This window comes from Nesoenas mayeri (genome assembly GCF_963082525.1).
Source record: "Nesoenas mayeri genome assembly, chromosome: 1".
Taxonomy (NCBI): domain Eukaryota; kingdom Metazoa; phylum Chordata; class Aves; order Columbiformes; family Columbidae; genus Nesoenas; species Nesoenas mayeri.
In genome coordinates, this window is record NC_137541.1 from 58529374 (window position 1) to 58673552 (window position 144179).

The 144179-nt window shown below is 42.3% G+C and overlaps 3 protein-coding genes across 3 annotated transcripts; 1 reads left to right on the forward strand and 2 right to left on the reverse strand.

Moving 5' to 3' along the window:
• Positions 1–48313: 48313 nt before the first annotated feature.
• CRY1 (cryptochrome circadian regulator 1) lies at positions 48314–89358 on the reverse strand. Its single transcript, XM_080361665.1, has 14 exons — positions 88829–89358; positions 67903–68011; positions 61628–61770; positions 60060–60244; positions 58504–58592; positions 57768–57908; positions 57364–57675; positions 54730–54881; positions 54436–54638; positions 53620–53721; positions 52390–52482; positions 51156–51227; positions 50956–51063; positions 48314–48948 (listed from the first exon to the last, which is right to left on the reverse strand). Exons 1-13 carry the CDS (start codon positions 88984–88986, stop codon positions 50960–50962), a joined length of 1863 nt encoding a protein of 620 aa, XP_080217791.1. The 5' UTR covers positions 88987–89358; the 3' UTR covers positions 48314–48948; positions 50956–50959.
• A 9082-nt stretch (positions 89359–98440) lies between these two features.
• Positions 98441–99637, forward strand: MTERF2 (mitochondrial transcription termination factor 2; the record flags this gene model as incomplete). Its single annotated transcript, XM_080357951.1, has 1 exon — positions 98441–99637. One exon carries the CDS (start codon positions 98441–98443, stop codon positions 99635–99637), a length of 1197 nt encoding a protein of 398 aa, XP_080214077.1.
• Positions 99638–104601: 4964 nt separating this feature from the next.
• On the reverse strand, positions 104602–119468 carry TMEM263 (transmembrane protein 263). Its single transcript, XM_080363296.1, has 5 exons — positions 119442–119468; positions 115837–115898; positions 114668–114782; positions 110407–110476; positions 104602–104977 (listed from the first exon to the last, which is right to left on the reverse strand). The coding sequence occupies exons 4-5, from the start codon at positions 110468–110470 to the stop codon at positions 104691–104693; spliced, it is 351 nt and encodes a 116-aa protein (XP_080219422.1). The 5' UTR covers positions 110471–110476; positions 114668–114782; positions 115837–115898; positions 119442–119468; the 3' UTR covers positions 104602–104690.
• Between the last annotated feature and the right edge of the window lie 24711 nt (positions 119469–144179).

The following is a 144179-nucleotide window of genomic DNA, read 5'->3' on the forward strand; positions in this document are numbered from 1 at the left end:
AATGCTGCAGAATTATCTCTGTTTTTGTGAGGTGAACTGGAATATTTTTAAGTCTCATTCTTCACTGAGGCTTTGCCCCTCCTTGATTTTGCATTAAGGCAGAAAGTACTCAGTAAGTCTGTCCTCATTGCCCACTGTTTGATATGTTCCTGCCCTGATTCTAGATTTCACAGACTCTGATTTTCATCTACCAAATTCTACAACACATTTTGTCTGATATACAAATACACACACGCATGTATATACATATCTTATTTTTGCATTATCCTTCTCATAAGGAAACCAACATAAATGCTGTATTCAAATAAGTGCTGAATTTCCAAGCAGTATGAGGTTTCTCCTCCCATACCAAGGGATTTGTTTGCTTTTTGCTTCAACACATCCGCACACTGCGTTTCCACCACCAACATACCTGTGTTCTTCCTGGGAGGCTGCCACTAATTCCATGACAGCCAGATGAGAAAGCAGTGAATATTGTTCCTGACAGGGATATTACTTTGTGTCCAGGATGCTGAAACTTTTAGAAAAATTATTCCAATTTCAGGGTTTATTCGCATGGTATGATATTACTCTTCACCTTTACTTACTTTGCTTCCATAAGCGACACCACACTCTGCCATTAATCCTGTGTGACAGGGCTGCTCTGCTGCCCACGTTGATAGCATCTGTATGAAAGGAGGAACAGATGATCAAAACACATATAATCTGACTCCAGGGCTGAAATTAAGAATAGTCCTTCCAATGAAAGAATAAGGGCTTGGAAACAGTTGACATTTTTATAATGTACTGCTGATAAGACAAAAATCCCACAAAGGCTTCTCGGTTCAGGAATATATGGAAGAATGCTGAAAGTTGTAATATACCTCTCTTTTAGATGATCCATAAAGGATCAAGCTGCTGAGAGATGAGGTACAAATGAAGAACTTTTTCTGCATAAACGCTTTTCACTTTAGCAAGTTCAGCCTCCAACTTACCCAGATGCTGTAGGCAACCAGAACAGAGTGAGTAGTAGAATTTTGATTTTATGCCCATTCTGGAAAAAAATAAAAAAGTTTGTGGGTGAAGCAAACATTTTGTTCAGTCTGAACATTTTGACTCTGAGCCTTTAAAACTTGCAAACTGAACCTGAAGGATTTTGAAATATATTTGTGGTACACCAGAAGATGTTGAAAGGAATGGTTCAGCTGCTTTGAAGTTTGGGTGCTTGTTTCTCCCTCCTTTTGTGCATATGAACAATTTGACTAAACTGACATTTCAGTCTCCAAACTGACATTTTCTTTCCAAGAAAATTTTGGCCAACAAAATGTCATCTCTCTGTGTAGCAAACAGATACAAAGAGAAAGCTCTCCAATTTGTATTCCTTTGAGTGGCTCCAACACATCCACAAAGGTAAAAATGAGATGTGAAACCCCAAACCCATCACTTCAGTAGAAGTACATGTAGCCAAAGTGATGAAGACAGCATTATACTTACAGTAAATTCCAGCTACTGGTATCTACTTGCTAAGCTGGGGTGGAAAACCACCACACTCCAGAAGGTAAATTCAATATAAAGGTCTTTAAAAAATAATTCGTATAGATCCTTCCTCCCAGGGAATAAGCTTTGTGTTGTGAAGTCGTCAATGAAGATTTATGCTGAATTGGGCGGAACAACTCCTGTTGCGAACACCATCCCGACCCTGTCCCATCCTCCTCCTTGCACAGCACCCTGCACCCAGGAGAGCTGGACGTGGAGGGACAGGCTAGTGCAGCCACCCACCTTGCTGAGGAATGAGAAAATCAGGGAAGTCCTTGGATGGAGAGAGCCCCCTGAGACCCATGTACCTGTAGGGACAATGTCCTTCCTGGCTAGATGTGGTCAGAGGTGAGATGCAGCCCCGAGTGGGGACACTGCTGCTCAGTGCACCCCAAATAACTCTTCAACCACTGCTGTGCTTCACCGGTGACATCCACTGCAGCACCCGTCTCACATGTAACAGGCCCGAAAGCAGCCAAGTGGCTCTATTTAAAACTAAAGAGGAAAGTGCAAAGCTTTGAAGTCAGAAGGCATATAATGAATTCAGTAAAACTTTGTATTTCAAAGCCGGTTCTATTTGCAGAAGCCATCTGCCCAGAGAAAAGCTTGAACATGCACCTCTGACAGGAGTCAAAAGAGTTGAGGGAAACAGATCTTGTTGAGGATGTTTCACATCATCCATTGCCACAATATCTGAAATGTCACTTTGTAGTGGAGCAGATTCCATCCTTATATCAATTACAACACTTACATCCAGCTCCCCTGGGGGTGCTGGCATTTGAAGTGACTGTCCAGTCCAGTAGCTCCCAGCAATTTCTAATGAGATATGCCAATAAGACATCACTGCTTGTCCCTCCTAATGATAACTATGAGCTCTCTGGAACTTTCCCTTAAGCCACTGTCTTACTTATCCCCTTATTGAGGATTATTGATCTTCCTCTCTCCCCTTGCCAGCACTGAGCTTTTAAGCCACAAATCCAGAGATGGCTCCATCCAGGAGGACAAGGGGTTGTGCGATGAGCAGCCCTTTCACAGGAAAGGAGCGCAGCCCATGAGCCAGGTTATCATAACTGGCAGCAAATGCAAACCCACCCCTCAGGCAGAACCAGCAATCAGCGGTTTCTCCCAAGAACCAGCTCCCCAGGGCACCCATCAGCTGTACCGGTTTGCAGCACGCAAACTAGGGCTTACATTTCTGCAACAAGGGGGGAAAAAAAAAGACATCATGCAAAGCTATGAACAAGTCTGTTTAAGAATTCCCTCTGATATCACTAGTTTTTCATAGAGCCTGTAAAAGCCATTAAAATTCTCTCAGATAACTGGCTTCCTGAGAGCAGGAGAGCCAGGCGAGACCACACCAGCCACAAACTCTACCAATATTTCTCCTGGCTTAAAACAGACCCTAAAATAAGCCTGGAAGCCATCTGTGAAACCAGCCTATGTCATAGACTTTGAAGATTAGTCTCTGCATCACAAGGAAATGGAAAAAAGCAGAGGTCATTTCCCTGGGAAAAAGGTGAAAACCATCACTGGCACCACAGGCTGAGGCAACAGGAGGGAGGTTGGCCATGGCCACTGGCCCCAGCAGAGCCTGGAGCTGTGTCAATGCTGACTTTCCATGGGCAGCATTTCCCCAGGTCCCTCCCCAGCCATGTTGCTGGTGTTTGCAGACCTGGTAGGATCATTGCTGCCTTTGATAGTGGACAGTGTACCTAATGGAGGCAAAAGTTATTGAGCAGAAGAGAGAGGGTATAAGCCGGCAGAGAGAGAGAGAGAACATGATTGTGTAAGCCTTGTTTTATTAGAAATCAGCTTAAAACCAGTTTTCTCTTACTCCTGAAGTCCTGGCTTTCTTGTAACATTCACTGGACACAGCCCACTGCAAATATGTACAGTACCCACTGCTATAGCATTTCACCTCATCACAATCTTTAATGTATTTTGCTCTGAGTCATTCCCACCAAATAGTTCTTCATGTGTGCTGGTTTGGTTAAGAAGGCCCAGCTTTCCTCACATATATGCCTGGAAAACCAGCCCCAGCACCCTGCTGCAATACATCACAGAGCCCTTCTAGGAAAGACTCTGTAGCACACAGGAAGGAAAGTGCAATATATTTCCCTGATGGTCTGAAACAGAAGCTTTTCACTGTGACAGCAATCCAGAGGGTTGCTTCAGAGCTCCTGGGACACACAGAGACACGCAGAGGTCAAAGACACATTTATAACCCTGCAACTGAAATTAGGTTGCAGGCACTGGCACACAGTCCCACCTCTGATCCTACTGTGACTCCAGGAGAGGAAGAAACTCTGTGACTTCACACAACTGCTCTGACTTCAGCTGGGCTCTGTCTGCACAAAGTTTTTATTGGGTATGGTCCTTGTTAGTGCCTGCACACCCAGAAGAGTGCATCTTTCACGTCAACTTTCTGGTAGTCTTAGAGTAGCTGCTGTAAAGGGAAGAGCAGAATCACCCTGTGATAACTCTAAAAAAACCCAAAACAAGCAACAACAACAACAGCCAAACAAAACAAAACAACCAAAAAAAACTGTTGATATTCACAGAAATACATTCAAGCTGGATCCTTCCATTAATACTGCCTGAATTAACATAGCATCCTAACAGCATCCCAGACCCCACCTGGCATCTTCTCCAGGTGGTGCCTGCCAGCAGAAGCCCACACAGGTACAATGCCCTCTAAAATGCTGAGGCTCAGCTGCTTCTCACTACCATGCAGTCTCCACATCCATCCTGCTGGAGCATGTCCCAGAAGCTGGTAGAAGATGTGTCCTATTGCTACTGATGCCTAGTGCTAATTGCAAGCAGAAGAGGCTGCTTAACGTGGTGTAATCTTGTCCCTTTTAACTTCTACTTTTTGGACAGTGCAATTTCTTTCTTGTTGTTTTTAGTTTTCTAGGGGCTAATTTATTATCTGGACACCTTCTCTCAGTAGGTCACCTCCTTCTCACTTTCAGTCCAGCTGCCATCTCCAGAGGCACCAGGCAGCCAGATGGACCGAGGGATGCACACGTCCATTCATCAGCACTGCTTTTTGTGAAGGGTAAGAGAAGGATATGGCCAATACTCATGGTTGGGTTTTTTTCTACCTTTTCTTTTTAAAATGGCAATATATCACATGTTATGGGGTTATTCCAAACTGAGCATTTTTTGCTTTTTCCTTCTCAGATACAAAGTGAGTTGGCTGGTGGAACAACTTACTGCCTAAGTTGTCATTACTCGTGGTTAGTGCACTGCTGGGTTTTACTGCATAGAGGTAGAAATAGATGCTTTTTGGCCCCCAAAGGCTACATGGCAGGAAGGGAAAGGGAACAGAAGCATCAAAAGTTGAAAAAATTTCCAAAGGTGGACAACAACCCCTGGTCCAATACTCTTGACTGCAGGGGTGGAGGACACCCTCTTCCCAGGGCAAAGCTGCCTCATGATGGAGCCCAAAATGTTGGATTTGGAATCCAGGGCACTTGCAACTAGGACTTTTTAAGCATATATACCAAGGAGTCAAGCAAGTAAAACAACAGTCACCAAATTGTTTGCATTCCAGCAATATACAACCAAAGTGCTAATACCTACCAGCTGTATCTATGTCAGCTTTTTGAAACTGATCATTTCTTTGTTGTACCAAGAAGAGAAGAAGAAGGTTGTCAAAAACATCTTTAGTTCAGGCTCTGCACTGATAGGAGAGTTAGTGCAGGCTCTTAGTTCTTCCCTGCTTCAGGATGTCTGAGAAAGCAAGAACCGGGCTTTGCTTTAGCACAATGTGGCATTAAAATGGCATTCTTCAAAAAGTGCCTGCAATAAAATGGCATCTTCTTACTGAGAAGATGTACTCCCAGCAAAGATCAGGGTCATAGCTGCCGATTTTCATGATAGAAAATGAACTTGTGACATATTACTTGTGCTATCGTTGCAGAGTTAACTTGTCCAAGAGATAATTAATGGAAGATGTGTGGTTGAGTCCCCTGTGATGCTCTGAAAGTCTCAGGCTGTAATTGGTATCATTGGCTCTTGTAAAATAAACTTTACTCCTGATCCAGCTCAGAAATCAGAACACAGAGCTTTGAAAGAAACATTTTACTTTAGGAACTGGCCTTCTGATAAAGTGATTTTAAATCTCTTCTGGGCAAGCTTCTGACTTCCAGGGCTGTTACTCTCCTCAATGTTGTGCTATATACTCTCTGATTTCCCTACCATGGTTCTGTGCTTTATGTAGCTGGTGACTCTTGATGACGCATTTTGATGCATTCAGCACAACCACACACCAGCATGAACCAGAGATCACCATATTTCTGGCTGTGGAGCTAGAGTAAACATGGACCTGTGCCCAGACAGTGTTGGCGGTGGCTGAAAAACTAAGACTAAGAGTCTAGCAAGAGAACTGGGAAAAAATCTGCTCCGCTGAAAACATGGCGCTGGAGCAAATCTGTCAATGTTCAGTGTACTGAGGGGTTCAGGCAACCGAGTTTTGGTGTCGGGAGCAGGCACCGCTCTTCCTATTTCCCTGGCTCTTTGTCACTCTTCAGGGTCCCTCAGGAGCCATTTCCCCATGCACACGTATCAGGCAGAGGTGGTAAGGAAGGAGCAAAGGGTCTGACAGCCGAGCGGCTCTGTCGTGGGCTCCCTGTGTGGCCTCATCATGCCATGGCTTAGTTTCTCCCCATAAAATGACTAACAGCCCTTCCTTACCTCCCGGGGCAGGGGGCGGGTTGGGAGGATAAAAACAGCGACAGCCACAAAGTGCAAAGTTATTACAACCATCCGTCCAGAGAGACTGTCAGCTTTAGCACGTAGGCTGCTACCAGACGCCGTGCTGAGAGCATTCCCAGTGGCTGCCCTGTCGGATGGAGCACACAGTGTGCTCCTCTGGCATAGGTGCCTCTGGGCTTGGAGGGTTGAACAAATTTTCTGCCTTAGAGAGAGAAGGTAAACCTCATCTACCAGGTTTCTCCTTTTCTTCCAGGAGAAGGTGGCAAAGGTGGCACGCTGAGGCAAATGGAGCAGGGGCTCATGCCCTGCCCTGAAACAATCCCCTGATGGGAAGAAGCTCAGAAGCCATACTGGGAGTCTCTGCTCCTCCTTCCTCCACAAAAGCAACAACTAAGTGTGGAAAGATGCTGTCAAACCCTGCACCACATTAGTTCTTGCCACAAGTGCTCGCCTCGCCTCTAGCCACCCTGAAAGGAAACACAGTGTAAACAGCCTAGTAAGATCTATTCCAGATGCCTTCTGTGGTGCATCAGCAGATAAACATATTAACTCTGAAAATTCCACTAATTTTAAGGAGAACTCTGTACTGAAACTGAAAGAAGTTTTGAAGAGATCAACAGAGTTCATGTAATGCTGGTGAACCAGGGAAACCTGTTAACAGCAGACTCTGTATAATTGAGAAAATTATTCAACACTGCTTTTACATGACTTTGGATTACAATATTGCATGAGTTGGTAATACTTTGCTCCTAATCTTTTCAAATACACATTTGCAATCGTTTGTTTATCATCACTAGCTTTTGCCATGCCATCAGACAAACACAAGCTCCGCTCCTCCTGGAGCTCCAGCTCAGCAGAGTAAGCCAAGTCAGACAGTGCAAGAAAGATTATGGACAAATACATCAATCTGATGCAGGAGGTTTGTTTTGTTGGGTTGGTTTGCTTTGTTGGGTTGGTTTGCTGGCGTGGTTTTTTTTTGGACATAATGTATTACATGCAGTCAGACGTTGAAGTATTACTTGATAATGGGAGAAGAAACCGAACAGCTCAGAATTATACAAGCTAAACTACAGGACCTGAGATGGAGACCAAGGCAGCCCACAGGGCAGGGAGGAGCAACAGTGGGGACGCAAGTGCATGAGGGAGCTCAACGCAGTGGGTGCGAGGGACAAACCTGCCGAAAGAAACGGGACTGGCACTACGCCCGACATACGCATCCCGGAGTCTGGCAAACTTCCCCTAAGAACCAGTTTCACCAGTGAAGCTCCATCAGTCAGACCATCCTGCCGCCACAGCTGATTGATGAGAGCAGCCTGGCTACGGCCAGACGCATCTTCTGGGCAAAGGGGAGGCAGAGGCGTGTGTTAAGCCTCTTACACTGTCACTTACTTGTTTACATGGATTCAGCCCTGCTACGTGCATACGCTTCCTGAGCCCAACAGAAATCAGCAGCGATGATAAATACAGTCTCACAGTAGGCTGCTCCCATACCTCCTTCACTTGGCCACATAAACAGACAACTTATAATTCTTTTTTACTATCAAAGAGCAGTCAACAACCAAACGCCATGAAAATCTGGCCCTGAAACAGTACGCAGGGCAAAAATTAGCCCTGGAGCAATTGGATGTTTGGGCACATTTCCCACTTTTTCATCCAGACATAATATGCAGCAAGAAAGCTGGTGAAACTGGAGAGCTGGGAACTCCCCTGGTGGATCAGAGACACAGCTGCTGGGGGTCTGTGGTGGTGGTTCTGGAGCAGCCTCTCCATGCTCCAGGGCAGGCAGCACAGCTGGGGAAAAGTGGGACACATCTGGGGCATGCGAGGCTGCCAGGGAACCACAGCAAGGGTAGCATGATGGGGCTTGCAGAAACCAGAGTCTCAGCTCACCCAAGAAAACGCATCCTCAACCCTGGTGTGCATCTGCCCTCTCCTCAGTCCTGAGCAGCACCACATACAGTGCCCACCTGGGGTAACCACCATGATTGAAAACACCAAAAAACAAACCAACCAACAATTTAGGAGCCCAGAGCTCCTGTCTTTCCTCAGGGTGGAATTCTTTTGAAACCAGCTATTCTTAGGGCCTCCCAATCTTGTCAGCAATGGTCCAGGCACAAGCTGTTGGGTTAAGGTGAGCTATTGCCCCAGTCTCGTCCCATCTTTTTCACTTTTACTTCACATGAGGAAGATGAATATTCCATTTCACATAAACTCAGGCATATGCGAGTGATTATGTGTGACCAGCTACACATAATTATCTCAGATGTAGGCCTATAAATGATTCATTAAGATCTGTATCAGCCGGTTATTTAATGTGTCCTGCTAATTAAAACTTTTTGATAAAGAGAACTACAGCTTTCTGTAATTATGCCTCTGGACAGTGCGATCTGCTTCCAACTAGTATTTGCAATCCTGGGTGTATGTTGACACCTAAGGTAGGGTAGAGAAATATAGGTTAACTGCTGCTTTTAATTGCTCTTTGTTACTAAGATTATTGTAGAATTTCATTGTACAACACCCTGGGACTCTTTTGCATAATGCATGTTACAGGCACCGTTAGGTGATGATGCTGTATGCTGCATTATCCTTTTGTATACCTGAGAGGCTTGTGAAAAACAACAGAAGAATGACTTTTTCATCTAGAAGGAATATGTCTGGCTTGGCTCATCATGGGGGTGGGGTAAGTGAACCAAAGACATTTTTGAGGAAATGCAGTGTGTTTTACCCTATAGGATCAAATTTGGTATTTCTTGCTTGAGCCAGAGATCCTGCTAAGATCACTGCAAGCTTGTCTTGTGTAAGGTCCACAGACCTGTGGTCACCATACACAGCTTCCATCAGTGCCAGTGGGAAGAAACGCAACGACTCAGAAAGCACATTAGGCCCTTTTTCATTGGCCTAAAAGGGACCTACCCCGAGTTTACACCAGTGCAACTAAGTAGGTCTAAGCCAGTTTGTCTCCAGTCTTGTTCTCTCAAAATGTTTGGCATCTAAGGGAATATGCCTATGCATGCAACAGGTAGATACTTCAAAACATTTGACTGGGATGGCTATCAATGTAATAAAACATCAGTAACAAGTGATAAATGCTAAGTAAAAGAAGCTTTTCCTAAGCAGCTTATGCTAAGAATGTAAATCTTGCCCCACTACCAAAAGACTACATTAAGTGTCTCCCTTCTAATCTCATTGGCAGTCTGGTATGGCTGCAAGGATAAATGTATGATCAATCACTTTGGTGCCTCTTCCACCGCAAGTTCTGCTTGGTGTATCGTGATGGGAGATGACTATCCTTGGTGTCAACACTTGATGTCTCCTGGGAGGATGCTCAGCTTGCTTCTGTTGCCATCGGAGCAGGAGATGTTTCAGCCAGGGGAATGACTCAGGTATAACTTGTTGGCTCTTGTTAGCATTGCCTAAACCCTAAAGTTTGCATCCCACTGGAGCAATGCACTAATCTAATCTGTGGTTAGCTTCTGCAAACAATAATTTGTGAAGACACAATGAAAACTATAGAAGACATGTGTATCAAATGCATGAGTCTCCAAAGGTGACCTGGTTTAGTCAGTACCACTGTGGCTGGCACCAGCAACACACCAAGGCAGAAGCAGAATGAAGTAAACTCCATGCCAACCTTAAATACTTTATTTTCCCCATTGTCTCTTTCCAGCTTCTCATACCAGCTTCATTCACATGGTATTGCATTCTAGAAACCTACTGCAGGACAGAGCTAGAATGCAATAGATAAAGAAAGCCTTTAAATATGACTGCACATGTTAATAACACTTACTGACTCACTGACCTTGTGCCCATAATAGCATAAAAGTAGTAGTTGAAAACCTTGGCTATATCAAACAGGCTGTCTCTTGCACAAAAAGTTAATGAAGCCCAGTTTCCTACATACCTATGTCTCATACCATCTTATGGTGGCTCCTCTATTACTTTTCAGTTACTCTCACGATATAGTGGATGTGATTAGTCCTTAGTCACTCTTGTCTTGAGTGTTTTTTGGCATGTGGTGAGGTTTTAGTTTCAAGTTAAGCTGTTCAATGTGATAACAGCCTCTGATGATTACTCAGGGGAGTACTCATGGTGTAGTTCTCATCTCCATGGGAGCATTTCACAGGGTATCTCTATCCAGTGATCTACTTTAATTAAAGTCATAGGATGTTTGAGACTAGTACTGATAGTTTATCAAAAGTGATTCAAACTGGTCAGTCTCAAATAAGGAGGTACAGACCAAATAAGCGTCTTAAAACTCTCATGAGATGAAAAAGTTCACAAAACAGGATAGCCCTGTATCTGCCAGCTCCAGCTTGGGATGGCTGTGACGATGCCAGCACATTTTTATTACCTTGTAAAGAAGGGATCTGGGCTTAGAAAAGGAGAGAAAACTGAAGCCATTTATCAGTTCCTCAGCAAGCACCACCTCGCTCCTGTCGTTGAGGGATACATTCGGGTGACCAGACTTTGAAACTGAATTTAAGCTCTGGTCCACTTGCCCTCAGCATAAAAACAAGCATACAAATATCCCAATGGACTTTTGGCCATGATGAGCATGGTCTTTCCTGTGCATGTCACCTTTACATCTCATACATCTTTGTTCTTCTTTAGGAGCATCTTGCAGAGTGGCCCCACTGAGCAGCAGTTCCTCAGTAACAAGGGAAATGGAGCAGCAGGCAACCCACAAAGGGCTCATCTGTATGTGATTCTGCTCCACTTTTCCATGCTATTGGTATGGCCACCTCAATGAAGCACCCAGGACAGACAAGAAGAAAAGGTACCATTTCTGTAGGGAGATAAAATCCAGTCAAGCTCACCCTGACTTGAAACTGTACGGGAAGACAGCTGTCTTGTCCCTGTCAAGGTTCACACTCCAGCAATATCATAGAGCAGTAGCTGCCAGCGAGTGAACTCAGGTGTAGACAGGGCTCGGAGTTAACTGCAGATATGAATGTGAGGCCATGGCAGCATAGAGATGGAGTATAAATATGGTGTCATGGTAGCTGGACCCAGCAAGCTTTCTTCTGTCATGAAACTGGAATAACAGCAGCAGGAATGCTCTAAAAATAAGACTCTAAAGCCACTTACTGTGTCCCTGGCAGCGAGTGACTCCATGGCTGCAAACAGCATTGGCGCAACTCAAGACTTGCTGTGTTTTTTACTTTGCACATTCTTTGGGTGCAGCAGCTAAATAGCAGAGGCACTCGAGCAGAGGAAACGCTGTTTCCCACTTGCGCTGCAATATTTCCCTGTGGGCTTTGGGTGACATCATCCTGGCATTCTCCTCCAAAAGCAGGTGGTTCCAGGCATTGACTGATGCGAGGAAGCGAATTATCAACTCCCCTGAAAAGATATGGAGACAGAACAGGATTAGACATCTTACCCAAGGGCCACGAGGAAAAATGGGGTCGAATCCAGAATTAGAGTGAAGGTGCTCTTACAATAGGCTACAAGCTGTAGGTTTGCACACTGTCTAGCACAACGCGGCTGTAATCCTGCTGAGGCCTCCAGGCAGCGCTGCAATATGCATCATCACAATAATGAGTTTCTAATCCCAATCAAATGCCCAACCCAGTAGGCACTGCCTGACTCACAGAAAGGATTAGCTGACAGATTGTAAACAATAGTTGCGGGAGGCGCTGGGCCCATTATGCAATCCTTTTATGCTGAATATACAGAAATAGCTGAGAAAATTAGGAGGTTTTGCTGAGAACGTAAATAACTCAGATTTTCAAGCATAAGTAATGAGTATTCTTATTCTTCAGCCCTAGGGTTAATCCATTGGTGTCATTGCACACCGTTCCTAACTCTTGAATCAACCAGATTTACAAAGACAGGGACTTATATTTGTACTGTGAGACAATAAAGACAAGATGATTCTCCGAAGCATCCAGACCGTGCCTAACTCTTCCCATGAATAGATCCTACTTTCTTTCATCACAAAAGTGCCTCTGTCACAAGCCAGAACATGTGGGTGTAGCAGGGGGTGCATGGGAAAAATAATCAGAAATTGGAGAAATTAACATTTCTTTATGAGAATGAAAAAATTGGAGATCAAATAGATGTTTTTCTATTAAAATGCATGCTACTAGCCTAGAATTTGATTCTAGGAATAGCTGAGAGCTGGCATTTAGGAGACAGAGTTGCTTGAGTTACTGAAACCCAAGAGGAACTCATCTGAGGACAGACAGCTTGGCTCAGCCACCGACAGCCATATTACAGACCACACTCAGTATAATCGTCAAGCTTGGGCTTCATCATTCACCTTGCAATGGAGCTGCTGAAACCATCCCCTAACTCAAGTTAGAGGGGGGATGTAATAAATAGGAGTCAGGGACAGTCTTCAGATTATATTATAAGGTAATGATGAATGGAAAAAAAATTATGATGTTTTAATGTAATTTGTTTCTAATTTCACCACCCTTTCTATAAGAAAAACAAGATATACAATAATAAATCAGATTTAACACTTGCCAATCCAGATTGTTCGGTAGAGGAGACAAAACAGCTCTCAGAAAGCAGGCTTGCTGCTAACCTTGTCGGCAGGCATAAAGAAAATCAAGGGGAATTATGCCTGCTAAATTTGTTATCTTTCTGAGGCTTGCGATCTCAAAAGTCCTCAGGGATGTTTTGAGATGCTCTATCTCTGTCAGTTCCAACCAGAAGTGTGCCCCATGAACGTTTCTCAGATGAAGAGCAATTATCAGTGAAGCAATAAGTATGATAAAGGATGAGCAATAATAAAATAACAAGACAAGGAGCAGGAGCTCCTGTCTCTCCACCTGTCTTTTATGCACCATCACAGCTGACCCCTCTTTTTCTGGCCAGGCAGGACCACCAACTCCAGCACAGCTGGAGGTAAAGTACTTTTGCTATTGACTTCAGCAGCAGCAGGACAGGGGCAAAGCAGAGCTAAATTAAAGGGATTTCAGTACGAGTGGCCAAGGCCTGTCAAAGAGCCCTTTAAGCTTTGCATGCTGGGTGGTGGTGAAGCTGTTGGCAGCAACGAATACTTTGTTGGTCGCCTAGTTGGGGCCATGCCTGCCAGATGTGCGCAGGAGCTATTGCCTCACATGAGCATCCTTGGCACCCTCTGATCCTGGGGGCAGCCCATGAACAAGGAGGAAGATATTAAATGAAATGCGTACTGCCAAGGTGATAGAGGGAGGGAGGACAGCAGTGCTCTATCTGGGAAAACTGCTCCAGCCCCCCACATGGTGGACCAGTTTAACTCTAATGGAATTACATATTAAACTGCAAACATTGCTTACAGTTTCAGCATTCTGAAGTGAATATCTCTTTTGGAGGAATGATTCAATTTACCTTCTATCCAACCTCCAATTTTCAATTTGCTCAGGTGCTCACAAGACAACTTTCATGTAGCTATCCAGTCTTGGTGAGTTTCTCATCACAGGGGTTGAACGTGAGAGAGCTGTATACTAAGTCAGGGATTACTTCTTAAAATAAGCTTACCTTTTGCAGAACAGAGAAAACAGCTAAAGAAACATCAGATTAAGTAGTTGTTGTTGGATCTAGTTGTTAGCTCTACTTGACCCAAGTCACAACCTGCTCTCTGGGAATCCATTGCAAAGTCTCCTGTTGGCTCCAAGTAAGGCTGTAATTAAACACAGGTTACCAAGAGCACCAAAAGAAAGCACTGGGGCTGTTCATAAAGATCTGAAATAGTAAGAGTAATAGCATGTGCTGCAAGTACCTATCAGATCTTCAAACCATTGTCGTAAGCATAAAAACAAGAGAAAAATAAAGGAATTTTGTCATTAATTGTGAGGTTTAGCAATTACTTCCTTTGTTTCGTACAAAGTCTGAGGGTGATCTAGTCACACATGAAAGCACAGAGGTCCTTACATGTAGTGTTGGCCCAACACAATGCATGCTTTGACCACACTTCTGCACGCTGGACCATCCTGCAATCCATTTGTTTTCTAGAGAGTGGAGTTGAAGGCTATAACTGACTGAGCAGCTTATTATTCCCTTTGCCCTTTTCCTTTCCCTGCATCTTATTTCCAAGTGGGAAATGATGTGGATCATTTTTGCAATTACTGAAGTATTAATATCTTTGCAATGCAGAGAAATCAGATCTATCCATATCTGTTCAGTAAAGCAGAGGAAAACTTTAGAAACAAAATAGGGCCTGATGATGGGTAAATGCTCTGATCACAAGGCTGCAGAAAGTCAAAGAATGTGAAATAAGACTCCAAAAAATGGTCCTTGAGCAATGCATGAGAATGAGACAAATGCCAAGGCTTTGCCAATTCACAACATGAGGAAATTCCTTCCTATCCCAAACATAGCCAGAGATTCAGCAGTGTGTCTGGGAGCAAATCTCATTGTTAGTTTTTATCCAGATGTGACACTGGCACTCAAAAGATGATGTTGGGTTTTGATCTTGCCTTTCAATATTTCACAAGGAATCTCCCATGGCAAAAAATTCCAAATAGTGATTAACCTTTTAGGGCAAAAGCCAGACTTTCCAAGTGTTTGATCTAACCTCAGTTATTTTTAATTTCCAGGAGCAGCTTTTTATCTTCCTGTTAGTGCTGATTTCACATAGATTCCTGTGCAGGTCCTGAAGATCTCCTGAAGACACATCAAATCCCATATAGAGACCTGACATCCACTAGGGGTTAATGCGTTTAAGCTGTGAAAACATGTTTCTGTAAGTGGCAGCACAGCTATGTAGAAATCTTGAATATGAAGTAATTTCACACACAAGGAATGTCTTGCGGTTCTTGATGGAGTCAGGTTGCTCTTTTAATTTCCATCCTTGGGGTGGTGGTGGCTGCTCACTGGGAGGAAGGGCAGCATGGGGCCATTACCAGATGCACCTCCTGGGAAGTCACTAAGCACATTGGATTTCCAGGGGTGCAACTGGAGCTGAGGATATTCAGCACTACAAAGGATCTGGCCTTTCCAATGCTTCTCACTGTTGCAGGCCAGAATAATTAAGAATTCAGGGGATATCTTGTTTATGTACTTATGTCTTCCCTGTCCAGGCACTTCATGATAAACCCTTACAATGGTCATATAAACAGCTCCTAATCTGATTTGGCAAGCTGGCCCAACGATTCCTGCTGCTGATTAAAAGTGTTTCTTTCTTCACTTGCTGAACCCTCTCTCCAGTTAAGCCATGGCACTGACGCAGTGAACGGCAGACCCAACAGATCATTTATAGATACCAAACCCCGTCATTTAGTGGAACATGGCACAAACAGACTTCACTGGCAGGAGCCATCTGCTGCCTACCTCTCTGGATCCACCTTTGAAGACAGATGAAGAGAGATTTTTCTGGAAGCACCAGGTGCCCCAGGAGTGTGAGAGCAGCGAGCCGGGTCAGAAATTCAGCCTTTGTAATCATGAGGTGAAAAACTGGGCTCAGCGCTACTAAATTAAGCAACAAAGCAGCAACCCCAGAGAAGAACAAGCAGCATTTTTCAGTCTTCTTGCAGTTCATTACACAGTCTGGCAGTGATGTTCTGTGTAACATACTAATAGCTTTTCCAAACCAAAGCTGTGCCAGGGTGTAGTTAAAGGGAGGCAGTCCAAACCAGCATTTTGGGGTAAAACACTACAGTCATTGCAATAATCCAAAAGCTAAGCATTACATGTTCAGAATGAAAGATGAACTGAGAAATAACACAAGCCCAGTTGAGCATGGAAATAGTTACTGCAGTCAAACTGCTTTGCCTCTGCTTTAAGGTGATTCAATATCATGACCATGAAACTAAACTAAAACTATAGGCATGTAAGTGTGATCAGAGTGTTACAGTCTGGATACCTTAAAAATTAAAGTTTAATGTGTAAAAATTATAAAAGTAGAGTCCTAAGAATAGCCAATAGGACAAAATAACATTATGCTACAATATATTTGCAACGTGGTTTGACAAGCTGCTTCCCCCTTCCCCTGTTCTACTGCATGAGCTAGTGTATGAATATTTTTCTGATTGAAGAATATCTTGGTGCAGTAGGGAGAGACTGGATTCTGATTCAGTCCTTAGGAAACAAAAAGGATGGTGAAAGAGCAAATCTGCTTCCCTGTATCTTTTATTCTATTCTTTACCACAAATTTAAGATGATAAACTTTATATAAGTATCCGATCCCTCATCACGTGAGCTATCTAAACAACACAATAGGTGGAAAGCAGAGAGCAAAACCAAGCCTCTGCACCTTACTCCAGGGAGTTGTCTGGAAGCTGGTAGCAAAGAGGTGTCCATGGGAAAACACTTCCCCTGGTGACGGCACTAGTGCCATGGCTGCAGCAGTGCAGAGAGGGAAAAGAGAAGGAGATATCAGTACCTGAATTGCAAGAGCACGTGTAATGCTGCTGCTTCTCAAGTTCTCAGTGCATCCTGCAGCAGCAACTCCTCAAAGCCAGAAGTGCTGGAAGAGCCACAGCTTCCTTGCGATTTCTGGGGCCGTGCCTTCTAGCCAGACTCTTGCACACACCGAGCTTCTGTCCTTCCTGATGTGTTCACTGGTCACCAAACCTGCCAGAGCTGGGAACAAGAAGAAATTCAATGGCAAAAAAACACTGATCACACAGCTGTAACAACATGGCTGATATTGGTGAAGCTGAATCTGTGTGCTGTGTACCCACTGAGCATCCTGTGAGACCTCCGTGTTATGTTTAGGATATTGTACAATTTCGCTTAACTTCTTTGTTTTCATTGTGTGGAGCAGTGAAATTTAAGATCTGGGAATACTGCAAACATAGCACACGGCAAACAATATCCAGCATATTTCTACATCAGTATACCCCTGGAGTTCAGACACAGGACAAATCCTTCCCAACCTATGGATTTCTCCAATCATTTTACCCTCTTCAGACAGAGAAACATGCAGAGCTGAGTGTTTCATTATATGCTAAGGCACAAAGTACAATAAATTATGTTTACTTAATCTCTGCTCAAGGGTTTCTGCATTCCTCTTTACTCCCATGCTGTCCCTAGGAGTCAGCCTGCCTTGTTCTTTCCTAAACTATGAGCATCATTCAGACCCTGTATGCAATCCTGGTGTCTTGTACAGATTTCCTGCCTGGCATCATTTGATGCAGGACTTTCAGCCTCTCCAAGGTACAAAGTACTTAGGTGTATCCAGGAAACAACCAGAGAGGATTGCAGAGACTTTTAAAAACCTCTTCCTAAGCAAAACCAAGTCAGTTATATATTGCAGCAAGGAGGTATGCAGCCATGAAAAAGTAGACAGCTGAGCACATCTTCCACCCCCCCCAGGTATCCATGCTGCCAACAGATCCCTGGTATTTGCAAGTAACTCAAGGACTCCAGGTCTCTTACATCTACCTCTTGGTTCAGAGACTGCCGTTCCTTGGCAGAGGGCATTTCTCTTTAAAGCAGACAACCCATGGCACTTCTGCCCGTTCCCCCTGCACTTGGATTTTCCATGCACCAGTCCTCAAGTGGAAATGCTGACAGAGCTATTTTGAGTCAATGACTACCAGTTGCTGCCAGGGCTCTGCCAGGGTGGGGTTTCTCAAGGTTGATGTGCCTCGCTTCAGCGTCTGAGACTAAGCTGGTTTCCTGCTGCCGAAAACCTCACACTATTCAACAGAACAAAAACGAATTCATAGGCTGCCATTGATGCTCTCAAAACCCTTGCTGTCTTTCCAGCTTCTTAGGAAATGGAAAATAGAGGAGTTCTCAGAATCTGCCTTCCCTATGTAGGGTAGGCATCATACAAATTGTACCTTACTGGTCTGGACTTTAAAACCTTTATTCTTCTAAGTTGAAACCACAGCAGGGTTTTCCACATGTACCAGATGAGAGCAGTTCCTGATCAAAGACGCATTCCCACTAGAATCCCCCCACTCTTGCTGTGGATACCCAGGGTGGGATGCATCTGCAGAGCGTGCGCCCTACAAGTACAAAACAGTGGAAAATCCCTGTGAAGGCAAAGTCAGTCTCCTGTTTATATTTAGAGCTAGCGTTTCATGTAAGCTGTGATGTTACAAAGTCAGGCGTGTACAGTATTTTAAAGATATTTCTCCTTGCTCCTTTGCATGTAGCTTGACAGAAGCAAGAGAAAGTCTCTGACAGATGCTGATGAAATGAGCTATCTGGTTACAGAGATGAAATATTTGGAAAGGACATAAGCGAGAGCAGAATCTATTGCCTCTGTGAAAAGGGGATTTAATTTCCAAACTATCCACACGTGGCAACGAACAACCTTGTCTCTGCCCTCTGGTGACAGCCTGCAGACACCATGCAATTATGATTAAAGCCTTTTATTGTTTTTGTCCCAGATTAGATTAAGTTGGTATTTAAGGATACAATTTTCTCATTGCGTTGTCATGCCAGGACAGAGGCATGGTTGTCTGTGCACTTTTACTGGGGATCAAAAAAGAAATCTAAATGCTTTGAGGCAAACATGTCTGGTAAGACACTCGACTTCCAGGAAGAGCAGGAGAAGCAATAATGATGCTTCTAGAATATTATTATTATTATTGATATTAATTCTTGGTGTTCAGTTTAACTGGAAAAACAATTTGAATGAGTTCACACAGCCACTAAAGACAAGGCAGGGAATAAAAGGCCACTGTGCTGTATTCCTAGCTCTGTCTACGGCAGAAATCCTCTCCGTCCCTGCCCACAGCAAGGTCAGAATCCCTGCTCTCAAAGTCAAGGCCACCTCTGCACACATCCATGCCAGGCACCTCCTCACACTGCAGCATTAGGAGGTTTCTCAAGAATACATCTTAGCTTGCAGCACCTAAAGCTCTGAGACTTATGGATCAATTTACACAGCAAGACCTATTGTTGGATCAGATTATGACCTATGCAAAGACCATTGAGTTATGCACCCTTCATCACATAAAACAATATCCTACCTACTGTTGTTAACATTCTTACAATTTTATACAAACAGTATCTCACTTGATGGTTACAATGACAACATGCATAGACACACAAACCAGGGTGGCTCCGTGACACAGCAAGTGACCCATTGATACAGAGCCACCACGTTACTGGCCAGCAGTATCTCCACATGACAATATAATCTTTGGCCTAGGCATAGGTTTCCTCATTTATCTTGTGATGGCTTTATCAAATCGACTTCAGTCTCTGGCAAGCCTTGCTGCTTTGCTGCTGATTGCAACCCACCATTTTAAAGGTCAACCTTTGTCTTAAGAACCAACTTTACTAATCTTTTTACATTTCACACCAATCACCTTAGAGCAACAGTTTGCACATTCATCTCTGGCAGCCCTGAGGCATCAGGGGAAGGCCATAGGGACTCCACTGCAAGAGCAGTGATGCTGTTCCCTTTTCACCTGACACTGCTGTCCTTCAGAGGACACCCTTGCTGGCTGGGGCTGCTCTCAGTGCACAAGGAGCACGAGGAGCATCTGAGGGAACTGGGGCTGTTTAGCCTGGAGAAAAGGAGGCTGAGGGGAGACCTTATCGCTGTCTACAACTGCCTGAGAGGAGCTTGTAGCATGGAGGGGGTTGGTCTCTTCTCCTAAGTAACAAGTGTTAGGATGAGAGGAAATGGCCTCAATCTGTGTCAAGGAAGGTTCAGATTGAATATTAGGAAAAATTTCTTCATGGAAAGGGTTATCAGGCATTGGAACAGGCTGCCCAGGGAAGTGGTTGAGTCACCATCCCTGGAGGTGTTTAGAAGAAGTGTAGATGAGGTTTTCAGGGATATGGTTTAAGTGACAGTGTTACGCTAACAGTTGGACTTGATCTTGAGGGTCTCTTCCAACCAAAATGATTATATAATTCTATGAAATATGTAGCCATCTGCATGAACAGAGACTGAAAGCAACAACCCCATCCCTCTTTGCCTTGGATGGAAGAGCATCTTAATCCTCAGACTAGGAAATTCTTGGGTTTTTCTCCTGTGGATGACAGGAAATAGAGCAGTATTTGTATGAAGCAAGACAGGTTTGGCTGGAGTTCTAACCTTCAGCAGGACAAGGAAGAGTCCCATCTTGGAAGTGGCAGATGGGAATTCAGCTGCTCAGAAGTGAAGGAGAAAACAGCCCAAGCCTTACAAGCTCTGGGAAAGTGTCTTCAGGAATGTCCATTAAGAAAAGCTTTGGGGCACCCCTCCTCAGGCATCTAGTGCATTGTTCAGCCCCTGCTTCAGTGTCCCTGGCCAGAGGGTACCAATGCACACACAGGGCTTGGGGCAAGTCCCCATGCCAGTGTGCAGCCACAAATCTTCCTGGAGCAACAGGGCTGCCCCACGTAATCTGCCACCCAGCCCTGGGTACACGAATCCCTGCTCGCTCATATATTTTCCTAGTTATAGATGTTTGAATCATGTCACACCCAGTAGCTGTACAGGTGGGATGGTGGAAGGTGACTTTAGTTTTGACATCTTAGACGGCCTCACCTAAGACTTATCTAAGCTGCTGACTTGGCCTTATTTAACCTTCTACAATTACAGTAATTAAATGCAATTGTTAATAATTAGGATATTTATAGCCTAATATTTTTGTGTTACCTGGGCCCAAGATTTCATTTTTATTATATGGAGAGTGTGAGGTATTTGCACTACTCTGATATCAGGAGTACTCATGGGGAAAGATTCAACACAAGTACTAATTTTCTTAAAGGGGCAAACCTATAATTTTAACTCCAAGCTAATTAAAGGAATTATTTGCAAATTCCCAAAAAATAAAATGGGGGGCAGGGAGGGAAGGGGCATGGAGACTGTTTCTATTCGGTGAGTAAATGCTGCAAAATTTGTAGAGGACAAATTGTGTTTTTCATACAACAAAGATTATGAACTCCAGCCTTATTTACAAAATATAACTCAATTATAAATATAGCATGACAACTATTAGTCAAAAATTATAGTAGGAGTGGTAAAAATAAATAATAATGGCTTACCATAGTTTGGATAAAAATCATACTGCTTATTATTGGTACTCCACTGTTACAAAGCAAATGGGTCTGAGTGTGAGACAGACCTAAGGAATGCCATCAGAGCAAGGAAAGGATGAGAAGCAGCAATGCACAAGTACTTGCCATTATCTAACAAGGACCAAAAGTGACAACAAATAGCTAATTGCCCAAACAATTTCAGAGATATGAGTATGAAGAAAATGACTAGGTAAGGAGGTTGAGACGGCATGGGAAAGAGCTTGGAACTGAAAGTGCAAAGAAGACATTTTCATGAGTCCTATTTAAATCCCCCTTCCAATTCTGAGTAGCAGTAGGTGGCTCAGAGGGGTTTCTCCAGCTCATCACCTACCAAGTAAGGCCCAAGCGACTCTGACTGTATTCTGGTTTACAGCACTTCTAGTATGGGAGTTTCCTATACTTTATACAGGTAGAAGACTCCTGATTTTTTTCAGGACTTGTGAACAACCAGCTCCCAGATTTTTTTCTTCCTATGTGGATACAGAAAGATGCGCAAGAATTGAAAATCACACCTTTTTAACATGAACATGCACAGAAGAATGGCAGTTAGGTTTCAGTATGTTATTTATCAAAGTCAATGAGATCTCTGTCAGCAGTCACAATGGTGCCACATAATGAGGCCAGCACATCCTCATTCAGCAAACGAGAGACCAGAGAAGCCACAGGCTTGCTGCATATGGGATCAGAAGCACCAAAGGGTCTTATATCAAAAGGGATTTTTGCAACATGACAGGTTTGCTCTGCTTTGCATGTGCTGTTGCTTTCAATCCCTTGGGACTGACTGCGATGCTTCCTACACAAATTACTTTCACTCATAGAAACACACTCACAGAGTCTCACATGAGGCGTTATGGCAAGATATCCAATCCAGTGCAGCACAGGCAGCACCTACACCACCGACTGGCTTCCCTGCCTGCTTGCCCAGCCCCTGCAGCCGTGTCATTGCATGGACAACCTCACACTCAAGGGCTAACTTCAGCTGTACTGGCAGTGCAGCCATGCCCTGAATGCCACTGTCTTCTGCAGTACGCTGTGCTGCAGGCAGCAAAACTCCTCCAGGGCCTTATTACTTCTAATTATAACACCTTACAGACATGCAATGTTTTGGGTGAGTTTGGCACAGTATTTTATGTTGCTTTGGATTGACTGAGGCAAGCGCCATCAGCTGAGCAGCTCCCGAGGCATGTTCATCAGCAAAAGCGAAGCTCCCCAATTAGAAAAATTCAGCCTCTCCTGCATGAGCACCAAAGTGCTGCAGAAAGAACAACTTTCCAGCAGCAAGGGGCTGATAAAGTGCTGCTGATGCCTCTGCCAGCACTGGCTGAACCACAGGGAGACAGGGCTCTATGGGTGGGCAACATCAATGGTGACATTGGGCTGGGAATCGGGAGATCGTAGAACAGTTTGGATTGGAAGGGAACTTTAAAGGTCATCTAGTCCAACCGCCCTGCAATAAGCAGGGACATCTTCAACTAGATCAGGTTGTCCAGAGCCCTGTCCAGCCTGGCCTTGAATGTCTCCAGGGATGGGGCATCTACCACCTCCCTGGGCAACCTGGGCCAGTATTCTGCCACCAAGATCCCTGCTGCTGTCCCTGCCTCCAGCACCTGGGATCACCAGCTACATGACAGGATCTCCTTCCCCTGCCTCATCTCTTGCCTCATATATTTCTGGCAGGAGTTTCTCAAGGCAGAGAGTGCCTTTAATATGACACTGTGCAACAACGTTCTCAAAGGAGACCAGTTTCAAACAGAGCCCCCATGTGCTGCTACACCAATGCTTATGAATGATCTGGACTTAAAGTGATTTGGGAAAAGACCTGTATCCTTGGTGAAAAATTACAGCTCAGATCTCTCCTCCTTTTTAAAGCCACTATGTGTCTGATAGTCCACACTGCAGCTCACAGCTGTGAATGAGCTAACTGCAGCACCAGTAACAGCCTTCCCACAGGAGCAGAGCGCCCAGCAGCCACTCATTCATCCTGCTGGGACCATCACTCTCTTGTGACCGGGCACTTCAATACCCATCTCAAAAAGCCAAATGGGTTCCCTATCCTGTTCTGCAGCCTACAGTCTAGGCATAGCTGAATGGCCTGCATTTGCAGGAGCAGGACACATTTACTTGTTTAAAAAAAATAAAGACCAAACATTTTATTGACCCCTCCAATGGCATGTCTCAAACTCTGATTTAGGAAGTAGGTTTGCATCACTTTTAAATAGAAAATACTTGAGTTGCTCATGAGATGCTGGGTGTTGTATAACATATGCAGAAAATCTATCAGGTTCCCATAGAAAAAATGGCTAAATGTGGCTCTATATTTTTTTTTAATGCACTTGAGAACAAGACTTCATAACAAGCATCACTGAGAATCTGCAACTGTCACCAAAGGGAGTGGAAACATAAGTACTATCTTAGAAGAGCTCTTCTCTGACATACTTCAGAAACAAAGTCACAACAGCTCCTTCAGAGTAATCCCTCTGAAAAATCTAGCTGGAGAGATGTATTTCATATACAGGCAGAACACTCAGCTTCTCTTCCTTCCTGGGCTCTGGAAATGCTTTCTTTTGACCTGAGATTTTCCTCCTTCTTCTTCAGCTTTTACCTGATGACTTCCTGCTCATGTACAGCCCTGTTCACATGATTGGCCACCCTGAGTTCCAGCTGGGCTCCTCTATTATTTTAACAATCTAGCAAAAGATCTGATAGTAAAAAAGGTGACTTCTGAATAACAACATCCAGAGACTCAGCACACTTAATCATATTAAGTTTATAGCTTTAGTGGATTTGTCCTAATAATTGCAAGCAACCTAGTAATGACTGCTCTTCCCCCTTGTCCCCCAGCCACATTTAGGAAGCAGTACAACTAATGGAAGCTGTGTTTCTACAGATTTGCATCTTCTGCTCCCCAATAAAACCTGACAGTCCCAGCAATAACCAGTTCCTGCCCTCTGCTTCTAGTGCCATACGCATGGGCAAGATGTTGGACCAGCACTGGCTGGACTGAGCTATAAGCCTTGTCGCCTTGGTGGACCCTTGTCTGGGCCCACCGCCTTGATTTAATGAGCCTTTACATAAATCCGCTGATAATATCTAATCAACTTTGAGACTCCTGAGTTTCTCTCAAAGTTTGCTGGATTTGGCTCGTGGGATCAAAGCGTAATGGGAGTGACAAACAGACAAGTCCCCCTGCCCTGATACAGGAGGCTGGAAAAGGTGTCCATTCCATGAAGCAGGGGGCAAACTCCTCCATTCTTCTGTGGTGCCCACCACCCTTCATCTCCTTCCTCTACCTATGCAGTGGGTTAAAATACCACTGCAATGGTGCGTTTCTGTGAGGTAAGGAAGACTCTGGGCAAGGCTGAGAGTTACATCCTTGTGTTCCACAGCCTCTCCAAGGGGACAGCTGCCCATGAGCAGGTTGGTAGTGGGGATTTTTTCTGAGGTGCTATTTCCAGCCAGCGCATCCTCCCATCTCATGCTTTCTGAAAGCCTCTCAGTCCATTTTTAAGTTTCCTGACTTCACTGGATGTGCTCCAGATGGCCCACACCTGCACACAACCCCACTAATTACACTGAATGAATAAATGCTTCATCTAGAGAAAATAAAGGAGAAATAAATTAACTCATCACCTTCCCCAGCTGTATTATCAGGGTGTTTTACAAAGACAGCATCACTGGAAATGCTCCCAAGCTTTGGGAGAGTCACCCAATAAAGTCACCTGTGTATGACCTGGAGGATGGACAGCTGCTGGCAGCAGGTCCCAGGCAGCTCCTTGGGATGCTCCAAGCTTTCTAAGTGGAAAGCTGTCCTCAGCTTCAACTGGGGAAGCTTCCTCCATGGGAAGAAAATCCCCCTGTTATCCAGGGTGAGGAGGGGCTGTGAACAATTGGCATTGGAGCTGGCCCTCCAGGATGACCTCCACGCTCCCAAGGTTGTCTGACTGATACCCTCACACCTTGATATTTGAGAGACAGCTCCCAGGGATTGCCAGTAGCTTGCTTTGCTTTACTCTTGAAAAAGAAAATTCAGCTGCTCTTACCAGAGCTAGTGCACAAAGCTGTCAGCATTTGAAAAGCATTTCAGGAGAGAGTCCACCTCAGAAACCTGGGTGGCCCCAGTGCTGTCCTGCTTTGTGTCCACCCTGGGGGAATGTGGCCTCTTTCTCTGCCACCTTCTCTAGCCACTGAGCTTCCAAATCCAGTACAGACAGTGATATAAATATAATGAGTCCTTTGAAAAGCTACAGAGAAAGAGGCTTTTCGAGGAGAAAGAAAAATGTGGGGGAAATGCAAAACAATGAATCAAGTTTTGCTGTACAAAAATTCTTGCTTTGTTTCTCCAATTTACCCTGTTTCTTTGAAAAATAAAGAAATAAACCTTTGCTTTCTGAGGAGGGAAAAGAAATGTGTAGTTTCAGACAGCCCATCCCTGCCCAGGATGTGGCCAGGCCTATCCAAAGTTCTTGAGGCATTTGGGAGAACGAGCAAAAGCCTTACGTAGGCATGGGGTTTATAGGGTGAAATCGTGATCTGCCTGATAGAGGTCAGGACTGAGCACTTTCACCACAGGTCACTCAGGAATCAAACGGTTACAGGAACAGGCAAATGTCTGCACAGAGTTTCAGTGAATCAGCATTTCACAGCAATACAGGTTACAGAGGGGAGACGAACTCCAGGCTGCCAGAGCTCACTAGTGGTCATGGCCCCCAGTTGCTGTCCTCACCCCACACCTCACAGTTCTCAAAGGGCTCCCAGGAGCACCCCCACATCTCAAATCTCAAAACAAAGCCCCAAAACTGCTGCACAAGCTGCTGCCTCTGCCAGCTGTCCTCAATAAGCAGGTCCAGGGACCGTGAGCTCCTCAGAGCTGCAAAGGGGTGGGCTGGGACCAAGACTGCAGAGCCTATTAACGTGACCTTCAGTCACCCAGGGATGCTCAGATGTCCGAGAGGCACCTGAACACGCACTGCGTGTTTCTGCAGAAACCTGCTTGAATGCACAAACCTGGTTGCTTTCTCCTAACAACAAGTGAAGAAAATTTGAAACAGCTACATCAGCTACAGGGAAGGATGGAATCAAAACCCCAGAGAGCAACACACACCCTTGCTGGATAAAAGCCCTGAGATAAGTCACCTGCCTGGGCAGAGCATGTGCTACACATGGCACATGTCGGAAACCTGGTTTTACCGAAGAACTGGGACAGTGATTCTGGCATAAGCTCGGGTATTTCTCCTTTCCAAGGGCACCTGCTTGGGAAACAGGGCCTGACTAGTAATACAAAAGAGATAAAATAGGAGCAAAAGTGAGAAAAAACCCACACACAATACTTACAGGTATAGAAACAAAACATAATTATGCAGGCGCACACTTTCATTATTTCATACTCTTAAAATGGGAAAAGGCTTCACTCAAAAAGATACCTTATTTTAAAACATTGAAGCATTATTTATTGTGTGGTTGTTTTTTATTTTTTTATTTGGTTTTGGTTTTGTTTGGTTTGTTGTGGTTGTTCTATATTTCAAGGGTTCTCTTTAAAGGTTCCAGTATTGTAAAAGAGTCTGACTTTTCTGTCTCTCTCTGTCTCTGCCTTCCACAGCTGGGAGAAAAATCTAAGTTTAAATATGAAAGCCAAAAAAAGGCTTTGAAAATAAGCTGTGAAGGAACACTCTGTATTTGAACTCCACAGAGAAAATTAAAATCAAGGGAGACCATAGAGCTGAAACTGTAATACATCAAATTTTTATATGTATTTATATATATATTTCAATCAGAGGACTCAATGTCTTACTGCTTTCAATGGGACTTTTGTTTATGTAAAGATGGAAGAACAGAGCTCTGTTTGACCATGGCTCTGTGCTTTGTCTGCTATCTCCAGTCTCCAGATTTTTACTCCAAACTTACTCCCCGGCTCCAACAGAGCTGGCTTTCCACAGCCAAGCATGTGTGGTGGCCTGGCTGCCTCCCTCAGCACCCTACCGCCCTATGGGGCACCGTCATGTGAAGCCAGCTCTGCTTGTGCCCACAGGGACATTGCCTTGGTGGGTTTCTCACCTAGGGATGACACCACTCTTGCCACAGCCTGAGCTGCCATCGGGCTGGTCCCCATCACCTGCAGCATCCAGAATGGAGGGAGGCAGAGACAAAGGCTGTGGAGATACTAACCCGTGGCTTGCCTGATGATGGTTGCATGAAGGCCTCTCTGGCAGCTTCATCAGCCATTCATGGCCAGGCACACCGAGTCAAGTCTTTCCTAACAAAATCTGATGAATGACCACCCCCCGCAATGCCCTGTGTCCTTCCGCACTATGTGCATCATCCCACAGCCGTGAAGCACTGCGCTGCGAATGGCCCTAGCTCTGCTAGGAACAGCAGACATATGCTGCAGGTTTTCTTACACATAGATATATATATATACACAGCCTGCTGCTTCTGTCCACCAAGTCTTAAAACATGGCCCATTACTACAACATTTGAGCACGAGACTATACGTGGTGCACGCTACAGCCCCAGTGAAAAGTCTCCCACTGGTGTCAAGGAAAATAATTTCTAGGCAATAGAACACTGGACAGTAATTCAAGGGAACAGATAAAGTTTCCTAATAAGTCAAAGGAGAAGGAAGGCGATTCCTGCCACTTTTGCTATTATGGTTTGTAGGAGCAATCAGGAGGATGACAGGAAAGAGTCTATTTTAACAACAGTGCTCACTCACCAGCCAGAGAGGGGAGAAAATTGTTGGAGCTTCTATCAGTGTCTCTCAACTTCCTCAGTACCACAGGCGGGGTTTCCAGGGGACAGAGCCTTGAGCGTCGGATCACAAAATGCCCTTTCTCCACAATCTCTCCAGTTTTGAAGAAACCTATTGCCTTCATTCCATGACTTCCCACCCAGGAACAAACACAGTACCCACCATCATGAGCCACTGTGGGCTTCTCTGACCACGAGCGCTGCATGGATGCTAAGTGCTTAATCGCAGTATTTTCCGTCCTCTCCTGTGAAGGCAATTCTCGTTCTACCCTGGTTAACTTCCAGAGGGAGTGGGAGACCTGCTTTCCATCCTCACCCATGTGTGTTCTAGTCACAGAGACACGACAGCAGTGCCTTTGCTTTTGATTAAAAGAGCTTTTGGTGTCAATTAAAGTGCACAGACCTGGCTTTTCTCTTCTGCTCCCACTGGTACAGCTCTCTTTTGAGATGCAGAATCCCTCAGTGGAGCGATTACAGCAGCCTCACATCACCGGAGACAATAATTCTCCAGAATAAAAGCTAAATTATGGAGGGAGATAGAGTGGGTGACTGTGTACATAAACATTAGACTTTGTTTGCTAATGCAAACAGCTCTCAGGGTGAAAATGGAATAGCAGAAATATTCAGTTAAATATTTAGCTCACTGGGTTTACATATGGTGATATATACAGAGGTGGTGTTTGCATGGCTGACACTATTAGTAGTGTTGGATTTTTTAAGGATCCTTTCCCAGAGCATTTTTCTTGCCAGTAGAGTCTTCAGTGAAATTGTTCAAGCATTAACAGATCCATCATTCACATACAGAGCTGGTTTTCTTCATTCTAAAGAACAGTTTGCTCCTCTTTTTACAAAGTATTAATATAGAAGGACCTATTTCTGACGCTCAGATAGAGCTCCTCAGGTTTCCCACATGGGTTCAGATCTCAGCTGATGTAAGTCAGCATATTAACACAAAGGGAAAAGCAAGTCTGTGGTGGTTTTGCAGTGTTGATTTTTGTGCCTTTGTGGCTGAGCTTTTTTTTGTGATAGCAAAATGTAAATGCAGGAAGCCTTTTCTGCTCTTGGGTTAAAAATGCACAGTCACAGAAAGATAGGATCTCCGAGCACTCATCTTTTATATAACATCCATGGTTATCAAGGGGTTTATACAGAATGCCAGAAGAGTCTGATCAGCTCCTGAAAGCTAGGAGGTTCACTACTTGAGATTAGGCAGTAGTGTAAATCCAACACAGTAATGTCAGCAGGTTAAGATCTAGTTCTTTAAGCAATAAATATGTTTCTTTTATGTATATATTCCCCCAGAAAAATAATCCCCAAAGCCAAGGACTCTCTCAGAGCACTTGCTGCTGCTAACATTGCTGTGCTAAAGGATACAGATGGGAATGTTAAATTAACCAGAAGCTCTGCAGAAGAAAGTGAAACTTGAATTTGACTTTTCTCAACCCAACCAAGATGTAAAATAAATAAATAATGCCATTACCAAAAGGCAGAGTAGGATCCCTGAAGTAGCCTCAGGTTTGCAACTTAGGTCTCATATTAAGACTTTCTGGTAAACACGACGCTTTGCCCAAACAGACCCTGGGGTAGGAAGGAAGTTAAGTCCCACCTCAGCCACATGCTTGAGGATGATAGATTTCAGGTGCACATCTAACTCCTGATCACCTGTGATAAGTCACCTGCCACCTGTGTAATTTACCTTATGGCTCTGAACAACAGAGCCAGATCCTGCTGCAGCGTAACTAGCCTCTGGTCTCTCAAAATCATGAGGTAGGGACTCAAAAAATGCACTCATAAGGTGAGTTTACTATGCCAACCTGAGACGCCTTTACTTACCTTCTCATGCGTGAGTCCTAGGGGTCCCCTTTTTCCATCTTTCCATCTCATCCACACACAATTAGAGGTAAAATTTTCCTCCTTTTTTTTTTTTTTAAATTTGAAAAGAACAACGGAAGTGGGAAAGGAATCTCAAGACTCCAGGAGCTGGGAAAGAAAAGCACAAACACTTGAGTGCACACGTTAAATCTGTGAGGACACTGTGAGAAGTGCCATTTTTTCTGGTCCATCTGCAATTAATTTGAGAGTAGCTACTACTTCCAGGGCCAGCAGGATTGCCTTTTCCTGCCTGCTGAGCTCTGCAGCAGGTGAGTTTCAGAGGGATGAATTCCAATTTAATTACCAGAACACAATTTTCCTTTAAAGAAAAAAAAGCCCAGCCAACAAACTGTTCTTACATTTCTCTCAAAATGAACACATACACCATATAAAAGCCAAAAAGGTAAAGCAAAGAAACTTGACTGCCTTTCACTTCTAGGAGAAGCCGGAAACCCATTTGATACTATGTTTTAAAATACAATTTTCACCAGCATTGGATACCTTAGTTGGAGGACACCACGATGGATGGATTTTATTTTTTCCTCTATGAAAAGCTTCCCTTTCCTCTCTTAGGCCACAAATGTAAATATAGAAATAGATCATTCTGAATTGGTCTGCTTGCAATGATTTATTTAATGGCTAACCACAGTGTCTTGGGCTACTGGTACATAATTTAAATATGTCACACAAATACAGCACTTTGTTTTCAATTCATTCTCTTGTACATATTCAATACATTGAGCATGTGAAAATAATAAATAAAGCGAGGCTTTGGTTATCAATTCTGACAGGGTTCACGGTCCTTCTAAATGTGTCTTTAAGTCATTTTAACTTGTGTTTGAACATAATGCTCGTGACAGGCATGGCTTGAACAGAGCTCTAAAATAAATACTGGAAGCCGCTTGCTGAAAGTTGATGTAAGGTTTAGGTCCCAGAGCAGCAAACATCCCTGTTTCCTTCAGCAGCCCCGGTCCTGGCATGGCCCCAGCAGGCTGAGGATTCCCAGAACCTCTTTACTAGCTGGGGTGGTGACCACCCGAGACCACTGCAGGAAAGAAACCCCCAGCCTTGAAATTCAGCTTTTGGCATCCCCCAGTTCTTCTTCCAAAGATGATCTGGATTTGGGTCTATTGGCTCTTTGCACAGAGGTGAAAGTCCCCACTGTGCCCCCCACCCAGAGGTGTGGAGGAAAACTTAGGGATGGTGAAACAATGCTGGGCAGGCTGCTCTCTGCTGATGTTCTGCACGCTTTCAGTACTCTTATTAAAGTTCTTTGCATGTGAAAGCATTGCAGCCCACATTTCACACATAATCTTTTAGGCTTTACCACTGGATTCATTTTCAGATTGCAATTAAAAGCTACTCGAGCATGCATCATTTTAAGAAAGAATGCACCTTTAACATTTAAGGATATCGTATCTTGCTGCGGGAAGTTAGATCTTCACTGAAATCTAGTCTGCTTTGATTAATAATTGATGACGTTTTTGCATAGGAAAGTCAAAAAAAGAGGCACTTTTTCTATTGAACTGAGAGATTCAAGTAAATGAAACAGATGAACATTTTTGCCTACATTTGTTAACTATTGATATAATGGCAATACTGAGCAGAGGCTATTTCACGATATATATAAATTTAAGGCTGGAAATAGAGAAAGTCTCAAACTGCATCATGTTCAATTTCTTTGAAAACTTAATTTGATGTTGGACAGATGGAGAACTTGTGTATACTGACAGTTCAAGGTAATGCATATATTACCCAAGTATTGCAATGTTGTTAACATACAAGAAGCAGTGGAGATTGTGCAGGCACTTAAATGACTGAAGGAGTTTTAAAAACGTGGGGGTAGATCTTGAGCTGGAGAAAAAAAAAATCATTTAGAAAGTGCAGTTCATTAGTCTGACCTCATGTACAACTTTTAAAAACAGCCATTGAGAGAAATAATAATCAAGATGCAGAAACAAATGGAGGCAAAAACGCAGTGTGATATTAGGAAAGACAGATTGCATCAGACTAAAGTTGTTTGGGTATCTACTTATCTTGATTAGGGAAAATGGTAGATCTAATCTACGTGGACTTTGGTTCCATTTGAGCTAGGCCCACATGGGAAGCTATCAGTGGAGCTGAAGAAGCCATGTGGGTTGTGTTTTGTTTTTAATTAAACGCCCTCGTTCCAGTTCACACCAACAGAACATTAGTCTTCTTCCAGTTCCAGCAGCTTTCACTGAGTGTGCAGGTTGATTCTGAGGGCTGATGAAGACAGTGAGTCTTCTTCAAGCAGAAGCTGCCATGGCTTCCATGCGACTGACAGCAGACTCAGCAGACCTGGTGGAAGATTTGTCAGGGTAAGGAGCAGCAATTTGTTGCACTTGATCTGTAGGAGAGGTTTCAGAGCTAAGGTGAGGAGATTATAATTAACTAGCAAGGACACACCGGGAGGGCATTTCCAAGCAATGAATATTTAATTAGAAGAGCTGGGAGGCAGAGGCAGTCCATAAAGGAAAACTGATGAGTCACTGACTGTCAGTTTGTGCCTTCCCAATGCAAAAATATTTCCATTGGAAGGTCAAAAAATTAAAAATATTACTGGGTCAAATTTAGCCCCAGAAGTTTTGAAAAAAAAGAGCAAAAACAATGGAATTATTTCCATGAGATCATTTTCTCTTCCCAGCTACATTTAGCTAGTGGCAAGTACTGCTATTCTTCAGTGTTTGTGGTCCTGTCATTTATTCCCAAGCTCAAATTGCCCTTTGAGACCAAATGCCCTGTGTTTCAGAAAGGCTGATTTAGTGTACGTGAACATTTATAAACGTGCCTTCCTAAAAAAACAAAACCCACCAAACAAATGAACAAAAAAAAAAGCCATTGCACACAATTCTCCCTAACAGGAATACAGAAAGGAACAAGTGTCATGTGAGAAATGATGTGTACTGCCGGGGCAGGGCACATCAATACCATGAAGATGATGAACAATGACAACAAATCAAACTAGCCAGAAGCACCAACCCCTTCGAGGCTTTTGCTTCTTGTATTTCATATCATTCTCATACCTACTGCAACACACCAATGCTAGAAAGCGGGTTTAAATATATAAAATTAGTGTGGTGTATGAAAACAGTTAAAGTTGACATTGCTCAAATGAGAAGTGAACACATTCAGACAGCTTATATTTACCTTTGACTACAGCACTGCATGGGCCAGAGCTGGGGAAAAAAAGTAGTAGACTTCTTTCCCTTGAGAGATTAGTGGACAGCGTGAGTATCCACCCCAGCAACAGATAAGTTAGACGTCCAAAGATCGTCATGTTTTGATACACAGTGTTTTCTGTTGGATGGTTTTAGCCTGCAGTTTTATATTTAAGAGACTATTCTGGGCAGAGACACCTGGGTGTGCATGGGTGACTCCTAGAAAGACCAATATCATGAGAGCTGTCGGGCTGTGCTCTGGTTTCACCTAGTTGGTAAATCAGCATCTGGTGATTTCCCACATGATTAAGGTTAAGGATGCCAAACTGGATTCTATGTCTACGCCTATGCAACTAATGAGCTAACCCAGTGCTCCCAAAATCCATGAGCATTGTGTATCGACTTCAGTACAGACAGGGTCAGACTCTACGTCACCTTACTGCCTGTAATCTACCTTACAAGATAAAGAGTTTAAGAAAATAAAAATCAAATCAATGACAAAACCCTTGTTGACTCTGGAGGCATGGGAACAAGCCTGTGGTGTGAAAAGCCAGCAGGATGCTTTTGGGCTAGGAGGAGCTGAGCAGAATTACTTTTCACACAGAAAGCAGTAGAAAAGCAGGACTCCACTGTGGCTACTAGACAACCTCTTCCCAGCTGAATGTACAATTGAATCAATACTTACAGTTTTACACTCTGAGACGTGCAGTGGGGAAAAAAGGTGGTATTCTGATCACGATAACTGACAGCTCAACAGCAAAGACCATTGAAACAAAAGGAAAAAAAGACATTTAAATATTCATTGGGTGACAGTGATTACCTTGCCTTTAGGTAGGAAATGCTTCCACTAAAGTGACTTTAGCAAAATTAATTAGATCATAATAAAAGTTTGCAAGGTACATTCATTGAGTTTGCAATTTGCATGAAGCACTCTCTTGAAGTATCTAGCAAAACTTTATAAAGAAAAATAATTTGCTGGGTGTATCTCTGCAGATTAAATAGCCTTGGTTGAAAGAGAAGCATTTCTAAAATTTGACTCAGTCTTCTTGCAAGCAGTGAATGAGGAAAAATCCTCCCTAGCCACATTCCCAAATTTAAGCATGTGCAAAAGCTCTGTTTGGGTTGCGGAGAAGCAAATCTGACCCAAGTCCTGCCCTTTGAGCAGTTCAGGCCATTCAAAGGACAAGGCTTCCAGTGACACCAGGGTTTGCCCTCTGGAGGGAGGTAACCTGGGTGTCCCCACCACCTCTGGCTCAATGCAGAATGTAGGAGCCTGTGGCACACTTGGACTGTTGCAGACTGCAAGAAGCGGTGTGGGACTCCAAGCTTACAGCTAGCCCACCGCTAGTGAGCCAAAGATGAGGGTGTGTGTGTGTAATCTTTTTTATCCTATATTCTTATCCTATATTGCACAATTTAGACTGGTGCCTCTCTAGCTGCATTTCTGCTGGCGACTGAGAGGCTGCAGCAGGGACTCAGCAGGGCACTCCAGCACACGCTTAGATTTCTCTCTAGTAAATCCTGCCCTTGAGCGTGCTGCTGAACCCAATGTGCTGTTTTGCATTTCTCCACAGATTTCTCCAGCAGGTGAATGAAACCCTTTCTGTTAGGAGTGCTGGAATCAGAAGCAATGGTTTGGACTGGGCTGCTACTCCTGTGGGGTCTGAGAGAAGGACTGGGAGGAGTCACCTCAGAGGAGCTGAGAGTGTAGCAGAAAGCAAGCACCACATACAAGAGCAACAGGGATGGTGCACCTTCTTCAAGGAGAGTGACAACAGGGCATCTCAGGGACCTGTGTGGCACTGCTCTGTGACATCTTACAAGGCACAAATACACTTTCCTTATTTTCTAAGGCATATTCAATTTTCAAAACTGACTTTCGGTGAAAGACTTCTACAGTAACTATGTATTTTTTGAGAATGTAGTCTGAGGCTTCTTCATTTCTGAAAGTTTTTTGTGAGGTGACTTGATTCGTGTATGTGAACGTGGGAAACTGGACGCAGCTCCTCTGAGATGCAAGTTAGCACCTTAGATGGGCACAAGCACAGGGATCCCACTCCACACTCAGGTGTTGCCCACCCTGAAGGTGAACATTTGCAGTTTGAAAGGTGTCTGGCTTGGCTATAAGAAGACAAACGTGCAGGTCTTCACTGTCTGAAGCTCTTTGCAGCGTAGCCAGCAGACCCCAGCATTTCATAGCAGCCAAAAGATCGTCTCAGGGAGCAAACGACGCCAGTGATACCAATGAGTTATTTCTAGGAAAAACTGTTTTTTAAAACACTGATTGAAAGCAGATTTGCATTCCTAAAACTAGCTCAGCCTAAAGATCAGGAAAAAATCAACTGCCATAGATAGAAAACTCTGACAATGCTGTTGCACAACAAAGCAAGAGCATAGGAGCAATTAAACGATGATTATTTCAGTTACTGGCTTTCCTCCCTGATAAGCGTGGGAAGCAGCAGTAAAACATTTGCCTTGTACAGTGCTGTGCTGCACAACGTGGAAATCCCTTCAGCAGAAGTGCACAGTGACTTGTGCTGAGCGGGTACCCACGTACTGCAGTAAAATAAGTATAGAGTGATAGAAAGGGAGAGCTAATGTGTTTTGTTTTCATGTTTCTAATTAATTCTCTGCCCTGTACATATTCTTCCCATTTGAAAGTGATATTCCTGGTCATGATCAGCTCAAAGAGCCCATGTTGCATGAAGTACGTTTTCTTCATTGAGTTCATAAGCAAGACAGCATGTGGCTTTGCAGCCCCTGCCTCAGGTTTGTGTGTATGTCTTGAGTCTGTCTGCAACACATGCAATTGTGAGCTAGATGTGCTCTGAACTGCCAGCAGAGATCTTTGTAGTTTTGGTGGGGAGGAAGGCAGCCCTCTGCACCCCATTCTCCTCTCTCGCAATTCTCTGAAGGAGACCTTGCAGCCACCGTGCACATCAGCCTCCCATGGCTCCCCAGGCAATGACTTTGACTCCAACCAAAATGATGCCATGATTCTATGACATACCTGTGAGCCCTGAGAGCAAGGATCTTCACAGAAGCTCCTCCAAAACAGGATACCAGGACCCTTGCTGGTTGTAGCAGGTGGAGAGGAGTTGTAAGAGCAACATGTCCTCTGGAGAGCTGCCCTGTGTTCAGGAAACACATAGAGCTGTGGATCCTCCAAAGTCCACACTTAGGAAAGCTCAGGAAGGGCTGAAATCTGCAGACTAACCCCAGGCATCCACTTTACTTCCAGGCCCATGGGTCCCCAAAACCCCTCCTACCATGCAACTTCTTTCCAGATTATATCCCCTGGCTTTCCCAAAATATCAGAAAAGCTCTTTCAATGAGTCATTACATGGTCAGAAAACTGTTGCTTCAGTGCTGAAATTCATCACACACAAGGTGCCACCACTTCTTCCCTCCATGTGGTTCACCTGTGGCAGAGCCCAAGGACACTTAACACCAGTGGTGACAACTTAACCCCTGGCTAAGGAGTATGTGTAAGTGCCCTCCATAGCAGCTACTCACAGTAATAGTGACCATAGCCTTAGGGACTTGGTCCTGTCCATACCCAATGCCTTGGTCGGTTGTTACCAGCAGCAGCGCACACAAGCTGTCCCAGAAAACCAGGGATGCTGGACTGCCCAGAGCAACTGCCCTTCCCCAGCTGCTCTGTCTTAGGCTGGAACATTGTGATTTTCAGTTTGCCTGGCACTTGGGAAGTTTTTCTTCATGTGCCACAGAGTCTTACACTGCAGCAGAAAGAAAAGAAAAAAAAAAAAAAAAGGAAAAATAGAAAAAAAAAATACTATTTTATAGCAGCTGTGGAGAAGAGGCTGGTTTATTCTCCTCCACTGTGTCCCTCTCTGGCACTGACTCCAAGAGATGGAAGAAGAAAAGGCAGGACAGCAGATGGGATTCAGTACTGTGTAGCAGATACAACTAATGGAGGGAAAATGACTTTCTGCAAGAGAAAGGCTGAGACAATTATAGGACTTGCAGTGCGCAGACAAAGGTGGTGTGACAAGAGGGGATAGTGGGATGGAAGAGGAGAAAGAGGCAGTAACCAGGAGATGAAATGTCGTGGGATCGGACCAAGCTTTTAATTATAGGAGTAGAGAGAAAAGGTGATGCATCAGGGCTGTCCTGGAAGAAACCGTAAGCTCCAGAGATGGTGGTGCTGCACTGCTAGGTGCTCCACAAACTCATCACAAGGCAAGGTCTGCCCCAAAGACCACCTACCGCTCCAAGGGGGACAGCAAGTTTTCTTTGGTTGCTCCTTAATATCACTTCTTCCACAGCTTGGCATCTATCCCTGTGCTGCAGCGCAAAGAGGTGCTCACCCTCCAGCCCAGGCAGAGATGACTTTTGAGAAGAACCAACATTTCCCTCCACAGCAAAGAGAAAAAGAGCATTGTGCCAGTGGATACCAGTGTTGTGATCCCCCAAGAAGACAAAAACCTCTTAGTACTGCATGATGGGGTTGCTGGAGGAGTCTGACTGAAGAGATGAGACCAATTTTGTTACGGGGCCCTGGGCAACAGGTCACTTTGGAGAGACAGCAGCAGCCTCCAGCATTGAGGTGCCAAACAATCAGTGCTGCTCTTTCCAGATGCTGGGGGGTAAAAAAGCCTTTGAGTGATGAGTTAATTATAGGGATTATATTCCATTTCCTACAATTAAGGGAACCCATCTACAGAGATTTTAATTAATGGAGATCTTATGGGGAGTTTCAGTTTGGCTGGAGGGTCTTACTGGGTGTATTCTGTCTCCTCGGTATTTTCTGTAGTTGTGCAGTCATTAGCACTTGCCATTAAAGACAGTGTTAGATGGCAATAAATAAGGAATGGACAATACAATGATTTTCATATGAAGCAGATGTACATGTTTGTCTCTTCCCCCGATTCCCACCATCTTTCCCAAATTAATACATTTTCTAGCTACACATTCTTTTCTTTCCTTTTATTTTTTTTTAAGTGTGGATGGTACAATTCATATGCCTGAAGCCATTTTTTAAAAAAATTGAATGAGGACATTCCACCCTGTATAATATATCAAAAATAAACAGGCAGAAGGGGGATATTAATAAGAATGATCCAAATAAACCCATCTTCTATCTAAAGCATTTTCATTCCATTGTTTCTCTATGTGTTACGGTTAACACTTACCAATATTGCTGTTGAAATGGTGTTTCCCAGCTCCCTTTAGACATTGCCCCTCTTCTGAGACAGGCTATTTTCTTCTCAGTTCAACCTACTGAGTTTCTCCTAGAAGCACATCAAAAACAGCTGTCCCAGGAGAAGAAGAAGAAAAAAAGTCACATTTAATATGTTCTTAAGACACCCCAAAGCACTCACATTTGTGCAACCACGAGGACTGCATAGCATAGGCAAACCCAAATCACTGGGCATCTTCTCCTACCATCAGAACACTTTGGATCTGACCTGCACTCATTCCTTCACTCACAAACTGACTGAGAGGTCCCATATGCTGGCTCCTGCTGTAGACTACTTCGTTTTTTCTTGATCTGGAGTAATTGTCCTTCATGCTGTAGTTCCCCACAGACAGCTAAGTGTCCTTGCAGCTGGTTGGGAGCTGCCAGGCTTGCTGGCCAGGCAGGGCTGGTAAAGCCCTGGTGTGAAGCTGTGGGGACTGAGCCCTCCTGGCTCACCCTGCCTGTAAAACGGAGCCCTAACATAAAGCCCAAGGAAGGTGATTGACTTATCGGGTCAGCTAGGCATGACTGACTACCCTCCACGAGACTCCAAGAGGCTTGACCATCCATCAGGCCAAGACAGCAATGAGGGTCTAAGAGTGAAACCCCTGGAAAGCAACGGATCCAGCAGCTCTGTGGTTTCCAGACCCTGCCTGTGGAATGCCATGGTGTGTGTTTATCGTGGTACAGCCCAATCCAGACATCCCTCCTGGGCACGGGCCTCGGCAGTACGGACGGGGCTGCTCTCGCAGGGAGGTTCATGGAGCCAGAGGAGGCCGCTGCCCAGTCCTGTGGGCTGAAGGCAGCTGCACAAATCTCTGTGAGGCCATGAGATGGTCCCACAGGTACAGCTGGAGTAGTGTCTTCACTTAGGTGTAGGTGCCTTGAATTTCCTGCTGCCTAGATTTCACTTCAGTTTCTCGTATTTTTTTTTTCACATTTTCAGAGACCATTTTTCATTCACTGTCTTTAACGAGACATTCAGTTCCACAGCAATATCCAGCTCATCAATCTTTTCCCTTCAAGAGCACTGCTGCTTTTATTGATCCTCTGTTCCTTTTATTATATACAAGGCTTTAAACACACACTCATGTATACGTGTGTATACACCGGATCCCTTTCCTCCTGTCTGACTTTTTGTTCTTTGCTGTGTTTAACTTGTTTGTAACATCCTTATAATTACATGGCTGTTGATTACCTTATTGATTTATTAGGCTTTGAATAATCTCTCCTCTTCTTTTGCAGTTGCTTGAATTGTCCTGGTTGCTTCTAACACCCTCTCTTCTCCTAGATGTCTCTCAGGAAGAGTATTAACCAATTTTTCTGTCATTCTCTTTCTTGTGCTGTTCACGCTCGCTAACTATCTGGTGGGATCTACCCACCCATGCATAGTTTTCTGGTGACATGTGCTCTGCAGCAGTGAACTATATCCATCCTGACCTTCAGAGAGTCAGTCTGAGTCAAACTGGAATTCTTACTAACCTCAGACTACTGTTTAAGAGGCTTTATAACTACTATCTACCCTCCTAACGGGGTCTGCCGTGTTGCTTGGAGCCCCAGCAGACAGCTCTGCTTCCTCTCCTCTCTGTGCTCATTCAGCTCCCAGTGCAACTGTTCCCAAATTTTCAAAGCCAAAAAGCTTTACATATTGTCTATTCTTCATCTCAATGCCTTGGACAAGCCACAGTCGCCTTTACTACTCAGTGAAGTGTTACTGAAAACGCGGTGTATAGACAATACACTATGCAAACCAGCAGGCCTGTGGGGGTTTGAGGCATGGAGTAATGCAACTTCTCCTGTGGGAGCGGTGCATAAAACCAAACCAGCTGTCTGGATTGAAATCATGAGCAATTAACAGCAGTTTCAATTACCCAGAACAGAACTTTACAAATATTTGCAAACTACGCCTTACCTACTTTCACATGAAGACTCACAACCCGTGACAGAGCTCTCCCTAGATGAGAGGGACATCATCTGAGGGAATTACGAAGGTTAAGGGTGCAAGAGATATTTCAAAATTATCACTTTAATTAGAAGCAGCACAGCCTACTCTGCTGTGTGCAGACGGGCACAAGAACTACAGATAGAAATTAGGGAGAGAGATTGGAGGGAAACTCTACCAACGGGTTCTCCTCACATGGCATGGCAGGGATATTATCCAGAACAGATCCTACCCCTGCCCGCCTCCAGTGGAGACACCACACTCATCAGACTACAGTTATCAGCAGAGGAAAAAGGACCCATTCATCTATACTCATCCTGGGAAAAGGGACTGGTTTGGAAATGAGTGCCTTTGCATACAAGGAAGATTTCTTTGGGTGGAGGGAGGGATCTGGGTTTGCTTTTTGGGGCACTGCAGGCCAAAAGAAACTTACAGATCATAATCGTTACCACATTAAAATGCATCATGTCACGATAGCTGTAGAGATAGAAACTCACCCCAGATCATCTGATAAAAATAGCTGAGATACGCAGGAATGGAATCCATCACCACCTCGGTGAAGCCGCAGGAATCTCTTTCCATTGTCAATACACTCCATACAATGATGCCAGCCCTCGCAGGAGCGATAGTGAAACATAAATCACACTAACTAGTAACAGGACCCGCCAAACAATGCAAAATGTGTAGAAATGGAGGCTTGGCTCTACACACAGACAACTGTGCCTAAAGTGGGAGCATTTGCCAGGGTGGCTGGAGGTGAGACTCAAGGCTCTGCTCAGATCCCAGGGAGGAGAACCTAAGCCTGGGACACAGTCTACACAGATAAGCCCACACACCTCTATATTTTGTTGCCAGCTCATTTCTGGATAGCTTACAGGTGCTCAGTGTGTCTAACAGCTGAGGCCCAAGAGAGTACTAATTTGAATTTGGGCATGAGCTGGGGACCCAGGGTACCTGTAGGAAAGAGGTTACTGTATCAGCTTCAGATGAGAAATAATTTGGTCAAATCTAATACTTTGACTACATTTTGCTGTCATTAATTATTTAGAAACCGTCTTAATCTGGGTTTAGATCTTCAGGATAGGTATGCAAATTTGAAAGTCTTAGCATACTAAACATCTCCAAGGGCTTCCTTTGTGTCACAATTTTCCACAGACGTTAAGGAGAGTAGAAAGAGGAGAGTGACTTCTCTCACCAGTGCATGCTCTACCTGCCCACCAATTCCAAGGGACATGCACTTGCAGCCTGAGAATCAACGCAGGATTTTCTGGCAGTGGTAGTAAACTGCAAATCAGATGACGGTTCATCAAGCAGTCCTGTTGCAGTTTCAAAACTGCATTATTCTTTATCTGGATCCACAAATACACATTTGATTAGGCCTGTAAGCACATGAAAAATGCCTTGCAGTGCAAATGCTACACAGTCATAAAGATAACTTTTCAATGATTTTTCTTCTGTCTACAGACTTCATTACTTCGGGTGTCATTTTATGGTATGGAGCATAAAACTGTAATAAATCTTTCAGATACTACCTTCAAACACACACTAAGGTAATTTTTCCTTCACCAATTGTGAGCTGATTTTTTTTTTTTTACATGTCTACTCAACACTTTTGTCCTTAAACTGAAGAATTAAACCAGTGCTTCCCCAAGTGTGAACATTTACAAGTTTTAAGTCTTGTCTGGAGCCCACAAAGAGCCCTGTTAACAGCAGTTGTCTCTCCAGCCAGCCAGCTGTTTGCAGCTACAAGGAATTAAGGAACAGTCCTTACTTAGCTCTGCAGTGACTTGGACCACAGTGGGGCAAGATGAGCCATTCTGCTCGACTGCAAGGTGTGTGCTGCCCTGAAAATGGATTTTTTTATGCAGCCCCTCAGCTCAACGCTCCCCTTGCTACCCACGAACTGAGTTGGATGATGTAGCTACTGAACTTGGCCAAAACACACAGTGAGAACCCAACAGCAGCCTCAATAACCACCAAAATCACAGCCTGTTCAGCCTCAACATATGGGCAGCACAGAGAAAAAGCCTCTCATGAGCTCCAGCTTTTCAGGCAGAAGGCTGGCAGCAGAAGCCGTGGCAGAGGAGGGGTCCCTTCATCAGTAAGTGCTGTAATTAGTAGCATTTTATGCCACAAATAAAATCAAGGCCAAACCACTAATTATGAAAAATACACATACGCAAATAGTTTGCATGGGCTGAGCTGCTTTCTCAAGCACCCAGCCTTGCTTTGCTGTGCTGGCTGAGTGGACAAGGGGAATGCTGAAGCACCTCATAATGCTCTTCCCTGGTGTCAGAGACTGATAAGGACAATGGCTCAAACGTTGTAGCAAAAACAGTTCATCCAGCCACAGGAGATGATACATTGAGTATAGGGTGAATTGCGATTTACATATCACCTACAAGCTAACAAGCCACAGCCCAGGCCGGCTGGACTATACAGGAGGTGCTGGAGGGCAAATAGCTCCACCTTCTGATACGCCCAGCATGGCCCAAAGGGAAAAGCTGAGACCCTTCAAGATGGCCCAAGTCTTGTCAGTCTTTCACAATCACCCCCCTTCCCTCAACTTTTCTGTCTTTCGCAATAACATCTCCACAAAAGACCAAAAATTATGCAAGCGGACAACCCAGATGGCTATGAAGGCCCGCCTTACACAAAGCACTGGTGGCACCCACCCACCATCCTGAGGACCACTCTGCCCATCAGTCTCACCACATGAACTGAACAAGACACCGGAGGACGCAGCACATCGCTGGATTCAAGACTGCGAGCTCCATCACACAAAGTGGAGCCATAAGGACGGTGGAATCTTTCTCTCTCTTTTCTTTCTTTCCTTCCCCTACTTCTACTTTGTTTGCTTTCCTTTTTATAAGTAATAGGGTAACGTAAGATTTACAGCCCCGCATATGCTTCAAACTTTTTATGTTTACCAATTGAATCTAGAATAACGTAAATCCTTCTGCCACCAAATCATATACCAGTTGGGTCAAGCTGCGGAATAAAAGCCTTTTGTTCATGGACCTTAAGCACTGTTTTCCAAACAAGGGAACCCATGGACCTCAGTCACTTCTGCCCTGACTCATAACCCTGGGCAGGATGTGGCACCTGGAGGACCTGACAGTGGAACTGGGACCAAAACTATCAAAATCCCCAGCTACTTGGAACCCAAAGCCATGTGCACTGTAAGTATTTTGGAAAATTGTAATAGACATAAAATATCTGCAAAGGATCATTTCTTCCCCTTCTTACCCCCTCAAAATGGGTTTATGTTGTAGAAGGAATGATTATCCAGTTAGGCAAGACACAATGGATGCTAAATTTATCCATGCACCCTCATCTGCCAATGCACTTCCATTTCTTATCTGATTTTTTGCTTCTTTCCTTCAGCTGGCTACTTACCTTACACCATCCCTTTAGTTTTCCTTCTTCTGTCTCTGAGATTTCTGTAAAATCCTTCCTTCCATTCATTCACCGACTTGCTCCTGTGTGTGTAGCAGTCACCCTGAGGTCAGAATGAAACATTAATGATGTTTGCTGGGGTAAGCTGCTCCTCAGAGCAATGCTCCATTTCTATCTACCATCAGGTAAAGATGACTTTGCTCTAAAAATATTCCTAGTGTGGACAAGGCAAAAGGCACTTGAGACACATGTATAAGCCAGGTAATTGAAGACCACATGGTCTGAAGCTCTAGAAAGTCAAACAGACCTAAAGAAAATCCTTTCTCTCTGTAATTGCTGACTATAAATTGCTCTTTTATTAATTATTTATGTACTTAGCGGCTACTCCCAGTCAGAATAATCACAGTCAACAAGATCATCTTCTTGTGCTGGGTGCGATTAGCGGAGATAAGCAAATAAGAGAAAAGCATAATTTACCTGGCACTAGGTGCACAGGCTTCCACTAACCACAGATCCTCAGACATGATCTCACACATTGGCTGCACTTCGGCATTTTGCAGCTCTTTTCTAAGAGTTTTGTATTATGAAATTTGCTCTAAGACCTCTTGCAAGTAAGCAAAGCAACAGTATCCTAAAGAAAGAACCTCCTTCTGGATGTCTTTTCTGTTTTCTGCATCTTCCATCTTTCTGTCCTGCAGGAGATTTTGTAAAAAATATTGAAATTAAATCTATTTGCATTTTTTAATTTAATGTTGATTTAAACTTGCTTTTGCAGTACACAAACTCAAAAGCAGGAGTTTAGATTCCTTGAAATCAATATCAAAATTATCTTTCTGTGTCTACTTAAGATTTTCCTGTGATTTTTGGATCAATGAAAAATTCCTCTCTACCCAGAAATTTTCACCACCTTTGAAATTTTGAATTTCTGGAAAAAAAACTGCAATAAACAATCAAGTTGAAAGCTGAGGTAACGGCTAAAGTGGGAGAAATTTTGTTTGCTTGGTCCTTAAAGGAGGGAATTCTTGTCTAAAACATTTGGCGAGCACAAACAGGGGAGAGGAGGTTCTCTTTCTGTCCTGCATCTAATCTAAACTAAATTAAACTAAACTAATCTAATCTAAAACAAAGCACCTGGCTGGGTAGCAAGAACTTGTGCATGAACACCTCAGGAATAGTCAAAGACTCACCTGAGGCTGCTTAGCAGGTCCTTGATAGAATAGAGACAAGAAGCCAAACCTTGGGGGTCTCAGTTCCATGTGTTGGTTACAAGGGTCCCAGTGGATAGAGACAGCCTAGTAAATGCTTCAGGTAGGTAAAAGCTTGGATACATTTTCAAAAGCCCATGTTTAAATACCCTGGTTCCCTCAAAATAAGCCCCAGCATGATTTTTCAGGATGCTTGTAATATAAGCCCTACTGCAAGAATAAGCCCTAGTTACAGTTGATCAAAAAGTCAATTTAAATAGTGTCCAGATAGCTATGCATGTAAAAAAGTAATATGTTTTAGAGCAAAAACTAATATAAGACCCTGTCTTATTTTCAGGGAAACAGGGTAACAGCTGGGTGAGGCAAAGTGTATTTGAAAAAAGAATACATGTTTAGACAGTCAAGCACACAGGTCATCGTTCCTGAACAGCAACTTTCAGAGCAATAAATAGAATTGGTTTCTGACTTGGAAACACAGGGTAGCTACTATTACAGCTATACAGCAATTCTATAATTTATCTGTATTTTGCCTTCCTTGGCTGCTAGCACAATCTTTTGGATGACTAAACTGATTTTTTTTCCTTCTCAAAACCAAAGGGCTCTCTCCAGGGCAGCCCCATGCTCCCGTACGAACATGACCTCGCACATTCTTCTCCGGCAGGCGGCGGTTCCCCCGGCAGCGCACCCCACAAACCCCGCGCTCGCAGCACCACCTACGGACCGAGAGCCGGAACGCGGCCGGGCTGGAAACAACGGGGAAATATTCGGTGTTCCTCCAGCCGCAGTTCGCTCCCGAGCGCAGAGGGGGAGGCCAAGCTACAACGCCAGCCCTCGGAGGCCAATTTAAGTGTCACTGCACAAAGCGCTGCACACAGAGAACAAGAGTGTCCCTCCGGATGCCTGTACTTGTACAGCTTCTCACATACGTAAATGATGTATTTTTGCCCATCTGTCTCATATTAAAAAAAATGACCAGGTTGCTCTGACTTTAAAGTTTCAGCAAATAGGAAAAACTGCTTCAAGTATATACGTAGCACAGAACATTTTATTTTAATTTACCAGAAAATTTGAAAGTATAATTTTAAAATAGTGAAGGTCACAGAGCTTAATAAACAGGCAATAACAGTTTTACTTAAAACGTACATCAAGAGCTTGAAGGGGGTTTGTTCCTTACCCCTGAGAATCACTTTCAGCAGCCCAAGGTACCTGTCAACACAGGGACACAACTCTCCAGGCAGCAGCAGACACTGAATCATAGAATGTCCTGAGTTGGAAGGTACCCACAAGGATCATTGAGTCCAACTCCTGTCCCTGCACAGGACAACCCCACAGTTCACACCATGTGTCTGAGGGCTTGTCCACTCTCTTCTTGAACACTGTCAGGCTTGAGGCCATGACATCTCCCTGGGGAGCCTGTTCCAGTGCTCCACCACCCTCTGGGAGAAGCACCTTTCTACCTACCCTGCAGCAACCCCTCTCCTGATGGAAGCCAGGCTGCAAACCACCACCCAGGGGAGCAGCATGGGCACCTGGCCTATTCTTGGATCAGGTGGGGAAGCAGTAAACACATGTTATCACAGCTTGGCTTCAGCCAAGTACAGACAGGATTTCTGAGCTACAGCAAGGTTCATGTAAATGTCACTTTTCTTCAACAGAAACTAGTCAGCCATGTCACTAAATCCAGCATAAAACTGATTTCTGATTTCTAACTGACACCTCCTTCAAAATTTGCCCAGGATCCCCTCTGTAGGGCCTTCACAGCTTTGCACTCCATTTAACTCCTTTCATAAACATCTGTAAGCAGGTAGCACCAGTACAATACAGGCCACACAAGTTCCTTTGGAAATGCTCAAATCCTAAAGGCTTAAAGATACACAATTTATTTTTTTAATCACAAATACCAGCTAGACCATCCTTGTGCACTTCCAGAATACATTCTCCTGGGGTTTGATTTCCAAGAAGCCTCAGTCTGCAATACTTCATTGCCTACTAGCTAAATCCCTCAGGAACAGAGCTTTCTTGAGGAGTATTTTAAGCTCAGTATCTGGAGGAGAGGTCTAATAAGAAACAATATCCTGGCCTGTATCCATACTGGGTTTGTTATACACATCCAACTCCTACTTGAAGATCACAAAGGGGGTAATGAGAGCATGGGGAGAAAACTTCTGCATGTTACAATAGTTTTGGTCAATTTTACTGTGCAGCCAAAGCCTCAGCCATTTTTATTTGTTTTTGTGGTCACAGCAAGTACAGGGTGTTTCAAAAAGATGGACATAACTTGAAATGACTTTGCTTTGAAACCGGGTCCCTCTCTTTGCAACACCCTGTACTAGTGGGAGGGAAGAATATGAAGCAAAGGGCTTTTATGAAGTTGCTGTTACTCAGAAGGCAACTTCTCCCCTCTCCTCACACTGACCTACTTACAGACCATTTCTTCCACAGTCCTGACACCACAACTCACACACGCCAGCACACAAGTGAACCAGCATCTTCACTACATATTTTCCTCTGCTAATCTAAGGACTTTTCTGCACCAAGGAAATGAATCCTCCTTTTAGCATTTAAGAAAGGGGAATTAACTTACCATAGAAATTAACTCCTTGAGAAATTTCTACTTTCACCTATAGAACTTCCAGACTAGTTGGGGAAAAAAGGGATTAAGCATTTGTTCTTACCTTGATGAAGTTTCTCTGCGGCAGTTTCATAGCCTATTCAATTCAGGAAAGTCAGGTGGAGTATTTCATTTAGATGGTATGACTTCTTTTTTCTTCAAGATCAAGCAAAGATTCTCTGCCACAGGACAGTTAGCATGTTGCCTGTATTTTCTTAGTAGTACTTTTGATTTTGCTATTGTATCCAAATCAGTATGCAGATATATTTACATTAATTATCATCAACTAAAATCTAGTAACAGGCAGAAACACAGCAGCGTATTCCACGCAAGAGCTCTGCTGCCTATGTTGTCAACCCATAAATCTGCTCTGAATTCTCAGCCGACACAGCAGTGCCCCATGACTGGAAGCCACTCATGTGATGCTAAGAACAAGATAATTAACTCTTCCCACGAGAGAACTGATTTGTGCACCTACTCAGGTAGGTAACTGACCTAGTTATATGCAAAATGTAGCAAGACAGGCTGTTTCTTGAGAGACCTTAATGGTCTGAGAAAACATTTAGATAAAACTTTTCTAAACATTTAAGGTAGTATTGACTGAGTAGTCAGCAAACCCGTTGTGTTTTTAGGCATCAACAAATTAGCTGCAGTGCAGAAAAGACTCCCAGACTATCAAGCAAATTGCAATTTCAGCGAAAAAACAGCCCAGATTTTGAAGAAACACTTAATAAATACATTGAAAAACACTTAATGGTTAGCACACCTGCATGCAATTTTGACAAAACGGCCTGAATAATTTGGATAGTGTTTTGCTTCAGTATAGTGAAACTTGAAGTGAAAGGTAATATAGTTCACTGCTCATGGCTTCCAGATTAAGTCTAAAAATTACATTTCACTTCTTTTTCTAGAAACAGTTTTGTTTGGAAATATGTACCAGAGCAGTAGCATACATAAGACAGACATATGTATCTGTATATACAATTTTCTTTTATTAACAAGGTACGTTATTACTGAACAAGGCAACTGGGAAATACAAGGACTGGACATATACATGAAAATTTTACAACTTGACAAAAAATTGGCATATGACTTCTGTACAGATGCGATTAATAAAGGTTACAACTCTACTGTATTTGATTAAACACAGTCCTAAGCACTTACATTATGAAAATATGAAGTTGATCAGAGAGGTCAAGTTCTCAAATCTAAAAATAATAACAATTTAAAAACTTCAAAACCCTCTATCTCCATCCATTTTACTTATCATCACTACAGCTTTTCCTGCTACCATATACATGAAAGATTATCAAAAATATATTGATGGGTCTATCGCTAATCATGGCTGTTCATATTTACATTAATTTAGCAAATTCTTCACCAAATACATATACATATACAAAACTCAATTTATTTGCCCTTAGTGAAAGAGTCATTAAAAAGTTAAAAACCATAGAAATGCCAGTTAGAAATAATGCATTCCAAAAATTGGACTTGTTTACAACAAATGAGAACAATTGAAAATAATTCATGATAAACGATGTCATTTTAGTACAAGTACTCTCACAACACTGTAGTTCCAATACAGAGTTAACAGAAATTTTGTCCTGTGTGTTCTTTGAGTAGCATCTCCTCTTCTAATAATGCTGCAAGAAAACAAAAGAAAAAAATTAAGCAGTTTGTCATGCATCTTTGAACAAGGCAGAAATAATCCAAGGGACGAATATTCTTTCCCCCACTTCTCAGGGCAGGAAGCCCTGTCCCCATTTGTACTGGCCCAAATACTCAGAATTCTTATTTCTTACTCCTTTGAGCCCAAAATGGGAAGAGGAAAAAAGAAAAAAGGAAAGAGAAACCAAATATTATCTGTATTTTAGTGCGGTTTATAAAGCACACACCTTTGCCAACAGTGTTTTTGAGTATGGTCTTGGCTGATTTTTGTATTTGACTACAATGCTTTTGTAGCATGCTTTGAACACCCCTAACAAAATCAGTCCTCTCTACCAAACTCGAATCCCCTCCCACCTGCTTCTCAATTGAAAAAGAGCTTAGACAGGAACCAGACGCTTGGTCTACAGGCACTTCTACACAGACATGAGCACCTAAGGAACTCTGCAATACAACACACAGATACTGAATGAATCTACACATACTAAGGATTAGACAGCTACTGAAACACAGACTCTTGGAATTATATTCCACTCAGGCCCATCTGAGTCTGAGAAACACAGAAGCGCAGTTTATGGTGCTCCCAGCATGTGAGAAAACATCAGATGGATCAGTTGCTAAAGTCTCTGCTTGCTTCTCTGAGTGACAGGCATTATGGAAACAATGCTGTGGTTCTTCACTGAGTCAAATCAGTACAACACAATTGTTCATAATGCACCGCAATAACTTTGTCAAAGTGCTGACACCACATAACAAGCAAAATTAGATCTCACTGTCAAATCCAAATGAAGTGGATTGAACTTCCCTTTTTATTTCTAGAGATGCTCAGTGCATCTTCTATACTTGCTGTCTGGAATCCCTGTCTTCCAACTCCACTGAAGTCTCCCCATGTGCTATTACTTCACCTATGCATTATTCTTACTTATTCTTTAACTTTCATGATGACCAACTCTTAACTTTTTTTTTTTTGTAAAAGGATGGAATGACAGGTAAACCACCTTTAGTCTATGCAGCCACACTCCTAGTCTTCAAATCTTGACCCCTTTTATCTCAGACAGCCCTCCATTCTTTTGCTTTCCTTCTAAATAATTACTCTTTTATTTGTCTTTCAAGTCACCTCCCTTATTCCTCTCAAATCAAGCCCACTGGGGTAAATACAACATCTTTGGCCTTCTCTTTTCGCTACCTTTTTCCTAAGTGACTTTACCCAAAACACAAAATCCGATTATCTTCTCTATGTTGATGATTTCACACAAAAACCTCTTTCTCCAATTTACCGCTTCTCTCTACACATTCTCACACCTGTTCATGTGTATCTATCTGAGCAATGTTTCCTCCTCCAAATTCAAATACTTTTTACCACAGCTTTTCTTGACAAACTTTGGCAACCAAAGCATCCTACTTAGGTTACAGACCAACGACAAAAGCAAGTCTTCAAATCTTTCTTGTCCTTATATCTTTGCATGCAATAACTACACATCAGCATTTTGCAGGTTTTCTGCAGTCTCTCTCTAGAACATGTGCTGCTTTGTCCACTTGTATGTCAACAACCTCTAATCCAGGCCCTGAGCCTTTTCTTGTAAGCTGCATTAGTTTTCTGATTCAGGTCACCATACATTGACACAAACAATGCTGCTGGCACAACTTAAGGCAAGATGCAGGAGCAGAAAGTAACTGAAGCTACATAAGCAGCTCTGCTAATGTACATGTAAACACAGTTTATCCATCTCCCTTTCATTAACACTTCCATCTGTGATAATCTTGTCTACTTCTATTTTTTATAACTACTTCCTATCTCATACTCCCTAAGCTCTCTAGAGCCAGGATTTTGCATTGTTTGTTTGTACAGTACCTGGAACAGAAGTATTTACAGCAATAATTTAGGACCCTTTGCATTGCAGTGACATAAATGCCATCACAGACACAAAATCTGTACAGGACTTTTACATGTTAACAGGATAATGTTAAGGTGTTTCAGATCTTACCAGATTAATTTGTGCTCTGTCGCTGGACTTTTGGTCCAACGCTCTGAGTTTCTTCTTCTGGATTTGGGCGTTTCCCTGCACTAATGCCAGTACCAAGGGCCGTTCGTCCTGATAATTTAAAACCAGTATTTGCATTAAGACTCTATTGTACCTTTATATATTCAGGAAAAGCATTTGGATTTTTTTGTTACTTAAATTACCTGCTTGCAATAAGTGCGATTGCTGATTGTCTCCATGAGCATAGTGTAAGATACTACTTGCTTGACAGTAACCTGTTCAGATACAGTAGATATTTATCATAATAAAGAAAATTTAGAATTGCAAGTGAGTGTACAATTACATTCTTTACAACAACAAAAAGGAGCAAATTGATTTATTTTCCATGATCAAGAAAAATTCCTGCCAGAAACCATCCTGAATGCAGAAGAGCTCTTACACATAAAAAGCCTTGTGGCAGTCTACAGTGGTTAAATATATATGCACTTATTATGAACAGTGAACAATATTAAGTGTGTGCCTATTTATGTGTGATATTTGCAATGAGCAGAATGTTTATAACAACTTGGTGCTTGGATATATAATTTTAACATTTGTTCTGCCCAGTCTCCTCATCCTTCTTATTATTCTGTTACAGACATAATAGTGAATCCTTAGCATAACTAAGCTGTTAAAAAAAAAAGCAAGTTAATGTAAAGAAAGATGCAAACTATCTTCTTGTGCACGTAAACTATTCACTGGCAACCTTGACATGGAGCGCCCTGCATAAACAGTGCAAATCGGCAAAAGCAGTTGCAAGGTTTCTTATTCTGACCAGCTGTGGTGTTCCAGTTGCATTCTGGATGTTTAAACAAAACACAGATTAGAGTCTTTCATGATCAGTAAACACACCACCTCTGTTAATACTGCAAAGAAAGAAACAGCTGTGCTAAATGTGACTGCAACTTTGGTCTGTCACAAGCCACATCTTAAGTTTCTGCAAAGTAAGTAACAAAAATTTGCCTCCACAATATGAGAACATCCACACAAAACTGTGGAAATTTATTATATATGAAAAGAGTGCTACTGAAATCAGAGAAAAGAAAACACACAAATTTTGCTATCAAATACACAAAGTGAACTCCTTACTTTTAGTTTCTTTCATTTGAAGTAATCTAGGATAATGTTTATTAATTTTTGTTCACACTTGTGACCCTCCCACTCAAGAGATACAAATACTGTTCTAGATGAGCATTTTAGAAATAAAAGCAACAAGACAAGCAAGTTCACGCTAAGAAATAATTTTTATGTTTCAAGAACAGAAATAAGGCCAGTTCAAGTCACAGACAGCAGCTGTCTAAAAAAATAAAATCTATCCACGTTATTTTGATGTTTAGTCTGTTTTTCCACAGGTGCAAGGATTTGGAGATCCTCTACAGACAGGCACTGCCATTATACCTTGCTGCTGTACTCCACTTGCTCCTGTATGCGAGTCTCCCAGGGCACACGGCTGAACAACTGTATGACTGTCACTAGTTCCCAGCTGAGTTCCTGGATACGCAAGAAAAAACACTTAAACATAAACAGAAGGTACAATTCCAGTTCTGGAATTTTAAATGTTGGGGTTTTTTTCCCCGCTCTTCAAGAGGCAAACTTTCATTGTGGCTTTTTTTTTTTTTAACCACCTCAGAACAGATCCAAAGCTTTAAAGCTTTTGTTATTCCAAACACACACTTGCAAATTCAGATGAATACACAGTAACCTCCTATAAAATGAGTATGTTTCCAATGTGAAAAGTGTATGCACATGTATACATTTAAGTGTATATGTATATACTCTAAGAAGAAAAGAGTGCACATAATATTATTTTTTTTTCAAACTAAGCACTTCTTGTCTTCTAAATTTCTGAACTTCAATAAAAGATCAAGCACTCAGGTCTAAGGAGTCCAGACTTTAACTCTTTGAGAAGAACTGTACTGGCCAATAACAATAAGGTTGATCTTCCTCCACAATCTGCTTCTAACCTTGACTAAAGCCTAAGGACAACACAAAACCAGTAAATTCCCAGTTCTACTGTATCATCCGTTTACAAGGTACAAATAGTCCAAGGTGTACATAGTATTCAAGATGTTGATGCACTATGGATTTACACAATGTTAATATTGTTCTTTTTTCATAACTAGCTAATGCTAATCTTTGTAGGTTACAAAAAAATATTAATAGTCTAAACTAATTTTCATCAGAACTGTACAATAAATTCTATATTAAGTTCTCTCAGTGACCGTCCACCATAATGTTGTTGACATTACAGTAGAATTAAATTCCAGTAAATCTAATAACAACATCAGAAAACTTTGCAAATTAACAGTTCTGACTTGAAAATTCACAAATCACTCCTTATTACAAATATCAGGATGCTGGTAGACTTCTAGAAGAAAATCATATTCAAATGCTTTTGAAATCAAACTGTTTGATCCACCTTAAGTAATTTTTGGGGGGAAAAACAGGTTAAACAATTCTTGCACATCTGAGATTTAAAGAAATATCTAAAGATGTCTTTATAAATTTGAAAATGTGATGTGCACTGAAAGCAACTGTTTTTTAAAATATACAATGCCAATGGCATTATAAAGAAAGCTCGTGTGCTTTAGTTCCAATAACTCCATGTATCGAAAGAATTTGACTGACCTCCTGTACTACCACAACCAGAAATGCTTTCGCCTGGTGAATAGCCCATTAGGCCACCATTTCCATTTCCATTTGGATTAGAAGGCACTGTTGCAAGAAGACCTAAGCAACAAAATAAAATATATAGACATAAAGAAAGAAAAAAAAAAAATTAAGTGTAGCATACTTTTTCCAAATGACAGCAAATTCTCCACCCTCACCCTGAGTCATTTACCTTCATAACAGTAGCACATCTCTCCATCTTGCCTGCTTCTGGGATCTTGCCAAGTAATTTTAGTTCACAACTACTTAACAAGCATTTTCTACGTAATATTCTGCATAACTTCTCCAATATTCATTAGCTACAAGTATTTGCTATGTTGCACTGAAGTGCAATGCATCCATATTCAATATCTGAACATACTGACTGCTTACATGTTCCTGAGCAATTTAAGTGCACATGGTTCACTTCTGAGCAAAGGGGACAGTGTTTCCTAACAAGAAAAAATGCTACCAGAGGCTGAACTGGTCTTGATTTGAATAACAGCATTTGCAAATGCAAATACAGTGTGGTTGAAACACATTAATTTTTTAATCACTGGTATTATAACCTATCTGTACAATATCAGCAGAATGCACAGAAGATCCAGAAGACCCCACTCAACCTCTTTCTTCCCTTTCTTGGTTACATCTAATATTTTCATTTACTTGGATACACACACCTGGTCCCCACACTGAGCTCACACTTGATAACCACTGCTACGGGACAAAAATCATCAATTGCCAGAAGGTGAGAGAGGTTTTCAAATAAGTAAAGCGAATATTCTATAACCATACCCAGTCCTCTGTATCGTGAAAGCTGCTGGTAGATTTGTTTCATCCTCTCAATATTCAGACGGCTTGCCTCTGCATGATTTACCATTGGTTTGGGATAATTAACTCCTATAATACATTTTGCAGCCTTCTGGATGCTCTCTGGGGCATTCCAAGGATCATAGATGTATTTTGCAGGGAAGCCTCTAAGTACTGGTAAATAACGTCTTGAAAAAAAGAAATATAAAACAGTCATTCTAAGTATAAAGCCACCTGACAGCTTAAGGGATATCCATAAATCGCTGCAATTTGAATTACCTGATATAATCCCCATTTGGGTCAGTTCTTCTGCCAAAACCCACTGGACAGTAGCAGTGAAAAAACTGCTGAAAGAAGGAACTACAGGAGAGCCACATCCAGCTTCCAGCATTTACACTCCAATCTGCATCAAGTAAGAGCTCTTCAAAGACCTTGAGATATTAGAGCAACAAATTAGTCTGAATGTGGCACATATTTGAGGCCCTTTTCAGGAATTGTTCATAGTTTCTGATTTCAGCAGAGGCAACCCAGCTCTTCAATGTAGCAAGACTCTTTCTCATGTGGCAACATTCACAGAACGCTCAGTACGCAACTGCAAATACTTACCTAAATGACAAACTCAAGAACAAAAGTGCGATAGCCTGTTTAGCTTTTATCCTGTAAAAAAAAACCTTGTAGACATCTCAGAAAACTACAACAAAGTCACACATTCTTGCAGAAACACATTCTTAAAAAAGAAATCCTCAAAGGGCGGCTGGAGCCTGACTGCTTGCAAGTGGCATGTATTGATTTCAGAAGAGTTGCTTCAGCACGTGACACCTGAGGAACCTTTGCAAACTTCCAGAAAACAGAGAATACACAAAGCACATTTCAAACTCAAGTTGTCAGTCTGAATATCTCAACTCGTGCAGCACCTTTCACTATGCAAGGAGTCCCAAGAGTAGAATTCAAGAGTTTCAGGGTAGTGCAAACATTCAGAAGTTGCATCCTTGAAGGCTAATAGTTAATCTAGTATGTCACAGTTTTGAGGATGCACACTTAAATTCCTGGAGGTATATGAACAAACAAACACACTGAAAATGATGGGACAGATAATGAACTCTGGTCTGAATACAAGAAGTCTTCTCTGATAATTTGTACCTCTATTACATTAAAAATAACCCAAGAGGAAGTTGATTTATGAATGTTTTAATTTAAATCTGGAACTCAATAGTTGTGAAACATTCAAGTTACCAGCATTGATTGTTTTTTAATTATCAACACAGACAATGCTAACTTGTCTAAAAAAAGTTTCACTGTTCAGTCAGATTGCTAGCAATACAGGCTAACAAGAAATAAAGAGAAGCCTTATTCCTTGAAGGAGCACATTCAAGTACCTTTTATTTCAAAAAGTGCACTGAGAAGTAGTTTTCAGATACTCATTTAATACCTATTTTTACAAGTTCTGATTTTCCTTTCAAACTTGTATCATTTCCAAATGTCTCAAACAAACCATCATCTTTCTTCACGCTAAGACACTAAAACTTAACATCTTACTACTGCCACCCAACTTCAACTAATATTATTCCAATATCAAGTCTAAATAAGGTAATACCATTGAACAAGGATATATCTCTCCCCCTCCATATATTAAATCAGGCATTCATTCTACAGTATATTCTGAATAAGTGTTACAAAACTATTTCCGTCTAAATATCTGCAACTATTTGGGAAAAATAGTTTATTTTGAAAAATAAGACTTATAAAAGAGTTTTAGGAAACAGTTTAAATAGAAAGTGACTAATAATGTAACAAGATCTTTAGATAAACATTAAGTGTTAGCACACAAACGTTCCACTAGATGCTGCCATGGAATAAGACTTTGGAAATAACGTTGCCGTGGAAAGCCACATTAACTTTTGCTTACTACAGACATGTGAATGAAACATCCTTCCACTGCACAAGTCTGGCCCCCCACCCATATATCTGGATTATTTCAAAAGTTAGAACAAGTTGGCATTTATCTGCAGTATATAGCTTTGTAATTTGGCTGAGTTACTTACGTATGTGCATCTCCAATGTCTTCATCTATGAACTGTAAAAGGAAAATTTCTAAAGCAGCTTATGTTGCTGTGTAACCAAGACAATTTTGATTTTTAAAATGAAAGGTGTTTGCTTACAACTGATTTGTTAAGAAACATGAAATTCCATAAGATTATGTACATATATAAATATGAGATCACAATCCTGATGGGAAGTAAATTTTTTTTTAGATTTCAAACACAGAAAGCTACTTTTAATTTATTATCTTTGCTCAGCAAAAGATGTGCTACCCCTCTAAAAATGTAAAAGTGATTCAAAAGCTAAGATTAAATGATTCCACTATTTTCTTCAAAAGACTGACATTTGTAATTTGAACTTCAGTATCTCTTAGATCCTTGCATAGAAATCAACTGCACTGAAACTTCAGTTATGTAAGGTTGGCCATACTCACACTTCTAACATTGGGCAAACGGACAGAAACTACTGAAAAGACTCTCTCAGCTTCTAGTTTTCTCCCTCTTATTCCTGTGGTGTTTTCCCTTTGTAGGAAAGCAGACACAAGGTGTGAACAGAAACTGTTCACACAGTATGACTGGAAAAAAACTTCAACTGTAAGAGTAACCAATGTTTATTTGCCAAGATTTAGGAAGAAATTTCAAACTTTAAAGAATTTCAGACCTATTCTGACCACAAGAAACACTCTAATATTCCAATAAAAGGGGGTTTTGAATAGGCAAAATTTCAGCACCACCGACTTATCAGAACTGATTTAATTTTGGCCATAGTTTAAGGTTTAAAGGTCAACTTACACCACACAGTAGCAACAGTTCTAGAATGACTACCTGAAACTCTAACAGGCACTTTAAGAAATTCATGAATAAGAAACAATACCTTCACTCCTTCTTCCCAGCTAATCCAGAGGTCACCTCGAGTCAAAAAGCATGCTACAGCATGCCGGGCTAAATGGTGAATCCAACCTTCCTGACGAAGCTGTGTCATAATTGCATCAATCCAAGGAAAACCTGTCCTGCCTTCTGCCCACTTGGCCAAAGCCTCAGGATTCTTATCCCATGGAATTTGAACACAGATAGGATTCCCCTCCATTTTATCAAACCGTGGATTGTTAGTTGCCGCTGTGTAGAAAAATTCACGCCATAACAGCTGGCCATAGAGGGAGAGGGGAGGGGAGCTGTTCTTTTTTACCTGAAAATCATCATTAAAGGAAAACGTTTTATTAGGAGAAGGGAAAAATCACGGCATCTAAGAATGTGTAACTGACTAGATAGAAATCATACCTTTTTGTACAGATCCGTTAACTTGAAATAAAAGAGACGACAGGACAAACAGCCAAAGCGGAGGTAGGGACTAAGCCCTGTAGGGCTTGCCAGAAGGGAATTCGCATTCATTCGTGGTCTTTCAAAGTTTGCTACCCAAGCCTGAAAAAAAACCAAAACCAAAACAAAACCCACACAGTAATATCGGACTACAGACTAGGTAGCAACTTGTAAACAGAAAGGTAGGAATCACACACTCTCTGCAACTGAATCCAGACACTGGACAGATAATCACATTACTTATGATATCTAGGGGTTCCTTGTGAATCAGCAGAAATTTCTAGAAGATAATTCACCTCCATGCAGAGGGCATTATCTGTCTTCTAGAACTACCTATCCCTTTCTTTTAAATACAGAGGAAACCTAGACAACTAGCAATATGTTAGCTGTTAGAGCAATTCCTCTTCAAAATTCTAAAAAGTATGTTTCAAGTAAAATTACCTCCAAAGAAAAAATACTTTGAATAGAAAATAGTATAACAGATTTTCTCTAAAATTCAAATTAGAAGACAAACTGCTATCATCTTTTAAAACTAAAAACCAGCAACTTGATTTATACAATTATATCGAGGCCTTGAGTTCAAGTTCATGGCTTTTATTTCTTTTTTAAAATGACTTGCCCAATTCCTTTTACATTCCACTGCAAAACACAACTGTGTTTCCCAGATGTGTTATACTTGCTATGATTTAAAACACACCTTTCGTTCTAAATGTCTTTCCAATCGTGTGAGAGCTTCTGTTTCTCCCCCTGGCCATACTGCAGAAGGCAAACCATCTGTGTCAAAACCTGGAAAAAACAAATTGAAAGAAGGAAATTCCTTGTTTGCTTATGCTGTAGGGCAATAGAATTCTAGCACATTGATCCTTGACTACATTTATAATATCTTGAGAATAACTCTAAATTGGATACCTAGCAAAGTACAGGTTTTAAAACAGTATGCAACCAAGTATTAAAGCACATTCAATACCCCTAACTTGCAGCAAAATCAACTTCTTTTTAATTTCACATTTACATTACTTTGTAAGTTTTATATGCTGAACACACTTACTTCAATTCCACTTCTGTTTTTTTTGCACAAAGTGACCACTCTATGATTTTTCAAATTATTTTCAAATTCTCAGCTCTGTACTATGTGGGCTGTCCCAAAACCACAACCTTTTTATTTTTTTTTTTAATTACTACTAAGAAGCAACAATTGATATTGTAGTTTACAGGAAGTCTAAAAACTTTTCCCATCAAGTTAAAAGCATGAGTGCTGTCTTCAGAACATTCCTAGGTTTCATCGACCTTGACTTAAACAGACAGGATTATTGTCAATTTGATGCTAAACACATATCTTCCTTTCAACTTTTGCAGCTGAAGTAATAAGATTTCTTCCACGCTCCCACACCCCACCCCAAGATTGTTCATCAGGTGCATGAGATGATTTGTCTGCCTATAGCTTAACCACCATATAGTGAGATTCTCTCTTTGTATGAGAGTTCAAACAGTAGAGCTGGGGTGTCAAACTCATTTTCACTGGGGACCACATCAGCCTCATCATTGCCTCCAAAGGGTTGAATGCAATTTTAGGACTGTGTAAATGTAATTATTCCTACTGTATAAATGCAGTATTACACAGAACAGCCAGAGTTTAGCCAAAATCTGTCCAGACCCTTTTGTTAGCAATTTGGAGGTTATACCACATTTGCTTGTATTTTGGGGGCAGGGAGCAGAACAGAAGAGAGAAAGGGGATTCACAGGACAATAGCTTGATACAATTCCTTAAAATTAAATTAAAAAAAACCACAAGACTTCTTTTAAAAAAACCTTCTAAAATAATTATTTGCCTTATTATCATCTTTTTTGGCACTGCAAGACAAGATTTTTTTTTTAATTAACTTGTGTAATAGCAGATTAATGACCTGAAGCACAAAGATACCAAACACATTTAATACAAAATGAAGTATCAGAGACTATTAGTAGCTTAATGATTATTTGGTACCATGGGAAAATGGCTATGCTGTATTACAAGAAGCCAAACAGTACTTAGTATAGTTTGATCAATCTGACCTCCCAAAAAAACCCCAAAAACACACAACTAAAGCTTACAGAGTTGATTATCATTTTTTGTTCCTTTTGCATGTTGTACTTGGCATCAGTTTAACAATTAACCATAAGTAGAACCTCTCCCACAGTTATTTTAAGTATTATGCTTTTAGTGGAGATTACATCTTATTAGTTCTAAAATGTCAAAGCCATCTTCAAACGTACCTAGCTCTTCAAGTGATGGGACACCGTATTTCTCATCATGGTCATCAGAAACTGGAGTGGTACATTTTTCCATTACTTCTGGGGTTATAGTCTCCACTGGCATCTCTAGTGGCTCCATTCTGCTAATTAGGGTCTGGTATCGCTTGTAAGTAAGAGGAGGTTGTCCACCATTTAATTCTATTATTCTGGATTAAAAAAAAAAAAAAAAAAAAAAAAGAAAAAGAAGAAACATGTCAGATAATAGTATATAACAATTATTTTTTAAAGTAAAATATACAGAGAAATATCTTTTTACCTGCCTCTGGCATGTTATATAAAAATCCAGACAGTTTGAACTACAGCTTTACCATCTTTTTTCCCCCCACTAGGGAGACATACAGATTAACTGTTTATAACCAAGTCAATTTTTCTTCATTCCTGAGTTGAAGAAAGTCCCTCAAGAACAAGCAAGTAATGAATATGGACAGCTCAAGACAAAGAAAAATACAGCTCAGCGAAGCAAATGAAAGACCGTAGCTACATAAGGATACACCCAAGTCAGCTACAAGACTATGCTATTTGCTCTAAAAGAATCCCCTATTTTTGTACTCTGGTGTTGAGAACAGCATTCAGTATTACAACTGTCTTAATATGGGGAAGAATTAAGCTCTAATTAATATACAGTGACTGTTGCAAAACCACACAGTTTCCATATTTTGCACTGTCACCTTAAGCATATCTAAAAATCTCAGAAGCAGGAAAACTTCAAAGAAATAATTTACAAAGGGGTAGATTGAATCGGCTGTTCATTTGTGGGGGTGTGCTTGGGCAGGGATGGAAGAAAAGGAATTTTCAATTTAATAAAAAACCCAAAACATTGATTTCAAACCAGTAGATAATTCCCTTTCCATTTCCTCCCACACGTCCAGCTTCCTCTCATACATTGGCTTGTAAGAGAAAAAAACCAGGCATCTACCACAATTAATGACTCAATGTTCAGAGAAGCCAAGTCATACATTTTAATAGTTTGGGGATTATGTTTCTATAATAGGGAGCTAATACTAATCCATTTAAATAGATCCATGGAAAAATATAAACAAGACATTAAGTAAGGCGATGCAGCAATATCAAACCCCAACTACTTACTGGATATATAAATGATATGAAACAGTTCTTGAAAAACAAAGGACTTTCTGCTAACTTGTGCACAGCAAGTGAAATAAGTACCAAAAAAAAAATCTAACAAAACAACTAAACAACAACAAATCAAATTAGGGAGAAGTTACAGGCATGTTTGCATAACTTCATTATAAAAGACAGATAATTAACATGATCATTATTTTCAAAATAACCTCAAATTGAAACTGTAGCTCAGATACAGTTATGTAGCATTTTTTGGAGTTGCAAAGTTCTACTCTGTGTGCAATAAAATTTGGATGGATAAAAGAGAAACATAAAACAAGTTTGTAATTTCCTAACTATGAACTGTTCTGCATAGAAAGTAGCGCACAATATCTTACCAAATACTAGATTGAATTCATACTTTAAAAAATAAAATATTTTTAAATTCAGAGGTAATGGCAACTTACTTGTCTAGGTCATATAATGTATGGGAAATTCGAACAATGACTTCCACTCCAGCTTCACTAGCCAACTTCTTAATCGCTGCATCTCTTTCCTTTCCGAATGGTTCAGAATCATATTCAATAGAAAGTTTTGTAATATTCCATTCCTGCAACACAACACAAAAATGTTGTCCCTCTGCAAGTCAGCTGCTTGATGTAGGGTGAGAGAAAGGAAAGTGAGAAAGACAGAGACTTTTGTTTGCTAGAAGAGCAGCTGTTGCCTGCAGATAGTTATTAGAGGCCCAAGATATATTTTTGTGAGTCTGGGTGTTTAAATAAAGTTCAATTTTTTGGCATCTAAGTGAGAATTGAGCATAAAAGCACCTTTATTTATCTGTCCCATTACTGTGGGTACACACAGTAATGGAACAACTTCTGTGCAATTTTTGAAAACTCAGCTTTAACTTTAGGATCCATATACCTTAAGAGACACAACAGAAGAGAAAAATAATAGAAAAGGTTGGAGAAGACCTTTAAGATCATCTACTCCAACCGTTAACCTAGCACTGTCAAGTTCACCACTAAAATATGTCCCTAAGCACTGTATCTACTGGATTTTTTAAATACCTTCAGGGATAGTAGCTCAAGCACTTCCTTGGGCAGCCTGTTCCAATGCCTGACAACCCTTTCCGTGAATAATTTTTTCCTAAGATCCAATCTAAACCTCCCTGGTGCAACTTGAGGCCATTTCTTCTTGTCCTATCACTTGCTACTTAGGAGAAGAGACCAACACCCTCCATGTTACAACCTCCTTTCAGGTAGTTGCAGACAGCGATAAGGTCTCCCCTCAGCCTCCTTTGCTCCAGGCTAAACAGCCCCAGTTCCCTCAGCTGCTCCTCTTCAGACTTGTGCTCCAGACCCCTCACCAGCTTTGTTGCCCTTCTCTGAACTCTCTCCAGCACCTCAATGTCTTTCCTGTAGTGAGGGGCCCAAAACTGAACACAGGATTCAAGGTGGGGTCTCACCAGTGCCGAATACAGGGGGATGATCATGTCCCTAGTCCTGCTGGCCACACTATTTCTGATACACGCCAGGATGCAGTTGGCCTTTTTGGCCACCTAGGCACACTGCTGGCTCATGTTCAGCCAGCTGTTTGTCAACACCTCCAAATCCTTTTCTATGGGTAGCTTTCCAGCCACTCTTTCCTGAGCCTGTAGCACTGCCTGAAGTTGTTGTGACCCAAGTGCAGGACCCAGCACTTGGCCTTGAACCTCATACAATTGCCCTCAGCCCATTGATCCAGCCGGTCCAGATGCCTCTGTAGGGCCTTCCTACCCTCCAGCAGATCAACACTCCCTCCCAACTTGGTGTTGTCTGCAAACTTACTGAGGGTGCACTCAATCCCCTTATCCAGATCACTGATAAAGAGATTAAACAGAACTGGCCCCGATACTGAGCCCTGGGGAATACCACTCATGACTGGTCACCAACTGGATTTGGCTCTGTTCACCATGACTCTTTGGGCCTGGACACCCAGCCAGTTCTTCACACAGTGAAGAATACACCTGTCCAAGCCCTGAGCGGGCATTTTCTCCAAGAGGATGCTATGGGAAACAGTGTCAAAGGCTTTATTAAAGTTTAGGTGCATAGCACCCACAGCCTTTCCCTCATCCACTAACGGTTCACCTTGTCATAGAATGAGATCAGGTTGGTCAAGCAGGACCTGTCTTTCATAAACTTGTGCTGACTGGGACTGATCGGCTGGCTATCCTATACATGCCGCGTGATGGCACTCAAGGGGATCTGCTCCATAAAATTCACTGGCACCAAGATAAGACTGACAGGCCTGTAATTCCCCAGATTCTCCCTTCTAGCTCTTCTTGCAGATGGGTGTCACATTTGCTGACTTACAGTCAAATGGGACCTCCCCAGTCAGCCAGGATTGCTGATAAATTATGCAAAGTGGCTCAGTGATCACCTCCATCAGCTCCCTCAGAACCCTTGGGTGTATCCCATCTGGCCCCATAGACTTGTGGTGTAACAGGTCACTAATCATTTCCCCTTGGGTTATTGGAGCTTCATTCTGCAGCCCATCACTGTCTCCAGCACAGGGGGCTGGGTACCTGGAGCACAAACAGTCTTAGTATAAAAGACTGAGGCAAAGGCAGCATTCAGTACCTCAGCCTTTCCCTCATCCTGTCACTATGTTCCTCCCCGCCATCGCATAAAGGATGGAGATTCTTCTTAGCCCTCCTTTCGTTGCTCGTGTATTTATAACAACATTTTTTTAATTGTCTTTTATGGCAGCAGCCAAATTAAGTTCTAGTTGGGCTTTGGCCCTTCTAATTTTCTCCCTGCATAATCTCTCAAATATCCTTGTATTCCTCCTGAGTAGCCTGCCCCTTCTTGCAAAGGTCATAAACTCTCCTTTTACTCCTGAGTTCCAGCTGAAGCTCTCTGTTCAGGCCAGTCTTCCCTGCTGGCTCATCTTTCAGCACACAGGGCCAGCCTGCTCCGGCACCTTTAAGATTTCCTTCCTGAAAAGCAACCAGCCTTCCTGGACTCCTTTGCCCTTCACCACTGCCTCTCAAGAGACTTGGCCAACCAGCCTCCTAAACAGGCCAAAGTCTGTCCTCCAGCAGTCCAAGGCAGCAGTTCTGCTGACTCCCCCTCCTTACTTTTTTTTTGATTCTCCAAGAATCAAAAACTCTTTTCATTTCAAGATTGTTATTCCCAAGATGACCTCCAACTACCACACTCACAAGTCCTTCCCTGTTTGCAAACAAGACGTCCAGTGGAGCACCTTCCCTAGTTGGCTCACTGACCAGCTGTGTCAGGAAGTTGCTGTCCACACACTCCAGGAACCATTTAGACTGTTTCCTCTTTGCTGTGTTGTATTTCCAGACATCTGGTAAGTTGAAGTCCCCCACGAGAACAAGGGCTAGTGATCATGAGACTTCTCCCAGCTTCCTACAGAATATTTCATCTGGCTCTTCATCGTGGTTGGGTAGTCTATAACAAGACTCCCACCAGGATATCTGCCTTGTTTGCCTTTCCCCTGATTCTTAAGCATAAACACTTCACCCTATTGTCACCATCATTAAGCTGTGGACATTAATCAGCAGCAGTACCTTGCTCTGCAGAAAAGCTCTTCACATATGCCTGTCAGCTTTAACAGCACAACTCTAGTTTGAGGGAAGAGGCGGGGGGCAGGAGGAGCAAAATACCTCCTCTTCTCTCAAACCAACATACACTTTTCTTCCCTTTTCCAAATCGCTATCCCTCACCCATCAGAATGGAAGATCTTCAAATTCTCAATGAAAAAAAAATAAATAAAAAATATCTGTATCTTAAGGAGGATGCCTTCAAGTCTACTGTCTTTTATGTCACAGATGCTGTCACCGAGGCCAACAGTAACACGGGGGAAAACAAGTGAAGAAATGGATCAAATAATGGCCAAGGCTTCTGCAACAGTATGAAACTAGAAAGGTGAAATATGCACAGAATGATCCTAGAAGGCCATCCTGCCAGTGAAACTCTGAGAAATACCCTTCTAATCCCTCAGAACTGTAATCAGTTGATTTAGACACACCAGTCAAATTATTTCAGAGAACTAGACTTACAAAGACACATTGTCACTCCATGCTGTTCACCTTGGGTACAGCTGCATTTCCGAGCACTAGCGCTCTCCTAGACGAAGTTCAGGTACAAGCCTGAGGACAGGCAATTCCAAGCATTGCTGGCTCTTTGAAAGAAGGTTTGGCTCCTTGCATCATTAAGTCTGCCAAGACTGACCCAGAAGGCCCTGAATCCTTAAGCAACCTCCTACAACATTTCTTTCCCATTTCATAATGTAAAACCACTGTCTGACAAATTGAAGCAGATATTTTTCTAAATCTTTATTTCCTCTGGCATATTGAAAAGAAAACCATAAAAAAACATGTCCAAGAGCCAGAGCCATGTCCCAAAGGGAGCCTGGGAACTGAGACAAGTGCTACGTGATATGACTACACTCAGATCACATCACCATGAGTTAGGGACTTAGAATATGCATGGACACAAGTCATTTTGCATGTAATGCTAGATGCTTTTAGCAACACTGATGCATTTAAAGAATTACAGGTTGTTCCAACTCTCTTTTCTTTATCAAGCCAGTCCCAAAGAGCTAGAGATACAGAGCAGATCAGGACAAAGTGAAGACAATGAGGCAAGAACCAAGCAAAACTTGACTGGTTCAAGTTAACCAACAGCAACAAAATGGGTGCCTGCTACTAACAGAAGTTGTATCTCTGCAGTCAGGTGGAACCACCATTCTCAAGTTACTTAAAAAAAAATTGCAAAGACCTGCAACGTCTACTGGTAAAAGTATTCTGTCTCTACACACTGCTCCAAAGGATGACAGCCCATTGCTGCTATCAGCAGCACTCTTAGATAGGACTGCTAAAAACATGTGACATTGAATTAAGTGTGTTCAGGGAAGCAAAGCTGCTCTGAAGGACTGGAAAGAAAAAAGCAAACAATCATATACATATATATACACACACACACAAAAGAATGAAAGAGCCTAAAGGCCTTCTGAAAGATAGATCAGTACTCTGCCTTTTGAAGGAATTATCCTTTAGCCTGTGAGAAGGAGAACCCTACCAAGAAACAACTGTGAAATATTAATCCCCAGGAAATCCACAGATGCTGACAGCTGCGACAGGGATCCTGACACAAGGTTCTACAGAAGTTCCACTACCTCCTACCATTATTTACTTAAAGTTGTCTTCTCCCAGCCAAAAGACATCTATATGTGTTCTTCAGGGCCAGGATCATTGTTCACCTTGGAGACATTTAATGAGGACGATCCAAAAAGCTTCATTCAGAGTTATATGCCCTTCACTGCACTGCAAGTGCCTGATGGATAGCTACTGCTCTGGCAAAAGAAGCTGTGAGATTAATGATATGACACAGATGCATGTTGCAGGTTGTCTTCAGCCAAAAGCTGAAGTAGTCCTCAGGAGCTTCCACAATGCCCCTTACTTGTTTGAGGACAGAGAATGTCCTGAGAAACCCCTCACTGGACAAATATATTAAAAACACACTTTTTGGTAATTTGAGGAACAAGAAGACACAGACAGATGTGAATGTTCTTTTTTGATAGCTGTACACTATCTACATGAAAAGTTATTTTCATTACTTTCTCAGCACAAAAACTAATATTCTGAAAATGTGGTGTTCCAATGCTGTTAGGCATAGCAAGATCAACCTAGTAGCAAGATCTGAACAGGCACTGCCAAAGTAACTACTTTAATATTTAAGAAAACTTGTCGCAGGTCACTCAAATCCAGAAGGTAACACACAGAACAGCAAGATCTCTGCCCCTATTTAAATAAAATCAAACAAAACATGTCAGGCAGACATAACAAGGCTGAATATCTGGGGGACTGCAAGCAGCAACCTATACCATGGTACTCCTACAGGAAATTCTTCACTAAGAGGAAATCAAGAAAGGACCAGTCAGAGTATCATCCAGTTAGCATTTCACAATTAAAGCACAAGAATGAAGGTGGAAATGCGAGTTCTAGTTGAGTTTTCAGCTTGATTTTGTAGACTTGGGATGTCTTGCTCATCTCAGTCACCTCAATCCAGTCATTCCATAAAAACTTTTAAAATCAATCTGCAAAGTATTAATTTTTGCTATCCTGTTGGAGTACTGCTACCTTAAATACATTATTATTCATGAAAGACAAAATAATATCAGTAATGGTGTCTCATAGCTTTAGTTTGCTCAGTGATAAGACCCTTTGCCACAGAAACCTTAAAGTTCTTTGACTAGAAATTGCGTTTTACCTGCACTATGCTCTTACCAAGACTAGTGCCAGCAAAAAGCTTAGTAAACCACTTCTAATAACCAAAAAGCAACCACAGCAGATATTTAGCCTAAATAAAGCACTGCATTTACCAATAAGACTTTGAACCTGGAATCATATGCACAGAATTGCATTTCAATATTTCAAAAAGAATCTGAAAAGAAAATTCAGTAATACACAATGCCTGCACTCAAACCATTAGAAATCAGTTGCATTTCTGAAAAGAAAGAAACGAAAAACTGTAATGTCTAAGAGCAACCCAGCTCAGTTGGTGACACGCACATCAGAGGGCAAAACCCCAAATCTAACAGAAACAATCTTAAAGAGAAACTGCAAGAATAGTTAAGTATTTGCATAGATAACAATTTGCACTGAAATACACAGTACAAGAAATATTTAGTTTATCATGTTTATGGATAGAAACAACCGCAAGGTGGCATTTACCTTAAAAAGTCTGGGGAAAACATCTGCTGGCTGTCCACGAATAACAAACAAACGTGAATTCAGTTTCCGTAGATTGGCATCAAGATCCTCAAGACATTGAAGCAGGAATCTGCAAGAAATTATAAAGGAACATTTATTTTCTGAAGCAAGCCAGACAATTTTACAATAGAAAAAGGGTATCACGAGGAACAATCCAACAAAGATTATCAGACCTTCAGCATTTGGTGCTTACTTGGGTAATCCACGCATGTTCTCATCCTAATTACACTTAGCTTACAGCAGTTCAATACCATGTAATATACTCAATGATACATAATTCAGAAAAACAAACTGCACCTTTGTTTAAGTTTTCACCCGAATACTATACAACTCCAGAATAGACTATAACATACCTAAGTCTTAACTAAAACTAAAAGTATCTTGTCACTCTAAAGAAAAAAATAACACCACCACAGGAGAAAACAAAGCAAAACCACAACAACAAACACTCAGCTGTTTGCATACTGCTACTAAACTTAATCCAAGTCCTTCTTAAAACAGCAACCTGAACTGTTACTAAAAACAGAATACCAGAGTACTACATGGTCATAACTATCCCTTTGGCCTTCATTTATAAAAGTAACCCTCTACATAACAAATAGTTTCATGCATCTTGGCTGTAACCTCACCTGAATTATTTAATGAGCAAATCAGCAAACAAGAAAAAAGAAAAGGTTGTGGAGGAATGGGGTGCTGCAAATCTTCAGGAATAATAGGTAGTTACACAAGGGATGTTGAGAGAGGTTCACATGTACAAAGATTTATTAATGGACTCAGTAACTAAAAATAACTTGGTGAAAGTTGTTTGCAAGAAGAAATAAAAACAAAAAGAAGGAGAGAAAAAAAATGGAAACTCTCCCTTGCAGCCAGCCAGAGAGAGCGATGCTGGGGGGCCAGATAAGTGCCTTTCCCCTGGATTCCTCTCCAGCATAGCAAATGGCTCCCCCACAATATTTATCCTTGTAACAACAATCTAGCTTTCTCCAGGAGCTGCTCAAACCCTGTTGGCTGTTCTTACTTACAATGCTGTTGGCACTCAAACTGTGTATTGATTGGGGCAGCTGAGTCAGTACTTACTGGTCACCAACCTCTGTGCACACACATTACTGGATCCCCTGCTGTTAACCAAAAGCTACACCCAAAGTGGGGGGCAAGGGAGTGGGCAAAGAGGAGATTCCCACACTGCAGGCCATTATTCCAACAAGAGTCTGCTCTAACAACACTATGTGCTGGTGCAAGGCCAGGAAGACAACACCACAGCAGCAACTGCCCCAGACCATGGTATGGTAGGCACTGGGCTCCCCAGTTTAAGAAGGTCAAGCAATTACTGGAATGAGTCCGACACTGGGCTATGAGGATGATGAGGGACCTAGAGCACCTTTCTTACGAGGAGAGACTGAGGGAGCTGGGTCTGTTCAGCCTGGAGAAGAAAAGCTGAGAGGGGATCTCAATGTTTATAAATATCTCAAGGGTAGGTGTCAAGAGGATGGGGCCAGACTATTTTCAGTGGTGCCCAACAATGGGATGAGGGGTAATGGGCACAGACTGAAGCACAGGAGGTTCCATCTAAACATGAGGAGAAACTTCTTTACTTTGAGGGTGCCAGAGCCCTGGAACAGGCTGCCCAGAGAGGCTGTGGAGTCTCCTTCTCTGGAGACATTCAAGACCCACCTGGACACATTCCTGTGCAATCTGCTCTGGTGAACCTGCTTTAGCAGGTGGGTTGAACTGGATGATCTCCAGAGGTTCCTTCCAACCTCAACCATTCTGTGATTCTGTGAAGGTGGTGGCACAAAGGCCTGGAGACACTGCGCCTGCAGAACCAGAGAAGGGCTCCACTGCAAGTGCCCAAGGCATTACAAAGGCATCCAGCAACCAGGTTTGCTAAAATCAGGAGTCTGTAAAACTTTTTTAAAGAATGAATCCTAAAAAGATAACCAGTCACAGTGAAAATGCTGCATCTTCTAGGAGGGATATAGTAAATGTGGACTGTTGTAAACCTACTAATATTTTTAAAATTTTCTAGAGATTTAGCAGTACACAAGTGATGCCTACCTAACACGTATTGCCTCCAACTTTATCTGGAAAAAAATTATAAGAATTGATGTATAGAAGGCTGTCAGGAAAACCCCCTAGCTGCTATTAAATGCCAAAAACGCATGGCTAAAATGACCTGAAAAAGTAATAAAAGCAAACAAGTCTGAGAGGAAGCCAGTCTACAAGAATACAACTGTTTCTTGGCTGGCAGTTGTACTTATATGTTTAATGACTCGAACAAGCCAAAAATGTCTAATTCTCTCACTTTGCTAAATGTTATTTTGAAAAAAAAAAAACTTTGCCATAGCAAGACTATAAAGTATAACATGCTGTAGCTAAAAAGAAACTTCTGTATACACAGTTAGAAAACCACACAGACGCAGTTTTAAGACTCTGATGAGAATCACATGCACTTCTATCATAAAGAACATGGGTCCCATGTTCCCAAGTCAAATGTACTTCCAGTTGGATTCTGAAAGGTACAGCTTCTTTTTTTTCTTCTTAAACTTGGAATGACAGACCTGATTGTTAATCCTGTCCACTTGAATGTTGCTCTCAAAGAGCACATGCCCTCATTTATACTTCATAGATCACTATGAAAATAAACTGCAATACTGTCCCAGATGCTTTTTGAACAGTCCAGGAAATATTGGAGTTTTTTTCTTTGGCAGGGCTTTGTTGCTGTGGTGGGTTTGTGGCGTTTGCTTTTGTAGTTTTTTTGTGTGGAGTAGTTTGTTATTTGGTTGATTGGTTTTGTTTGGGTTTTTTTTCTGTTGTGTTTTTTTTTGTTGTTTTTTTTTTTTGTTGGTTGGAGGTTTGTTTCTTTTGCTTTGTTTATTGGGTTTTTTAACTTTATATCAAAGAATATAAGGAAAGGGCATGAAGAGAAGCTGGTGGCATAAAATGCTCATAACTATTCAAAGTAAAAATTTGCCTTTCAGGAAATTGTCAGGGTTTTTTTTCCCATTGGCATCTCAGTTCTCTCTGTTTTCTCGGTCTCTTCTTCCTACCTGGCTGACCATACAGTACAACTTCTGGTTTGGACTTGGCACAAAATCCTGTTCAAGAAGATTACACGCAATGACCCAATCTCCAATTCATATCCAAGATCCCTAAACTTGCCCTTAATACCGTTTAATCTCTATTTTGTTCATTCCCCAAATCCTCTCTGTTATCTCTCTTAACTATCTCTTCCCAAACTCCAGCATTTCAATCTCCATAAAACTCTTTCATATATTTAACAAAAATAATAGCGTAGACTCAAATTGTTAAATATATGCCAGAAGGGAGCAGAAGAGTGGCCAGAAGACACACACACACACACTCTCTCTCCGTGCCTAACAAAACCAGAACAAATGAAAACCAGCCAAACCACAGCTTGAATTGCAAGACTCACTGAAAGCACATTGTTCAAAAATAATAGACCAAATTAAACTCTAGCGACCCTATGATATCTATAGCAACAGCAATGCAAAAGAAAACCGCTTTTGACTTTCTGAACATGGATTCAGTTTACAAGTTGTTACTTAGAATAAGTGTGCAGTTTATTAAGCATATTTGAATCTTTCAGTTGGACTGAATGTATTTTAGCAAAATGTGCTACAAATAATCAGCTATTTTGTTTTCACCAACTATATTTATGCTACACCACATCTAAAGGCATTTTTTTCATTAAACTGTTAATAAAATTAGTCTAACATAAAAGCCTTTACACAGATTTATAGAATCATAGAATAGTTTGGGTTGGAAAGAACCTTTATAGGTCATCTAGTCCAACTCCCCCCTCCCTGACAATGAGCCTTGCTCAATTAAAGACTAACCTTCTTAAAGCATTGTTTTTAGATACAACCCATATCAAGAAACTTAATAGCTGAATCAACAAATTGTCATAAACAAAGTTTTCACCTCCCCTTTTTCTCATGAGTACCTTTGTATAAGCAGCACAGCATCTTTACTGCGGTTAAATGCATGCTAATTAACATCTAGTTTTAGGTTTAGCCAGATATAATACAAATGATTCTGACTTCAAGGAAGGAAAATTCTACCTTTCAGAACTTCTGCATTCATCCAACCTGTTAACAGATGCCTGTGTGAATAGGCCTACATGAAAGGAAACAGTTTAATGGTATCAGCTCCCTTGGACAACTTATAATACCTGCACTCTCCAATTCTGGCATAGTACTGCAATGCATTGCATTTATCTCCTGTCCTAGCAAATTAATGTTTCTTCTATAACATACACGCATATGTCAAGGAGGAGTGATAACATTCTCAACATGCACACTCCCACAGATATTAAGCATATTAATAGAAAAATAAAATAATAATTCTCAGCATTTGACACAGAATGAATTACTACAGGATCTGGAAGAGAAGAACTTCTGGTTTTCCAAGCTATCATTTTGATTGGTAACACTTGTTTGCAAGTGAAAATAGTTCTGAATTATTCTAATGCCATGCAAGGGCACTTGCTACAGTACAGGAAAACATGCCAGTGTTTTGCTCAGTGTAGACATTTAAATATAATTGAGAGCAACATTCTAGGACAGACAAGGCAAAATTATTTGAGCTTTCTCTCTGAAGAGATACACCAAAATGCTCACAAACATTCCTTTCACAGTATTACACAAATTAAAACAAATGGTGAACTGGTCTGTGAACTGAAATCAAATATGAAATCTCCATCTCATAAGTCATCATTTCTTTTCAGTATATGAGCTCTTGAGGCAAAGTTTCTTCATAGGAGCTACGAAATGAGAGCTACTAGGCTCGAGCGCTATTATACTTCACACTAAAGTGTGGCAATTAGGAGCTACTTAAATCTCTCCCTACAGTAACAGGTCCTGTTTCTGAATCTGCAATCTAAACCAACATTTTCCTCTTAACAGTCAATGGGAAAGCACTTTCTTTGACACTTTGAATAAACACAAAAACTGCATCACATGACTTCATTGAAGAGACACAAAAAAGATGCAGAGATTTTTTTTTTTTTTTTTAATCAGATTAGAGCATCAGACCAGGTTTCCGCATCTGGTCTTCAACTTCCCTTGGACAAACCAGAGGAAGGAAAAGTTCACCATTAATTTCACAGTAGCAAATCGTGTGTGGCACATGCATGACTGAGGTGATAAGAGGGAGGCAGAAAAGACCTGTTTACGGTAACACAGGGAAGATGCCGATGCAAAGTACACTTGTTTTCATGCAACATTCTTAGAGGGAATTACACAAATTTTGCTCGGTGTTATCTAATGTTAACATTCAGAATTTCATGAGGACTTCTGAAGATCATGTTCTTTAAAAGACAAACATAAAATCTTAGTTGTTTACTCAAAGAAACTCCACAATCTTCCCTGTGAATGCAAATCTACTTGGGGTCTGAAACTGAAACTAAACATTCTGCTCCCCTGTATGGTAAAAGTGACTGCCAGAAACTGGTTCACATAATACAGATCATAATTTCATCTGTGATGCAACTGAAGTAAACCGATTCCATCAAGGCAGAAATTCAAAAAGTTAAATAACTAATTGTTAACACAGTTAACTATTAACAAAATGAACCAAACTAAGTGCCACATCACGCAGCCTTCCTGGTTCTGCATTATTAACATGACTAAAGACTTTCTCCAGGGAAAAAGTCATGATCAGTCTGCTAAAAAGGTAGCATTTTTATTTAAAAGACTTGCAAGGAGGACACTTACAGATGCATTGTTTAAGGCTACCATTAAGTCTTGTTTGGGGTTATATATAGGAGTAATAAACACCCAGAAATCATAATCACATAGAACCACCCTTGCCAGTATGAAATGAGGACAGTTGCTGGGAATTGAGTGGGCTTAAAATGCAACGACTTCTCTTTCAAGTGTCACTCACATCTGAAAATGGTGGTGCTAAGCATTAAGAGTCAAGAAGCTTCAGTTTCAGGCTTTTTTTCCTGAACTGATCCAGATTCTGAATTTAACTGTTAGGCAAGGCAGGAGTGTCAGACTGCACAGCCAGTGCCACACAGAAGAAAGGAAACTAGTCAGGCTTCATCATTCTGAGGAGGAAGTTTAAAAAGCTGAGTGAAAAAGAACAGTGCTGAAACTTGTTTCATTCCCAAGTTTAACATTTTTACCTATGACCGGTTAACTTCCAGCAATCCATTCAAACTTCTGTTTAACCAATCTTTTAAAATACTTTTTACCTACCCACTAGTCCTCATGCCAAGCAATTGATTACAATCTCCCCAGTGAAAGAAAAGCTCTGCCAGACTGTGTCCTTATGGATATTTGATCACCACTCAGACTTTGTCTATCAGAATTATCTTAAACAGCCCAACATCTGCTAGTTTGATTTTCCCATTCAATTTTTCTTTCAGTTATGCTAGATATTCCTCCATCTTTCAGGGTTTAGTGGAGCTGGATTTAATGAAAAGAAACAATATTACATACTGTATAACATCAACCACATTTTAAAATTTGAATTATTACAGTTTACAGCATTAGATCCTGATTGCAATAATAAATTATGCAACATTTTTTTCTCTTCATGGGAAAAGGTAGAGAGAGAGCCTTTCTTTCATACATATCTGCTAGTTTGCCATATGTTCAGTTAGGTCATTATGGAAGTCCAGTATCATTTAGGTAAATACATTCCTCAAACTAGCTTCTACAGGAAACATATGATGGATTTCATCTAATACTGGAATAAAAGACACTGAGAAGTATCTCATTTATGTAGCTATATAAAAATATTTAATACTTTATCAGTATATTTCCTGTTTGATTGCCAACCAATGTGTCTTAGTGTGAGCAGTATATTCTTACGAAACTATAAGAAGATTAAGCTCAGACAGGATTTAAGTGTTATGTACACTCCACAGCATCCTTTGGCAACAAGCCAGGGTAATATTTTCCTATTACCAAATCAAGGTCACAGAGGCATGCCTTATTATATTACGTTGTTTCAGCAAATATCACATACGACTTCCACATCCTAAAAAGGTATATAGTAATCAATTTCATCAAGGTATTAGCCTTTAAGGTTATATACCAGAGCAGGAAGAAGTTCACATTATTCAACTCTAGATACTTCAGTGAAGTGGCTGTGGGAGCTAAGTCATCTCCTGCAGGGTTACTCTATAGTCAGTGGAGAAAAAACAGCTCCTTTAGAGTGCAATTCAGGACTTCAGCATCTTTCATAACTTAGTAAGAGCTGATCCACATGCAAAAGCAAAGGCAGACCATGAAGTATGTCACTGGGCTTTTTTCCTCTAATGTTTACTACTGTTAATATCTTCAAGCTCAAACAGAGCTGTGACAGAGGAAGAAGGCAAGATGTGCCCAAGCCCATCTACAGCTGAAATAATTGCTGTAAGATTCTTAAAAACCGAATTCAACTTTCTGAAAAAGCATGAAAGAAGGGGGTTTGAACAATAATTGAGAAAAAGCAACATTCAAAATGTAATCTCTCCAAGCTGAGTCCTTTTGGGTGCATCTTCTTTGAAGCTAAGTAGTAAAGATGATCTCACAGGTGGAGTGGGGCTAGAATCCCAACTACAAAAAGCACCACTGCTTTATTAAAAACAACAAAATCATTGCAATCTAACCTAGTTTACATTGGACACACAGCTGGCATTTCCTTACACTATTCCTCATTAATTTCTTTCCAACTGAACTACCTTTTCAAGGTTAGCATTCCCAAAAGGAAGGAAACAAAATTTTTCTCCTATTCAAAAGACATTAATAATCTCCCCTAACAGCCACCTGTATTTGGCTCCTATTTTGTCAACTGTACGTCACAGCAAATACTGTGTTTAGCTTCTGTAAAGATCTAGATCTTAATTTCACATTCAAAGGGCACCTATTATTCATCTAAACTATTCCCATATAACTAGCAACAAACATCTCAAATTACTTGCTTCTTACAAAGGTCAGCCTTCTGGGGATATGACACTAACACGCTTACAGCTTCTTAAATCTCTCTCCCAGTGTCTTCCATTCTTTAATGTATATATTCTGTGTTTATTTTTCTCTAATCCTCTAATTCCAGTCTTATAAATCAAAGCCCTTATTATATGACTTCAGTTCCTTATGCCTCCTCTTTCCAGAGATAAACTAGTTGGATCCATAAAGGGAAACCCAAGAGAAAACAGATCTATTTCCAGTGGGGACAGCTGGGGAAAAGGACCTAGCGGCAAATTACAAAACCAAGTTACTTGAGAGTACAGACATGCTCATATTTAAATAAATTTTAAACTCTTTATTCTCATGCACCCAAGTTCTCTTATTTAAATGAGATACTCATAAGGCTTGATGTAATTAAACCAGAGCCGACCTGTTTTCTCTTCCTGCCTCTGAATAAAATAGTTCATCCACATTATTTTCAACAATCTAAACTGTCCATGAGAAAGCAACAACTATGGCTCACTTCAAAAGAGCCATCAGGATAAGAGCCCTATAAGAAGGTACAGTCTTGCAATCTGATTCTGAAGGATAAATTTCATACCATCCCTCATTTACTTTAATAAAACCCTTTAAATTTCCTTACATTAAAGTGTGATAATTACTGCTAATAAAATTTGACACAGTTTTAAGTTTCCCAGAAATGAAACACTAGGTAAAATGAACAGGTTTCTCGATTACACAGTATAAATTGCAAGTCCTTAAGGTATTAATTCCATCATCTCCAGCTTCCCATATTGAAAAATCTATTAAAACTAATAAAAGAGAATTAAGGATAGAGCTGAAATTTACCAGCAAGTACAGAAGTTGGTAGAATGTTTGGAAAATAGAAAAAACCCTGAAGCTATTCCTGAAAATCTTAATTTAAAATGACTAGATTTAATTCTCCATGGTGTTTGCCTTACAGTCGTCAGACATTCAGCATTATTCTAAATTCCCATTGCTAGTCTTAAGAACCAAAAGGTCCAAAATATTCTGAACTGGTCTTTCCAAACTAAAATTAGTCATTTATATCTGAATACAAGGTAAACCTGAGCAAGTTGTGTTCAGTTTTTTGAGTAATAACCGTGTTGAAAGAATAAACATTTAAAACAACAACACCTGAAACACAGTTCATTTAATTAAGCTGCATAAGTCCAACAAAATTCCACTTTGTCTCAAACTTTTTTAGTAGACAAGTAAACTAATGGAGGTAATGGTCCACTTCATGCTGCAGAGCCCTTCCATCTCAAAGTCTAGAGCTGATGAAAGAAATGCACGGAGCTCAGTAACGTAAGCCCTGGTAAACAAAACTGAAATACAGCTCAAGACATAATAGATTAAAAAAATGCAAACAACCTTGAGATGAACATGCTGTCTTCATCTGCCACAACTGCAGCAGTTCACTGCAATAGTGAAGGTCAGGACCAACAGAAAGCACCTCACTCAAAATAACTACATTCAACTGTACCACATAACTTTTCAAGAGAAGTGGAACATTCTGATAACTAAAAAGCAATATTCAATCATTTCTGCAGAATTGATAGTAGTTTAGATGAAGAATTATTTTAGGAAGAATGAAATCTTTATTAGAATACCTGTATTTTAATATTTTCTTTGCTTTCCCTGCCTACCCATTCCTTTCAGAATATGGGGATGAATTACCAAAATTCACCTCCTGAACATCAGTCACAGATTCTTTTATTACTTTGACTGTTGAAAGAATACAGATAGAAAATGGGATGACATCATCCTACACAGCTTCACTGTATTTTTTTCCAGTCTGCTTGTGCCAGGATCAGAATTAACAGTAACACAGAAGATGCAGACAGGAACACTGCCAACTTAAGGAGTGGGGCAGGGGGTGCAGGATACACCAAACCCACCTTCCTGAAAGCAGATAAACCCTGTTGGAGACAAAGAGCAGCTGAATATCAAGACAAACTGCTAGCATTTCAGAAAAAGAGATTAAAAAAAAAAAAAAACCCACACCTTTTTTTAGGATTAACTCCAAAGTTATTTCTATAGACAGAAACTATAGGGGAGCCTTTGTATGCTCTGAACTCTGGAAACTTAATCACCATTGATAAATATTGCTGTGCAGAACCTTCAAGCAAGAAGATATGTCTCCCACTAGAGGTCAAACTGAAGAAAATCAGACCTTATCTGCTTTAATCCCCATAGTCCAACATCAACAGGCAAGATCCAACTGGAAAAAAAAAAGGGGGGGTGGGGAGGGGCAGAGGGAGTCTACAAACTCTGCAGCTTTCATTACTACACGTCTCATAACCTGATCATTTCCTTATACCATTTGGAAGAAGAACATTTCAATATGAATCAACAAAAATAGTTTCATAAAGTAGGTCGTTGCTGCAGCAACCAGGCGCTGTTTGGACTACTCCCTGCCACAATGACCTACTTTTCCAGTAATACGTAACCCTTGTAGTAGGAGCCCAATTCCTCCTTCCCTTCGGAGCCACTCGGAGAGGATTCCCGTACAGTGGCCAAACTTTACTCCTAACCCAGACAGAGAAAAGCTTCAAGAAGGTACAAGCAGCAGGTCGGGTTGGCTCCTCTGTGTCATATTTCAAAGTGTCGGCTGCTAAAGGTTAAATGAAACCTAGTATGTGCTCTGAGTTCAAAAAGTACCGAGGCAATGTTCAAAACTGGCAGAACTGATAAAAAACAGAAGGGGAAGGTGTCAGGGTGAACAGCAGTTTGCGAACAACGTGTCTCCTGCCAGAGTCAACAGCTGGCAACAAGCCACAAACAGGCTGCCTGAGCACCACATCCAAGCACAAGCTAGCAGGCGTAATCCTTTGTTACAGGTCTAAATAACGTTAAATCTGCATAAAAGAACAACCCTCCTGAATGACAGGTGAAGATAACACATTTTCAAATCCTATTTAACCCTGCATGGACAGTGCAGCGGCACATATAAAAGTACCATACAAACTCAGGAAGTAACATTGCAATTACTTGATTTCCTGTTTGTTATTGCTATTAATGACCACTAACCTGATGACAAAGGAAAAAAAGATTACTAGTGCAACTTCTCATTGAACTATATATTAATCTCATGAAGAAAACTTCTCTGTAGAAATAAGCCTACAAGGCTTCAAACATCAATCACACTAACTTGTGTATAGTTTTTTTTTTTTCAATCAATTTTTACAAACCCTAAATTCAAAAGCTTTCATTCAAGATAAAATTTAAGAGGCAAGCACAAGAAACCAACACTTCCAAGCAAAAGACAACTCATTCCAATAAAAGGCAAACTACGCATTACCATATAGTACATCCTAATTAAAACTTCAGTTAACAGAAAGATTCTGACAGATACAGCTCATACTACAAAAGCAGAAAAACAAAACACACACAAAGCTCTACAAAGCTTACTTTACCTTAAAACTTGTAAGTTCAGCAGGAAAAATACTGGAATTGATGACAACATGATATGGTGAGCGGAAAAGGTTTTTAAATTTCCCCCATCCTTTTAGTTCAGAATAAACCATACATAATGAGATAATTATGCCAGCAAATCTCACACTCTTCAAACAAAACAGCAAAAAATATCATCTAAGCATTAATTTTACTTTACCATTGTGCTTGACAAGCCATACAGCAGCAGTTGCAAAGGAAGGATTCTGGAAGACAGACTAGCAGAAGAAAAAAATACCATTGAATTATGAAAAAAAAAAAAAAAATTGGAAAAGCTGCTGCTGCAAGAGCAACATCTGATCACTAGTAACATGTTGCAGTTTGAAAGTGTGACCTCCAGTGCCAAAAATACAAGCTCAGCTACTTTGTTTCTTAGGAAGTAGTAAAGAGCGGGAGTAAAACTTTCAGTAAAGGCAACACTGAAGAACTTTGGCAAACTAACGCAATTTTTCAGAGTCAGCACTGAAAAAGAGGTTGGCAGAGTTACATTTGAAAGAAAGCAGGAAGCCAAAATCTAAAATGTAAAAAGAGGAACATCCATGTTATCCCCACAAACCATGATTTTCTTCATGGTTTAGAAAAAAAACGCACTACTGCTGAAATACAGTGACTTTATTGGCAACTAGCTTACAGAAAGGAAATTTCAATCAAATGAAAAAAACTCTGCTCACTGAAAAACACCAGTATGATCAGCACTAATCTTTACACAGGTCTCCTCAGATTATGAAATCCTGGAAATAAAAGGGGAAAATATACCACAATGAAAACCGAACTATCAATATCACAACAATTTAAAACTTTTTCCTTTGTCATAAACTGATGAAAGTACACATTAGTAGTTAAGGAGTATGCTGGAAAAAAGAAAATGAAAAAGTCACTCATAAAAAGTAATTTTAAAAAAGCATTTACATGATTTGGGAAATACTACATAATAGCAGTAAACAGCAAACAGTTATATTGTCTAAAAAGAAGCAAACATAAAGCACAGTAAACTAGATGTTATTAAGCCTGCCATCTACTGAAAAATAATGATGGAAAGTCACAGGAATTATCCCTAAGCAAACCATATAAAACAAATAATTCAGATTACATCCTTTGCTTTATCACCCTCATTAAGACTTGGATAGTTTCAACTTCCTGAGTTCACAACTAGCAAGACTTATGGAAACAAAGACCAAAACCAAAATGCAATCTTCTCTCCAAAGACCCTTCTGAAACCTGCATGGCAAAAACTACTCTGTAGAATATTTTATTTTAAATGCATATCTCAGTGTTACAGATGTAGAGTCATATCTCTCCCATGAGAGAGGAATAAGGAAAACAATAGTAGGCAATCCATGCTAAAAGCTGTATTGTTCTCTTAAAAAAAAAAAAAAAAAAAAAAATTAAGGCGGGGCGGGGGGAAGAGAGTTTATTTTCAATAATGTGAAATATGAAGAATAGGATAAAAAATAATTTAAAAAAACCACCACCAACAAAAAACAACACTACACTACTTGATGCCATAGAATTTACAGGCAGAAAATTTCAACTCTGAAAACTCACAAGAGGATACAGGAAAGAAAAAGTTTACTGCATTCTTCAATTAATCCAATGTATTGGAAATAAAATAATTAACAATTTTTAATGCAAAGTCCTCTATAAAATAGAGTCTCACAATTCTATGTACACTTTTCCAGTACTTCAGAAATGCACAGATTATGAAACTGAGATAAAGCTTGCCATGGTGTTTCTATACCTTTACTGCATAGCAAAATTATAACCCTTATAACCATGATCATTTTTCACAAACTATGTAAGGCATGAAGTAACAAGTAACCTACATGACAGTCACCCATTTATTTACTCATCTTTCTGATGAAAGTTGCCCTCATATTTCTGTTATTTCAATCATTTTTGCTCTCTCTAAACTACAGCACAGTTTACCCTTTACCTACAAGGCAAGTAGAATATTTGTATTAAGAAAAGAAAAATCTGCAAGTGCTGGACTTCACAGGTTCCTTACTATAAAAAGTAAAGTATTTCCTAGGTCATGGATTCCACACTTTGAATAGGAACAACTCCTGATCTGTTATCTAAGTAGCCTGTGTTGTAAATATTTCCTCTCCATCACAGAAGAGTCTATAACAACATGCATTCATACTTCACAACTTCCCCATTTGAGCTTACACAGATTTTTTTTTCCCCAACATTCCTGGTTTTAATTTTGAAAGTATAGGGTTTTGTATTCTGTAAGGAATCAAACTTATACTGCAAGAGTTTTGCAGCCTTCGCTTTTCACAGCTGTACAAGAGTCACAAACATACCAACAGGTGTTAAAAATGAATGCATGTAACTGAACAGGAAAGGAAATGCTTTCCTACAAATCAAGAAACACTGACATAAAGTAAGTTTCAAATCAATCCCCAACAACTACTCTAGTTTAGTTGCAGGAGGAAACACCACGTAACACAAAAGCTCAGGTGTATATGACATCACATGATTGTCAGCACAGAAATCAGTCTTTCAGGACGCATCCTGACCAGTGCTCAACTGGAAGAAATTCCTTCTGCCTCTGATAATCCAGACAGGTTCTGTCCTATTGCTAGGAGCTTGTTGCATTAGCATTTTCAAAGAGATTATGACACCTGAATTTACTTCTGAAACCTTGAGTATTATCAAATTGTTATTTCCTACCCAGGTTTACCAATATAGACTTTCAGACCTTTCAAATACTAATGCGATTTAAAAAAAAGTACAGAATTTAAGAAAAAATGCATACTTCAGGAAGTTCTGTTCACTGCAGCTCAGCTACTGTCTAAACTAATGCTAACAAAGCTCCATTAGTAATTGGTATGCTCTCAGATTTGTAACTGTTCCAAAAGCGTAGATATACATGTGGACTTTAACCACAGTTGTCTCCATCTATACACTTGAACCAGAACATGGCAATATTGACCTCTTTTCCCCAGTCCTTCCTGGTCTACCCTTCACCTCCACTAAACCTTTTACTCCTGCATAAAGAAACATTTACACAAAATTCCAAAGCAGTGAAAGCAAAAGCTTAACGGTGACCTGTAAATATCTGGAGGCTTTGGGGTTAGAGGTACATTGCAATTATAGTTCACCTGTTGACCTAGATTGCAAAGAACTTGAAAGCCAGGAGTATATAGAAGCACATAAACTAACCTTGCTCCACATCTATATTGATGTTCTGAAAATATAACTAAAATGTATTGCATCAAAACACCATGAAGTCCTTAGCCTGACAATCAAATCCACTCCTTTCCTAGAAGTAAGCAAAGGCACAGATATTAAACCTGCTAAAATGTGATATGCAAATTACTAAGCCTGTAAAACACAAAGCCACACATTCCCACACTACTTACACAAGCAAGTCATACTAAGCTGACTTTTGTCTTTTTAGGTCACTATGAGAAGGTCACAAAATTCCCTACAGTGAAGAGTTTCTTTCAATATACAAATCAATATGTCACAGACTTCAGTGTAACTTCCACACTGAAAAAATGGGCGATCTCACTGGCAGCTGGACCTTCCTCCTGTCCCGGTTTATGTAACTGACCTGAAAACCTGCCAGGCATGGAGAGGGTATGGAAAACAACCACCTTCCTTGCAAATAAAAGCTTCCTTGCTGTAGGTAAACTGTCAGAAACCAAAAAGTTCAGGTGGTACAATGATAAGCAGCTTTAACTGCAACATTTGCATGATGAAATATGTTTTAAGAGTAGCTTCCATTGGTAGGAATGATGACATTTTCATAAACTGGGGGAAAATACACTTTCTTACATGAAAATGGCCAAAAGAAGATGAAAATATAGAGAGTAATTTGCCCCGGAGAAGTGATGCAAAATCCATTGGCACTGCCACTGATCAGTTGGAAGAAAAAAAAAAAAAAAAATCTGTATTCTTGATTGTCTAAAAAAAAAAAAGCTGCTTTTGCATTCACCACAGATGGTATTTGTTGGGAGTTATTACCCTCCTCTTTAATGACCAGAGGAAGTAACTCCACAAGCTGCAAACAAATCACCTTCTCCTACTCAAATAAAGAATGTGATCTATTGATATTTAGCTAAAATAAAACAAAACTGTATTTCTGGTCCCAAGAGAGGGAAGACAATTCCTATGGGGTTGTTCCAAGGCCACATTTGTCCATTGATACTCAAAGACCACATGCTACTCTCACATATGAAGAACACTCTCCTCAGATATCCTCTTGATAACCTCAAACCTGGAGATCAGTGATGTAAAACCAGGTATCTAAAACCTCAAAACTTCTTAATGTGAGGAATTAGATTCCTTCAAGATCAATCTTGCGGTCAAAAAGCAGATTGTATAAACACTCACTGAAATTTTTCTGGCCTATAATAACTACTACTTGGAAAAAAACAACTTATTGAACATTATGTATACAAGTGGATCTGCAGTACCGCCTGCTCTCTCCAGACCAACTCATGCAGACTTCTCATCCAATTTAATAATAGTTACATTACAGAATCTGGTGATACAAGATAATTCACCAAAAAAAGCAAACAATCACAGTGCAATAGCTGCCAGAACTATCTGTCACAGTCTGACAGCTTAACAAAAAAAAAAAAAAAAAAAAAAAAAATCAGTATTTTCCTCTAACACAGTAAAAAGGCTGATAAAAGGCTGATACTTATTTTCAACAATATAACTTCAAAGGGTGTCGGTACATGGCAAGCCACAGAAGAAACCAATAATCACCTTCCAAAAAACACCCAGTGGTTACTACATACATGAGCAATGCAGGCCGCAGTTATATGGCCATTTCAATCGGGAACAAATCCACACTGCCACTGAAAGAAATGGTACTTGCCCTCCCTACGCTCACCTTTTCACTACTGCTGCTGGAACCTTTTTGCTGGCCCAATCTACCACGGAGCTAATCCTGCCAAAACTGGTAACTAATCTCTTTTGGACAGATGCATGATCTAACCTGGTTCATCACAGGGTTGTGTGCTATCACGAAAGGGTGGAACCAGCCTTTTCATCAACACTGCAGGATTAAAACCACGAGGACATGCGTCAGTGTGGTTCAGTGGCATACTTTGGAAGTCACTGAACTAGATCATGTAACACCATGAACTATAGAGGGAATCGCTGAACTGTGGGCGCTTCTGGGGCAGAGAGGGCTTTCTATGAAAGAGGACAAGCAGGCAGCCTGGGTGTGTGGCACTGGAGGGTTTCTCCAGTCTAACCCCAGGTACCACAGAACTCCCATCCAAAGACGTGACTTCTGAAAACAAGTTATCACTCTTTGGTAACAGATTTGGAAATTCACAGATTAATCACCCTCAGTTGAGTGGGCTAGTCAGACAAAAGTGCTCTAAAGTGCACACTGAGCTAGAGTTGAAGGTGCTCATTAAAAGGCATGACGGGTATGCCCAGAACACAGCACAGGAGAACTGACGTTCCTTGCAGACCTGTTACACCCTGGCTATGGCAGCAGAGTTTAGCAAAGGCCACCTACCCTGTAAAAGAAACCCCAAAGTATCTGCAGAATACACACAAAACTAATGTTACTCCCAAACCTGATGCATCTGTAGCTTTGTATGTAAAAAAAACAAGAGTCTTGTCTCTATTTATACTTTAGATTATTGTCTTGATGTTAAATATTTCACAAAGCAAACAGATTTTCATCCGAAGTGCTACATCATGAAGACAAAGTTAAAGGAATGGTTTTAGCAGGGAAGTCATAATTATTTTGGCATACTTCTTTCTACATACCAAGAATATCACCAAAATTAACAAAGTTTAATACAGAGATTTTGCCTGCCTGAATTACTAACTTTGCGGGATGTTGAACACACCAATATTGTCACAAAATCTACTAGATAAGCAACACAAGTTTTATTACCTTTATTTTACAAGTTAAAGTTCCTCTCTTGAAGAAGGATTAAAAAAAATAAATACAAGAACCAGCAAGATTAGACTATCCATCTTTTAAAATAAATTACTGCAGGTCTTTTAACTAGCATGTCAAAAACATACAGACACACACTCAAAAAGATAAACTAAAAAAGTAAATTATTAGCCAAAGTAAATTCTTATACAGCAACTAAGGGAATGTTTGCATTTCTTTTCAGGTATTGTGATCAATTGCCACTCTGCACTAAAACCAGGGCTAAGTGAAACCCTCCCCGAAGTGATATTGCTAAACATGAGATCCCATCCTCCTTAATATGGAAAAGACTGTCAGCACATACGAACACATTTTTTCATAAGTAGGTAATGGTTATGTGTTGGAGCACATTAGTCATATTCTTTGTCTACTCTGTTGACACAATTAAATACACACTAATTCTCATGCCAAAAGTTTAAGGGCAATTGACAAAACTTTGAGTGTTAGATCGATTTACCATTTACCATCTCCCTCTACCATTTCCCCACCACCTTTTGGTGCCCTGAATAACCTCTCTTTCGTAAGCCTTGATCTGTGAGCAACACTGGAAAACTCATTACATAGAAAAAGCATGTCACAATGGAAGCACATCTTGATTTACGTGACAGCCTGAGAGACAGAACAATAAGATGAAAAAGAACAGAACCAGAAAAAACAACGTGAGTTGAGGAAGGCCCTGGCACTTGTTACGTAGCGTTCATGATTTTAGAACAGGTAGGCTAAATGCCAGCAGAAAGGAGGTCAGTAAGACCATGTGACTGCTTAGTAATTAGACTTGCCCAATAGTGCAATTACACAAAAATATTAGTTCATGAGTGTTACATGACTGCTTAAAGAGAAAAGCTAATCAGAAAGCAGCCACGTATCAAAGGCTACTATTTGCCAGATTTAAAACACAATTTTTAAAATGAATCATTAGTGCTGATTCTGCTGGGGAAGAATATTACTTTTAACAAGAAACTAAACCTCCTGCTTTTTCATATTCTTGCACCATTTTTCTCATATCCCTTATGTCAGTCATACTTTGAATTCTGATAGATGAGAGTTTTGCCCAGGGCTGTAAGACCATAAACTAACCAGAACATAAACCCTCAGTGTCAATCAATTCAAACTAAGAAAGCACCACTGTAAATTCACACCAGATGATTATATTTGACTCATGTTCCAAATGCCAAAGGGCTTCTGCTCCTAATCTCAAATAAAATATTTTTGACTAATTCAACACCCTACACCACAGGCATGTAAGCAAGGACCTTGCTTACAGTCATCAAGTGATCAAGGAGATAAAATGCTTGATTATCAAATGCAAGTGCCAAATGAGACTGGTAAACCAAAAAATGCATCATAAGTCTTGTGTAAGCATACTATGAATGTGTATGTTATCACTGGTTAAAAATAGTTAAATATGTTAAAAATGGTTAAAAACACTGCAACCTAAAAGGGATTCTTTCCAAACTAGTAACTGTTCATTTCAATAAAGATGTAATGAGATCACTCTAATAAACACGCAGCCATAGCAGCCAGATATTTTATGAAGTTACTGTACTTTTAAACTTGAAAAAAATCTGAAGATGTCAAAAAACAAAGGCTACAAAGGCAGTAAGATTTCCCACTCAAATCCATGTGCAGCATGTGGCTTGAGGGTATTTGAGTACCAGGAGATCGTTTGAAGTGCTTTGGATAGAGGAGTTTTAACTCACCCAAGGGGGCATGGGGTGGCAGTGAAAAAGCATACAAACCCAAAGGACTAAAATAAAAATGTGCATCTTCATAAAATAAATTTTAAAAAACCCACACCGCCAAAAAAACTCAGTGCCTCTAATGAGGAACTGAAAAAAGAGATGGTTTTCTTCACATGCAAAATGCAGCGCAGGGACTAGTTGTCTTTTAGAACACTAAAAACGTTTTTAAAGTAAACCAACTAGCAAATATCCCACATAGGAATGTATTCGAGGACTGCATTAGCTAATGACCATATTAAATAATCATTGAAGAACCAGGGCAGTAGTACTGAAGACATGAACTTCCTTCTGCTAGAATCAAAGTTCACATTTGTCCATCATTGACTAACCCAGAGAAAATAACAAAAAACAGTCCAGCATTGTAATTGCAGAACAAATTAGAAACCTATGAAGTATTCTTAAGACATGATTTAACACTAAGACTTGCACCAATTGCCCACATTATTTTAAAACTTAGTTGTTCATGCTTCACCCATAAAACTAATACCTCTGACCTTTCTTTATTAAGTCAGTATTTGTAATTCAAAAAAAAACTTATCCCCTTCAACACAATTTGAAAAGCCTCTATAAAAGAAATGCACATCACAGATCCCTCAGATAAGGGAAGTATCTAACAATTACTATTCTTAAGTGGTATGAACACAATTTTGGCAGTGAAAATGGAATAACCATCAAGTCAAAGTTCATAGAAAGCATTTTAAGTATTTCTATTTTCTGAAAACCAGAAACAAGACCATAAGGAAAAGTTCTCAAAATCTGAAACGAACAACACACTGAAACAAACCTCCAAAGGTAAATTACCTCACTAGTATTTAATAAACTGGGATAGAAATTACTAAATCTGAAAGAAATATTCCCTGAAGAGAGATTAACTGTACTGAAAGCCAAAGTATCTCAACTTTGTCATTCTTCTATGGCATGGTCTTAAGCCAAGTTTCATTGTGCTTGTTGCATAGTTCGGCAACTCAACTCTTTTCAGCATTGTAGTCTGGGCCGGCAAAGCTCACAAGCATTCAAAGTTCCTGACACTGGATGGTCAGATGACACAAGAACTCCACTGCAATATCAACCTTTTATAAAAGGGTAACAACTTTCGGATCCCTAGTGATGTTATGAAACTAGTCTTACAAGATAAGTATGCACAGATGTACCATTAACCTTATGCCACATATTTAGCAGAGAAGTGTCAGTCAGAACTCCACAGTGAAGTTCATTTTTGTATTAAGTAGGACCACACTTGTCTTGAAGGTGTAGGAACGGATCTGCATGCTCTGAAAAGGGACACAACATACCCTTCCATGCAGAAAAGCTACCCAGAGAATTTACTTTTGAACCGAACAAGCAGCCTAACAGTTTTTTCCAGAATTTTGTCACCTTGTGTGGGCACGGGGTTCCCGGCTGCCCAGCGGGGCTGAGGTTGAATCCAGCCCTGCGGGCTGCTCCTCCTGAGGCTTGCAGCCCGACTCTGTGCTCCAGCGCGGGAAGGACCCGGGGGCGCGCTCGGACACCAAACCGCCGCCCTCGGGAGTGGGAACAAGGTTCCCCCTTTCCCCAGAAAAACACGGCCCCCCCGCCCCGCTCGGGCCCTCACTCTGACAGAGCTCCCCCGCTTCTCCTTCCTCCCTCCGCCGCCGCAGCAGCCGCAGCCCGGGCGGGCGCAGGGGCTGGATATGTAACACAGGAGCCGCGGGGAGGGCGAGCGGGCGAGGGAAGTCGGCGCTGGCGGATGCCCAATCGAGCGGCGAGAGGCGGGGGGGTGGCGGGGAGGCAGCGTGACCGCATACATAACGCAGGGATTAGGGCCCCCATCGCCCCGCACTCACCGCCACCTGTTGATGCCCACGTTGGAAGAGCCGGCGAACCAGGGGTCCAGGATGTAGACGCAGCGGACCGTGTCGGCGCCCTGGATGCATTCCCGCAGCGCCGGGTTGTCGTGGAGCCGCAGCCCCTTGCGGAACCAGTGCACGGCGTTCACCCCCATGCCGCCGGGGCGGGCTGAGGGCGCGGGCGCTCAGCGGGAACCACCGCCGCCGCCCGCGGAGCCGCTCATCACGCGGCGCCGCCACTGGGCGCCCGGGCGAGCAACGGCCGCCGCCGCCCCGCGCGGAGAAGAGGCCGGGCGGCGCGGGGTCCGCGGGGCCTCGCTTCGGTCGGCTCTAGGACCCGGCGGAGACGGCGGGGGCGGCCTCCCGGCGCGGACGCATCACCGCGCGGAGCCCCCGCGCCGGGGAGAGCAGAGACGGAGAACGGAAGAGCAGGATCTGGCGGCCGCTCCGGGGCGGTGGAGCCCCCTCCTCGCCCGCGGGAAGCGGCCGTCAGTACCGGCCGCTCGCGCCGTGAGCCAGCCCGCAGCCGCCGCCTCGCCGCTTGCCCTGTGACTCTGCGGCGGGGCTCCGCCGGCCACCTCGCCCCGCCCCACGCCGCCGATTGGCCGGTCCCTCCCCCACGTGACCGCTGGCCCTCACGTTTCTGAAGTGTGTTCACTACCCGCTGATGCTGGAGGCGGCGTGGGGAGGGGAAGCGAAGGGCGCGACCGGCCCCGCTGCGGCGGCGGGGCGGCTGGCGGCCGGGGGAGCCCGCGATCTCGGCAGAAGTCCCACCCGCCGGGGCGGCATGAGGCGGTGGGCCGCGGAGAGGAGGGGCAGCGGGGGCGGAGACGGCGTTCCGTCCCACGTCTCGGTGCGGCGGGACCCGGATGAGCACGGGGCTCCGAGGAGGCTCTCGGAGGCGCCGATTCCTGTCAGGGGGCGCCTGCGCGCAACTGCCCCGCGCGCGCCCGCTGACCTGTTATGTATAGTGCCCTGCGCGCGTCCGCGGCGAGAGCTGCGCATGCGCTGTGGCGCATCTCTCCTCAGCCCCCTGTCAACCTGCGCGGTGGGGCGGGTGGCACCGGGCAGCGCGGATGTTGCGGGGTTGCTGCTCGGTGTGGGGCGGTACCGGCCCGGCCGATCCCACTGCACCCCATCCCGCGGGGCAGAGGCGGGGCGCTTATGTAAGCGTGTGCGCAGGGAGCCCAGCCCCCGCCAGGTGCCGGGCTGTGCGCGGTCCCCGCTGGGGCGCGCCCGGGCAAGGGGGCTGCGGGGCGCTGCCCCCGTTTTAGCCCTCGCATGTCTCCCTCTGCCCACCCCTGCCCTGTGTTCATGCAAGATCCGTGCTGTTGCTTACAAAACGGACCGTGTTTTTGTCGCCGCCCGCTGTAGCCCAGAGCGGGGAGTAAGAAAACCCGGAGCAGACGCCCCGAGCAAGAGGCAGCACTGGCTGGAGTTAAAGTGGTCTAGCGCTGTCAGTAAAGTCATTAGTAGTAAATGGTGTATATCTAATGTCTGCCCTTTTAATTACAGAACTCAAACCAACATCTGCATGCTGCCGACAGCAGGTTTCCCTGTACCTTCTCTCGTGCGTAATAGGGGCTCTAAAATTTCATACGAGTGGACATGTTAGTATTGAACTTAAATTTGTGTGCAGTGTTATTAAAGGCTTTCCAGACAAAAGCCACCATTTTCTGTTGAGATCAGGTATCATCCTTCTAGCAGCTGGATATCAAGGTCATTAACGGTTGGACTCAATGTTCTTAAAGGTCTTTTCCAACCAAAATGATCCTGTGGTTCTGTGTTAGCCACTAGATGTGGCTGACTACTGAATGAAGTGTCATGCTGATCGGACTCAGTAGAGCAATTTTGAGTCCTGACAGGGCAGCTCTATATGTGGATCTGAAAATAAACCACCACCTGTGCATCACAATTCAAAGCTACAACTTCCAGGGTGTTCATAGACAAGATGGTAGCAACAGCAAGTAACTGCTCTCAAGTAAAAGGCAGAGGACTCACTTCAGCAGTACAGACCTTTATTGACTTCCAGAATTCTGGAGAAGGACAATACTTTAAGAACTGAAGTTGCTCCCTGAGAGACACAAAAAGGAAAAGTCAACAAAAAGAGACAAGCATCACACATTTTCCTTCACGCTTTTCTTTCTTCACTTTGAATGACCTAATAAAATGTCATTAATCATCAAGGCATGCTAGCACGAAAGGCCCAAGACATGATTACAATCCCTTTCTATTTGTTTTTATACAAAATTTATTTATAAGACGTGTGGATGCTGAACTCCTCCTAAGCACCGACTTTAACAATAACATAAATTATTATGAGTTTTTCAATTATTACTTTATCATATCTGGAACATCATATCCCACAGCTCATCATTCTGGTCCTGTTGTATACGTTGCTGCAATTCAAAAAGTGGAGTAGCTGGGTCATTATGAAGTTGGGCATTGTTTTCTCAGTTAATAGAAAGTACATTCTTCCTTGCTTTTGTTTTGTTTTTATTCTTAAGAAATGCCAAATATTTGGTGAATAATTTTCAAAGAAATAAAATAGAAAAAGATATCTCAGTAGTTAATGACCATTTTCCATCAACCTCCTTTTAATTCTATAATTTTTGAGCACACTGAAGAAGATAAATTCCTTATTTTCAAAGGAAGTAATCTCACAATATAGTTTTTACTTCAAACTTTAAAATGTTTTTTTCATACTCCTTATGCTCCTTGTTGGCTCCTTACAAGGTTGTGACAGTGAAGATGGCCCTGAATGAAGTCTAGCCTCAACTGATCTGCCTTCTTGGGAATGCTGAGGTGGACACAGCCCTCCCTCACTACACCTTACGGTTTCAAAACCAAGTTGCAACCATTAAAATCATCAGTCTATAAACTGTTCGTTGCTACAGACTAAACAACAACAGTAATATATCATTAGCACATCATTATGTCAAAACACCATTTGGGTATAACCATACCTTCCATGCTAGGCAGCTTGTTCTTGATTTAGAAGTGGAAGGTGAATAATATATTAATTAAAATGTCAGATCTCAAGGGAAGAGTCTCTCCAAGTTAGTAGAAAAAGAAATAGAATTACAGTTAATCAAGGAACTCATACAAGTAAACCTCACTACTGTGTTCTCTTGTGGGTAACTTTTTAAAAGAACATTATTGCAATAATTTAGCCTATTTAGCTCAGACCATGATCACAAATATCAAGGGAGTGATCACTCTGTGAATGACGTGATTGTGCAGACCCAGAGTTAGTTAAAAAAATCCTAATCTTTCTAGTCTAGAAATCATTTATGTGTGTCTGCTGATTTGTTACTCAAAGTTTAGAAGAGAAATAGATACAGCTGAGAAAAATGAGAGGAAGATGATTCTCATCATCATAACTTATTTAACTTCTGTAACACTACCAGCAAAACACTACAAATCCAATTACTACATCTGTGAATTTTATTCTTTGTAATTCTTTGCAGTGATCATATGGAAGAAAATATACTGATGTAAGCCAAGCCTCCCACCATCACACCAGTGTTGCCTTTCATCCAAATTTGATCCTGAAGAGATTTTTCAGGCTACTGCTTTCAAAAAGAGTAAAATCATAGAATCATAGAATAGTTTAGGTTGGAAGGGACCTTTACAGCTCAGCCAGTCCAACTCCCCTGCCATGAGCAGGGACATCTGCAACCAGATCAGGTTGCTTAGAGCCCTGTCCAGCCTGGTGTTGAATGTCTCCAGGGATGGGGCATTTACCACCTCTCTGGGCAACCTGGGCCAGTGTTTCACCACCCTCAGTGTAAAAAATTTCTTCCTCATGTCTGGCCTGAATCTCCTGTCTTTTAGTTTAAAACCATTACCCCTTATCGTGTCATAACACAGCCTGCTAAAAAGTCTGTCCCATCTTTCTTTAGGCTCCTTTTAAGCACTGAAAAAGGTGTCCCTGGAGCCTTCTCCAGGCTGGACAGAAGTGCCTTTGGAGAGGTGAAGACATTTGGCATCAGGAACCCTAAGGCTTTTGTTGCTGGGTGGTGTGCATGGTCCCTGCTGCGCTGTGCAGGGCACACTGCCTCACTGGCATCACTATTTCAGCCTCAATTCTGGGTAAATACAAGAAACACCATTTCTGTTACCAAATCAATGGGATCATCTGTCTCCCCTCAGAACACAGGCACTCAGTAGCTTAATTTCCAAACATTCACTTCTTTGCTATCATAATACTTCAAAATTATCTATTTCCAAATTATTTTGATTTTTTTCTTTTTCTACCGTACAAATTCTCTCTTGAAAGCTGTTTAAATCCAACCACCTTTAACTATTTCTAATGATTACAAGGTTTATTTTAACAAGTGGAAGAACCTCGGGGGTTTTGCACCATGAAGAGACCGTGCAAGCCCATTTACCCCGCTGATTAAGAACATAGCGTACCGAGACGTGAACTACAGCACACTCCACTCACGTCCGCAGGCCGACAGAGTCCCTCTTTCCTGAAAAATCAGCTTTAATGACTTTTCCAACCCAGTCGGTTCTGTGATTCTGTGATACTTCGCTGCCGCCCTCCCCTCCCCGCCGCGGCCTTCACATGGTACATCCCCCCCGTCGCCTTCCCCACCCCCGCGCCGTACCGATGGTAGGGCCCAGCGCTCCGCGGCGGCGAGCCAGGTCAGGCGCGGGTGTCGGGCCGGTCCCCGCCGGCTCCGACCGCTTCACACCGGCCGCGGGGCCCGGGGCCGGGGTTGTGAGGCGGCGGGTGCCTCAGCGGCGACCTGTCCGAGCGCCGGGGGGGAAGGGAAGCTTCGGCGCGGCCCTGAGCCGGGGAGCCGGCGTTAGAGGGCTGGCTGACGTTACGTTCGGCCTCCCGCGCTTTGACGGCAGATGAGGCCGTGTCGTAACAATGACGGCGGCCCGGAGATAAACGGGGCGAGGCGACAGGAGGAGAAGCTGCGTGGCGATTAAGTGACGCGTGGTTGGGAAGGGAAGGTGCGGGTCCTCGGTGTAGGCCGCGAGTGACATTCCCGCCGGGTGACTTCGGCGGTAAGGGCAGAAAGCGGCTGCGGTAGCGGGACGGGGAGAGCCCTGCCGGGCTGCCCGCCCTCGGCGCCTCCCGCCCTCGGCGCCTCCCGCCCCTCCAGCCCGCAGCCGGGTCCCAAGGGAGATGGGGGGTGTGGGTCGCGAGTGGTCCAGGTGGCCGGGCTCAGGCGACCAGGCCGCGGTTGTGTGCTGTCTTTCCATATTCTCTGTGCTAAAAACGCCGCTTGATGACCTTTGGTTTAAATAGTGCTATGTTTCCTTAAGCTTTTTTAAAAATGTATTTCCTTTCCTGAGAAGAATCATAGAATGTTAGGGATTGGAAGGGACCTCAAAAGATCATCTAGTCCAATCCCCCTGCTGGAGCAGGAACACCTAGGTGAGGTCACACAGGAAGGTGTCCAGGTGGGTTTTGAATGTCTCCAGAGTAGGAGACTCCATAACCCCCCTGGGCAGCCTGTTCCAGTGCTCTGGCACCCTCACTGAAAAGAAGTTTACTCTCATATTTAAGTGGAAGCTCTTGTGTTCCAGTTTGTACCCGTTGCCCCTTGTCCTGTCATTGGTTGTCACCGAGAAGAGCCTGGCTCCATCCTTGTGACACTCACCCTTTACATGTTTATAAACATTAATGAGGTCACCCCTCAGTCTCCTCCAAGCTAAAGAGACCCAGCTCCCTCAGCCTTTCCTCATAAGGGAGATGCTCCACTCCCTTAGTCATCTTTGTTGCCCTGCGCTGGACCCTCTCCAGCAGTTTCCTGTCCTTCTTGAACTGAGGGGCCCAGAACTGGACACAATATTCCAGGTGTGGTCTTACCAGGGCAGAGTAGAGGGGAAGGAGAACCTCTCTCGACCTAGAAGGAAAAACTTTTTTTCTTTTTTTCTATTTTTCCCCCCCTAGAAGGTCAGTCAAGCGGGAGAACAGGCATCCCAGAGAGGCTGGGCAGGCACCTTCCGTGATGGAGTTTTTCAAGACCTGACTGGACAAAGCAGCCTGCTCCTATAGCAGACCCTGCTTTGAGCTCTTGAGGTCTTTTCCAATCTAGAGTATCCTAGGATCCTCCATAGCTTTTTCTAGAAAGCTTTATGTTGGTCTAGCATGTTTTTGTAATCTTTTACTTCATTTCCACTACTGATGCAAAGCAGGGATTCACTTTTTGTCTGTATGTGCAGAAGTGCGAATGCTTACTATGCATTAATCTACAAAACTGCTACTTATTACTGCTCCAGATTTCTTCACAAGCTATTTACATCCTGTCTATACTGATCTCTTCTAGATAGATACCTACTCTTCCTGGTTAATTCAAAGTTCAGTCTAGGCCAGGGGTGTCAAACTCATTTTTACCTGGGACCACATCAGTCCTAAAATTACATTTGGTCCTTTGAAGGCAACTGCAAGGCTGATGTGGCCCCCAGTGAAAATGAGTTTGACACCCCTGATCTAGGCATTCAGTAGTTTCCTTTAGTTCTCTACAGCCTATGGTTTGCTATAATAAAAATGGCAGTGACCAGCATACAGTAGTAGTCAAACTGTTGCTCTCTTTCGTGAAAGATTTTGTGAAAAATACAACATGAGCAAGAGGTTGGTTTACTAATTTTTCAAAAAGTGAGATTTGAGTCTCAAAACACTCATTCAGAAATTTTGAAATTTTGAATTTCTGAATGAAATGAGGGATGAATCAGCCAGTTGTTCCTAGGATCCATCTCCTATAGAAGGTATACATAGAACTCTTATTAAATAATGAAACTTATAACACCCTGTACTCTGTAGATGTAGGTCACTGCAAGTGTGACAACAAGCTGCATCACAGGTAGCTTCCAGTGAGACATTAGTTCACTTCCTTATTGTGCTATGACATCTGGTGATAAGAGGGTGCTGCTGGCAGTGACAACCAACATCTAAGATGGCTGGGTTTTTTTCTTAATCTCTCAACTGATTTACAATCTCCACAGCAATATAAGTATGTAAAAAGTTGCAGTGGGGTCCTACATATTAGGACAGCATTTCAGCATGAGTTCTAAGAGACCTCTGAACTCTTGGAATAGGTCATGTACCCAGAAAATGTGATACTGTCATCTATGGGCTCTGAAGTCATAACTCTTAATCATCTTACCTGTTTCTATAGAATACGATGACATTAAAATCTGTTCACCTTACTTTGCATGTTACAGTTTACTTAGGGCTATACCATGGCTCCTGAATACCCCAGTCAAATGTGGTTTAGCAAATAAAGTTTTCCTTCATTTTATAGTATTCTGCATTTCTGCATGGATGATCCTCGCTGACAAAAGAAAAAAAATTACTATGCTGTCAAACATTTTCAGACAACATAAAGCTTCTTCTAAGTGAACATAAAGATCATTTCCATGTCAGAGCTCGGAAGAGCGCAGTTTACTATATGAGAATTTTTAAAAGCTCTGTAATAGATAAAATGACTGTTTGTTAAGTGACTATTACTCACAAGGCAATTTTGTTTAACAGCAGGATTACACATTGAAGTAAAAGTCATGGTTAGTTATTTTTCCAGTTTGTACTTTGGAAGTATCATCTGACATCCCAACCAATTTTAACAATAGTTTGCTGGCAGTTTCCAGCTGAGCTGAAGCATTAATGAAGAAAGTCCTGATCCTTCAGAGATTTACTTCCTCTGACTGACCCCACAAAATCCAATAGAACTGCTGACAGGACTCAGAACTGGTGGTTGTGTCACTCCCTGCGGAGGAGAGGCTTTAGTTTGCAGTCCCCACAAAACAGTCACTTTTTCAGGACACAAAAAGGTCAGCACACGAAAGGTCTATGACTTACCTACACATACAGCACTCTCAGGGCTATTTGGAAAAATCACCTCCTCTGTGGTGGAACTTGCTGGACGGCACTTCTCAAGTCACAAAGTTTATGAAGATAAAATCATTAGCCTTGGGGTTATGACTCAAGCAGCTTCATTAGGCAATCAGATTTTGCCTCAGAGATTTGAAATAATACTAAGAACCAAGTTAGTTACTGATAAACAACTTCTGTCAGTAACATAAGCTTGCATACAGAAAATTATGTCTACTGTTAGTTTATGATGTAGTAACATAATAAGTCTAGCTTTTAGAAGATGAAAAACATCAACTTAAAAGCAAAGGTACACTTTCTTGAGATAGTGTATTTTAGCCCTGGAAAATATGTAACTTTACCTGGCAAGTAGATAGAGGCTCTGTCACTTAAGTTCTCTAAACAAACAATCTGCTTTCTTAAAAGATGGCAAAGAAGATTGTAAGGGTCTTGTATAGCTGTACCTTCAGCAGGCCTCTTGGTCTGTTAATGTGGGAGGTTAGACTGTGTTATAGTAACAGTCCTTTTCTCATAAAAAATTAACTTCACGCTCACATAGGTGCTTTTCGAAACACACTGTATTTTGGGAGAGGGAAAGCAACCGTATAGATAGAATCGTCAAACGCACAAATTGTGGGTTTTTTTCCATTGTCAATTTGAGCACTTTCAACATGTTACCAGCAGCAGCAATTAGTGCAAGTATTTCACAGACCAGCGATTCTCCCTATCACACCCTGTGCTGCCAAAAGGTTGTTATGAAAACACCACCTAGGAGGTTAAAGATAACACTTGGTGTATTTTTCTGTTTGACTGCTGTGTCTCCTTTGGCCATTGCAGAGCGGGTGGCACCACATGTGCCATTGGCGATACCTGGCAGTCGGTATGAGCAAAGGTGGGGTACGGGGTTACCCACAGCTACCCCATGGTGACTCTGTGGAGCCCAGCACAGCCACACACCTATTCCAGGAGGACTGTCTGCCTGCTGGGGGTGGCTGGCAAGGACAGGAGTGACCTGGAGACAGAAATAAGGTGTCAGTGCAAAGGGCAGCAGTAGCAAAGTGGGTACTGGAAGAGGCAAGCGAAGGGCTGAATATGTTATGGCATACTTGCTTCCTACCCCAAAATACCTGTGTGCTTATTCAGAACCCAATGAACAGACTCAGCTAGTGAAAAACACATACATAAAGGTTTTGATGATTTTTTTCCCTTAATTACAAGAAAAATGATTTAACAATGCAGTTAGGCTAAGAACTGCTGATGAAGGAGCACCAGGGTGGTCTGTGACACATGAAGGAACAAGTCATGCTCCAAACAATGCTTGAGAAGTTAAGCAAATACATTCGGAAGAGTCAAGAAAGATATTTAAGCTGCTTTTTAAAAAAATCATTTAGTAGAATTACTGTCAAATGAAATTGCATGAAACATTCTTCTAATATAGCATGAGTGAGCTGTAATGTAATTAACAGTGTTAGCTGCAGGAAACGACTGACAGTTTCATTCTTGTATGACTGAGCATTTATACGGAGAGAGCGCTGCCCCCACATCAGGTCTGTCGCATCCACATGTTATTGTTCCTGTGAGGCATCCATCAGAACATTAAGCTTTCATAAGTTTTTCCCCATACACACTTTCACATGAATTAATAAAAAACTCTGTTGAGAATAATCATGCCAGCTCAGTCTAAATATCAATGTCTCTTGAGAACATTATGAGGTATATCTTCTGCCTTAAATGTGTTTTCTTATAGTTGTTCTCTCTCCATAAGGCTGAATTCCATGATGTTGAGAGGAGTCACTCTTGGTGCAAAAAACAGATTTACTATTCTGTTGGCAAGATCTCAGTACTGTAACCCAGGATTGATTTTTTCATCAGTATGGACTGAAGTAGCAAACAGAAGCTTCCTAATACATTCCACTTACACAACTGATACAAAATCAAGAGAAGAAAATAAGAAAACCATTGAGAGTCTCTACAGCTTGTCAGTTGACATTAAGAAAATACGCCGGCTGAAGGAATGGGTCCTTCTCCGGGATGTGGCCTATGTTAAAGAAGTTGCTGATATCTTACAAGAAATGGGAGCAGATGAGCCGGCTGTAGCCAGTATTTTAGAACGCTGCCCAGAGGCAATTCTCCATACCCCTGCAGAGGTAAACTCTCAAAGAACTCTATGGCAATTAGTATGCCAGAATGAAAAACAGTTGATTAAATTAATAGAGCAATTTCCAGAGTCTTTTTTTACTACTGAATATCATGAGAACCAGAAGGCAAATATACTGTTTTTTCAAGAGCTGGGACTTAAGAATAATATAATCACCAGGTTCTTGACAAGTGCACCCACTATTTTCTACAATCCTGTTGAGAAAAACAAAAATGTCATAGAGGAATTACAAAGAAATTATTTAAGTTTAGGAGGTTCTGATGCAAATATGAAGATCTGGATACTGAAGTTATTGAGCCAAAATCCATTTATTTTATTAAATAGCTCCACTGCAATCCAGGAGAACTTGGAATTTCTCCGGACGAATGATTTCTCTGACCATGAAGTTCTACAGCTGCTGTCCAAACTTAAAGGTTTTATTTTTCAGCTTACTCCTACTACTATGCAGGAGAGTATGCTTTTTTCCAAAAAAGTCTTTAAGTGCAGTGATCAAGAATTAAAACAACTAGTGCTGAAATGCCCAGCCCTTCTCTACTATCCTGTTCCAGTTTTGGAAGAAAGACTTGAAGGACTACTGAAGGAAGGAATTTCTATAGCACAGATTAGAGAGACACCAATGGTGCTGGAGTTGACAACGCAAATTGTTCAGTACCGCATTAAAAAACTCTCCACTTTGGGATATGATATAAAAAGTGGAACTCTAGAAAGCTTGAATGGTACTAAGAAAGATTTTGAAGTCAATTATGGTAAGATACAATCAAAGAAGGAGAGACCAATTTTTAATCCTGTTGCTCCTTTAAACATAGAAGATTAATTTGAATGCTTTACTTTATATTACACAAAATAAAATTTTCAAAGAGAAAAGAGATGCTGGTTCTTGGAGAAGAACTGAAACAAAATTAATCTTAACCAGAACGTACTCCTATGCTGTATTTTGTCCTGGAGTGGGTCTTCAGCATGACTTCATTATACGGTTGTAGCTTTCTAATGCTTTCAAATAATATGAAAGAAGCTGTTTATGATAAGGGTGGCCTTTCATGAGCTGTTTTTTTCTTTTTTTTGGAGGGGGGAGTGGGGAGGTCTCCTCTTACATTTCCTTATCTAACAGGGCATTAACCACTTTGGAATTTCAGCTCTGCCCCTGCCCAGTCCTGTCTGTGGTAGCGATTAGCATCATCTTTATCTGAGAAAGATAAAAGAAGGGGAGTTGTTTTCCAGCAGCGTCCATCACCCCACAGAGCTCCATTCCTTATAGCTGCAGTAAATAGCTCCAGCTCCCAAATTGCCACAGACTTGACTTCTGGGATGGAAGGGCCCAGCCAGATCGCAGTCTGAGGACAGGCAGGAGACAGTATTTTTTATTTAGTGACTGCTACAGTGAGATCCTAATATGTTTGTGTGCAAACCATAATGCAAAGAAACTACAAGACAACCTCCTTTAAGTTTCTGAGACTTCAGAACATAGTGGCAGGAGGAAATACATCTATTGCTATTGTCTAGTTCTTAATTTCTTACTTTCTAGCAAGATCCAGGGAGAGAAAACATTACAGAGAGACTCAAGGGGGTCTCAAATGATTGTAGGAGAAAAGAAAAAGTTATGCTTTTATATTAGATATAAAAACCACTGGTCTGCAAACCACTGGTGATTAAAAATGACTACCAGATTTGCAAACAGCTGTCACAGTTTCTAAATATATGAGTGACACCACTTCTCACATATCACTGTCTGGTAACTTGGCAAGTGCTGGCTTTCAAAATAGTAACTGACAGTGTTTAAGTTCTCAGGGGATTTTCTTTATTTTTGTTGATGGGCTGTGAATGATAATATAAAGTAGTAGCATCATTGATGATCATCTCAATAGAATTAGGCTCATCCGTGATTTTATTTCTCAGAAAGACTTTCCTAAGCAACTATTCTATACACATTCCCTCTTGACAGCGGAGAAAAACAGTTACACACACCCCTCACTCCAGGCCATTCCTCTAGGTCATTTTTAACAGACATTTTGGCAGCAAGTCCATGGTTTCTCTTAAAGAGAAGCTTTAAATTGCTGAGGGAAGCTGGTATTGAATTACTTGTTCAGAGGGTGGGCTGCAAGGTGATGATTTTATATAGCCTGCCACATTATCCACTGCGAGCCTGGAAAGGGCTAGAAACATCTGGTTAGAGCAGTGCCAAGATCTCAACAGCTGAAGGTCTCAAACTCAGGGCCACGCAGGCGAGTGCAGACATGACCGCAGCTTCTGAGGGTTAACACCGCTCTCTGAGGAACACGTGTGACAGTGGCAAGAACTGAAGAAGGGGTACGTTGCCAGCACGATAAAAGTCAGGCTGTCTCACTAAGCCATTTCTTTGCTGACTTTTCGAAACACATTATTGTTTTCTAAGAGGAATCTGGGAAGACAGCCATATTAAAAATTCACGGGAACTTACTTGCCTTTGTCACTTTCTGACTGTCCTTCAGTGCTCCACTATTAAGCAGACCATAGCATTATTTGAATTCAAAAGCATCCTTCCCCTCAGGCACAAGGGGGCATGTCAGCTCTCTGAAGCTACTGATGATGCAGTCTCTAATGCTGAACCACAAACTGACCAGTGGTTTACGATGAAAAGGAAACCAAGACATAAAACAATATTTTAACTGAAAAATTAGTTTCAGCGTTTCTACAGGTATCTGTTTTTAAAGTTCCTGAAACAGGAAAGTGACATTTTTAATTGAGTCACAGCCTGAGTTATCGCAAACTCATTTTCCATTGTGAATGTTTCTGTTTCTGCTCTTCCTCTTTCAAAACAAAAGTATAAGGAGAAAGAGTCCTTTTCTCTACAGCAGACCAAAATTCATTCAATCCTTCACTCATAACTCTATGCCTGGGACCTGCTTCTCTCCTCTGCACAGGATTCATTTATAATAAAACCTCAGGGAATCTCCCAGTTACCAAAATGTTGCATTGCTGACCTCTGCATCCTTGTCTCTTATTGTTACAGTGAACCTGAACCAGTTTATACCATCTAAGTCTGGCACATAAAAGCCTGTAGACCAGCCTTTTGTCACCCAGTGAGCAGTCAGGCATACAAACAGTTTTCATAAACATTTCCTCTTTTGAAATGGGGGCTGGGAAAAGGAGAGTAAAATAAAACCACCACAAACCCAACCTCCAAACACAAGAACCACCCCAGTCCCCCTGAAAATGTCAGTTCCATATTCTGTTTAGCTCACTATGATCTTAAAAGTGATTATTCCCAAGCCTTAGTTCTCAGGAAAAAAAGTATAATGGATTTTGTGTCTATGAACAGCCAACACCACAGTGAAGACAGTTTTTGTTAAGAGCTGGTTGGTGCTATTTACGTGCAGATTAAAGACACCCCGGGGCATGATACAGTGGGAAGATGTATACCTAAGTATGCCTTTTTTCCACAAATTAACTAAGGAAGCTTCCAAATGTCTGAAATAGCAAAAATTTAATGTTTCACAAGTGTCAGGACAAAATCAGAACAAGTTTTTAAGACGAAGCAAGTTCTGTAAGTGAATGGAAAATATGCAGGATATAGGACAAAGCTCTTCCAAAACTAAAACCATATGCGACATTAAAGCATTTCACTTACAAGATTCAGAAGTAATAACTACAAGATATGTTAAGAACAAAGCATAATGAAGTGGTGGCAGCTCTTTATGGATCTGACATTGCTTATCTCAGACAACACTTGTTTTGCAGCAAGTTTCATAGTATAAAAATTAGAGAATGTAATAAAAAAGAGGTATGACCAGTTCAACATTTATCTTTTCAGAAAACGATGAGGAAGTGTGTGGTTGAGTGTCATAAATATCACTATGCTCCAAACAGGTGACTTAAAAGAGTTCAGTGGTGGCACTCTGGGGATACATCTACATTGGAAACTGCGAGGGAGCAGACGATACTAAATTATTTGCTGCAGCTAGATTGCCTCCGATACCCAAACTAGCTCATTTCTGGAGCTAACTGGTATCCTTAAACTACACTATATTCTAGGCGATTAGCTTTTGACTATGAAACAAAGTTAAAGTCTTCCCTTTGTTGTACAAACTTACCTCATTACACCTTTGCAGCAGAACTGAGCTAAGAAGCTGATGCAACTCCCAAGAGCAGATTTGCTGGGTTTTTGCTCTCCCCACTGCCCCAAATCCCGACAAACACCATGCTACCAACATACACAACAATTACTCATATCAAATAAAGTTGTTCCAGACTGCAGTTGAAGTACCCAAGGCTCAGAGAGACTAGCTGACTACAGTACTATAACTTACACATAGTATACCTTCAACATCCATGAATATAGGACAAAGTTTTAGACGAGTGATATGTTTTGATTTTTTTAATTCCTAAAAAGTCTCCCTATATATCCTTCTTGTACGACCATAGCCACTGGAAAAGTAAGCTCACGTGCTTGGAAGTTCTCTGCAAGAACACAAGTTTTTCGAAAATGCTGCATACACAACATTCACAGACTTCTTCTACGGCTTTCCAAAGAAGTTACTTATTTGCAAAGTCAGTACACATGACAAAAAAAAAAAGAAGATCGCCAACAGCTTCTATCTTAAGGCAACCTCAAGCTGTGTATTACAAGTGCATTTTGCGTCACGCGCTGCTGAGGACCTAAAGATGTTCCCATTTGAGGTGTGTCAACATTTGGAATCTGTCAGTATACAATTTACTTGAATGATTCTCTCTTTTTTTTTTTTTTTTAAGGCCTCATCTACCTTTTTTTTTTGGTTTGTTTTAAATAACAGTATTGCATTTTACTCAAAAATCAAAATACAAAGTATGACAGGAAGATGTAGTGAAAAATTCCTTGCGTTTGTTTAAACAGAGCAAGAAGCTCACCTGGTGCATCATGGAGTTGAGACAATAGCTTTGCTAGTTCTGCAGCGGTTTCCAACCACACAAAAGAATTTATTTCAAGTCAGACAGTTATGCTGGATGACCACATCAACTCAGTTTCCTTTAAGCTCTCATTTTTTTCTAGTATCTATAAGAAGATTATTAGAAGCAAGTTTTCACTTGCAGGAGATAGATGCATATCATTAAATACACCTGAGATGGAGCAATCTTGTTTTCAGTAAAAACTGACAAAGTTTCAGATACCAGGATTTGTACAGAGCATCTAAAGCTCATTCTGTAAACTGCACTGAAACAACAGGACAGTTCTTTACACAGCTTCACCTAGTGAAAAGGTATTTTTTTCTAATAAGGCATTAAGTTAGTTTACTCTTTATGATCCCTTCTACCGTGTTGTCAAACTTTTTCAGGTCTATCTCCCACTCTCATTTCCAATTTCCGCACACCTCCAGTTCTATTTGCTCCAGTCCACACTGGCTGAATGCAGTCATTGATAGTTTATATGCTGCCTGCAAATACTGATTCATGACAAGCTATTCAAGTACGTCCAACAACACCATTACACAGCTGAAGGACCCTTGTAGCAGGAGGATTCAGAAACCACTGAGAACAGTGAATGGCATCTCATCATATTGATGGTACAGCAGAGATTACCAAGTTTCTGTGTTCACATTTTAGTCCCAAACTGCAAAAGACTTACAGTAAATGAATATTAAAATATGTATTATCCCTTCAGATACATTTACTCACTTCTATAGTTATCAAGTGTAACGTTTCACCAGATACAAAACTTCAATCTAGGCTCTAATAAATCTTCATACTCTGTGCTTGCCAAGCTTCTTCCGTCCTTTTCAGATGAAATCGAGTTACTTGCACAGCTGTTTAGAAGATAAAGTGTCTAAGACACATGGCTTCTCATGGTCCAAATCTTAGCAGATTTTAATGCCACTGGTGTAATCTTCTGGAGAATCAAGTATGTCTCAGTTTTGGTTTTAGTCAGACTTATCCTTTTTCTTTCCTGTTAAAGGCACTTTACTGGCAACAGCAGATCCTACAGCTGTAACACCTCCAGCCACAGCAGAAACACTTCCTTTGACCAGCCCCACTCCCACTGAAGGCACAGATGTGACTGCTGTTTTGGTAATTTCCAAACTCTTCCCTCCAATCCAAGCAACACCCCCTATTGTGGCACCAACAGCTCCCTTTGTGACACTGAAGAGGCCACCAGTCACACGAGAAAGCATGCCAGGCTGCTGCTGCGGGTGGTCTTTCAATGCACCTAGGGGAGGAAACAACAAGCAAATCAATCACAGGGCTATGATCCAAGAGTTTTCAAGATAATAGTTATTTGTAAGTATTTCTTTTTCTAGTCTAACAGTCAAGGCACATACTTACCTTGCAGGTTACTTTTCTTGGACGCTCACACACCATAGAATCATAGAATCATTTTGGTTGGAAGAGACTCTCAAGATCATCGATTCCAACCATTAACCCAACACTGTCACTAAACCATGGCCCTGACAACATCATCTATACATCTTTTAAACACCTCCAGGGATGCTGACTCAACCACTTCCCTGGGCAGCCTGTTGTTCTGCTTTACAACCCTTTTCATGAAGTAATTTTTTCCTTATATCCAATCTAAACCTCTCCTGGCGCAACTTGAGGCCATTTCCTCTCATCACTTGTTACTTGGGAGACCAACACCCTCCATGCTACAGCCTCCTTTCTGGTAGTTGTAGAGAGCAATAATACCATCGTGGTTCCAAATAAGAAACTTTGCTGCAGTGAGACATACCTCCATGCTGTTTTCTAAAACACAAGTCAATATTGAGCGTACAAATATCAGGCATACAGCTCCCAGGTGGTCTTAAGTGATAAACTTTTCTCCTCCACACATCAACACCTTCCCAGACTCTGGAAACCCTCATGGCCAAATTAACCTCATTTCTGGACTTAATCAAGGGAGAGAACGGATGGTGACACACTCTCCTGTTCCCCTTATCCTAATATAAAGAGTTAACCTACAGAAAGCAGGACTCCAAAAGCAGCAGCTCTACCTTGCTGTTCAAATTTGAAAGGAAGGACTGGAGAAACAGAGCCAAAGGTTTATTAAAAAAAAAAATGAGCTGTTCTTCAAGAAGAGCTCACCTTGAGACAAAGTTGTTTCCTTAATAATTACAATTTCAAAGATGTGTTTATAAGAGTTGTGTGCATGGGTCAGGAAAGAAGGTTACAAACAGCAGTCAAAAGAAGTGTGGGAAGGACAAAACTGATGCCAACTCTTCACTGTATCTCTTTCTTCATCATACACATAAATTTAATTTTCCTCCAAACCCACTTTTAATGTAATTTGGATGGGGAAGGAAGGGGTGGGGGGAGAAGTCTAATGGCCAAATAGCTCATTAAATAGCAGAAGTGGTCCTCAAAGGCACTAACAAGAATAACAGACTCTCAACAAAAATCCCATTATGATGCACAAAACCAAAATCTCGAACCATAGGATTTCTGCATATTATTGACCACATAAATATATATTTTATTTTTATTGTTACGTTTAACCTGCACTTAACACAGTTTCTTGCTATATGCTGTATAAGTCAATTCACATTCCATATTTACGGTACAATTACATAGCCTCAAAATAATAGCAAGTATTAGAATAATAGAAAGACTCCCAGAATTAGCCACTTAGCCTTTCAATAGTTCAGTGTTTTTCTAAATGTAGGCTTCAAAATCCTAAAGAGATACATGCACCTTGTATCTAAAGGGAATTCAGACAACTCCATGCCTTGCTACTGCATGATCATCTAATCCTCAAAGAAACAGGTAACAGTATGTTAACATTGTATTTAAACTTGCAGGAAAATATCACCCAGTGCAACTATTAGCCAGCTTAGCCCTGATGTGTTTGTCTGTGAAGTATTTTCACTGTGAACCATGAGAAATACCTGTTTGTCACAACGGTGTTGTATGGGTAAGCATCTTTTTCAGCTCTGGTCTTGTCAACTCCTCACCAACCCCAAACATTTATTAAAAAAAAAAAGTTTCAGAGAGAACCATGGCAAAAGACAGCCAGTTAGCACAACTAGAGTAAGAGTTCCAGAGTATTTTGTTATTTTCTAGCTACCTGTAGATTTAACAGACATTTCCCTGTCTTAGGGAAAAACACCAGAGGGAACTAAGAAAAGAACAAGTGGAACCGCAGTGGGCAGTGCTAGGGAAAACACAAACATAAAAAGGAGGTCAGCGAGTCAGTAGCAGAAACAACATCCTTGGAATAGTATGATGAGAGGCAGCAGAAAAGAAAATTCAGGTCTAGAGCCACCAGAGACCCATATCAAGACCCTGTCAGTGCGTTTGCTCTGCACTGCAACGTGCCTTAGGAGAATCAGCAGAACAGGTCTTTGCCTCCAGTGCCATGGCTGCTGACAGCTTGCACACAGAGGAGAGTTTCCAAGAGTCACCCACCAGAACTCATCTACTACAAGGTGAAAACTGGGATGAACAACTTCCCATGCACCTCCAACAAGTCTGTGATAGTGCCAGGACTGACCCAGGACTCAGAACTCGTTAAAAGTGTGAAGTTCAGAGTTCCTATGTTCGTGCCTGGAATATTTCAAACAGAAGATGCCATCTAAATGAGAGAATTTCTTGCAAGTTTGGGGGGGTGAAATTAAAAAAAAAGCCAGTACATAAAGAACAGTGCAGCTCAAGGGAGCAAAAAATACTAAAAATGCTTCCAGCTTACACTAATCTCTTATTTAAGAAACTGATATAGATAACAGAAAGGGTCATGGAAACTAGAAACATAACTAACAGCCTTTTACTTAAAGCCAAGTAAAGCCCTTGCTGGTTCATTCTAGGCCAGTAGCTTTAAGCCTGGACATCTGCAACAAAAATGCATTGCCAACACAAGCACACAGAGATCAGGATTTCTACTTGTATACAGAAAGCCTTTAAAGAAGGACACTCAGAGAGGACTATATAGAGCCTGGTATAAAAATCCACTAAGTATTATACATTAGAGGATTCTTCTGACCAAACTTACACACTTTGTACAAAATGTAGGTGGAAGTGAAGCACTTTCTGACTAACTAGATCACCATCATCAGGGTGAATTGAAATAAAGTCTTTTAGCACATTGAATTTTAAGAGCAGATTTCAGTAATTAAGACTTGATATTAGCAAGGAAGGACCCATCATAGCCAACTTAAAAAGTAACAAGAGAGAAACAAAATTAATCTTGACATGCTCCTCCTCACATTACTCCAGGTAACCAACCCTTTGACAGCATCTACTCTATTTCACAAGTGTAAACACTGACTGTGACTTGGTGTATTAATAACTTCTGGTGATGGCTGACACATTCCCATTTCATTCCTGTTTACATTGTCCATTAGATCTAGCGAATGCCTGCAGCTGCAAAGAGTTTTTATTGCTGGTTGATTTCTATTCTGGCATACACATTCCTGATCTCTTTGTTTCTAAGGAGAAAGAAGGTAAAACAGATAATTGCTACACCTAGGGAGAAGGTGACACAAGCTCCCTGTTCAGGGGTTGGCTCTACCATGCTACCTTGCAGCCAGCTTCCTGCTGAAAAGAGTCCCACAGAGAACAAGAGTCGGAATGAACGTAGGTTGGCAGCACTTGCAAAGCAGAAAATAAAGCATTAGAAAAGCATTACTCATAGAAGACCTGAGCACAAAAGCTTCTTTCGCATATGTATTTCTTTAAAGCCTTTGTGCACCAAGCACAAACTGGAACTATTTATATCTTTACAAAAAACTGCAGGTTAGTTTTGGAATTGCGCCTTTCCTCTAAGGATGTATGGGGTTTTTTTGGCAGCCTGTTAAGAGAGACAATCTTCTTGCCAATATTGAACCAGTAGCCTTCCATCCACATTTGGCCATCTTTCTATGATAGTGTAAGCATATTGCATATGAAGACCTTGCCTGACATTTAAACCAGGAATGTTCTTCAAGAGTATTCCAACATTTTAACTAAACTCATCAGGTTTGAACAGTGCACATGAAACAGAATCAAAAGGAAAAAGCCTCTTCCTGGACTGAGTTTCTATTAAGACAAGCGGCGTTTCATTCTATTCCTTTTAAGTACACCAACTTTCTCCATCTATTTAGACTTCATATTCAAACTGGTTATTGTCATACTGAAAGCGGATATGGTGCAGGAGAAGATAAAGTCTCAATTGCTCACAAACGTTAAATAAAACCTTGCAATACCTAGTGTTGATCAGGGTCTGCTGTTAGACTCTGAATCTTGACAGCCTTCTGAAGACTCCAAACACTCCACAAGATAAAAAATGCCCATTTGTTTCACCGCCTTCCTCAAGAAAGAATTGGTTTTAGTTCACTGGTCAGACTAACGCTTACTTTCTATATGTGAGGTTTAACTTGTATAAAACCAAATTCAACCTTTAAGGCAAAAAAGCGTGTCTTATAAATTAGACTTGAAGGTAACACACATTAGGGCATTGTTTCCAATGTGGCATTTGCTTTCAGAAATACATCTGGGATCTTGGCAACCCCATAAGAGCTTAAAAAGAAATTTTTGTCCTCACGCCATGATACTGTAACAAGTTCAAGCACAGTAGAGCTTAAGAACCACTGCGTCATGAAAATCTATTCCTTCCTTTCCTCTCATCTTGTGTTTTCTTTCCTGTCTAATAGTTATTAAGAACTGAGTGGACTATTCCACTTCACCCCCTTCTGTTACAGTTAGTGGATAATACTGTTGTTCAAGTGAAGTAGATTGTTGAGTTATACATCATATAAAAGCTGAGAAAACAAGCCAACCAAGAACAACAACAAAACAAAACCAACAAACCAACCAACCAAACAAAAAGTCCACCGCAACAAACAGGGTTTTAAAGGGCCACTACAAATTGACAAGCAATGAAAGGAGAAAAATCAGGACTCGCTGACCTCTACATCGATCACATTCGGTCTTAGAGCAAGAGAAGAGAGAACACAGACAACCTGTGTGCCAAGAATGGGTTCTGATCTAGTCTGCTTCCTGCCGCATCATGCAAACAGGACTCTTTGCTGTCCAACCAAGCCACAGTCTCGAAGGGAACTCTGCTCATTTGCAACTGCTTTTCCTCTGCAGGTCTAATAACCAATTTGAGAATTTTTTGGTTCAGGAGACCAAAATGCCACTTCATTAATGAAATCAAGTGTTTGTTTCTAGGAAACCATGAGATTGAGTCAACAGTTTGAACCACAGCAAGCTGTATGATGGAAAAGGGTCTCCAAAAGTAGTAATAAAGTTCCACATATTTTTAAACATATCTTGTTTAAAAGACACAAGCACTATGAACTCAGCAAGGTGTCAAAAAGTGAAGCCAGACTCTTCCATCTCACATAACAAACAAAATAAATACCTACTGGACCAATTCACATCTCTGGAAACTAACCTGCAAATTATGTCCTTTGGTATCCGCCCATCTTCTCTATAATTCATCAGTACAGTCGTTTACTGAATTATATTGGGTGGACTTATTGTTATCAAGATAATGCAGAAGTGAACAATAACCCAGGCCCATCGCATCCCAGGGCTGGCTTGCTTACTGTCACTTAAAGTTAAGCTGTTCAGCTTGTAGATCCTTCTTTTTTCTTAAAAAAAAGATAACCAAACTTTTGATGAATTTCTGTGAATTGACATCATATTATAAAAACTAATACATACCTTCTGGTGCTTCATCATGAAGATATGATGGGACTTCCTGTTGATTTTTGTCCGTTTGATTCATTATTGCCTAAAAAAGAAAGTCACATATGCTATACATATTTTCTAGCAAAGCATAAATGCAACCCATGAATCCAAAATTCATGTAGTTTAAGTTCCACAGAAAATAAACTTCTTTTTCATTACTAGATAAGCTAGCACCTCCTGAAAAACTGCTGCTCCTTTTATTATTGGACTGGGCTTTTGCATTCTTCAACCAGACTCAGTACCTGAAAAAGGAGCCCTCCACCAGGTCAGCAGGCTTGGTGAGAGCTGCCACCCCACACCGAGTGGATCTTAAATCTAAAAAGCAATCAGGAAGAAAACCAGTATAAAAATAAAACAGCCACTGTCATACAGCAGCCTATGTTTGCGTACCAAAAAAGAAAAGCCTACTGATCACAGAGGTGGTAGGTGCTGGAAAAACAACAGTAGCATGCCTGTAAGCTCTGTCAGTACCTGAAAAGCAGATGTTTAAAGAAACAAGTCCTTGCAGCAGAATTTGAATAAATGCCAGAAAAACAAGATGGAAGAATTGTAATGAAAACACTATTTATCTTGTAGCAGTACTGCTTACACAGTGAGATGAGAGCAGCAGAACTAAGCTGTTTTAACTCTACACAAACTTCCCAATGAAAACATTTCAGAAAGATTTCCTTACACCAAAAGCTGTTTCCTAGAGCAGTTCTAGAGCAGCAGCCCCTGACAGCGAGGGGAAGCACAGGAAAATGCTCAGATCAGCAGCTCTGCTTACTGCATTTTCCCTTCAGAGATGAAGAAAGAAATATCTAGTTCAGGCTTCCCTCCTGTTTTCCTCCCTCACCAAGTCCTGCCTCCTCCTCCCCTGAGCTCTCTTGCTAATCCTGCTTTCCCACCTCAGCAAACACTGAGGTGAGGAAAAAGAGAAAGAAAAACAAGTTGCATTATACCTCCCAGTATCCTTCTGTCTTCCTGCCAGCCACCTCCTAGTTCCCATCTGCCTGCAAACCTTCAAATAATTTGGTTTCTTCAACAGGTGACTGACCACTACAAAAATAATTCCAGCCTCTCTCAACAGGCCCAGATCTCTGTGTACCTCCTCTGGGCCAGAAAGCAATGGCTGGGATCTGAAGAAGAGGTGAGGAGGCAGAAGCAGAGCTCGAGGACGTGAAGACTCACCTGGAAAACAACAGCTAAAACCCTCAGAGTATAATTATGAAGTCAAACCCATCACAGTGAAAAACAGCACCCACATGCTAAGTGATAGTTCTTCGGATGCGAAACAAGCCTAAACTGAATATTACAGAGTTCTCACAATCATCACTCCAAGGTATCAGTTCATGACTCAGAAAACATAGGTACCTTTGTATAAAGCTTAACAAAAAAAAGCAAGCACAAAACCCTACTGCCAGGGTGGCTGATTTGATGGCAACGCTGAACAAGTACCTCTCAAAAGCCAGAAATGCAAATGTGGAAGCTAAGAAATAGGAAAGTGAGTTGTAACACATCAAGATGGATGAATAAATACAAGAGGGCTAAGAGCCAATTTGAAAAAGTATCAATTATAGAACTCCTTGTTATTCTATTTAATCACAGGTCAGTGAGTCAAGAAAGGAAAAAAAAGTCCAATTGATCACAGAGCAACCAGGTTCTGAGAAAGGACTGGATTCAGGTACTACACAATTTCTTTGCATTCATCTAATGCAAGCTGGAAGAAATACAAGGATTTCATCCTCACTATGTGAAATTAATAGGTTGTTGCTTTTTTTCCAACTTGCAACAAAAATATCAAGCACTATAAGAAAGAGAAGGCAGATGCTGTAAAAAACTAACTGGCCTGACATTGTTTGATCAAAATATCTATAAAAAGATACAGCAACTATGTTTCTACTGAACACTGGCTATTTTGTTCATTAAAATGATTACTCCACCAGGAATTTGAAAGTGTATTCACTACATTAGGGACGGCCAAATAAAAAGTAAAATAAAAGTCACAACCTAGCAAGTCTTACTTCAAACAGAGGAATAAAAAGGTGACCAAAACAGTTTTAAAGAAGTTTCAAGGGAGACACAAATTAGTTAAGCCAGAGATTAGTTTTTCTCAAGAACTACCTCTGCTAATGTATTTGTATCTAGCCAGCATGTAACTCCCAAATGAAACTCCGATGAAATTGCTTGTCTGAGCTTCCACAAAGTTTCTGTCAACAATTCCTCATAAGTGGCTCAGAAAAGTTATTTAATATTAAGAAGAAAGACAAAATACTGTCAAGCATTATCAACAAGTTTAGAGGGGAGCTGGACTAAGTTACCAGTTTTGAACATGGCAGAAAGCTAGAAAGTGTCACAAGGCCCCACAAAATTTTACTATTTTCTGCTGTTCAGAAGGTATTGGGGACAGCGGCAGCAACAGCAGATACAGCCCCGATGACGTAACAAGGATCTGCTGTGCTCAGCATCAGACAAGTAGTTAATTAAGACACGAACTGTCTAACAGAAAAAGTCAGATTAAGACCAGCAAACAGTGGAGGTAAAAGATGCTTTCGTAACCCCGCATAATCTAGTTTAGGCCACTGTCAGATTTGCTTGCAGTTCCTGCAGAGCTAAAGAAACAAACCAGTGTATTGGCAGGGGAGTTCACAGGGGACTTTCTAGTTTAGTGATCACAGAATGTTAGGGATTGGAAGGGACCTCGAAAGATCATCTAGTCCAATCCTCCTGCCGGAGCAGGAACACCTAGATGAGGTTAAACAGGAACATGTCCAGGTGGGTTTTGAATGTCTCCAGAGTAGGAGACTCCACAACCTCCCTGGGCAGCCTGTTCCAGTGCTCTGGCACCCTCACTGTGAAGAAGTTTCTTTCATATTTAAGTGGAACCTCTTGTGTTCCAGTTTGAACCCCTTACCCCTTGTCCTATTATTGGTTGTCACTGAGAAGAGCCTGGCTCCATCCTCCCTTTACATATTTATAAACATTAATAAGGTCACCCCTCAGTCTCCTCTTCTCCAACCTAAAGAGACCCAGCTCCCTCAGCCTTTCCTCATAAGGGAGATGCTCCATTCCCTTAATCATCTTTGTTGCCCTGCGCTGGACCCTCTCCAGCAGTTCCCTGTCCTTCTTGAACTGAGGGGCCCAGAACTGGACACAATATTCCAGATGTGGTCTCACCAGGGCAGAATAGAGGAGAAGGAGAAAAAAGTGGCACCTAAAATCACAGCAGTACATAAAAAAGTGATAAGATTAAGCATTCCCTCCCCTGCTACCTTCCCTAAGACCTCACAGTTAATTAACTCCTGACCACAAGCTACTTTTTAAAAGGTAGACAGGAACATTACACAATATTTCACTCACGTGCAATGATTTAACACAATTGCAACTCCTTCTAAACCACAGAAAAACTTCGCTGTCTTACAACTAAATGGACCACAGCAGTCTACCTTTTGCATCTCACAAACCAGTAACCTGCTGCTATCAGACCCCAGAAGTCAATGGAGCACTATGTGGGCCTGAGGAGTCAAGGGAAATGTCACTCTTGGTAGGCCTGAACTTGTTCTACATGGAAGGGAGCCTTCGGGGGTCTGCAGATCAGAAAGCTGAGAACTACTGTGTGATGTGCGGTTCCACAGGTGCCTGGAAGCACTGTAGGGATGCTGCAGGAGATATGCCTCAGCAGCTTGTGCTACATTTTACTCGCTGTTCTCCTACTACGTCCATGCAAACAAAAGCAGAATCACATCACTGTCAGAAATGGCTCACAGCTTGACTTGAAACAGAACTTGGCACACAAGAGCTCACAAAGCACAACTCAGGTCCTTTTGTTTTTCTGTAGAAGCTCTCCAGTCAATCACAGAATCAAGACCAAGATCCAACAAAGGACTTAAGCAGAAAATTTTAGATATCTAGGTTGCAGCCTGCATCCTTGCATCCAATTTAACACATCAGGAGACTTAAGAGCCTCTGAAAAGTGATCCAAAATCCTGTGTGCTAAACAGGGTGTAGCGTATCTGGTGATCAAGAAATACTACATGCAGAGGCACGTCTTAAACCTGGCTCCCCTCCAGAGATTTAAGGTGAACACTTCTATTGACTGGAGGTCAAAGGCCTGGAATAACTGTTTGGTGGCAGATGACTTCATCAAGTCTTGGAAGAGAGCAGGAATACAATTTCTTTCTTCAAAAACTGGAGTTAGAAAACCAGAAACCACTCACTATCTTTTATGTAATACCGTCAAGGTGAAAGCACTCACAGTTCAATGCCTCCTTCCTCTAAAAAGATCCAAGCTCGTACGTCCCCCGTTGCAGGAGTCCCCAGGTCACCAGGCTGTAGGGTATCCTAAGGAAGGTTCCTCTTCACCCTCCCTGCTAAAAGTGTGTCCCCACAAAAGAAGAAGAAAGCAAAATTCTTGAGACCAAATAGGGATTACAACTCAGCTGACACCCAAGGCATCGATCTGGAGGTGCAGGGATAAGACTTTTATGCAGAGAATTAGGTCATTCAGAAACAGTTTTGATTAAGCAACTTTGGAAACTGAAGTTGGAGGCTGCAGATTCGAAGTGTACTGAATGGTTAGTCACGATTATTACCAGTATTGCAAGCACATGCAACAAGGCAAAGATTTATCAGAAGCCTGAACTTTGGAACTTTCTGGTACGTTTTTCAGAATCTTCTTCAAAGTATGCTAAAACTGGCCAAAAAAAAAGGGAAAAAGAAAGCAAGCAAATTGATCTTTCTTTGGCATTTTCATCCTGTGATGCCAAATTCACTGTGTCATGTGTCACAGGGCAAAAAACTCCAACATCATTTAACACCTGCATTAAATGATCACATAGAATGAGGTGCGATCTCTCCAAGTCCTGGCAGAATTCACATGGACGTTCATGAAGCAGATACCTAGCACATCAATAGCACCCTGCATCTTCCTTCTTCATCTGTGCAGAGGAATATGTAAGCTTTGCGTTTTCTTATGTTAAGAAGCAGAAGCAAATCCAGATCTTGAAAAGAGATTTCAAACAGAGGCACATGTAAACTACTTCCCCCCATGCCCCTCGAGTGCTTATGAGGGTGCTAGTAATTCAAGAGATAACTCCTCATCTTTTTCAACAACACATTAAAATATACATCAACCCTCAAACTAAAATTAAAAAGTAAAAAAAAAAATAAATGGAAGTTACTCTTTCTGTTGGTTCTAAAGAAGAAAACACTTTCATATTGGCAGAATATGAAATATATAGGAACCTCTGAAGTTTTACACAGTTGTAAAGAAAGAAGTGGTTAGAAGAGGATTTTTTGATTCGAGCTATTTATAACATTAACACTGTTACAGGATTCAGACTGGAAGCGCTATGAAGCTCTGCAGGTAACAGTACAGCCACACACACATTCATATCAAAGTTGATTAAAATAAAACTTTCTCACCAAATATACTCCTTCGTGAAGATGTCTAGTTAGTTGTTTCCACAAAAGTATTCTGCACACACCTATGAGAAAAGTAGATGGTTAATGACATCTTAAGGAACAGCGCTACTGTCACATCCCTGCCATGGGTGTATGGTGGGAACAGTACATACAAAGCCCCATGGCAGAGGAGAAGGACACTGGGCATGGCCTTAAAATGCCAAAATTTTATGAGATTTATCTCACCAAAACACCGATTCCTTCTGTGTTCCTAGTCAACAGAAATAGTTTTACTGGCTCCATATGCTGTCACGAGGATTACTACGAAGTGCGGTAATGAACGTTAAGACACAGCCTCTCCTTAACAAGCCTGCAGCTCTTAGTGATTTGTGTAGAATTTTAGCCTTCCACTGAGAAGCGGGCTCTAACCGTTACAGACATGTGTGCAACTTCCCGAGCTTCAGATGATGCCCTTGATGTCTTTCTGACTTCACTGACAAAAAGCCCTACTGTTTCAGCGCAGCAAACCTGTCCCAAGCAGCAGCCAGCAAAAACTGGCTTGTTTCAATGCCACTACTCAGATATTTGCGGGCAGCAACGCAACTGCCCAAAGATGGGGCCAATTTCAGCTGGCAGCACAACGCTGCTCCCGACGGCTGCAGCAGCAGACAGCGCTGGAACTATTCACCTGACAGAACTGCAAACAAACCCATTGCCTCGTCTGAGTCCACCATAGAAAAGTTATCCTTCTTCTGGTCAGCAGTGATACAGTTCGAAAGCTGGGCTACAGAGGTGACAGGAAACAAAACAGCCCTTGCCACATGCATGGCTTCCCTTCCCCTCTTTCAGTGTTACCCTTTCATTTTGGAAAGGGTAACAGTGCTCTACACTCCAAGTTAAACAAGGAAATAAGTCACAAAGCCAAAAAGGTAATCTTACTTATGGCTGCTCTTCAGGGTATTCCTTAAAGCTGCACAAGTAACCCCTGACTATCAGCTTCTCTGCTTTATACCTTGGATTAGGGCTTGCAACATGTTAGGAGTAAGAGTGGCCAGAGCTGTTAGTCCTCTCAGACAGAACCTTCAGAGCACAGCCGACATGGAAACGTGTTTTTAAGTTAGTTAATGCAAGGGAGACAGTTGCCTGAAGTTCTGCAAGAAGAAAGAGTCGACGCTAACAGCACTGAAGTAAAAACAAATCCAGGCACGTAGAAAACGTGTAGCTAAAAACCAAGAGCATAGCTGACATTTCAACAAGCCTTCTGTTTAAGAGCCAAGTTCAAAAATTCAGATTTATATACAGAGCAGGACCGGCTTAGAAGCAAGCATGCCCATTTCAGAGGAAGAAAACACACAGTTTTCAGGGAAAGACTATAGCAAGTTGATCAGAAGTTTCCAGATGTGAACTACAGCTTATTGTTAAACCTGTAGCAGGACGGGCTACAGCCCCTTCCCCTAAAAATGATACCAAGACTGCCATAAGAAAGAGAAACAACAGGCTCACAGCACGCAGGTCTCAGCACACAGCTAGGAAGGTAATGCAGCATATCTGTATTAAAAAACAAACACACACCACAATTGAAGGCAAAATAGGAGGCATATAGATCTCCTGCAAAAGAAAAAAAAATCCCCAGCCCTTAACTCTGCCCGGGACATTACAGCATTGTGTCTGCCTATAACAGAACCCAGCATTTCTCTATCACCCCCAACTGAAGTATAGATCAGGCTCCAAAAGAGGCTCTAGGGAGCACCTGATGTTGGCAATCAGGTTTTCTCCAAAGGAAGGATTCGCAAGATACCAGATCAAAGGCAGCAAGAACCCAAATTCCCCCATTCTAGCTCTCCAAAACTGGTTTCTATAAATTAAATGGTAAATTCCAGTAAGGCACAGCTTCAGAAAGACCATGGAAGCTTCATTTTACCAGTCCAGTCAGCCTCCACCTCCTGCTAATTCTTAGGGAGACACTTCCCCATTTCTTCCAGTGCTTTCCCTGAGCTCCACACCCACCCCAGGTGTTCTTTTCCAGGAAACCTAGGAAAGCCAAATCCTGACAGTGCTTAGCAGTCAGGGTGATAAAGCAGCTGCTGAACTTCCTTGCCACCCCTGCTAATGAAATAATGAACTTTCTCCCTAGCGTCCACCACCTGTTTGTTGACTCCTGCCAGACATTTAGACACGTTTGCTTGCCTGATGAGAAACAACTTTTGGTTTGTGCTTTTGCAACGTGGTCCATTTTTATACTGAGGAGGCAATACCAACTCTACTGAGTTTTTAACCACAGCTTAAGAGAAAGCTTTAAATACTAAAAAAAAAGCCTATATAGTATTTACTAATCAGTCTTAAAATTTATGTGCATGTAAACCAGTATTTGTGCACTATATTCAGCTATCTTGTATGTACCCTTCCAATTACTTGCAGACATGCTGCCCAAAGCAACACTGGGCACACTGAAACAGGGTATGTGCGCTTGGTATTAATCTTCCTTACAGAGTGACATCCTGATTCAGAGTTCCCGTTTTCAGCCCTGTTAAATGAGCAGACGGAAGCATTTAATCGCATCCGCAAAGGCTGTCTATGAGCTTTGCACAATGACCAGAACCAGCTGCATGGCTAAAATAACTTGGATTTATTTTCAGGCCACACCACATAAATGCCCAGGGTAGGCGAATGCAGAAAGCTAAGCTGCTCCCAAACAGTTCGCAAAAAAAAAAACCTCTTCCAGATTCTGCTCCATCAAGCTGGACTCGAGAGAAATGGATGAAATAAAGAGCAGGTTACTACAGGAAACATCTGACTACAGCGAAGTTTAAAAAGAGAAAACCCGAATTAAAGCTTCTGCTGGCACTGAGGAGTTCACGGGGGAGCACAAGAGCGGCCAGGAGCAAGGCCAAAGCGAGCAGGGCTCCCCCGGCCGCCCGCCCGGGCAGGCGGCAGACGCTCCGCAATAGCCGCTCCGGCACAGCCGCGGGCAGCGCGGCGCCAGGCCCGCGGAGAGAGAGCGGCAGGACGGGGCAGCCGCCCCCGAGCCCGGTCCCGCACTCGAGGAAGAGCCGACGCCGGCCCGTCGAGGCCCCACACGCCCCTCGTAGGTCGGCCGGAGCCCCCACATCCCCCGCCACGTCCTCCCCTCGCAGCTACCTGCCCCTCCAGCGGAGCCCAGGAGGCGGCCCGGCAGCGACCCCCGCCCGCCTTCCCCGCCGGGCCGGCCGCGGGCACCGCCGGGCACCTCGGCGCAGGGCGGCGGCACTGACGTGGCAAGCCAAGGCCGCGGTGGAGCCGCTACGGCCGGCCCGGCCCCCTCCCTCACGGCCCCGGGTGCCGCGGCAGGAAGCACAAAGGCGGGCGGGCTGCGCCCTCCCCGGGCCGCCGGCACGGCGAGAGGCGCCGAGGGCAGGTGGCGGCAGCAGCCCCGCTTCCCCAGGCCCGCCTCCCCGCCGGCGGCTCCGCCGGGGCGCGCCGGGTCCCCTCCTGCCTCCTCCCCCAGAACTTTCTCTTCCTTCGCGGGCAGGAAAAGAGCGGAGGCAGGAAGGGCGCTCAGGCGGCTGCCTGCCCTCCGGGCTCCCCAGCTAACGGCGGAGCAGGGCGCCGCGGGGCCGGGCGGCAGCGCTGGCTCAGCGCTCACTCACCGCACAGCAGGCACGGCTCAGCTGCGCTCCGCCGCAGACTTTACTCCGGCGCCTTTCCCCGCTGCCGACGTGGCGCCCGCCCCGTCGGCACCCGCAGACCCCGCCCCAGCGCCCGGCGTGGCGCGGCCCCCTCGGCGGCTGGGGGGCGCGCAGGCGCCGCCGATCCCCGCTTCTCCCAGCCCCGGGGGGCACCCGCGGCGTCATCGCAGCCCTGGCCGCCTCCTCCGGCCGCCTTCGGAGGTGCTGGGGTGTTCCCGAGGGAGTGCGCAGACCCCGGGCCGACCCTCATGGCTTCTACAGGCCCGCGGGCATCTTCCTCCCCTGGGGAACGGGGCAAGCACAGACATAAGGCGCCTAGCCCCCCGAAGGGCCCGGGTGGGTCCTGCAGCAAGCGGGGACCTCTGTGGCCATGGGGCCAGGGCACTGGTGTGAATGAAGATGCCAGATAGTGGTAGGGCAGAGGAGATAAGGGAGGACAGCATTGCTATCACTGACCGGGGTGGTGTGGGGTGCAGGAGTTTGACTTGCGGCACCTGGTTGTGCTGGGGAGCACCTCGGTGGAGAGGTCTGGGTGAGTCGATGCACCCTTTGGGCACCCCGGCTGTGCAAGGAGCAGCACGGTGCCAGCCGCGTGGTGTGAAGCCACTACGCTAATCTGAAGGATCTGGGTTTACGCTGAGCAGCATTCACATTGCACGCTTTATCCCAGCTGTTATCTGAGTGGAGCTACCTGCACGCAACCTGTAGGGAATAAAGTTGTCATGCTGGTTTGAGGGCATGGCTTTCTAGGTACTATACCAACACAGATAGCTGGGGAAAGACAGGTTTTCTGGTGCTCGCACCCTTCTTTGGTACCTCTCCTTCTGCATCCCTAAGAATATTTGGAGATGAACAGTGACTTTCAAGTTTCTTAGTCAAGGAAGTGTTGGCTGGCCAATGGAGAGAGGGAAGTCCTAGGTACCTTGAGTGTGAGTTTAGAAACTGAACTCCTCTCAGCATCACAGGAATACCAAATACCCCATGAAATACTTCACAAAATTAAAAAAAAAAAACTTTGCACAGGCAAAATACCACCCCTGCTTCCTTCATCCAGCTTTGTGCTTGACTGCCACCTTTCTGCTCAACCCTCCTCTCTAAGAAGAGGCATGTATGGAGAATCATCTTTCCTGGACTTCTCTAAAATCGTTAGTTCCTGTCTGAAGTGTGAACTCGGCTCCTACGTGGAAAATATAATACAAAGGAGCAGTCTGTTTCCTCAGAGATCTGTCTAAGGAGGCCTTTTCCAGGCTCTTTTGTCAGTCCCAGCTGCAGCAGCATACCTTGGGATTGCCACAGAGGGATGGAACACAGGTGTGAGATGAGGGTGAAAGAGATCTGTCCTCCTTGGGGAGTGCAGATCCAGTCAGACATCACTGGACAGTTGCAAGAACATCAACGTGACCCATCAGAGCAAAGCTACATAAGCCTCGGAGAGGTTTGCTGATACAAGGACTCAACATTTCTGTCTCACTGAATGAATACGCACAATGTTCTTTAGTTTGGCACTGCACGGGCGAAAGCATGAATGCAGGAGAATCCAAGTGGAAAACCAAGGGTGGCGTCTGGTTGGGTGCACATTGGGACATGTAAGGCACACAAGGGGCATGAGTTAGTCTCATTCCTTGGATGTACTACACGGGCACACAGAGGTCCTGCTCTGGGGTTGTGAGTTCCACCTGGGAGGATGGGTCCATGACCTTCTGGACCGTGTTTACCTCCCTGATCCTAACAGACAGCGACCACCACTGTTATCTTCTTTTTGGTCTTCAAGATAAGGGGATTTTTGTATAGCTGTGGCTCACCCCTTGCCCCAGGGCCCAGGCGTATACAGGGGGGGGTGCTCTGCTTCAAATGGAAGGCCTGTAGCTTCATGTTTCTAGTAGGAGCAGAAAGAGTTGCTGCTTGAATATTTTCTCTGTAAGAATCATTCACCCATAAACATGAAAGCATGAGGCACGTAAGAATGTTTTGCTTCCCAGTAAATGAAAATTAAAAGCGCTGCAGAGATTAAAATATCTTCTTCTTCAAACTCTGACAGGATGGCACAGGAGGAGTTGGGTTGGTGAAGCGTTTTGCTGAGCAAACAGAAGAGCCAACTTCCTCGTAATACCACAGCCATTGGCGGTAGAGTGTCACTGGCAGGTGTAATAACCGAAATAACTTCAGGCTGACATCTCTGCAAACAACAGAAAACAAATGAGCGGTGTCCCTGGTACTTTGCTGAACCAACGCTGAAGGTGAGGAAAAGGTTTTGCTTGCAGAGGTGTTGTCGTTGTGAGTATTTTTGCTCTCATTTTTCATGCATTGAATGTTTCCTTCATAAATAGTCTCAAAGATGGTCCACTGTTGGTATGTTCAGTAAAGATTGCTTTAGTATTTAGTCTTTATGAGAAATTAATAACCTTCTTTCACTGAAAATAGCATATATACATCTTGTTGACAATTTTAAAACATACAGTCTTCCCCTATGAAGGAGTGGTTCCTTCATTTAGATTATAGGTTTTTAGGTTTTGTCTGTGAATCCCCTATGATTACAGATGCAGAAAATAATTGAAGTGCGGTCAAAATATATACATTTTGTATTCAATTATGATAATTGTGGTTGCTTCTACTGCTGCAGTAGCAGTGGGGAACTGCAGCCAGGGTGGAGTTTCACTGTATTGGATTCAGTGTAGATTTGGGACACAGCCCTGGAAGGAGTCCTTCTCTTTCAGTGCAGAACTTAATTTAAAATGCAATGTGCATCTCCTGAACTCTTAGGCCTTACAGTTTCATTTTTCCTGTTGTAGGCAGCCATTGTGAGAAGTCAAAGCTGTGGGGAGAGCATTGGGCTCTTAAGTCTGGTGAAGTCTTTAGGTAAGAGCAGACAGCAAATTCCAGCTGGACTGTTTGCTCAATAGGAGACCTGCATGAGGAGCGCAACTAGAACGTGTGTGAGGTTCTGCATGTGCTGTTTTATTTGGTTCATTTGTAGAGATAATAAAGTGTAGCAGCTGAGGGTGAAGACCAGAGCTGGATCTTTTGGGATGCATCTCCTAACTTGTTTGCCATAGGTGTGAATACATCCCCATCACAGACGTGTCTGTGGTATAACAGTGGAGAAAGATTAGGCAAGAAGTCTAATTCTACTTTACGGCTTTAAAACGGGTTCCCTGAGTAGATAACCTAGGTTGATAGTCTGTTGGAAGGAAAGAGGAGAGGGAGAATAATATCTGACATTTTTTGGTAGTGAAGCCCCTAGCCGGCATTGTCTTACTTAACAAAACCAGGTTGGAATGAAAGAGCAGTGTGCTCCACTTGAACATATATAGTGTCTTCTTTGCCTATGAAGAGACATGCTTAATTAAGTGTGATGCCTTACCTGCAGATGCATCCCATCGAAAACGAAGCTGTCCATCTGCTAGGAGTACTTGGTGGCTGTAGCACTCAAGGGAAAAAAGTCAGAGACATGGATTGGTTGTACAATGTTTTTGGTTAATGGTCCCAAAAGCAACACATCAAACATACAACTGAAGTGCCACTACAGTGCTGGGTACCAACAGAAAAGTCAGAGTATCCTCATTTCTTTTTATCACACAGCTGACTGCAGAGTTATACTAATACAAATTAAAATAAGCAAGAACAGATTTTAAGTCTTAGGCTATTAACTGTTTGGAGGTATCTTTTTTGTTACATGTGCACATACAAGTTCAAGCCATTATCGCAATATAATTATATACTTTAAAAAATTATTAAGAACCATGGTTTTGCAGATAGTACTGTCAGCTCATTACTGAGCCATTAAAAACTGGTTCCAGCACCAAAGGTATTAATGAGCTTGTTTCAAGTACTGTATGCTTTGTGATTACTTGGCATTCTGCCTCAGTTTAATTAAGATTTTAAATTTGCATACTGCTGTTCGACCATATGTTGCACCAGTGTTTACAAAGGTGAATAGACTTTATTGTCCTTGTTTTATAGGTCAGGCCACAGTGTCATTTTGGGGTCAAGTGACAAGATGGAAGCCACCCAACCCCTGAAGCAGTCTGGATCTGTTACTCAACCTGCAGGGTTGGCATTTCCTCCGAGAATTATTAGGTGGACGTTGACAAACCTGGAACAAAATAATTACAATAATATTATTTGGTAGAACGATAGTACCTGGTTTAATACATTCATTAAGATTTGTCACAAAGATCACAGAAAAGCTTCATATCTGTGGAAGTACAGTGGCCAATTAAAAAACATACCTTTGACGGGAAAATGATCAAAATAATTGAAGTGATTTCTCAGAGTCTTAAAAAAAAATATAGTTACATAATACAAAACAGTATTATTCCTCCTATCACATTTTCTTTATATTATCAACAATTATTTGATGTTCCAAACTTGCGAGTCTTATAAATATGAGCAGTCATGAGTAGCATGAGTCAAGTTTGCTGAAAAAAGTGAGCCTGGAAAGGTCAGGTCCCTGCCTTGAATAAATAGGTATAGATGAGAATATTGTTGTTTAGTCTTCTAGGTGTGGCATGCTGCACAGAAGTGCAGCAACTCTTTTGTGACGGTTTGTTTTTTTATCTGGTTTTAAATCAAATGTCATTGTTGCCGTTTCTCAGCTGTGTGCTCTGCTTGTTAGGGCATTTTCGTAAGCTTTTTGCTCTGTTTTATGGAGGTGGAAGGTTGACTGAGTAACAAGTGGGTGTATGTTCACCCACTTTCATAGTGTCTAACCTTTGAAGAAAATTGTTGGCACAGGAACCTCCTCCAAGAGACCGACATTTAAATAACAAGCTTTGCTAAGCGTGAAGTCACTCCTCAGGTCTATCTCTACCATGCCTCCATTTTTGTTATGAAATAAAACATTAACATTATCAGATTTACAAATCTACACAGCAAGTAGTCCTCCCATGTTTCTGAGGTTACAAACAAAGCAAAGATAAAACCCAGGTCTCTAATGGCACTGAGCGCTTCTTTCCTTGATTTTGTCTCCCAAATGATCTCTGCAGAGCTGAGTACATACTTTCCATCAGTTTAATTAGACATTAAACTCCTTGCTCTGCTTCCTTATTCTTCCCAGTGGACTGATGAGACATTTGGAAAATCAGGCAGGTGTCTCCATACTTTGTTACAGCTATTTAATTACAGGGTTATAGATAAGCAAGTGCTTTCATCTACTCTTGGTACCTTCCAGAGGTGGCAGCATAATGATAAAACATCCCACAATCTGTCTTTAGGTCTAGTAAATGATCTGATCATCGCCAGCTGTTCATCAGGAGAGACAACAGATTGCCACTAGTCCTCAAGGTGTGTGAATTGCGGTAGTGAGGTGCCAGAGACTCTTCTTGCTGTTGCTGTGTTTATTCCTACAAACAGAAAGACAAATATGAAACAAGGAGTTGTAAAATAGGTGTGGGAATACTCAGAAAAAGTACCCTCATTTCAGTTCTGAACTACAAATCACCTACTTCAAAAAGGAAGTAAGATAATATCGACACTGCTAAGAAGTGAATGCTTGATGAGTTTATGGCTTTCTAATGCTGTGCCTGATCTCTGCCTGACTGCTTTGTACCTATAGCTGGCATATGGAGGGGATAAAAGGAACATTCCAAAGTAGAGGAGGCCACACAGTTTCACAAACCCTGGACCTGGCCTTCTGAACGCTGCCAAATACAATCCCATGCACAACTAGATCTGAATTCTTCACAACGGTTTTGTACCTTTTGTGTCTGTGTGGAGTATAGTTTTCTTCCTTTCCCCCCATTTTTCTAATAAAACCCTATACTTGCTTTATTTCATTTTCAAGAAGAGAATAAAAACAATAACAGTGATGGTGAGGATGATGATGATATAATTCATTACTTGCATTTTACCAAACTGACTCAGTTAACAGCCTGTAGAAGAGACAGAACCCCATTTTTTGGAAAGAAGTGATGGGATTGCTGTCCTTGCCTAGGGGACATCCCAGTACAACTTTCTGACATCCTGTGGAGCAGACAGGGGCTGGCTGTCACAGGTGGTGTCAGGCTGAACTCTCGTGGTGGGAGCTGCAGCTCTGCAAGGTCCTGCCACGGGTGATTTGGAAATTCTTGCTGGGCTACCAGGAAGAGGAGCAGGAGCACAAAAAGGTGGTTGTAGGTTTGGGGTTACAAGGACTTACAGAGATTTTATCTGCCGTGTACTGCACTCAGTGACTTTGCAGTTTTGCAATCCTTTTCCCTTCATTAGTCAGATCCCATCATTGACCCGTCATTAACCACCTCCCATCGCTGGCTGCCCTGTCAGCTTTGACCCCATTTTAGAGTTCAGGCACTACATAATGACAGCCTTTTCAGCTTGCTTGGCTATGGGTCATTTCTGAACAATATGAAGTAACCGGAATATATATATATATTTTTTTAAAAAGACATTTTTTCTGAGTAGAACCATAAAACAGGTAAAGCCTCACCAGAATGTATCATCCTTGTAAAAATATAGTGCTTCATATTCACTGTACACTATAGGGAGTGTGAAGGAGATGGTGCCATTTGTTAATATGTAGACCCAAGAGAATTAAGTAAACACACAGAAAGGGAATGTTCTGACTACTCGCTGATTATAAATGACAATATGATAATTTAGGTCATAAACTGCAAACATACTCTCTAAAAACACCCTAATATTCCTAAGTAAACCCCCCTAACTGAGTCTCATCTGTATACAGACAAAATCACACACCCTGGTTTAGTGCTGTTCCATCTGTGCTGACACCTTATGGTGTTTGGAGCAATGCTGTGGAGAGAGAATGAGTTGCATGTAAATCTTAACAGCTCAGAAGCCAGAAGGCAAGCAAAGGCCAGTTAAACCCATGTGACTTTCAGTATTTTTTAAATCCTGAGAATTTGGAGGTCTGTGTCAAATTTGGAAAGGTTGTGCCGCGCACTACTGTAGTAAAGGGCAAAGGGCACTGTCTCCAACTGTGGTCTGGTGTTTCTTCAAAGAATTTGATGTGTGAGCTGTAAAGTCCCTAAGCAGCAGCTGCTTCTCTGGTTTAGTCTCACAAAAGAAGAAATGACAGGACAGGTTGGGTTTGTCTCTTGCCAACTTTTCTGCCAGATGTGAGAGGCTCAGGAAAAGCAGGACTCACACTGTGCCGAAACCTAGTGGTAAACCTAGCATGGAACCATCCTCCTCCCCACCTGGACTTTGAGTTGAGGCCAGGAGGGAAGGACAAGCCATGGTGAGGAGCCATATCTAGTTTTTATTTCCTGATTCTTTTGCCTGTCACTATAAATGTAGATGGGTTATGGGTCTCTGCCAGCACTTACACAAAGCATGGGCTTGACTGTATTCGGGCAGAGATTGCCTTTTAGCATCATACGTCAGGCTGAATTACCAGTTTCTGCAGGAGTGTGCTGAGAAGATAGACCCTAAAGTACTCGTTAAATATTTCTAAAATTCATAATGGTCTAACCCCTGCAAATGTGATTGGACTCTTGTCTATGGTTTAATTAAAAAAAATATATATATATATATTTTTTTTGCTGTTGTTTTCACTTTGACCCTAAGGAGAAGTTCACAGAAGCTACAAGCTCCTGTAGAGGTGTGTTCCACCCCCAGACCCTCCTGGGCAGCTCAAACTGCCTTCTGGAGCAACCCAGATTGTTGCCTTGAAAAGGAAAGCTGGATACAAACCCAGAGATGAAATCACCCAGGCTAAAGCTGGCTTTGCTCTGCAGAACCCTTTCTGTGCAGCCTTGCATGTAAACAATAAAAAGATAGTCTAAGGACTATAAACTTACAGGAGGATTAGTACATCTAAACATGATATTCAGCAAAACTGCAAGCACAGGTGCCTGTTATTCCTAATCTAAGCCCTGATGACATAAAGCATTAAACAAACATCATGCTCGAGCACAGACACACACATGAAGGCAGGTTTGTCTTATATAATCTCAGCTTGGTTCTTCTTCTGTTGACATGGCTTTAGATAGGGAACAATGTGCCTGGCTCATGCCAACACGTGAAATGAAATCTGCCCCTCCACATCCACCTTCAGAGAGAGCAGCAGCGGTGGTTGTAGGGTCCTATTTTTGAATCAAACCAGCAGATGGCATTCGTACACTTCGGGCTTCCCTGCTCCTCACCTTCTGCAGCCACACAATGTGCTTTCCCTTTACTAGGAGAGACCAAGACCCTCACGTATCTCCCAAATCTGTAAAGAGCTTTGTTTTTATAAGGCTGGGAGCATTTCCTGTACATTGTGCAACCCGATAAATTACTGGACTGTGAGGATTAGATATATTATCCTAGGGATTAAAATTTAAAGTTCATCTCACAGAAATAGACTACTACATACAATCTGTCATTTCCAAAGCGCTTTGCTGAAAGTTGGGAGGTTTCCAAGCAGCTGCTGTCTCTTTCATATTACCTTTTCAAAGCTATTTCATTATTCTGAGTTCTTTGGACTGGGCAAAGCATACACATTATCTAGAAACCTAAAGATTTTACAAACTGAATAAGTGTTTCATTTATAAAGTATTACCATAGCCAGTTTGCTCAGAGGGAAACAGCGCAAAAGTGCATTAGAAGTAGTTTATCAGGAGTGAATGTGAGATGGGAAAAGACACTACTATGTTCCCAGTTTTTCAAGGTTCTCAGAAAACAGTAGGAAAGAGCTGAGGTTTGTCTGTCCAGCAAATTTCAGCTTGCATAGCAGTGAACCTCAACAGGAGGAATTAAGTGTTAAAACAATTCTGACATGACAAGGAATGCTGGTACACACTAGAAAGCAAAACTATTTACCAGCCTCATGGAAACCAACCAAATGGATATATAAGTCAAAAGTGAGAATTTGAAATACTCCTAAATAAAATAATAGCATACATGTATTTCTGCCTTCTGTACATCTTCTGAAGGACACAGTAATGGGGGAGACCTAAGTTTTATAGCAATATTGGACCAAAATCATTCCTAAGGACTAAAGATTTTATTAACTCTAATGAGGCTGAGATTAGACTTCATGTGAGCTCAGCTCCGAGAGTCAAATGCCAAACTGGAAGAAAAGTTCCCTCAAACTTCCACAAGAGACGTATTGGTAAACCCAGTATTATTGTAAAAGTTTTAAGTGGGAAACCTGTGACAGAAATATAACTGAATAGTGTAATACTTGTGTATATAGCTAGATGGCTGCAATGGCACACTAAGGATGTCCAGATTTGCTAATTCATTGCAGATTCTACTTTTGTTTTATATTTTGCTCCATAATAAATGCTCTTTTCTGTCTTCATTTTCTTGACATTTTTATTATGTACAAAGTCCGTCTACTTTTGTCATCCGATTCTTCTAAATAAAGTTAATAAGCTTTAAGATTTGCATCAAATTATTTTGGGCAATGACAATTTTAAGCTGAGACTGTATTTCATTTTTAAGTAAAATGTTCAGTGTTTATTTGCTCCATGTAGCTGCTTCTTCAACTACAGAAATACAGAGAGATATTAAAAAAATTAAGGGAACTACACATATTTAGAAAAATACCTTTTTAAAAAGAGGTTTTCTGGCAGGCAACCATCATTTGATAACTTTACAGAATATTATCTCTTAGGAACTCTCACATTACCTTTAGGCAGTAAATTGGTATGAAAGAAAACTTAACAAAAAGATGAGAGAAGCGTGGGCGAGCGTGGGAGGGTGAACACAACTTAGTAGCTTACACAGGCATTTCAGAACTTTTTTGGGGGGGTTCTGTGGGTGTGTTAGTTTAAAAGATTAAAGTTTGCAGTCTGCACTGAGGAGAGTTTTTGCTAAAGTCTGTATACCAAAGCTGGCTGTGAATTGAAGAACTGTTGTAATTAGATTACTGTAAATACAATAAGAAACTCACTCCTGGTGGTCTGGGGAGGGGTGTCATAGGCCACTGGAGAATTGTGCTGGCAGGATTTGGGACAGTTTGACTGAAAGCAGAGAGCACAATCTCAAAATCCTTTTAATCTTCCACCCCCCCAGTTCTTTGGGGATTTGTGTGTCATTAAGCAACAGTCAAAAGATTAAGGAAGTATAAAATGACATTAAAGCTCCCAAGTACTTCTATAAAATTATCAGTGCCAGTGTAGTCTTCAGCAGGGATCGCTTCTGCCAGGACTTTCTAGAGCCAGGCAAAATTACAAGAAAAGAAGCAAGCAGCCGCAAAAGCAAACCCTGCGAACATGGGCTGGAATACCGCTTTTCTGCTAGCGCTTCCAACGCACGGCCTTCCGAAGGACGGCGGCGGCTGTTGCTATGTGTCTGGGCTCAACAAGCTTAAACTTTGCATGGCCCATGCTAAACTAATTTGAGTCAATTTGTCTACATCATTTCAACAATCGTCCTGTGCATTTTGAATCGTACATACAACATTGCATGATAAAGGCCCACCGAGCAGATGCCGACTGCTCATTCTGCCGTGGTCTGGCTGTTGCTAGTTCTTCACCATGGTTTCTCCATATCCTAGTGACAATGTTAGTTTTTCGATGGTGAGGTTAAGTCTGTGCCCGGTTAGTTAAGACTTTTCTTTACAGAGGACAGCTCCTATAACAACTGCCAGCTCTAAGCATGACCTTTAAAAATGAAATGAGGGAGTGTTAACTGGAGTATTTTTTTTTTTTAATCTCACAAGGGAGTTCAAAGGAATACAAGGAGATTTTGCAAGTAAAGTTTTAAGCCTGCTCAAGAAAGAGACACCAATATCAGAAGCTGTTATCACAAGAAAGCTGATCTAACCTGCTTACAATTAAATAGTTTCAGTGTAATGGATTTCGACTCGTTTGTAAACATGCACTTTGTAAGACAGTTTTATATTTGAAACTGAAATCAAACAAGAATGAAGAATTAAAGCAGCTCCACTCTGCGCCTAGGTAATGTAATGGGGCTGATCTGCAGCTGGTGCAAATCAGGATAGCTGCAGAGGGAACTAGCTGCGTTATCCCATTTTCGACCAGCTAAGGATTTAGTCTTGGAGAGTGGAGCTTCATGTTTCGAAAACTCCAGTATTTCATGAGTAAAAGACCAGGAAGGAGCAATAAAAAATACAACACATTCTCATGTATGATAAATCCCTGCAAGAGGCATTAAAATCCATGTGTTCCTTAGGGACTGAAAGCCTATAATTAACACTTTTATTACTCTTGGATTGGCTTGATAGTTTCTCTGCAAGCCTCTCCTGAAGAAGGATTACCTGGTGAGCCTTGCCAATTTGGAGCCCTGTATAACTCCAGGGACAGGCTGGCTGGTTTTCTGTAACTAGTAAGGATTTTTTTGCTAGACCCACTAAACGTGGTAGCCATTTTCCTCTAGCAAACTTTGAGATAACTTTCAGTTTTGACCATGCTTTTAAAACACCATACCTAAGACAGTTAGGGTAGCCCCTATGTGTTAACCAAGATTTTATTCTGATGAAAAAGAAACAAGGATATATGGTATAAGGAGTCACTTTTTCCCCCTCTCACAGAAAAATGCCAGTGAAAATCTTTCAGTGAGGTCCATGTTTTGGGAGATGTTTAAATGCAGAGGCTTTTTTCTTTCAGTGTTTGCTCTCCAGATGATAAAACCAGACAGTTGGGAAACATGGGCAACTCTAAAAAAGAGCTCAGTGGCTCTTTTTTAAAATCCACATCCTCCGGGTGTGTGTTCCTAGCACTCTGATTTGAATTTCAGGGCTCAAAATAAAGTTCAGTACTTTATTCAAATTCTAATGAACTGTGCTATATACTCTGGCAGCCTCTAAGGATGTGGCAGGCCTGCAACCTCTGTGAAAGCAGAGAGTGAGGCAGGAGCTTGCAGACTAAATCCTGGCTGCCCCAGGGCAAAGATACTAAAACATCTCTGTTTTCAGGCAAGTTGAGCAGAGCAAAGGTGTACCTGAAGACTCGAGATCATTGTTCCTGCAGTGCTACAGCTGATAAAGATGTGGCAGAGGGCTGCACTTTAGAAAAGGCAGGTCTGAGTTTGGATTCCATGCTGGTGGTGGGGCTGTACAAGTTGCTACAGTGTTATGGTAGATCCTGACGGACATACTGGATGTAGATGCTGGGCCAGAGAGCCAAGCTCCTCTACCAGGTCCAAGGGAAGAAACTATCTGCCACTCACGACAGAGTCAGGCACTCAAATAAAAGCAAGCTGATTGCAGAAAGATTTATCAAGAGGCTTTAAAAAGCAGTATCAGGAAAAAATCTGAATCTGAACAACACGGGTTTATAGGACAAGTGTGGGAGATGGTGAGTACCCAAAGCTGGAAAAGGAGCTTGATACGCAACAACCCTTGGACACCTCAACCCAAAGTGCCACCTGCAGCCCTGGCCTGAGCTGACTGCCTTTGTAAAGCCTCTGGGAGTCACCAAAAATGGGGATCTGCCTACATTTTTCAGTGAGATAACTGAAGTGAGAAAGCTGTGTTAAATCCCACCCTCTCCTGGGCATAGGTGCCATCACAAGTACAACTGGTCTTATGGTAGAGCATTACCCACCCTCCTGAGGCCACTTTTGTCCCCATGTGTACAATGCAGTTCAGCACTGCCAGAACAAATCTCCATCCAGCCAGGCATTCTCCTAAAACAGATGCTTTTCTTTCAAAATTTTAGTTAAACAAAACACTTCTCAGTAAGTACTCTCTTTCACAGAATCACAGAATGTTAGGGATTGGAAGGGATCTTAGAAGATCATCTAGTCCAATCCCCTTGCCGGAGCAGGAACACCTAGATGAGGTTACACAGGAAGGTGTCCAGGCAGGTTTTGAATGTCTGCAGAGAAGGAGACTCCACAACCTCCCTGGGCAGCCTGTTCCAGTGCTCTGGCACCCTCACTGAGAAGAAGTTTCTTCTCAAATTTAAGTGGAACCTCTTGTGTTCCAGTTTGAACCCATTACCCCTTGTCCTACTGTTGGTTGTCACCAAGAAGAGCCTGGCTCCATCCTCATTACACTCACCCTTTATATATTTGTAAACATTAATAAGGTCATCCCTCAGTCTCCTCCAAACTAGAGAGACCCAGCTCCCTCAGCCTTTCCTCATAAGGGAGATGCTCCACTCCCTTAATCATCTTTGTTGCCCTATGCTGGACTTTCTCCAGCAGTTCCCTGTCCTTCTGGAACTGAGGGGCCCAGAACTGGACACAATATTCCAGGTGCAGTCTCACCAGGGCAGAGTAGAGGGGAAGGAGAACCTCTCTCAGCCCACTAACCACCCCTCTTCTAATACACCCCAGGATGCCATTGGCCTTCCTGGCCACAAGGGCACAGTGCTGGCTCATGGTCATCCTGCTGTCCACCAGGACCCTCAGGTCCCTTTCCCCTATGATGCTCTCTAATAGGTCATTCCCCAACTTATACTGGAACCTGGGGTTGTTCTTACCCAGATGCAGGACTCTACACTTCCCCTTGTTATATTTGTTATATTTCATTAAATTTTTCCCTGCCCAACTCTCCAGCCTGTCCAGGTCACTGGATAGCAGCACAGCCTTCTGGCATGTCAGCCACTCCTCCCAGCTTCGTGTCACCAGCAAACTTGCTGACAGTGCACTCTATTCCCTCATCCAAATCACTGATGAATATATTGAATAATACAGGCCCAAGTACTGACCCCTGAGGCACTCCACTAGATACAGGCCTCCAACTGGACTCTGCCCCATTGACCACGGCTCTCTGGCTTCTTTCCTCACTCCCTCAGTTTAGCTGTAAGGATGCTATGGGAGACTGTGTCAAAGGCACAAATGATGCTCCTGGAGTCAGGAAAGATGTTCATGTCAATGATTAGAAAAATCATCTGAGCAACCTTCCCCTCCAAGAGCTACCTGGGCACAATTTTAACCTTACTTATAATGCTCTTTCCACTAGCTCCATTTCAGAGACAGTAGACACACAGAGAGGAGAGCAAAAGTAAATTAACATAGCAGGAGTTTGTCATTAATTATCAACCCACAAATTGTGCAATGTCCATAAAACTTCTTGATAGCAAGGTGTCTGGTCTTCAGCACTCTGCTGGGAGCCTGCAGGCCCCAATTCATTCAGTCCTTGACTTATCCCTTCTCATGTAGAAACAGTTACAGACATCAGGATGGAAAAAAAGCAAAAATTTGCCAGATTTTTCTTAGAAATGGAGGGAGTTCCCTGTAGGGAGCTGTAGGCCACCAAAGCTGGTCTGAAATGGTGCTTTGTTCAGGTGGCTCCAGCAGGAGCAGCCCTGTGAGAGCGCCAGGGCAGTGCTGGCCTTGCTCTCTGCTCTGGGGATCAGCCCCTTGGGCAGGCTGGGAATACAAAATAGCCCAGGGCAAATCTACCCGTAGTAAAGAAGATCAAAGTAAGGGACTAAGACTGCACAAGGTTAAAGGCACAGGTTTTTGGGTCTTAGTCTCAAAATAGAGATACAGCTGATGGAGGCACCTAAAAGACATTTTTTCCAGCATTTTATGCAGACATGGCAAGGGCAGTGAGGGTTGGGTCACACATGGATGTGGGGCTCCTTAGCTTGGTAAGTGACCTGAGGGGAGACGCAAGTTCCCTGGGATAAAATGCTTTGGATTTAGAGGAGCCCATCGTGGCCACTGGGGCGGGGAGACCAGACCTTGTCCAAGGCACTGAGATTTTTGCCATATGCAAAGATTTCATCAGTGGGCTGTGGGGGACTACGGTGGGTCCGTGGATTCCCTGACGGAGGGCATGGGAACAGAAATTAGCCCTGAAGATATGAAGGCCTACCTGTGAGAAAGATGGGAGTAAAGGAGTATTCGGAGATGTTAAGGATGTACCCGTGAGAGAGAAGGGAGTAGAAGAGTAACATTGATGATAGCAAAAATAGCCAATGACATGTTACTGCTGAGGCTTGTAGCCAATGGTGAAGAGACACATGAATTGGTAAAACTGTATAAAAATGCATTTGTGGCAATAAATGGCATCTACTACTTTCATCCTGGAAGAACTTGGTCTATGTCGTTTGTCCGTCTCATCCACGACAGTGGGCCCTCCCTGTAGCCCAGCAAGGCATAGCTTTATGCCATAAACAGGTTATTGAAGTGCTTTTCTGCCAATGTCACAGCAATGTTGCTGCAGGCCAGGCTGCCGCTCAGAGCACAGGAAATCAGAAGCTGGGATGAGGGAGAGGGATTGTGGCAGCCTTAAGTCTCCAAACCACAGCCACCTTACCTCAAGACTGATATGTGAGCATTGTTGAGGTCACTGGTGAGGAAGCTCACCTGGCTGGGAGAAGGTCATCCATCAGTTGGCCATCTTGGCTGTCCACTGTGTGAAGCAGGGGCAGGAGCCTCCTAGGAGCTCCTGGTGCAGGTTCTCATGGGAAAGGTGGATCAGCGCAAGAAGAAAAGAGGACATCATTCCTTGGACTCTAGTTCTTCACAGATGTTATGGTCACAGGGGCAGGTGGAGATGGTTCCCTTTTCTGCCAAAAAATGAAAATATGATGAACACTTATGAAATGGGAATTTGTTTTCACAGGATATTGCTCTTCTAAATGAAAATGCCCATCCTGAAACTCTCACAGAAAGTTGTTTTTTCATCGAAGTTGTTCACCTTACCCTACCCAGTACCTTCACTGTGACCCCCCCCGATGAGTCGCAACTTGTTACATGAGCAGTAACGCTGTCTCCACAGGCATAACCATGAGGAACAGACAGTTCTGTTTTGGGTAAATTGAGTTGCCAGAATCTGGTTTTATAAACCAACAATTTAACTGGTTGGTGCCATGCCCTTTTTGTCATACAGCAGGCATGAGGGGATGAGGGAAGACAAAGGAAGGATGATGGTGCTTCGAGGCTAGTGGAAGAGAAAGGAACAGTACCTTGCCCCAAGATGGCCAAAGTCAGGAGCTTCTGCTGGCCACTGTCACTGCCTTGTCCTGGTCCAACAGTCTAAATCAGTTTTTAGAATAAATATATTTGTGAAATTTGAAAAGCCCCTTGGCGTTTCTTGCTCTCAATACTAAGTTTTGGCAGGGTGTGATGCTGTTCCCAAGTGCTGGCCAGAGCATGTCCAGCACACTACAGAAAATGTGTTTTCTGTGCTACATGCTGGTCTTATTAATGCACACAAGCCCTCATATTTGAACTGTGTAAACTGCTTCTAACAGCTCCTTTCCCCTCTTTGTTCAAACAAACAATGGCCTTTGGAAATTTATTTTAATGCTGCCGAGACCAAATTGTTATTTAATTTAACAAATGAATAATTCTCCCTTCCAAATCCCTTTTAGCTCCGCATGTATATTACTTAATAGCTTATCTATACACCTATCAAATTCTTGCTCCTCTGAAGGAATACAATGAGCAACCCCTTGCTTGTACAGCAGATTAGGAGAGGGAAAGTGGGATATGTCTCCTCTCTTCATTCCCATCTTGCCATACTGAGAAACAACATACTTTGGTTTTCTATGGACCTGTTTGCCAGCTTTTTCACCATGAGATACCAAATCTGGAACTGCCTCAGGGAAGACATTTGTGATAATGAATGCAACATAGGAGATATATTTGCTTTAATAACTCCTGCTGATAGAATAAATTACATAAATGCATTTGGGATTCATGTTGACGGGGTTCGGTTAACTCTCTGAAGGCCCCCACACTGCAGCTTTTGCATACCTGAGGAGCTACGTAGGTGACCTGTAGAAGACAGTTTGGTCAGGACCACCTATTTTAGGAGCTGATCTTACCTTCTTCCACCAGATCACACCCTGCTGCCCTCGGCCAGGGCTTTGGCTTTGCCCAGGGACTTGCTCTCCATCCTGCAGGTAAAGAGCAGTCCTGGCAGCACAAGCTGAAGGTGAAAGCTGAGTGCTCACCTCCAACAGAGAAACAAAAAACCATGTGTGCCATCCCTGCAGCCCTCCTAGGTAATATTGGGAGTCCCCTCCTCAGGTACCCATCATGAAGAGCATGCGTAGGCAGATGCCAAAGGAGCAGAGAAGAACGGGGTGCAGAGCACCCTCATGGGCATTACAGCCCCTTGGCACAGATGGGAACGGGTTGTCCTCAGCCTCTTTGCAAACTGGGGCACCACAGCACGTGTTGCCACGTGTCATATTTCCAGGGCTTTTCCACAGCCAGCGATGGTACCTTCCCTTCACACCACTATGCTTTTGGAAGGCACTTACTGTCGTGATTTCTACAAGAAATTTCTTGTTCGATTTCTTCAGGAGTGAGCAGGGATAGCTTGCATGTAAATATATATATATATACACACATGTATATATATACATAAATGTATATTATAAATGTTATTACAGCTACTAGGATTGTCAAAATCAACATTTTCACCACAAACAAGGAAGGTGCAGGCTCTCCATGGCAAGGAGCATTGTGACCTGCCGGACCTCACCACATGCTCTCTTTGAGCACAGTGCCATGATTGCACATCACCAGCACAAGAGCACTACTCTTCCTGGAGGCCTGTGGGAGATTTGAGGGATTTTCTTGGAAGTTAATGTGTGGATGGGTTTCTATTAGGTAGAGATTTGTTATTGAACTAGTCAGGCCCTAAGGAATTTCAAGGCCACCTTGGAAAGCTGAAAACAGCAGACCTATCAGCAGTGAGACTCAGGCACATGGACAGCTCATGAACATAGACAATATCCAATCAATTAATGCATGCTTGGGGCATTGGGAGCATGTATGCATGAACAGGAAATAACTGCATATATAAGGAGGCTTGTTTCTGTAATAAGTAGAGTTCACTTGAATTCACAATGGATTGTGTGGAGTCCATGATAATTCACCCTCACAGAGGCTCAACGCATTGCTTCACCCTCCACCACCATGGCTGCAGTGAGGTTAACCTGCCCTCACCTATTGGGGTGTCCCAGGCTGGCCAGTGGGATCCTGTGGCCTTTGAGTTGGGTTTCTGTGGATGAAGGTAGGCAGGAAGGGATGACAGTGCTGGCTCAGCTGAATAACCTCTCTGCCTGCCTGGTGGGGAAAACAAACAAACAAACAATGTTATTAGGAAGTTAACAGTGTGAATGGAGAGGGTGGACAACCCAGTTTAGCTTAGTCAGACCTGGTTGCCTTGAATATGGAGCCTGTGTGGCTGTGGGGTCTTCTCTTAGTTACAGGTCAGGAATCTTGCATCTTCCCTGGCTTTACAAAAATTACCTCTGGGGCTGGGGGCAGTGGAAAGCAGCAGCTGAGCTGTTCTGCATGTATTTCAGGTATGATTAGCCTTGAGAGCATCAAAAGGTGTTTTCGTGGGACCAGAGAGTGGGCAGCATCAGGGGAGCCTTGTGGGTACAGACAGCACTGCAATTGCTGAACTGCTGTGCTTTCCTTATCCTTTCTCTTCAGTCTCAGGCTGACTTCTGGATTCATTCAGCCTCATTCCCCAAATCCTCAGATCTACAGAAAACATTCTCCAAGGCTTCTGCCTTTGTAATTTTTAGAAGATACTTTAAAATAAATAAAACCATGAAATAACACTAGAGGGTATACCATAGGAACTACCATGTCAAGTCATAAATAAACTGAAAACATTTAACTTTGAGAATAAACACCCCCATCACACCCCCCCTTCACCCTGCAAAAGGCAGCATTAGAAACATTCTTGTATTTAGGTAAAAATGTGAGGCCTAAGCAGTTAAAAGGCAATGTGCTCTAAAGCTTCCCTAATCTATTTTCCTCCAATTCTTTCCACCTCTAAGAAGCTTGTGGAGTTAGTTGCCGATTAACATTCAGGAAGATTGTACTCTGTCTCCAGTTCATTGCTCTCTTGTTGGCTTATTGTTATTCAGAGCCCATTTATTGTAGATGAGCCATTCATTTTCCTCTAATTGGATGGGATTGGATTTCACTTTCATTGTTGGATGCATTGAAAACCCGGGAGGGGCTGCGGGGATCAGCGCAGGGCTGGGGAGATTTAACTCAGCACAAAGTCTGGGTTGCAGCTGAAAGAAGCTGCATTTTTTTATTATTATTATTATTTTTTTTCTTTGACGCGCAAATGCCTCATGGCTATTTTGCAAAGTCTCCCTTGTGATCCTAAACACCTTATTACATAAGTTATACTTTTGGTATTTTTATATAGTTCCTCACCAAAGCACTCATCACTTAGGGGTTGCTAGGAAGACTTCTCGGCATCAGAAACCCAGCAAGGGCTTTGCCCCAATGTCCTTCCTGTCAGGATCCAGCTGGCTTTCTGATTCTCCCAAATGTTTGGATTAAATCCTTTCACAGTGCCGGGATCCTGCACTGTAACGTCCTCCCCTGCAAATCTGTTCAGATTCATTTGCGGGTAATACAAGGGTCTGCAAGCAGAAGGTAATTTGGAGTCTGCGCTCTTCTGCCTTTATTCACACCGCAAATTGCTCCAGCAGCTGTTGTGTCCCCACCTAAGAGCAAGCAGAGGGCTGAAGAGCCTGCCCAGTGCTGAACCACAGCCTGGTTCTGTGATAGAGACACAAGCCTGGACTAAACCCATCTCTCGCAGTCATCTCATAGCTCTGAAGCGTTGGCAGCAGAGCTAAAAACACACACATGGGCACCTAAATGTGGGTGTGTGTGTTGCTCAGGGGGAGCCTCCTTCCCAGTCAGAAACATGGCGTGGCCATGGTCACGGTGTGGGCAAAGGGGAATCTCACGATTTAACTATCTGAATTAAAGGCAATATTAAAATTAAACTCAAGGGTTTAATGTCTGAAAAAAATATATGTCTGATAGCTGCAGGTTGCTCTGGAGTCAGTAGAGAGATGGGCACTCCTGGAGAACAACTGATGCCTCCCAAGGCAAGTCTCATGGGTAGGATGAGCTGCTCTCTGGAGCAGAGAAGCAAGGAGACGCCTACCTTAGATGCAGCCCTGAGCTCTAGAACATCCCCTACATGTCCCCCCTAAGCTCACCTCTAAACATCAGCTGGCCAGGTAAAACCAGGGGCTGTCTTTGTGGAATAGAAGGTAGAGGGAGAGGAAAAGGAGCAGGGAGGCAATATGGCAAAATTACTGTGGTGTGTCAACATCTGGCCTCCTGCAAATGTGCATCTGATTGAGACCTGGGGGCTGGCTGAGCTGGGATATTTACATGGGCAATTCTCCAGCAAGCTGTGAGCAAGTACTGTGGCCTTTCCCTTGGTGGGAGCCCATCTTGCACCTCTCTTTTCCTCTAGGGCATGGATTTTCATTAAACATGGCGGGGTATCATATCTCTGACACCTTTACTGTGCTGACATATTTTTTTTTAAGCTGGCTAGCAGGTTTCAAAGCTACCAGAGGGGACACAGGGAAAGAACTGAAACATGTGTGCCTACACACAGTGATGGTGTGACCAGAAAACAGGTTATTAGAAGGATTAAACAATTATCAAAGAAATTGTGGAGAAAGACCCTCTGCTCATGCACACAAGAACCAACAACCCCTCTTTCCTACTGATCTATGCCCAGTTGCTGATAGCATGTAAGAAGGTGCTAGCTTGGCCCAAAACCCCACCTGCAGTAAAGTATTTATTAATTTATTTTTTCGTATGGATCTTCTGGTGTTTTATAAAGGTTGAGCACACACTTGAACCTTTCGCTTTTCTCTCCCTGCATGCTTTAGTTAAATTTTAAGTCACTTGATATTTCTGAGAAATCCACCCACCTCCCACACTCAGTGGAAGGAGATCAGGAGAGATCACAAGAGCCTGGGAGAGAGGCAGAGGGAGCCATGCACCAAGTGAGTTGAAAATAAGAGATTTAACCTCAGTCCCCAAGACCAGGCTCCGGCTCAGACACAAGATATTTAAGACATTAACCATTAAAACTGATACACCAAGCAATGAGGACAATGTGCAAAGGTGACTGAAATTTAAAATAATATTAAAAACATGAGGTGAAATTTGACCTGTTACTTGCTGTGCATTTTTTGTTTAAAAGGACTATGGGAGACACAATGCTAAAAGGCTTTGACATGAAGACCTGCATTACAAGTAACTGGTACAAAGCACAGGTGTTTTGAGGCCCTGCCGCCCCACCATAGTACATGAAACACCAATGGCAGCAGCAAGCCTGTCTGTCCAAATTTGAAGGTGAGTTGGCCAACCAAAGAGCTTCAGGTGACAGCAAGCCCACCAGACCTCGCAGTCTGTTGCTTCAATGCCAAATTATATGCTTTTTTTTTTTTTTCAGTTCTATTAAATAAATCAGTTTTACATACCTTCTTCCTACAGAGATATTTGGTGGTTGTCAGCCTCTGGCTCTTGGTGGTTCCTGGGGACTCCAGGCCCCTATTGAACAGTCTACAAATGGTAATTAAACAAAGCAAGTCTATGAGCTCAGCAGCCACTATCCCGGGTTTGCATCTCCCATGGAATATTGTGGTGGTCTGCAAAGCAAAAATTACAAAAACCATCTGCTCTGGCTCCCACACAGCATCTCCTTAGCCTTCCCCTGAGTGTGCTAAGCAGCATGATCATTAATCATCTCAGTGGGTTTTTCAGACCTCTGCAGATACGTGGGTTACAGGCACTGAAGCTGGCTATGGTTGTGGTGTCACCAGCACCGTACGGAGGGGATCAACTCCTTATGGCTAACAGCGCTTCCCCACATTCCCCACGCAGGGATCACAGAGTCTCTGTGTAACTCATCGGCTTTGACCATTACGCACTGTTTCTGTTCTACCTCCAGCACTTTCAAGTTGTTTTCCAAATAACAGATGCAGACATTGAGTCCCCCAGGGCCACAGGTTTTCCAGGAACCTGTTGGAACTTTTCCTTCGGATAACGTTGTCCAGCAGCAGTTACTGCTCAGATCCTGCTGAGCTACTTACAGTCATGCTCTCTTTGCTGAACCAGCTTTAGCATTACTTTTTCTCATAACGTTACTTCTTACTTAAGCAGGGACCATGCTTTTCCACTGCTAACCCAGCTTCAGGAGAACCTTTGTCTGTAAAATCACATCAGGAGAACCTTTGTCTGTAAAACCACATCAACCCACATCATTAAACATCTCAGTTGCATGACACACAGAGAGTTCAGGTATTTTTCTCCTGTTTTTCTCCATTTTTTTTCCAACTATCAACTACAAAGAGGCAATGGGACTCACAATGAGTCACCACCACCAGCTAGGAAGTTTGCTTCCAAAAGTCAAAACAGAGTCTAAGAAGCCAATGTGTGAGCCAAGGACCTCTTACCTCTTCTGTCCTCAGGACCTTTCAGCTTTTCCTCTTGCACATAAGCCACACCGAACTCCACTATTCTCTATAGAAAGGCAAAGCCAAACCTCTCATCCCACAGCCACAGAAACTCTGGGAGGCATAGACTTCTACTGGTGCAAGGGCCAGGCAAAAAATCTAGCAGGAATAGTAAAAATTATGGCCTTTTAAAACTCTTCCAAACAATTACAGAAGGAAATGAGAACTTTCTGTGCCATTTCAATGTCCTGCTGTTTTAGTAAAAAATGGACATGACTGGTTTATTTCATTTCAGAATTTTTTCTGATTTTGCCTTGTCTTTGTTTACTAATTTTTCCTTCCTCCCACTCTCAGAGAATTTGCAGAGGTTAAAAAGAACACACGCATACGAAAATTCAGAGACTGAGAAAAATAGATAACCCTTTTTTCCTTCTGATGTCTTTGAATGAGAACAACCAACCAGGCAAAAAGGCCTTGAATGATGGATTTAAAAAAAAAGCGGTGGAGGAGGGGAATAACAGAAGTGGGAAGGTGAAGAACGGATGGTTCCTAAGAGTAGGACATCGCAGCCCAGACCACAGCTCCTCACCCTCCAATTGCACAACCATTGGTTATTCAGAGGCTGATGGGCTCTCCTGGCTTCACCTCCTACCAAACCTTTATTTCCCAGAAAGTCTCTTTCTTGGCCCAAAAAAGAGAGCAGGAGTGACTGTCCCCTGAGTGTCACCAGGCGGAGGCAGGAGCTGTGGTGGCACTGACACAGCCTTACCCTCACTCTTGGTGTGCCTCTGGGAAACACAAGACGCGCTTACAAAGGCATTCTGCCTTAGGCTGGAAAAAAACTGTCCTCATCCTCCACAATTGTCCAAGAAATTACAATGAATGAATGTCTCCCTGTCACTCGTTATTTTATTATGGGTTTTCCTGCATGCGAACAAGCTGCGCCATGACCTAGGGAATGAAAAAAGCCTTATTCTTGCAGGTTTGCACCCAATATTTCCATTTCCTCACTGCAGTAATTCAAGCTCCCCATCCCTATGCCTATTACAACCATCTCTCCTTCCCTCCTGCCGTGCCTCAGGAAGGGCCCCAAGACTTTCCATGGTGTCCCCAGGTCCCCCATGTCTGGCTGGGCAGGACCTGCCACAGTCTGTCATGGGGCCAGCCCAGGGGTGTTTCTGCCACCCAGCTGGGGATTTGGGGGCCATTCCTATTTGAAGCACAGGGTTAGGTCCTGAAATACATTGCCATGAACAAAAAGAGACAGGCCAGTAGGTAACAAATAACAAACCCACCAGAACCATAACATTTGCTTCCATCCTTGGGCTATAAAGTTGGTGAAGGGTTTGGAGAGGAAGCCGCTGAAGTCATTTGGTTTGTTCAGCCTGGAGAAAGGAGACTGAGGGAAGACCTCATGGTGGCTACAGCTTCCTCACAAGGGGAGGAGGAGGGACAGGTGCCAAACTCTTATCTTTAGTGACCAGCTACAGAACTGAAGGAATGTCAGGAAGATGTTCCAGGTGAGGTTTAGGTTGGACATTAGGAAAAGGTTCTTCACCCAGAGGACGGTGGAGAACCGAAAGAGGCTCCCTGTGGTGAGCAGGAGAAGGCCTTGCAGGGCTGTTGGGACACTAAATGGCCTTTCCTCCTATGGCTGCTCTCCCCAGGAAGTGGAAAAACATCTTTCTTTTTAAAATTATTATTATTTTTTTTCTCTAGGGTGCCTCCCAAAGGCCAGAGAGGCTCATCCCAGAGCGGCCCGGGGCACAAACCCCCTGCAAGGGCAGCCCAAGGAGCCTCGTTCAGCAGTGCCTTGCCGGCCACGTTGTCCCAGCCTTATTTATTTGTTATGAATAATTACAGCTCCCTTTTCCCCTCCCCTCCAGCCTGGGCACAAAGCAGCCCGCTCCCCAAAAGGCAGCGGCATGTAAAAGTTTGTTGTCACGTCTCCATTAAACTGTACGCTCCCCGCCCGCCGGCAATAATGCACTTCAGATAATTCGTTGACGTAATATATTTTCCAGGATAGGCTTTTGTTTTCTTTCTTGGCCGCTCACCCTCTTTCTGTGGTCAGTTTTGCTCATTTCTCTTGTAAGCTGTCTAGAGGCAGAGAAAAGGCTTTCAGTTTTAAGCAGTTTCCTTTTCAGTCCCCCTTTATTGAATTCCAACCTCCATTTTTTTTTTTTTTTAAAGCATAGGGACATCATTTATCTTGGACTTTAAGTTGCAGGGGCCTTCAAGGGGCTTCTTTTTTTCTCTCCCAGCTGCATTTGTTGACACACAGTCAATCTGTTTTTTGCCTTCGTTTCCCCTCTTCCCCCCAGCAGGCCATAAAGTATCGACAGCTGTGCCCTTTATTAGCATAGCCATTTTAAGCACAACAAGGGGGAAGAGACTAAATATATTACAGCCATTACCTCTGTCAAAAAGTGACAATTTTAAAACATTTTAGCTTTTCACTGGGAAAGCCGGCAACACAAAAGAAAGTGCTATAATTTTATTGTAAATGCTTTTTAAATATGGGTCACTTAGCCATAATCAATAGAAAGGATGGAAAAGTTCAAAGCTTGAGAACAGTTCAGGCAGTTAGCAGAATTGTTGGTTTTTTTTTTTTAAAGGCTTG

What these genes read in the sequence shown, in the direction of transcription:
- CRY1 (XM_080361665.1), bottom strand. Translation starts at nt 88,986, where the DNA reads ATGGGGGTGAACGCCGTGCACTGGTTCCGCAAGGGGCTGCGGCTCCAC. An exon ending in TTTTCCCCAGACTTTTTAAG is followed by an intron (nt 61,771 to 67,902) that starts GTAAATGCCACC and finishes GTTGTGTTGCAG; the next exon opens with GAATGGAATATTACAAAACT. An exon ending in TTCACGATACAGAGGACTGG is followed by an intron (nt 53,722 to 54,435) that starts GTATGGTTATAG and finishes TTTGTTGCTTAG; the next exon opens with GTCTTCTTGCAACAGTGCCT.
- TMEM263 (XM_080363296.1), bottom strand. Translation starts at nt 110,470, where the DNA reads ATGAATCAAACGGACAAAAATCAACAGGAAGTCCCATCATATCTTCAT. An exon ending in TCATGATGAAGCACCAGAAG is followed by an intron (nt 104,978 to 110,406) that starts GTATGTATTAGT and finishes TTCCTCCCCTAG; the next exon opens with GTGCATTGAAAGACCACCCG.